Source organism: Cinclus cinclus, chromosome Z, assembly GCF_963662255.1.
Source record: "Cinclus cinclus chromosome Z, bCinCin1.1, whole genome shotgun sequence".
Classification (NCBI taxonomy): Eukaryota; Metazoa; Chordata; class Aves; order Passeriformes; family Cinclidae; genus Cinclus; species Cinclus cinclus.
In genome coordinates this window covers 1,664,814-1,808,992 of record NC_085084.1, presented here as the reverse complement: position 1 = coordinate 1,808,992, position 144,179 = coordinate 1,664,814, and the positions used below count along the sequence as shown (strand labels likewise).

Here is a 144,179-nt window from a genome sequence, read left to right as displayed (position 1 = left end):
TCTGTAGCTGAAACATAAATTTGGTGAGACACAGGATCTGACACAGTCAGATTCTGACTGAACATAGAGCCATGATTTAGTCCTGTGACCTTCCTGAAGAACAGCAGAGTCACAATTGCTGCTCTGATTTCTCCTACCAGACCTGCCCAACGTTTTTCCCTCACAGAGAGAGGGAAAAGCACATGCACTGAGGCTAATGAGCAAAAGAATGAATGAAAACTGAGTCAGGATGTGCCATTTAATTCCCACACTTCATTTATTGGCTTAATTTATTTTTGAACTTACACAGCTAAAACTCTATGCCAGTTCATGCTTATAATGAGTTTAGGTCAGTATTTAAGAACTCACTTTGGACATACTTGAAACTCCTGTTAAGTTTATATTGAATTAGTGATGGACTTGAAACATAAAAAGTAATTATAATGAAAACCTGGCAGCACGACACCACAGTTTCAAGGCAAGACTTCACAAAGGAGGCCATTCATTCTACCCCAACTTATCCACAAAAACAAATATTAGGCCAAAAGAATTCTGAAGTATTGTTTCAATCAGTTTGAAACTGATGAGTTTGATGGAGTTTGTCATTTGTGGAAGTCCTCCATCAGTTTCAATTAATTTCCTAGCCTTTAAATAAAAACCAGATGACTTCTTAGCAAACAGCACTTAACAAATAATTGGGATAGAACTGGAAGCCACTGGGTGAAATTTACAGTTTTGTGGAGTCCAGATTCTGCATGAAAGGTAATGGAAATTGTCCATTCTGAATTCCAAAGTGCTCTGCAGCCCTAATTAAATTTATGAAGGCCCCAGACATTTCTCAGCTGGCATTTTTCTGACCAGCTCTGGGGTTCTCCAGCCCTAACAGGTATTCACAAGGACTAAGTGAAAAATACACTGGAAATCTGTCAGGATTGGGACAAAAGAAAGGGCCCCAATGACAAGTAAAACCTGCAGGGAGCATTTGCCTCATTAGAACAGACAATGTAGCTGCTTTCCTGCCCTAAAGGTCCAGAATAAAAGCTTAATTCATTCAATCTGGATCCATGTTGCCATACCTAGTACAGGCAATTGGAGAATAGGTATTTCTTTGCAATGACTTTTTTTTTTCCAACCTGCTTCACGCACCCTGCAGCACAGAGAAAACCTGAGCTGGCACAGTCCAAAAGGAAAAAAAAAAAAAAAAAAAAAAAAAAAAAAAAGAGACCACGTAAGGATGAAGGATAAAGCTTTTTATATTTAAAAAAAAAAAAAAAGGGAAAAAAACCCCCACAAAGCCATTCTTGTTCCCAGGAACAATTGAACACTCCAGACTCCAGATTTCTCCCTCCCTTCTTTCCCATTTAGGGAATTCATCCTGAGGGGGTGAAAGGCTGCCCATAACTTTTTTCCAGACCATTTAGAAGGGGATATGTTTACTACAGGCTCATCATTTCCATGGTGTCTCCAGATTTTTTGGGCTGGTTCTCACCCGGTCCCAGGACTTGTGCACGTCTCTGTCTCTCCTGGGCTGCAGATGATTTTCCCTCACTTCGTGCTCCTGCAGGGGTTTGTGCTCCAGACAGCTCCAGGGGTTGAGCAATCTCCAGCCTCGTGCCAAGGAAAAGAGGGAGGAGGGAAGGGGCAGCATTTCACATTTTCACATTTTACAGGGGCCACTGCGGGAAGTAGAAAAGGTAGAAAACTCTCAGAAAACCATGTGAAAGCAAATTTCAGGATGGAGAAATGCAAGAATGCTGAAGATGCAAGGACAAGAAACAACAGGGCTGTGAGCAGTGTAGAGATAGATCTCAGGAAAATGTCAAACAAGAGAGTAGAAATATGTAAGTTTAATAATGTTTATCCATTGTTTTAAGCTGTTACAACCAAGTATTGTTCAAAACAAGAAGTACCTGCAGCTTTGTTAATTGGGCTGAGCAAATGCTTGTCAGCTTTTAATATGATGCTATAGGCTAGAAAGTTGTTAAAAGATTTTATTTTACCAAAGAGAACTTGGTCTGCTGTGGCAGCAGCTGAAGCTGCTCCATCTCCCCTGCCTGGTTCTGTAAAGTGAGACTGAGGGTTGTGATGGAATAAAAGCTCTGAGACAGCTGCTCCAGCATTCCCATCCCGTTGTTTGTGTACAGAAATGCATGTAAATATAAGGTAAGAGAAAAATATCCCAAGGAACCCAACAGGCCACCTCTCACAGGCTGGTTCTTGCACCTCAATTCACCTGGAATCAGAAGAAAAAGCAGATAAATAAATCCACATGGCCATTGAGGGGTGAATCTCCCTGCACATTTTTTGTGAAGAAATAGCCCTGTTAAGCAGCAAATTCTCCTGCTAAGTGTGCTGGTGCTGGAGAGAGAAAGGGAGAGCTTGCTGTCTGTAATGAGGCATGCTGCTAACTAAGCAGATCCCAAAATGAGCTGTGTCCCTGGCTCTAAGGTCTCACCACACCACTCACACTCTGATGCCTTGCACAAACAACAAACAAAACAAAACAAAACAATGCTGCAGGGTACAGCCAGGCTTTGGCATCTCTGCTGACATGCATCAGCCTGTCTGGCCTCTCCTTTTTCCAGGCACGGTGAAAGAAACAAACACAAAATCCTAAACTAAACAGTCCAGGATAACTTGTCAGCAGCTTGAAGAATGACAAAATCCTTAAAGGCAAATTCAGCGGAGGAAAGCAGAGTTTTCCAATACATCTACCCCACAAGTTTTGTGTTCCTTTTGAATGGATAGAAGTTCTTCCCAGTTTCTGTTCTTGATTGGTTGGGATCTCTTCTGTGGTTTGGGGATTCACCTTTTGCATCCCACATCACCCCTGAGTGCCTGGACCCTCAAGCTTTAAACACTCCAGGTCCAGTGCTGTGCTGCTGGCTGCTTCATCCCTGTTCTGGTCCCCAAAATCCTCACAAGGCAGCACATGCTTGTATTTTAACCTGTCTTTGAGACTGAGATTTCCAGGGTGGAGTTGTGAAGACTCCAACCACACACAGCAGACTCAGGCTACAAAACCAGCACCAAAACCTGGGTTAGTTTGGGTTTACCTCCTACAGAGCGGTGAGAATCCTCTAAATATTTCTATTTATCTGGAATCCCTGTGTGTATCCCTGTCAGATATCTGGCACAGAGTGTTAGTACCCCTGAGCACAACCAACAGCAAAAATCATGTCACTGTGTGGGACACCCACACGTGTGCCAAGGTCTCAGCTGAGCCCCAAATGATTCATTGCTCTGTGTGTGTGACTCAGTTTTTGTTGGCACCTCTGCCTGGCTCAATAATGTTTTGGCTCGGGAGATCATTGAATGAAAAAGAACAGCGGCAAGTCACCTCACACACTGGTTGGGATGAGGAAAATGAGGAGGGAAGCCAAGGAGGGCAGCACTTTTTTGTTAAAAGCCACAGAGATCTTGATTCTGAAGGAACAGCTGCTGAGATGCCACCCACACGAATGTGGCAGCGTTCAGGGGTGGGGCATTTCTCCAAGGAAGATAGCAAGGGCCACCCATAGGTGGAAGAAAGCTTGGAAAAACAGCAAATTCCTATTACTCACACCATCAAATCTGGAGCCTGCAGGTATCTTATCTTGTATGTGAGTGCAGAACAAAATAAAGAAATAGAAAGAAAATAAAGATATCAGTGTTCCCCTTGTGATCAACACAGCACCAAGGGTTTGGGAGATAAAGCAACCACCATCACAGCAAGGGCGGAATCTTTTTTTACATTTTTAAACGTTACTGCTTTACGATGTGTTAGCACTGGATGAATTTACTTCAGCAAAGGAAATTCAAGACCTCTGGAGTAGAATGTGGCATTTGTTTTGAACAAATCTCCAGCCAGTCACCCCTTGAGGTGTCACCTGCTGTTTTTCCATAGTAACAGGACCAAAATGAGTACAGCTGGTCCAGTCAGTGATGTGCAGCACAGAGGGCAAGGGACACCAGGTTCCTGCCACATCCCCTAAATTTGTCCTGGTGGACAAAAACAAGATATTTTTTGCCTAAGCCGTTCAAACCATTCAGTAGTCCCAACTCAGAGTTTCCAGCAAGGTTGGTGTGTTAATGACAAATATCCCCAAGATTCAATATGGTATTTGGCCAAGGGCTTTCTGAAAGCCACACAGTCCTGAGTCTGTTTGGTATTTTATGGCCACAGATTTCACAGGACTTTGGGCCCTGTCCTAGTCAGACACCTCACCTGACCCATGGGGGAGACACAGAGACCCAGAAAGGTTCATCACAAAGTCCTCCAGCACCACGTAGAATTTACTGAAAGAACATTTCCCCTGCCTTGACCTGAAACACTTCATTTAAGACCCAGGTAAAATACATTTTTAGGAAGCTGAGGGGTGTCTCAAACACAGCACATACTCTAGCACTGCTATGGAATCCATTCCCCCCCTGCCAAAAACATCAGGCTCCATTGCTCAGCTGCCAAATATTTACACGTTAGCTCACATCATCCTGCTCCAATCTGCACGAAGATAGTAGAAGTAATAATAAGGGCCAATGTCTAACAAAAACACTGCAAATCTCCCCTTGCTGCCAAATTTCAAACACCACCAATTTCACTCAAGCTTTGAGCATTCTGAAGAAACCTGTCAGGAGGATGACGAGGAACAACTTTCACTGGAAACCACTGAATGAGTACTTCACTTTGGAGTGATTTTTTTTGTTTGTTTGTTTGTTAGGGTTTTGTTGGTTTTTTTTTTTTTTTTGGTTTTTTTGTGGGGTTTTTTTAGGTTTTTTTTGGGGTTTTTTTTGTGACTGCCTCTCATTCAACCAGCAAATCTTCCTCCCTCTTGCAATGAGGTCTCTCTTAGGGTGCAGGAAAGGGATTAGTGCAGGCTGGATTCAGGCATTCTGCAGATCACAAAACGCTGCTGTGTCATCTTACACATCTCATTTCTCATTTTTTTGTGTACCATGTTAAGTGGAGATCATTTGCCTTGCTCCTTGTGGGCTGTTATCAGACATGTAATAATCCATAACCACTATTCTCTGCTAACATGTAAATATTATTCACATGGATGTGTCTAAAGTAGATGGGGGTAAGATGGAAGGGTGGTAGTCACAAAATATCCCCAAGGAATCTTGAAGACTGATTTCTTTTTCTTTTTCTTTTTTTTTTTCTTTTTTTTTTTTTTTCTCTTTTCACTTGAGTGTGAAGGAGAAATTTCTGGAGGGTCCTTTGGATCTCAGATTTCAGAGGGAGGATCAGGGGCCATTTGGAAACCAGCAGGAACTCATAAATCAGGCAGGAGAGGACTCTGGGCCCGCAGAGGGGAGAAAAGAAAGATCACTAACCCCTTCATCTTAAATGTTGACTTAGCCTCATTGACTGGACACCTCAAGATAAACTGCCAGGCATCTTTTGAAGAGACAGTCCTGCTGCTTACTGCTTCTAGCCAAGAAATCTGCAAGTTTTGTCTGCATCTCAGCTGGAGTTCACAGCTGTGGTCACAGGAGTCATAGAAATGTCTTACCCAAATTCTTGTCTCATAATTTAGCACTTTGTGCTCAATGGTCCCCTTTGCTGCCAAACCTCTGCAGCCATGACTCCTCTGCCTCACACCATTGCCATGGAGTGTCCAGGGTTGTCCTCCAGCAAAATCTCTGCTTGTTCCACCCTTGGACCCACCAGTGCATTTCAAATTGTGCTTTACTGCCTGATGGGACTGGGGGCAGCCGTGGCCCACAGCATTTTTGCAAGATGCTGAGATCTGCTAAGGGCTCTGGGGAAACTCAACTGACCTTCAGGGGCAGCTGGATTTTTCCAGGGTAAGCCCTAAGAGGTCTTGGAAATGTCCTGACAGCCTGTGTTGTGACCAGAGCTCTCCTAATTGATGGTGAGAGCTGATGTTTCCAGCAGAGAACAAATGCCAGGGAGAGAAAAACACCCCTCATCACTGCCCTCCCCCACTTTTCAAATATCCTTTACTGTGGTTCCCTTTTACATGGACCTGCACAATAATGTTCATTTTGAACAATCATAAATGCACCTCTTTGCCATTTTTTACCCTGCTGAAGTTTGCTTGCTTCAACCACCAGTTCCGTGACTGAATAAGACATTGAGCTGATATTAATCAAATTATAAAGGAAAACAAAAACAGCTTGCAATGGACACATACACACACAAAAAAAAAATAACAAGAATCTAATGAAAATAGCTTCCAGGCATTTCACAGTAAACAAAGTTTAGATAAACAAATTTCACTCTGGAGGAAATTTTACCAAGCAAAAGTAACCTTTGTCTCTATGAGAGACTGAGGCTTTTGGCACACCCAGATGTTTGGTTTGATCCTCAGCTCTATTCCAGCCCTTCAGTCAATGAAAAATAGATGCAAAGCTAACTTGGGTTGATCTAAAGATATTCTTCCTGCAGGCAATGTGCAAATAATTGTGCATTTACCATTCTAGGTCTATTTGACAAGTTTTAAGTGGAGATTACCAGGGTGCTGCACTGTGGAAATGCAGCACAGATTCACAATTTTATTTCTCTTGCAAGTTAAAACTCCAAAAAGCGAGTTGTAACAGCAGCCCTGTTATCAAGGGAAGAACACTGAATCACCTTCCACAGAAATCCTTTCTTCTACACAAGTGCTGCCTTTGAAGACTTGTTTTGGAGATGTGTTTTTAGAAGAAATAAGAACCCATGTGAAAGTTGCAGTGGTGTGTGTCACTGACAGAAGAAACTATGCAGATGCCATTGTTGATAACTTTTGCTCCAAGCTGCCTGCATGCCACTTTACTTGGGTAAAATATTGCACTATTTCTAAAATTAGGGTTTGCGTCCAACTTGGCTGGTTTGGTGCCAAGCTAACAAAAAAAAAAGTTAATATCTAGGTTTTAACAAAGTCTGGGGTAAAGGGGAGGGAGGTGAGTGTGCAAAGAGGAAGACATAAGGAGGAGAGGAAAGGGAAAATACATCTTTTAAACAAAAAGATATTGTATAAATCAAAGCTAAAGAAAACAATTGAAACGTAACAGTGGAGAAGAAGAAGAAGAAGAAGAAGAAGAAGAAGAAGAAGAAGAAGAAGAAGAAGAAGAAGAAGAAGAAGAAGAAGAAGAAGAGAAAATAATTGGTTGTTTTCCTAATGTTAGGCAATATTTTGTTACTCATTAATAGTGGATTGTATTCTAGCTGCAATGGGGTTCCAATCATGAGACCAGACAATTCACCAATCCTACAAGGGCATTCAGCATTTTTTTTTTTTTTGGTAAATTCTCGACACAAGGGAAGAGATTTTACCAAAAAAAACCAAATAAATAAGAAGATTTGTTTTATTTCTTCAGCTTAAAATAAAAAAAAATAACAAACACCAACAAACAATAAGCACAACCAAGCTGCTATCACCACTGAGAGTTAGATTTGCTGAGCAATGGATTCCCAGACGCGATCCCTCACAAACACACAAACAGAAACACCCAAAATTAATCACAGCTCTGGCCAGCTGTCAGCAGCCCATGAAAAGGCTGTTTCTCTCCTCTCTCAGCCATGGCCCCTCATCCCCTGACCATGCTCGGATTCTTGTTGGGACCAGAAGAAAAAGCAACCCTGCCTTGGCTGGCGTTTGCCCTTGGTCACCACCAAGGACCCTGCGGGATGTTTTGTTCCAGGAGGGAAGATGTTCATCCCCAGCTGCCTCAGGAGGAGCAGCTCAGGGCACCAACTAGACCTAAACCCAGTATTTGGGTGAGGAACAACTGACAAATCCCACAGAAAGTCGTGAGTAGCCAAATGGACCATTCGCCCCAAGGGTGTTTTCCAACAATTGTTGAGCACTGGTTGTAGCTGAGTTGTTTCATTTCTGTGCATCTACCCCAATCAAACCCATTCAAAATATCACTGAATTTACTAATAATAGTGAATTTGTCATTTAGCTAAAATAAAGATAATGTTCAGGTTACTCGAGACACCTCAAATCTTGGCTGATAATGGAAGAAGACAATCTCCGGAGTACAGCTCTGAAAAACGAGACCTTCCAAAAAAAGATCACTTATTTATCCACCAAATAGAAATGTTCTTCTGCTTCCATTGATCCATCCTGGGCTCTAACACTGCCCTTTCATGCTGACAGCTTTATTTCACTCCATACAGTGCACAATTCCCAGGCACTGGTATCATCACACGCCGGGCATGAATTATTTATTTGATTTAGAAGGCTGACATTACTTGGCAGATAAATACATCTGCAGGGCGCTCAGGAAAAAGACATTACTGCCTGGCCCTTCCACAAGACATCACAACTTGGGAATGGTGGAACTTTGAAATGAAAGGACAATTTAGGAGTGAAAGGAACTTTGTAATGCCTGGTCACTGGAGTAAAGGAAGCAAAGCCCAGCTCCTCTCAGTGATGCTCAGAGCAGGAGAGGAAGCAACGGGCACAGATTCAGTGCAAGGAAAAGTTATTTAGTTGGGAAGGTGGCAAAGCACTGGGAAAAGATGTTGAGAGAGGTTTTAAAATCTCCATAAATGGAAATAATCATAATTCCCAGTCAGCTTGATCTGGCTGAGCCATTTTCAAGCAAGGAGGTTTGCACAGGCTGTGTCTATCCGAATCAAATCCATTCAAAATTCAAAATTCCAGAGGCGTCTTCCATCCCCAGCAGTCCTGTGGTTCCAACTAAATAAAGGTATAACCGTGTAAAATAAATAAATAATAAATAAAGGTGTAACAGTGCCATGTTTTCACTGAGACACTGCAATGATGACACATAAATCTTGAATGCAAACTGCTCTGTTTTGCCTTTTTTATTCTTGCCTGTTTTCCTTTGAGTAATTAAACCCACACTATCTGTAAATCAACACCTCCTTCTTCCCACAGCAAACAACTAATTGTAAAATGTTGCAATAGTTTAAGGTTTCAACTATTCCACTCACTGTTTTCTACATAATTCTTGGCCATAAGAAGTTTTCTGGGAGATGAGTGGGAAGCCAGCCCTGCTGAAAAATAACTTCCTGCTACCCTGAGACACCCAAGTTTCACCAGGTACCACAGATTCCTGCCCAGTATTTCTCTTCCAGAGGGATGCCCAGTTTAATCCTGATAATAACAAGCCACAGAAATACCAAAAGTTCTCAGTGGTAATTGTAGGGACAATGGGAAGCAGGTTTTCTTTATTCTTTGTCTTACTCCAGCACTGGTGGCTGCCCATTCCTTCCCACAGTAACCAAACCAGAATACCTGGGGACTTTTCTACCCCCTTCCTGGCTTATTTCACCATCTCCAAAAAATACTGTAAACCCGAATTTTTCACATGCTGATCCACAGAGCTGGGATGGGGACAGTGGCAGGGAAAGAAGCTCATGGGCTACTGCAGAGGTCTGATAAACAAAATAAAGAGCTTTTAACTCCCTGGAGGAAACTCCAAAGATTTTAAAAAGCCTGAAAATGGAGAGGACTTGCTGGTTTTACACCTTAGGATATTTCCCCTTACACTTTCGAGTTACCACACTTTTACCAGCAAATAAACTTTTTTTTTTTAACCTATCGGATTCATCCACACCACAAATACATCTCTCTGTTGATGACTCAAGCAACAAAGTATACAAAATTGAAGTTGGAGGTTCTGTGTTCCAGGCATCAATTAATCATTTAAAGTGATTGCTCAGTAGTAAAAGCTGCAAATGAAACTGTAGTGGGCACTGGGAAACAGTGGTGATTTTAACAGAAATAACAGAACCTGTTTACAGAAAAATAGAGACATAAATGTCCCCCTGCCCCAGAATCTCCAAGATGAAGCAATGAAAGGATTGCAAATATGATTTGTGGAAATCTGCATAATTTGGGGAAAATTTGAGGCTCATACTCTACAGCTCAGAGCTTAACTAATAAAACTACTGAATTTTACAACCAGGAAAAAAAAAAAAAACCAAAGCCACTTATCAAAAGTGCAGTAGGCATCCAGCATTTCAAGTCACTACATAAGATTAAAAACAGAGGATGCTGATGACGAGATGAACCATCCAAAGTTAGTCAGGGAAGCACTCTGTGTGCAGAGGGCATTTGTGATTTATCTGTAGCACCTTGAGCAGGTTCGGCTTCGTTTGAATTTTGTCTTTGCAATTGCAGCAAGAGCTGGGATTTTTACAGCAACTTCCAGCAACAACCGCCGGTATCTGGAAACTCAATTTTTAAGCAATATTCACCTTCAAATGGCAGTCTTCAGGAGAAATTGGGCAAGCCTTAATTAGAACAGAGTCATGCTGAAATCTAAGGGTCTTGGGACAAAGAGCCCAGACCTCAGCTGTTGGTCCTGTGACAGGAGTAAGGGATTATTTTCTCCTTTGGATAACTCATGGAATGCATCACTTTTATTTTTTTTGCAGCAACCAACGCTCATGGATCTGTTGGTCTGTCACGAGTTAACCCACAGGTGCAGCTGAAAGGAGTGAAAAAAAAGTAAAGCAGAAAAAAATCAAAGCAAATTAAATAAATAAATAAATACAAATAAAATTAATATAATATAATATAATATAATATAATATAATATAACTGAAAGAAAATAAATATAATAAATAAATAAATAAATAATAAAGTAAAATAAAAATAAATAAAAATAAAAATAAATAAAATTAAAATAAAAAATAAAATAAAAATTAAAATAAAAACAAAATAAAATTAAATTAATAAAATAAAAATACATGAAATACAATTAAATAATATAATAAAAATGAAAAAATAAAATAAAATAATATAAAATAAAATAAAATGAAAAATTGAAATACAACCAAAATAAAATTAAATTAATAAAATAAAAATATATGAAATGCAATTAAATAATATAATAAAAATGAAAATGAAAATAAAATAAAATAAAATAAAATTAAATAAAATAAAATTAAATTAAATTAAATTAAATAAAAAATTGAAATAAAACCAAAATTAAATTAAATTAATAAAATAAAAATACATGAAATGCAATTAAATAATATAATAAAAATGAAAATAAAATAAAATAAAATAAAATTTAAAATAAAATAAAATAAAATAAAATATTAAAATAAAACCAAAATTTAATTAAATTAATGAAATAAAAATACATGAAATATAATTAAACAATATAATAAAAATGAAAATAAAATAAAATAAAATAAAAAATAAAATAAAATAAAATATTAAAATAAAACCAAAATTTAATTAAATTAATGAAATAAAAATACATGAAATATAATTAAACAATATAATAAAAATGAAAATAAAATAAAATAAAATAAAATAAAATATTAAAATAAAACCAAAATTTAATTAAATTAATGAAATAAAAATACATGAAATATAATTAAACAATATAATAAAAATGAAAATAAAATAAAATAAAATAAAATTTAAAATAAAATAAAATAAAATGAAATAAAAAATAAAATGAAATAAAAAATAAAATAAAATAAAATAAAATAAAATAAAATAAAATAAAATAAAATAAAATAAATAATAAAATATCTTCCGGCAGGCTGTTTCCCCTTGCAATAACCCTCCTGCTTGTGACATCTAGCGTTGGCTTGGTCTAAGGACAAGGCTCCGAGAGCCCAGTGAATGGTGCTTGGCAGGAAAGGGGAGGCAGGAGGGGACGTGTGGGGTGAGGAGGCGATGGCACTGCTGTCCCCACCTGTGCCACCCCCGGGTGCTGAGGGCATTGATCTCACACAGTCCCTGAAGGGCAGAAGGGGAAAGAACCTGGAGTTTCAGGGTTCATCCAGGTCATCCCGGCCACCCCTGCCCCTGGAAAACTGCATTACTGCGATCCCATTATTTGATAACAGGCATGAAATTTATCCAGCCTAGCGAGGCCAGCACTGGAAATGAACCTGAGAGGAGTTAACCCGATTTATTTCGTTTGGAGAGCGAGTCAAAGGAGGTGTCACAGGTGTTCTCCGGGCAGTGCACGAGGTGGGCTCATTGCCAGGAATCGGTTCAGGGAAGGAGCTTCACCGAGCGAGCTTTAGTGCTCTAATTTCCATACAAATCACCGGGAATGCCTGAGCTGTGTGTCAGATCCTTCGCTGGACATGAATGTAATGACCGCTGCCACGACATTTGTAATTGCAGTCCCTGTCAGTGGACAGGTCCAGTAAACAAAGTGCAGAGGAGAGATTTTTCAGAGGATCCTAAAAGTGAAAAAAAAAAAAAAAACACCAAACCAAAAATAAAATAAAAAATTTTATGTATGTATATATATATATATATATATATATATATATACACACACACACACACACACATATATAATTTATATATATTATTTATTTTATATATATTTATATATTTGTATATTCTATATTTTATATATTAATATATATAATATATATTATATAAGTTATTATATATTATATTTTTATTTTATATATTATATATTTTTATTATATATATATATATATATATATATATATATATATATATATATATATAAGTAAAGTAAAAAAAGGTGAACAGAAATTGAACAATCCTTGTGTCCCTCTATCATCTGGATACTGCTGAAAACCTACCCTCAGCTCTGCACCCTCTTTGGAATCCCACCTTTATCAGTTATTGCCAGGGGAAAAAAAGAATACAAATTTCTCAGGAGCCTTTCTTGTTGACTGGCTGACAGGAAGGAGAAATGTTTTTTCAAGCATGTGGTTTTTAGTTTCCATTTGAAACAGTGTATCTGGTTTAAGATTAAATTTGTTATTTTATCCAAGGCTGGCTAGGGATATTATTAAATTAAAAAAAAAAATAAATAAAAGGAAAGTTTAAAGGAAGATAGAGGGTTTTTCATTCCTTTAACTGATCTAATTTGGAAAAAGACATTTTTACAGGGCAGGGGAGAATGAAGCCCTTTCAATCCTCTTTTTCTAAAGAAAAACTAAGAGCTGCTGTCAGTGCAGTACTTTGTATTTTCTCCCTCAGAAAATACTTAGGTCAAACAGCAGAGCTCTGACTTGAATCTGCATATCACCAAATTTTTGTGGCCCATCCAGAGACAAAGAGAAACTTGTATTCCACTGTGGCTGCACCAAGGGAATTCCTCCTCCGTGCAGGGCGAAACACGCGGCACGTTTTCCTTGTGGAAAAAAAAATAAATAAATAAAAAAATAAAAGCAGAAAACACCATTAATCCACATGAGGCCACGTGAGGTCACTTTTTTTCTCGTGAGCTGGAAACATCAACAGATGGAACAATTGAGATTTTTGGTTTGTCCAGTCCCTGCCAGAAGCCAAATCAGATTCTGAGACACCTCATATTGCAGGGGGGGGCCGTAACTAATCACAGAGCTAATAAAAATAACTCTGCCCAGACTCAGCTACTAGCAGGAAATAAAACTCCAGAGGAGCAGCAGGGATTCAGATGCCTGGGAAACTAATTTAGAAGGTCTTGGCTTATAAAACACTGATATTTAACTCAAATCCACTATCACAGTCCTTAGTTGGTTGCATAAGATTAAAAAAAGAAAAGCTCACATATTAACCTCAAAGTCTGTGGACATTAATCCTTAGGTAGAATCTGTTAAATTGCAAGCCCCTGTAAATCTCTCTCAGCTGACACACCACAGAAATTCAGTTTTTCTTCTTTTCCCTTAATTCACCTGTTCAAATCCTCAACCACACCTTTTTTTGTGTGTGTTCTTTCTGTGTCCTTGAGCTTGACCAGCTGGTCCTTAAATGGTGCCTTGTGTTCCTTCAGCAAAAGGCACAGAGAGGAAGGAGAAATACCCTGATATTTAATGTCTGTTGTGGACAGATTGGGAGCTGAGAGCTTTACATCTGGCTGATGAAGGGGAGGCAAACATTCCACCCCTCTGCTTCAAGGTTAAATAGGAAAACTGGTCCTGATCTGGTCAGAAAGTCCAATTTCCTCTTGAAGTAACCAACGTATGGAGATGGTAAAAACCCAAGCAGCATTTTCTCTGTAAACAGATTTTTTAACACTCTCATCTGTGTTCTCTTCTTTAATGAAGGATACACAGTGCCACACAGTGCAAGCTCAATTAGTGAAGGAAAGTAATAGATTTCTTTTTTTCTTCCTTTCAGTTCAAGAAACTTTAACAGGGGTCACAATGAAAGAACATATTAAAAGGCACCGGGATTTCCCAAGTAATTTCAAAATAAAATTATTAATACAATGCACACCGTAGTTGTTGGTGCAAACTTTTATGTCTCAACTTTTGTTGACTTTTGAATGTCTGTGTCTGTGTCACCAGAGGAGCTCTTTTTTCCCTGTGTACTATGAAAGTACGGATTCAAGTCTTACACCACAGACCCTGTAATATTTTTTTTTTGGGAGGGGGTTGTTATTGATTTTCCAAATCACACTTTCTTAAGCAGAAATGTAGTGGCCAAGTAGTTTCCGAGCAAAGCCTAAAAAAAAAAGAAAATGAAAAAAGAAAAAGAAAAAAAAAATCAGTGGCATTCCAGCATTTCCTTGTGTTAACAGATTAAAGGGGTGATTACTGCCTTGGGAGGAGAACTGGGAGAAACCTGACCTGCAGCCATCAGGGGAGGGAGAATTTCAAAATGCTCCTGGCACTGGTTGGGGCTGAAAGAAAAGGATGGGCACAGGAGCCCCCAGGGCCACTTCTACAGACTTATAAGGAAGCTTCAAAAACTAAAAGTTGGTCTGTGCTCATGGCAGACCATTTCCTCATGATACATTCTCTGTCTGAGTTTTTGATCTTGCTGATAGTTGTGTTTAGAGCTCCAACCCTGCCATTCTCAACTTGCTCCTGCACACGCAGTGAAGAAACCCATTGAAGTCTCTTTTTTTTATTAAAAAAAAAAAAACTTTATATTGGTAAACTGTGCCTCTGGGCCTAATGTTAATCATGCTGCAAAATCACAAACTCCATGACAACAATGAATATTGGAGCAAAGCCTGAAATCTCAGGTGTGCTGAAACATTTTGTGTTGGAGATTTGTTTGCACAAGCCCAGATCTAAATGTAGAGCAAGGGGCGTGGATGTTTAAAACCTTGTAAGACCAAGTTCTTCATGTTAATGCATTTCCTCAGGATCCTTGGCTGTAGGTATTTACCTGCAGGATGATGCTATTAAAAATATGGGGGGGGTTTTGGCATTGCTTGTACAGTGATTAGCAATTAGTACAGTCATTCTTTAATCTATTGTATTTTTCCCTTTCCTGGCCCTGATCCATGTCAGATCAGACTACATAAAACTGGTGATGACATAAAACTGGCACTGTAGCCAGCCAAAGCAATCCTTTCAACAGCTGAACAGCAATATTAATTATCAGTGAACACAAATATATGATACAGATTTGCAAGACATTTCAAAATTCAACCCCATCTTGATAACCTCCCAGGAATTAAAAGTCTCTGAGTCACTTGGGAATATATCATCAACAAGAATAATATTTAGGGTAATGAATTCTCCATAAAGATAGGAAATATTTCTTCTGTTCAGGTATTTTTCTTCCTCTTCAGATTATGGGGGAAAATAAACACCTGATTAGTTTTCCTTTTTTTCCTTGAGTTTTCTGTCTCACTTTTGAAGTTTCAGTAAGTAATTTTATTTTTGAAAGAAATAATACACGGAAGCAAATAACGATTTTTCACATTCCACTCCTTGAGTGAGGGTATCTCAGATGTTGAGAAGCTGCAGGAAAGGTACAAAACAGAGAGATGCAGCCCCTTAATATACAAAAGTTCCCATTTTACTACTGTCACCCCACTGGCTGTTCCACCCAGAGATGTTGTGCCCTTGGGTTTATGGGTTTAATTTTTCAATATGGGTTTAATTTTTCCTCATGTGTGAAGTCAAAGATGTTGTAATTGTGAATAAAATCCATGTGGTTCGATCCTTCCTGGAGTTTATGTCATTCTTGAGTGTGGAGAGGCTGACCTTGGAAGGACACTTCCTGAAATCCACCAACACTAAACCCCAGAGAATGAGCTTTTCAAAATATTTCACTGGCCTCCAGCTCCTCCTACTGAATCAGATGTGTAATATATTAATATTCTATCAGATATGCAATATATTAATATATCAATAGATTTGTATAATCTGTTTCTAAAGTTTGTGCTAGATTTGATGTTTTTTCCCATTTTTAAGGAAAGGCTGAATAAAACCCCTCCTTGTGCTTGAATTCTGTGTTTTCACAGAATCCCAGAATGCCAGAATCTCAGAGGGTGGAAAAGCCCTCCAAGGCCATGGAGTCCCAGCTGTGCCCAGTCCCCACCCTGTCCCCAGCCCAGAGCTCTGGGTGCCACCCCCAGGAATTCCTGGGACACCTCCAGGGATGGGCACTCCAACCCTCCCTGGGCACTTCCAGTCCCTGAGCACCCTTTCCATGGGGAAATTCCTGCTGCTGTCCACCCTGAGCTCCCCCGGCCCAGCCCGAGGCCGTTCCCTCTGCTCCTGTCCCTGTTCCCTGGAGCAGATCCCAAATCCCCCCGGCTGTCCCCTCCTGTCAGGGAGTTGTGCAGAGCCACAGGATCCCCCCTGCTCCCCCTTTTCTCCAGGCTGAGCCCCTTTCCCAGCTCCCTCAGCCCCTCCTGGGGCTCCAGCCCCTTCCCCAGCCCCGTTCCCTTCTCTGGAAGTGCTCCATGGAGTTGGACAATCCCTTCAGTGAAGAAATTGCTCTTAAAACTCCATGTAAACCTTCCCTGAGTGGCATAGGGGAACAGAAAAAAAAAATAATTCCCCCCACCACAGAAGGTCAGTGGGTTTGAGGGAAAGGGGATGAAGGGTTTTGCATTGGACCTCGGTGCTGCTGAGCCCCAAGGCTGATGAACAGGTGAACAGCTCCCAAGGTGACCCCAAAACCCTCAACAACCTGAGCAGGCAGGTCAGACTCAAAGCTGAGCTTGTCATGAAACAGCTCAGAGGTGTGAAACAGGGCAGTTCACATGCAAAATCAAGTGGGTATCTGCCTCTTGTTTTGGAGCCAACCAACAGGCCAGTATCCAGTATATTGCCAGTCTCAGAAGACTTCTGAAGTCTAAAAACCCCAACATTTTCCTTGACTTTCACACCTGAGATCTCTTTTTTCAGGAAGAATCTCCCACTCCACTCCCAAGAGCAGCATAAAGTGATGCTGGATGTCCAAAGCTCTTAACTTTAGAAGACATTGCACTCCAGCAATTTGTTAATGTCACTTCAACTTGAAAAATCCCTGTGTCCACACAGCCTGTCATTTTATACTCAAATGTTTGGATTTACGAGTGCAAACAGCTGCTCCTAACACTTTTCAAGAACTAACAAGTGACAGGGAGAGTAGCCCACCTGTGCAAACACAGGCTAAAAGATCTTGTCTTAAAAAAAAAAGTCCTGAAGGATTAAGCAGCTTCAAAAAAAAAAAAAAACAAAACAAAACAAAACAAACAACAACAACAAAAACCAACCAAACAAAAAAACACCAAAAAAAAAACAAACAAAAAAAACCACTTGTCACTATAGAGTAGAAACACTAAAGTGCAGACATATTTATTTAGGCCAGTTTATCAAAAACTACAATAGCATATCTTTTTTTATCATATATAGCTGCCCTACTAATGTGCATTTCTTGGGGATATCACTGTCTGGTTGGTCTAAATTCATGGGTATAAATTCAAATTCCTGCCTAATATGAAGTCAGCCCAGATTTATTTTCCATTTTCTAATCAATACCCACAAACTTTTCCTCCCACCACCCTTCCTGCACTTTCATCTCTGCTATCATAATTCCCTTTCACAACAATATTATTTTCTGATGATCTTCACCTTTCTCACTCTGCCTCTGAAAATGTCAGCCTGGAAAGCTTTTCCACAGGGAGTGAGCCAGGCTGAGGGCAGGGGAAGGATGTGGGGGAGAAACATGAGTATTCCAAACCATATCTTTTCCCTTAAAACTTCATCCACTGATCTATGGGTGATGGCAGAGTGCAAGGGGAGAGAACTTTGCTCCAGATCCTCTAGCAGGGATAAGGGAGATGTGTTCTTCCAGGTTTAAGGGAGTGTAATGTCTTTGGGACCATCCATGCCTCTGTCCCAAGTTCAGGATTCTCTTTATAAGGAAAGGATGAGGAAAGCAGCATGACCTGTTCAGGCTGCTGAGAGGAAAATATCTTTATTTCCCCCAAAAGCAGAGGGGAAGATCTGGCATTGAAGTCTTTTGCCATCACCTGCTTTCAAGCTGCAGACACCAGCCTGGCTGCAGGATGGTTTGAAATTCAACAAAATCCACACATTTTGCTAACAGAGCACGTGTTCCTGTGGAAACACACTTTTGGGAGACACAGGGGATGTTACCCTGCCACGTACGAAAAAAATCCATGTATTTTGGAATTTTTTATCCTTGGTAAGAATTTTTTGATCTTTGGTAATTCAAAATCCTGTAATTTGGATCCTTGCTAAGGATTTTAGCACAGCTGGAAGCTGCCCTGGTTTAAGCAGAGGTGGAAGAAGATCCCTTCAGGGGTAACCAAAGGGATCCCTCATTCAGCAAGCAAACAGCACCATCAGCAATATCTAGTGCTTCTTCCTCCTTTCCCAAGCTTATTAATATTTATTTTGACAAAGTCACAGTACTTGGGTGAGCCCAATGTTTGTTCTAACTCTGAAAAGACCAAACCGAGATCCTGCCGCCTTTTGCAATTAATTTTTCCATCACCTGCTTAGAAAAGCCGATTTATTTTTCCGCTTTTTATTTTTTTCAAACCTGTGAAAGAACAGAGCCTTTAGTGGTCACTCAGGTCTGCCGCAGATCTTTTTGTGTGACCTGTGCCAAACCTCTGCTTTGCTCTTTTTTTCCTTGCCAAGTAGGAACGTTTACCTGCAATTTTCACCTCAAAGACTTTAAGGAACAAATTCCTGAAATTCTCCTGCTACAGGAGACAACCACACCATTTATCCCCTTCCCTAAATTGATTTCTCTTCTGCTTCAAAAAGGACTTTTTCTCCCATGAAGCTGCTGACCACTGCATGATATGACTTCTAGAACCTAATTCCAACAGCCTCACTCCTTGCACTGCTCCATCCATGCAAGAGCAGTAGAAGTGCTTGTCTTCCTTTTACTTTCTCCTCCAACCACCACAGAAGGCAGCTGCTGGGCTATTTTCAGCTTCATTTAACTTCTCCCACCTTTTGGCAACTGGAAATCCAGAGGCATTTTGGTGCTGTCATGGATCTGTGCCTACCCTGGCAATAAATTCCTCAACTCAAGGCTCTGCTTCTCTGTTTTATCAGCATTAACAGTGACTGAGCCTCTACAGCACTAACAGCTGCTGGCTTCCCCACGCAGAAATATTTATTTGCTATGGAAAACAAAATTTGCCATAAAGTTGCTCTGTTCAAGGTCTTAAGCTTCCTTCCAGGTCTGCTGCTGGCAGGCTGAAATGATGCACCTTTTTCTGGGTGATGTTTCTGTCCTAACTTATTGTCTCTGCTGTGCTAACAGCTTTGTGTGGCCTTCAAGATCTTGTCCATGTTTCCTCCAGGCATTGTTTGTATCTTTTTCATCATTCATCAGGGACAGCAATGTGCTCATGGAGTCCTGCACGCGTCACTGCTTAAAATCAATAACACAAGTTGTGTGTTTTCCCTGGAAGAGAATGGATTTGCCTTTTTGCAGCAGCTGTTTCAACTCCCACGACCCATGGATGGTCTCTGCTTGTGCTCAGGGCAGAGGTGTCACCTACAGAAATGAAGAATTTTCTCTTGGAAAAGGTTTGACAGAAACCTTAACCATAGGTGAACCTCAGTGCTCCTCCAGCCACTGCCCTGGCAAAGAAATTTGTGATGCCAAAGCCCTCTGGGCAGCAAAGCCCCCTGCCATCCTGTCTGCATGCTGCTGGCCCCACTGCTGCAATTCCAGTCCTGTGTTTTTTCCTACAGGGCTCCTCCATCCCCAGCCTCTGACGAATTGTGATATCTCAGGCAGGAGATCCCATTAAACCAAGAGTTCTGTCTCTACCTAATTTCATTAAGTTGGAGGGTAGCTGGGAAACAGGGATGTGTGCCCCAGCCTGCTCCTTCTCTTGCTGTTTGAGGGGCTCTCCCAGAAGAGTTGTCCTGGCTGTTCTCTGCCCTGTGATGTCAGCCTCTGGGGTGCACTCCAGGAATTCAAACACTGTCAGGATCTGAGGGGACAGGGGATGTTCAGAGCAGCATTGGGCACTCTGCAGAGACTGCCATGGGCACAAAAAAAATTGCAAAATCTGTATTCAGATCATAGAACCAGAGAATAGTTCAGGTTGAAAAGGGCTTAAAGCCCATCCATTCCCACCCCATCCATGTCAGGGACACCTCCCACTGTCCCAGGTGCTCCAGCCCCAGTGTCCAACCTGGCCTTGGGCACTGCCAGGGATCCAGGGGCAGCCACAGCTGCTCTGGGAATTCCACCCTGTGCCAGCCCTGCCCACCCTGCCAGGGAACAATTCCTAATTCCCAAGATCCCATCCAGCCCTGCTGTATCTCAGTTTGAAGCCATCCCCTGTGTCCTGGTGCTCTAGACCCTTGTGACATCTCTGGTTTTGTCTCCTGTCCCTCCACTCCAACCCCAGCATTGTTCCACAGACGGGAGTTCAGGGATGCTCCAGGTGAAGGGATGATGGCATTTGTCATGGCAGCACCCCGGCTTCACAGCAGAGCCAACCCTGTGACACTAGTGTGTGCATTTGGCAGGGTGTTGGTACAGAAACATTTTGGGGTTTACATCAGTATTAGAAAAATTCTCCAGAGCTGAATAACTTGCCATTCCCTGTCTAAATAAACAAGCATGGGTGACAGGTTTTTTTTAGGGTTTTTTTTTTTGTTTTTTCTTTTTTTTTTTCTTTTTAATAAGGAATGTCGTCAGTCCTATTTTATTATGCGTAATAGAAGGAGGTGAAAAAAATCAATATATGCACTGCATCTAACCTAATTAAAACTACAATCACAATGTTATCTGAATGTCTTACAACATTGTTTAAATCCAACAAGTAGACAAGAAAACAACAAATCTATGCAGGGTTTTTTATACATATGGTGAGAAAGTTTGCAAAGTGTTAAAATATATTTTCTGTTCTGTGTGTTTCTGGTACAAGGAAGTGATGTGTAAATTAGTGTATATTTATGAACAGAGCCTTGACTTTTACAAGCAATAATCGACTTCAAAACATACAATGTATATCTTAAAATATCCCCTAAAGCTGCTCATATAAAGTCAAATCCAGCACCTACTAAAGTTCAGCCAGCTGACTCCTTTGACTCCAGTGGGCATTTGACAAAGCCCATGGTAATTATGAAGTACCTGACAGTCTAGTTGTATTCATATGAAAAAAATCACATTGCATAGATTTAAACAGGAAGACATGCAATAACAAGACAAGTCACAGTATAGCAAAACCTTGTTTCTTTGGTGAAACAGAAGCAGATATAAAAGTTACAAAGATTTTAGACTTTCATTCACAAAAAAAAGAAAAAAAAAAAAAAACAAACCCCAGACATTCACATTATACACTATACAAGATAATAATATAAATAGAGAAAAGTATTATGTGCATTGTTTGGGGGTGAGGGGTGGGGAATGGACTGGTCTCTGCCATCCCTCAGGGTCAGGGGATGATGTCTGAACTCTGGGTTCAGCTCCCAACGAGCTGCAGCAAGGTCACTCCATGGTCAGCTCTGCCATGTTGGCTGGGTTTCAACTCCTCCTTTCCCTCTCAGGTTTCTTTTCCCCCATCACAACCCCACATGGACACGAAGGCGTGAACCTCGCACCTCGTGCGTGTGTTTTTCATGTAGCTTTAAAAGGTACATCCTAAGGAACTTACTTTATTTTCACTTTTTTTTTTTTTAATCTTTATTATTTTTTCCTTTTTTTTTTAAATTTTTTTTTTTTCACTTTTAAAATGTCCTGTGCCCAAAGATGTGCAAGGCACTTTGCAGGAATTACAGTCCTTTCCGTGGAGAGGCCGTTTCAAACGTCACCTCCCTCCCTCACTGTACACTTCGAGGTCAGTGGTGGCACTGACCAGGGCAAGAAATCATAACAGAAAACTCCTACGTACACACTGCACCAAACTACAACCTAGAACCAATCTGTGCACACACTTCTTTAGAGAAAGCCAAGATCCTGATTCTTCTGTAGGTGACGCAGAGTTCTCACCCATCTACCCGCAAACAAATGATCCTGTTTAGCAGGAATTTTTGTTCTCCAGGGAAGAAGAGCAAGCTGAACTGAAAGATGGTACCAAAAGTGGAGCTCAGGGGCTAATACTGCACTGGTGAGCTCTTTGAATCTTCTTTGTATGGGTAAAATAACATCCAATAAATTAAATCAGTATGGCTTACTTCATTTATTTATGTACGCTTCACAGCTGCAGCATTCATACACAAACATTCATTACTTTATAAAAAGATTAAAAAATGGTTATATATACAAAATTATTTACTTTTTTGATTTTTGTTTGTTTTCTACAAAAAAAAAAAAATCCCCCAAACACCAGGTCTTCCTCCATTTTAGAATGCAGAGACCTGTAATATAAACCTTGTGGTTAATATCGTGAAAGTAATTTTTTTTCCTTTTCTCCTTTTTTTTTATTCTCAAAAAAAAAAAAAAAAAATAAAAGAAAGTGGCCCTGGTTGATAAAGTTAATGTATTAGCACTTGGAATTTTACAGGCTCTCCTTGTCATACACAACTCCTCCACGCAGTCATTCCTCACGTGTGCTAAAGGTGGAATGGAGAGCAGAAAAAATGTTCCATATTGCAGTCCCTAGTTCATGCTCCGTGCCACTTTTATGTGCTCTGTCTAAGCTATTTTATCTCATGGGACACAGACTGTACCTTGGGAAGGAATTGGCACAGTTCCCACATAAAAATAAAACAAAACAAAACAAAAAAGTCATGTTGTTTGTGTGTTTATCTTCACCTGATAATTGCAAATTTCAGTCAGTGAAGTTTTTATTTCAACCATTTCCAGCCTAGGTAAACAACACAGAAACAACGTCATAAATGACTGAAGACCTCTGAGGCCGTTCTAACCATAAATATGCCTGAAATTAGTGTGACTTTTCATTTTATATACAGGATTTTAAAAACAACACACAGTCAAACAACATTAAAATCATCTTATTTACATTTTCATTGGTGCTAAAATCGAGCTGTTTAAATATTGCAGAAGGCTGGTACATATCATAAAATGGTCCACACCGATGGCATATAGAAAACTAATAATCTTTATAGGCTGGAAATGGTTTCCTTTTATCCCCATAAGCACTGCTCCTTTTTTATTTATTTCTTAAATTTTCTAATAAACACCGCAATTTTTAATTTTTTTCCTTTTTTTCTTTTTTTTTTTGCAAAACACGTCGTGAATACTGCAGTCCATAGTTTCAAAACGATTTGATAATACTCCTATAAGTGATAGAAAAAGGCACAGAAAGTTATGACTTTGGCTGAAATGGTGGAAATCCCCAATTCACCATTTAGCTCTCAGCGCCTCGAGTCCTGCCACGTCCTGATCCAGCGGTGGTAGTGCTTGGATGAGTTTAATGATGTCCCCTTGCCTGATGAGGAGTGTTTGTAGTAGTATTTCTTAGAGTAAGTCCTTTGGTATGTGGAGGCTGCAGAGAGAAAGGAGGAGAAAGGAGAAAAAAGGGAAATTCATTTAAAATTGAGATGTGGATGGGCTGGCTACACTTCACAACACAGTTGCATTTACTCTTCACTAATTAGAGGGTTAACAAATTATTAACTGGAGCTGTAGCAGTGTCACAGGCATACACACAGTTCCAGAAAGAAGAACCTGTTGATTCCAGGATTTTCTAACTTTAAAAGAATCTTAATGCCTTCTGCAGTGTTGCCTTAGGATTTTAGCTTTTTATGTTTTTCAAATCCTGTACTGCTCTACTGTATAAGTCTAAACTCCGTATACAGTGTTAGTTACTGTCTGCACATTTTGGTCAGACAATTCCTCTAGGCCTGAAATCTAGGGGCACCTTACAGCCTCAGGCCCCAAAAAGTGCAAACAAAAGTGTATTGGGGAGGAGCAAACTGGGGGTAAAAGACTTCATTATCTGAAGTTGTAATTGGAGGATTAACCCCCAGTGTGTAAATGGAGCAAACTTAAAATTATATGAAAAAGTCGTGACCATGGTCCATCTTGGGTGTAGCCCCTTGGAGGTTTTGGACAGCCCAAAGTGTACCTGTTGAAGGCCTTCAACAAATACCTGCTCTTATTCTCTCAATCTTGTCCAGCCTCTGCTCTAGGTATCCACTCCAAGGCATCAGCAGAAATAGAGAAAAATTTCCATTGGTTTTGGAGGCTTGCTGTTTTTCCCCCATAATCTGTCCTACCAGACTTCCTCCTCTCTTAAAACACACATTCATTACTTATTAATCTTAAATTAGCCCAGTGTTTCTCATTTGCCACTGGTTTGGTTTCAGAGAACTCACGATTCATGCAAGTAATTTTGGGCATGTCCCATCGTCCGTTGCCCTGGCACCGGATGGTCGGGATGTGGCGCTGGATGAAACCATCCTTGCAGTGGTATCTGATGAGGGAGTTGATCTCATAACGAGGCTTCATCTTCCCAAAGGTCTTTGCATTTTCCACCACGGGAGGCTGGCCACAAGCCACTGGAAGGAAGAGAGAGCACCACCCACAACTTCAGTTTGTGAGCCCAGCTTGAACTAGGACTGGCCTCTGAGCCCCAGCTAAGGGAAGGTGGCAAGGGACCTCAGCTGGACTCCCAAGAGGAGCATCCAGACAAGGACAGGGGGATCAGTCCGCCCTATAGATCTCTAGTTTTGTAAACCAAGACCAAGAGTGATGGAAATGGGAAATTGGCAGATATTGTGGTTGGTATTGCCTTTTTGGTTTAAATTCTAAATGTAAATTCAATCCAAAAAGTTGGTATACTTACACAAAGAAGCTGTTTTTCAGAAACCTGAAAACCAGTGAAGTTAAGACAAGCATTCAAGGAAAAAGTCCTTTTTTCAGGACTTTTCATGTCATCCTCAATGACAGACTGTTCAAAAAGTAGAAACTTTTTGAAAACAAGATCCAAAGACCATTGTAAAAAGCATTGAATGGCAGTTTAGAAAATTATGCTTATGTAACTGCAAAGTTTGTACCTGTTCCTTTTTTGCAGGTATACGTAAGGTGATAATTGCACGGGACATCATTCCACTGCCCATTCTCATGCCAGATTATAACAACACAATCTTCTCCAGCAGAAAAGAAGCTGTCTGGCTGGTTTGGTCTCCAGTTCTCATATTGCTGCAGAAAAGAGAAGCAAAACCATCATTACCAGTGCTGGAGAATATTCACATTAACAAAAGAGCACATGATATCACCTGTGCTGAAAAGCAGTCTGAACTCCTTGATTCAGACTCCTAAGCATGGGCTAAACAAAAGTAGATCTATAATATCCTCTCACTATATTAAAGATTATCTCAAGGGGAAAAATATTCTGGTCTAACTTCTCATTTACTGTAAACTGATGTCAGGTCAACAAGACAAAGAGACACAAGCAAATCTGGACCCTAAGTGTGGCAAAAACATTCTTTCCTACATGTCATGAAGTAGAATGAGCGAAAATAGAGTAAATAGTCCATGACATTCATTATTGCACATCTAAATGAGAAATTACAGACTAACTTCCAAGACGTGGATTATTTATGACAATCCAAATCTGACTTCAATAATCCAAACTGACTTCATTCAGTTAATGAAGTCATTCAGCAGGATGACGTGCACAACATAAGTGACAGATTGTGGCCCCCAAAACCACTCGAGATTGGTGTTTCCACTGAAAATGCTAGGTGGCAGACTGAGACCAGAGAGCAGCCTCTCAGCCTTAGAAATGGTGAGTCATATTCTGCCCTCTGTTGAAAAACCAGCCTCAAACATCTATGGAAATATATGGATAAAAGCAAAAAGTTCTTCTGCAAAAAACGTACTACTTTTAGAAGTAGAAATATGGTTTTTGGGTATGTGCCAAACAAACAAACAAAAGAAAAACCTCACAAAAGAACCTTCAAATGGCTGTGAAATACCAGCACAATGTCATTTTTTGATGAAAACATGGGAGGATTCAGTCTGTTTTTACAATCAATCAGCAGGAGAAGTTGCAACACTTTTGTCAGACTGATTGAAATTTGTGGAGAGGCTCTCTACACCCTCCGGTCCTGGCAGCCAGCAGAGGTGGGATAATCCCTCACCTTGCTCCCAGACAAAGCATAGGAATCTGTGATTGGCATAATGTTATGTCAAGAAAAGTGAGAGAATACTTAGAAACCACTCCTAATGATTTTTGCTGGGATTTCTGTTGTGTCACTGCAGGAAGAATTTAAGGAAGGATAAAAATAGATATCTGTAATAACTGGAATTCACATAAATGCCAGACATTAACCAGGCAGCTAGCCCCTTGTATGGGCAAAATGACACAGTTTCCTACAGTGCTTATATTTTCTCCGTGTTTACATCTTTCTGACTAGAGCTGGCCTGTATAAATGTCATAAAAGTTTAGCTTTCCATTTTCTTAACTCTGTGAAAGAACCCCTCTTCACTGCCTGGGTGAACACATTTTAGAAATAAAGTTAACATACCCCACACAAGTAGTATTTACCTTACAATAAATCAAACTATGAAAGGAAAATGAGTTAAATACTTAACCTTTTCCTACCACGTGTCATCTTACCCATCATAGGTTTTAATTATCCAGGCATTTTAACCAGCACAGTATGAATAAAATTTTTCTGCACTGAATTTATTACCTCTAATAAAATATCCCCCTTTTCATCCAGAACTAAATTAACTCCATCTCAACTTTGCAGCGTTTAACAGTCCTAAATGACAATTTACTCAAGTTTAGGATCCACTAGCTTTCAAGAATGTGTACAGAGGTACACACAAAAATTAAACTGCAAGGTTAGTGGCAGAAAGTTTCATCAATAATGCCCTGAGAGCCAAGGAAAGATTTCAACAAGCCTCGCAGCTGTTTCCAGTGGAAATGATACTGCAGAGCTGCTTGCTTCCATAGGGATGAGAGTGTGGGAATGAAGGATCTTTAGTGGCTATTGGGGGCGTGTGAGCTGGAGGTACTTAGCAGCCTGCCAGCTCCCACCCTCAGCACACAGACTCCATATGCTCTTATTTGCCTTGCCAAAATGACCCCAAAATTTGTGTTTGCTTAGCTGGCAGTGGCTGCAGTGTAGTGGCAAAGTATTACAACTAGGCCTTGTGGTTTGTTCAAGAATGTCTGATATCCTCCAGCATGACTTGCTGTTACCTCACATCTGATATCGTCATTGCACAGATTTATTTTGGCTGAGGAGCTCTGATTTTGCCTGGGTCTGGTGCCAGAATTGCTTAGCAGAGGAAGTTCCAGACTGCTGAATTGCTTTCTTAGGTCTCCACCCAGCCCCTCTGTAGTTTTTCAATTCCTTATTTAGACACTGATAATGGGACAGTGATACAAAGAGATTCTCAGTTTGAGCGGAATAGACAAATAAACCAATATTTTGCTTTTCTCTTATGGATTAGATCTTTGCACAAGCATAGGCATGAATCTGGTTTTCACTTGTGTAGAACTGGGTCACTGGACCATATCCAGTAAACCCATACCAGCAAAATATTAATGGGAATAAACCTTTGGCAATGCTCTTAGCTGTATCATTCAAAGCCTAAATAGAATCAAATACTCAGTGAATATATGGAAGAAAAGTTGCTGTAAGGTTTTCAGTCCTTATGAGAAGTATTGACACTAGGTGACAGAGTGATCTAAAAACTGTAACTTACTTTAGTTTTCAAGCAACATTATCACAACAGACCTGATTTTTTTCTCTCTCTCTATTAAAATGCAAGGCACTTCCAGAATGTGCATTTCTGGACATATAAACTTAGTTATGTACAAGACAAAAAATTGTAGGAGGAGGTTTGGCTGACCACGATTCTCCTCCAGCTGAAGTGGCTGTGGAGAAGGAGGTCCAGAGCAATCTCAGGATGGTTTGGGTTGAAAGGAACCTTTACAACCATCCAGTCCCACCCTTGCCATGGGCAGGGACACCTTCCACCAGACTGGGCTGCCCCAAGCCCCAGTGTCCATCTGACAAAAACCAGAGTTTATACTCTTTATGCTTTCAATTATACTGTAATAATTACTAAATCTTGCTTGTACTTTTTTGGTTTTATTGTTGAAATCAAAGCTTTCTCTGTCACATTGAATTTATTTGTTCTGGCTTTCTCTGCTAAAAGGCCCTGAAAGTTTTCCTGCAGAGTGTGGATAAGTCCATGACTTAGAGCTAGAGCTGATTTCTGATTCAGCTCTTCAGGCTTCCTACGTGGCACTAGATAATGCATCTGGCTGGCCATTCACAGCCCATAAAACAGGGAAAATGTATTCTCTTGCCTCACAGGAGGAGTTTGGATATGATGGCTTCAAAAGCCCATGAGGACATTGTATTAAGTTCCACATTTTGTGGGAGGATTTCCTTATATGGCACTGCATAAACTCACAGTCCTGTTGGGTGACACGCTGGCTTGTCACATGAAATGAGCTAAAAATGTCACGACTGCAGCAGGAGCTGTAAAGCACAGAACTTTATTAGCCAGTCACTACTCATTCTAAATCTGATGGCTGCTAATTAAACAGAAGGAGCATAATCTTCCCATCATGGAGAGGAGCCCACCTCGTGGGAGATTTGTTATTTAAATTCTCAGATAAGCAGCCTTTCTTGATGGGCTAATTTCTTTACTAATGGATAATCCACTCAGCTCTTTCAGGTACTTGCACTGCCCAGATGAATCCAGGAGCATCTCACCTTTGAGACACTCCTTTGGAAATTTCAGCCCTTCCTTCACCTCCAGAAGGCTCATCAAGTCCCTGAGATCAATGGCTTGGATTTTGCATTTCAAAATAGCCAACAAGCATTGTGTTTAACAAAGCACAATAAAAAAAACACTGAGGCCAACAACATTTTACTGCTTGACCTCGGTATTGTGTAAAGGCCAGTAATCTTCTGCACACGACTGAACCTAGGAAATAATTTACTTGAAATAAAACTATTTATATTTATAGGTTAAGGCTTTTCTTTCTGGGGAAAGGAAACGTTTTCAGCATGTTTAAGTAAGATGTCATTACAAATCTGTCTTGGCACTTTTTGGAGCTTGCAGTTGTGATTTTTATTTTCTGGCTACTTCCCTATCTGATTCCTCCTTAATGCAAGACTAATGAGGCAAATTAAAGAAAAAACAACAATGGAAGTGGTATGGACTGGCTGATTGGATACTTTTTGTGCTATTTCATCTGAAAGTGGAGCAACATTTCCTGCCTGGTATTTATCACTAAGCTGAAACCACCACTGCAAACCTTACTATCACCCTTTTCTTCTCCTGCCATAGCTCTGATAAGAACAGGAATACACTTTTCTTCATTTTTTTCAACACAATAGCAAAGTCTCAGAAATCTTTATCAGGAAAGGCCCTGAATGAGTCCCTCACTGTAGGGTTTGTTATAATTGGACATCTTAAGTAAAAATTACATCTCAATTTCAGTGAGTCTCGAGAATTATTCGGTGGCTGAACTTCAACAAGATCAGCTCGAGGTTACAATGAGCACATGGATCAGTCCAGGAAGCCCTCATTTGTGACTCATGCTGCTGTACAGCACTGATGTTGTTACAGGAGACACTTGGAAAGTTAAAAATGCATTTCTTTACCATAGGGAAAAAAAAAATCCGATTTCTGTGAAGAATTGGCAAAGTATGAAATACTTCCATTAAGGTCAGCTACTATTTAAATGCATTTTTTACATGGGAAAGACAGTAAGTTATCTTACAGTGCAGGCTCTGTTCCCTCCAGCCCTGCAAAGGGGTTTTCTATTTAATTTTATGAATGGAAGCAGTCTAACAGAACTCACCAAAAGTGCTCTTGAGATTAAAAACTGCATTCAGTGAGAGTTTAAGCACAAACCTTGATTTAAAGGCATGGGTCATGCTTTAAGGGGGACTGTCACAGGGAAGATCACATGCAGGATTCAGACAGATGCTAAAATAATTGCCTGAAGGAAGGACCAAGTGTGTGCATAAATCTTTGCTGGGAGAAACTCAAATAAATTTGAATATTTAAACCTATCTATAAGTACACACAAAAAAATCACATGTTGTGATCCTGATTTTTTTTTTTTTTTAGGTTCTGGTTGAATACCTTCCCTTTAGCTCCTAATCTGAGTTTTATTTGCTTAGGATTTGGGAAACTGGAAGGGTTTGGACCAGGCAAGAGCCCAACACTCCCCATGACTGAGTCACACTGTGAGCAAGACAAACTCCCAGGAGGAGCTTTGCTAAGTAATTCTGCAAAAGATTTCACTTGCAGGGGTTGGGTTTTTTGGTAACAGAGAGTTGTAATATATTGAGAAACTTTCTGAGTACTGTGCAGCAAAAAGAAAGGGGCTTTGGAAAACATAAATTTGTGGGTGCACAGTCTCTTCTCATCCACAAGAAGAGACTGCAGACTGAATAAGCAGGAAGAGCCCTGCAAAAGGAAATCATTTGGGTAAAAAAATCTAATTAATTGAAAAACAACCGGTGGGAAAAAGACTGCCTGAAGAAATTGAAACATAAAAGCGCCATCAGTCCCATAGTTTTGGGAATAAATGATTGTCTGATGGAGTAGATGACTAGCTCTGGGATGTTTTTTAAAAAGTACCATTCAATGACGATTTTTCCATGAAAAGAAGAAAACGGTGAGTGTGGCAGTGAAGCCCCACTAGGTGACGCTGTCTACTTGCTCCAAAGCCCAGAGCTGCTCCAAAATTTATAATTATTAGAAAAGAACCCTTTTTCATTAACTCTTTCAGAGCTGAATGAAGCCGTGGAGTTTTAGTTGTTCTTTACATGAGTTTTTTGGGGTTTTTTTTGGTTTTTTTTTCCAGAATTTTAGTTTTCATCACACACTGTACAGTTCAATTTTGAGGGTATGCTGTGTGTGATGGGCTCTCAGAAGTCACTTTAGCAGCTGAGAAATCATGTTAAAATGAGTGGCAACGAAAGTAGGGTGGTAAGTGCTGGTTTGGTGTAATTCATGTTTGTTTTGGAGTCACATTGACATGAATATATGTTAGCAGCGTGATGCAAATTGTGTGGGGTGTGATTTATTCTTTTTTTTGTGCACAGTTACCAGGAGAACCACTTAAAAAAAAAAAAAAAAAAAAAGAAGAAGGAAAATCCTGCACTTTGTCAACAATTACTGCAGGTTTGAAGCTGTCCAAGAATTTTAGCCCAGAGTAACAAGTAATTTCAGCTCAGCAGTAACAAGTCTCTGAAGTAATTGCTGATCCCCCTGGTAAAAACAAGACAAAACCCCACTTTGTCCAAGAGGCCCTCGTTACAACATCCTGAACCAAAAATATACCTGTCATTAATAACATTATAAAGTTCTCCTCCATTTAAATGTGGGTCAAATGAGCATCTTAAAAAGAGGCCATAATGACTGACTGCAGTACAGAACCAAAACATTTGGTAGGTTTAAAATCTCCTTCTCCAAGGATCCTGTGGGACATGGGCACAATGAGCTTTTTGTTTGCAGCTGACTACAGCACTTTTTTAGTTTGTTTGCTTTACTTAACCCTCAGAGGCAGGCTCCTTCACTACAATGCTCCATGCCTTTTGAAGGATTTGGGTTTTTTTGTGTGTGTGTCTGTGTTCAATGAAGTTACTCTTTCTTAGAGGGGTGCAGTTACAGATTTGCTGAAGTTAAAGCCTTCTGATTCACTGACCAATAAAGGATGGAAAAGAGAGAGCTTTGTTTTTGCCAGAATTAAGTTTCTGGGATGTTTTCCTTTTTTATTATTATTTTTTTATTATTTTTTTTTTAATGTAGCTACCTAACACTTACAACCTGAGGAACCAGAACACAAAGCATAAACACCCCTGTGCTGAAGGGCAGGAAAAACCAAGCAGGGTCTCTGGACAGCTTTAAAAGTGGCAATATGCCCTGTCCCTTTCCTGGCTGGCAGCATTCTCTCAGTGACAGACAATCTGGCCACAGATGCTGGCCAGCTCCTTATTACAGCACTAATCTTATGTAATGGCAGTGAGCTCACTGCCCTACAAAGCACTAATTATCAGGAGCGTTTTCCAGGGGTTGTGAATAACCCCCCTTGTGGGGTGGGGGGCCCTGGGCACAGCCCCAAGTTGCTGTATGTGCTTAATCCATAACATGAATAGCTCTAAAGGGGTCCTTGTCTGCTGTGCCTGCTCACAAGGGTCCTTAACAAACACAAAAGGGGAGCTGCCAAAAGCAACACCAGATTTTTTTTAATTTTTTTTTTTTTCTGTTTGGATGGGTGTGCTTTACAGCTGTAAAAGTTACCATTCACAGAGCTAAGTGAATTATTTAAATTCAATTTTGCTGGCGTATTTTCATGCAACCCGTTGTGTCCTCTCTCCCTTTGATCAATTATTAAATGCCTCCGCTGATAAGTTTTGTTGTTCTGTAGTTTTTATTGCATCACATTTAAAGTATAAAAAGATCCAAATAGGCAAATTCCTCTGCTCACACAGCTGTGAGAGTGTTTGGGCCTTGCTTCCTCCTCCTGCATCACTGTGTCTTTTCCCAAATGTGTTTGTTTTTACTGCTTAGAGCCTTGTAGATAATTGTGGGACGAAGATGGTCCTTGATTCATATTTAAAAGAGTTGTTCACTGTTAGAGAAATGCTGGGAGAAAAATCTACAGTAAAGTGCAAGAACAATTAAGATTTTGTATTTTTCTAAATGTAAATAAAGACTACATATCTCATTGCACTGCAGAATGTAAATCAGAGGGAAAATAATGTTGTCCCACACCAAAGCCTACAGAACAACCCTACAACTGCCCTGAATAGAAGAAAAGCAGAACTAGGAAAACATGCTCTAAAAAACACTGTATTATTCTCCCCTGGCTCTTGAATCTATCAATGTAATCATACCTGAAATGTCTTGAGCAGAAATTGGCTTTATTTTCAGGAAGTAATGAATAACAAAGCTCTAAAAGAGCTGGAGTGCTGAGAGTTCTCTGAACATACCTCAGGGCCTGCTCTCACCACTGACATTTTTGGAGAAAATTATCTGAAATCAGGGACTGGAAAGATTTGCCAAAGTTTGCAGCTTCCTGCTGGTTCACACAACCTCAGGTGATGCTCCCAGGCTTGTGGCAGTGTCCCCTCATCTCCAGCTCTCACTGAACTTGCCCCACATGTAATGATCTGCAAGGACACCCACTTTTTGTGCTGCATTAACACAGCTGCCAACAGCTCCTTCCCCTTCATATAAAAGAAGGTGTTGTTGTTTTTTGCCCAAAAATTGTTTGGTTGTATGGCTCATCAACTACAGAAAATGAATTCCACCTCTCCCAACCAACAGGACCACTGAAAACAGCGGTTTTTTTTGTTTTGTTTTTGTTTCTTTTTTTTGTTTGTTTTTCTTTAAAAAATAGGAAAATAAATAAATAAGAGGAATTAAAAAAAAAAAAGAGAGAGCGAGAGAACAAGGACATGCATGATGTAGATGAGAAAAGATTGATCCTGCCACCCAGATACAGCATAGCAAATCAGAAAAAAACAAATATATGTGAGCAGCCATTGGATCTCACAGCTTACTGTAATTATAGCCTATTTTATTCTGCTCATTGGACAATGTGCCCTAAGCTTAGCCAAGGAGCACTTTGAAGATAAGTTCTGGACTTAGCCAAGAGTATCTCAATTTGTTTTTTAAAGAAAATTCAAAAAAGAAACACAAAATATAAGCAAATACTTCTGGCCAAAAAAAAAAAAAACCAACAAAAAACACCAACAAAAATCCTGTAATGACAGATTAGTTACCTGAAAACCATTTTCTTTATGGAAAGTGCCACCTGAGCTGACAGGTAAACTTTCAGGCATGAGAGACGGGACACAATGACTTTACTCTAGCATTTTTGCTCTTCTCAAGCCCAGCCTATGTTTGGGTTGCTGTGGGCACAACAAACTGAAAATGTGTGTTTTACCAGCAGATGGTGAGGCTTCATCTGCACAAGACTGTGCCATTTTGCCTGAAAGACAGGAAACTGCTAACTGGTTTTGAATTAAAAACACTTTACTGTTAAGAAATAAACTTGCCAGACCCTGCTGAAATCTCACACATGACAATGCATCAGATATTTCAGTGACACCTCAAAAAGCCTCCTCAAATTCTCTACTCAGGATTATTGTGATTTAGGAGTGGTCCTCCTAACTGGTGTTTTTATTTTATTACGGTAATTTTTCTCATCCTAAAAGGTTGTGGGTTTTTTTTTGTGGAGAACAGACAGACTCAATGCAAATAGGGACAAAAGTCATGTGGGGTGAGAAGATTTAAATACGATTTCTTGCTTTCACACTGAATTTGAGTGTCCTGGCTTCATTATTCAAGACACCAATTCCTCCAGGAATTCTGACAGCCAGAGCATGAATTTACCATATCACTCTTCATCTTTTCCCAAATTTGCTTACTGGCATTATTTTTCCAAGTTCAGCATAAATTCCAGTTAAAAAAAATGTGCACAGGAATACAAGGGTGTTTGTTTGTTTGTTTGTTTGTTTGTTTGTTTGTTTGTTTGTTTGTTTGTTTGTTTTGACTGCTGCTGCTGGCTTGGCTGAATTGTTAGCAGAGACCATTTTCTATAGGGGTGAAAAAGGAACACTTTTAAGGTATCAAAAGTGGCTGGCTATACATAGTCCATTATTAGGCACCTAAAAAGTCTTTTTTCAGAAGGACTGAGAGCCTGTCAAGGATACTTTTGGTTCAGTGTAGGTTTTCCAGTAAGCACCTTGATTCTGTATTCTCATTTCCATTACTTGCCCAAATATCACATTTAATGGTGGCTGGCTCTGGGCCCCAGTTTAAAAAAAAAAATGGGAAGAAACACAACCTGTCAGGGGCTGAAAATGTCAAAAAAAAAATTATTTCCTTCCATTGAACCCATTGGCTGGAAAACATTTTGGGTGCAAGGAAAGAAAAAAAAATAGGTATTTTATCCCTGTTCCCAAAATTGCCAATAAAATATCTGGTGAAAGAGTTGCTGTCAGTGTGCTGCATATTTCTGTTGGTTTTCTTATGCTGATGGGAAATGAGTACCAAAGTAATATAAACCTTTTTCTGTGTCTCCAGCAGTAGAGCTTGTGTTTCAAGCATTCCTAATTCCCAGTTCTAGAGGCTTGTTTTGGTTCAGAAAGAAAATTAATGTGAAAGAGAAAGTTGTCACCCACAACATGTCTTGATGTTATTGTTGTTATTTTACTTTTTCTTTTAAGTCTACAAAACATCAGAACTGTTAGGGGTTTATTTTTAATACATAAAACCTAATAAAGTCATGTAAGCATGATTTTTTGGATTGAACCAAGCTGTTATTTGAAAAAATTCAAAGAAGTATCAAGATAAAGATGAATGTGCACCACTTGTAGCTGCACAATCACTTTCCTGATAGCATCTCCAAGAAAACTGATATCAAGGGGATCCCCAGCAGGCCTGACAAATTTTCCCCCATGCCAGAAGTGTTGAATAGAATTGTGGATAATATTTTTTTGGAGAGTGCATAGAGTTGGGAAACAAATTTAGAAACAGCTGAATACAGATACCTCCTGATACATAAAATACATCAAGGCTATTTAAATTTTGGCTATAGGCAAGAGCCACCTCTAAACTCAGAAATTCAATTTAGAACCTGAGTATTGGTGTCATCATGCTGATTGTTATTATCACCAATTATGCTAATGCACTTAAAGCCATTATGAATTGTGCTTACCTGCACACATAAAAGAGGCAAATTTTCTACCTGCATAGTATTTAAATTCACTACAATTTAGGATATCATCAGGAAAATAGATAGGATGCATAAATTTAATTATGTTATCATTCCTCTCAATTATTAGAGAAGCAATAAATCACTGTAACAACAAGAGTGGTTAGAAAGTATGAGAAATAAGTTAAAAGCCAGGGAAAAAGGAACAAATGAGGCAGCTGCTCAGAACCATGGGATCCAGAAACCATATGGAGTAAGTTATGAGGAAAATCTATTGAAGCAATGAACATAAATTATTTCAAGAGACACCTAAATTGTTTCCGAAGGAAGAGACAGAGGGAAGTTGTTAAAAACGAGAAAAAAATAAGGTGGAAAAAAAAGATCAATCAAAACAGAAATCTGTTGGACAGATGGTATCACTTTGCTCCTAGAATACCTTACTTTCTTAAAATCAAAAATTACAGTAAAAATACAATACCCTAGTTCAGTAGCCTGAATTTTAAAAAAAAAAAAAACAGGATCTCATCTCTAATTTTAATTTCCTCAAAATCACAGAATCATAAAATGGTTTGGATTGGGAGGGACCATGGGCAGGGACACAACAACTCTGGCACAACAACTCTGTCTTTGGAATATATAAGCATTTATCCTATTTTGCACTTGGTGTCTGGAACCACCAATGGGTGCCTTACAGCAGAAAGCCTCACCACCCCTCTTTGCTGTCAGCTGCCACACACAGCCACGTCCCCAAGAAATGTCTAATGTATAAGACATTTCAGAGCACTTTAAGGCTCTGGTTATCTACCAGAAATGAAATGGCAATAAATGAAGCCTGCCTTGCCCCAGGTGTCTTTCTACACCAGCAGCAGCCACATGGTCTGCAGCAACAACAGGTGTGTCCAGATGCTTTTTGATTTAAAAGTTCACAACTGGAAGGAAAAGAAATAACCAGTTTGGGCTTTTTCTTAATGTAATGTTCTCCACTGGGTGCTCAACACCAAATAAATCACCTGTTCCTCCTACAGAAGAGACTATTTTGAATGGGGAAGGGTTTGATCATTTCCTATGTCCATCAGCTCTTTGATTTGTGTTCATTGATGGTGGCTGCAGCTGTTTTCCCTCTCCTGCTGATTTTCCTTTTTGTTTTAAGTCAGCAAGAGGTATTACCAGCATCTTAACATTTTATGGGTGAATTATGGGTCACAGGCTCCTGAGCCAGCAAAGGACAGCTGCTGCAGAGCTGGCTCCAGAAATACTTGAGAGGCTCCTCTGTGTACCCCAGAGACCCAGAAAAGACAAGAGCTTGAATGCCAGATCATTCCCCAAAAATGCATCCTGGTGAGTGAGGAGGATTGCCACACATGGCCTTGTGAAAGGCAAGATCACAAACCAGCTCCAGCAGAGACCCTTAAATTACCACAGCCTCAGATTTTTGAGCATTTCTATTTGAAACCTTCAACAGTTCCCAGACATACAATAACAGGAACTAAGAACAAGACCTTAGAGCTAAACCACAAAATATTAGGTGTCCCAAAATGAATTTACTGGCTGTTTGCTTGGGTCCATATTTAGTGACGGGGGGGATTTGGCTGTTTTTCTTTTGGGATTTGGGTTTTGTTTTTTTTCGGTTTTTGTTGGTTTTTTGTTTTTGTTTTTTTTTTTTTGTAATGCAGCTTCCCTTGTTGCTAGTGGGAATTTGATAAGCCACCACAAAAAGAAATGAGTGATTTCAGCTCAGAGGCATCTTACCAGTGGGCTACCATCAGTCCAGCGGAAATCACGCTCAAACATCTTGTCATTGAGGCCAATCCACTGGTAGTCATGGCCAATACCTAGAGAACCAGAAGGGCATTTTTATTAACCTTCCCATAAATGGAAGAGATTTCACCAAAGAAAATAATTTTATGCAGAATGAATCAGACATCCTGTTCTTATTCTGCTCTTTGTGCTAACAACTGGTTTAGAGGCTCTTTTTCAGCATTTTTTGGTTTAATTTGGGATGTGTATAAAAATGCAGATTCTCATCTAGCAGTTTTAAATGTCTCTGTCTCTTCACTCCCAGTGATGTCTACCAAGGCAAAGAGAATTAATTTCCTACCTGAGAACATATGAGGGGTAGAAAAGGAAAAAAAACCAAAATTACATATTCGAACCCACATTTTTCAAGTTTTGGTTAGGCTGTGACCAGTGTTGTCTAAATTTTACAATACAACACAGTAGCTATTTCTTTATGCCTAATTAACATGATATCTGATAGCATTGGCTTGATAAGGCACAAAATACTTTAAGTCTCCAGAAAAAGAAAAGTCAAAACAAAACAAAACAAAATGCCAAAACCAAAGTTCCTGTTTTCATCCTTCCCCCCAAAAAGTATTTTCTATTTAACAAACAAAAACTTAGAGAAAGATAGAGAAATTGTATTAACTGCAGAAGTAAGCAATTATAACAAAAAGTGTGCCTTTAAAGCATTCTAAAAGTATGTTTTAAGTTGGAGCTGCAAAAGCTGAGTGATGAGGAGGAGGTCTCTGAACCATCAGTGATCTCTATTGTTTAGAGCCACAGAATATCCTGAGCTGGATGGGACCCACAGGATCATCCAGTCCAGCTCCTGCACAGACACCCCAGAATCCCCCCCTGTCCATCCCTGGCAGCGCTGTCCAAACCCTCCTGGAGCTCTGGCAGCCTCGGGGCCGGGACCATTCCCTGGGGAGCCTGGGCAGTGCCCAGCACCCTCTGGGGAGGAACCTTTTCCTAAAACCCAACCTAACCCTGCCCTGACACAACTGCAGGCCATTCCCTGGTCCTGTCCCTGTCTCAGGGAGCAGAGATCAGAGATGCCCCTCCAAGGATGTTGGAGATCACAATGAGGTCTGACCTTAGTCTCCTTTTCTCTAACTGAACTACCCAAGAGACCTCAGCTCCTGTCTAGACCCTTCCCCACCTCCACGCCCCTCCTTTGGGCACTCCCTGACACCTTCAGATCTCCCTGGTGTGGTGGCACCCGAGATGTGAGGCAGAGGGACCCTGTGAGTACGCACGGTTGACGAAGATCTGCTCCTCGTGGGAGAGGATGCTGGTCAGGTGAGCTCCCTGCAGGCGGCATTCCCGCTCCGCCGTGTCCCACGTGCGCCGGTGTGCGAAGTACTTGTAGCACTGTCCCTGGAACTTGTGCCAGCCGTAGTCACAGGTCTCCGTGTCTGCAGCAAACAGACAGAGCACGTTTGGTCAATGCACCAAAACCAGGAACGTTTGGTCAGTGCAACAAAACCAGGAATGTTTGGTCAGTGCACCAAAATCATGCATGTCTCATCTACAACAAAGGATTTTCTGTGGGACAAAGATACAAGAAAAACCCATCTGTTAAGGCATGCAAAATCAAACACTCATCCTTGGGACCTCACTTTCAGGCAGTTCTGTTTACCCACTTTTTAGCACAAACTTCAAGAATATTACTTATCTAAGGCATATAAATGCAATTGGGAACTTTGTGTGTTTCCAAGGATTGAATTAATCTGGATCTGGGCAACTTCAGAAGCACATCCTTAATCCTTATGCCTGGATGGATGAAATGCCTGGAAGTTGGACTGCAGTGAACCTACATTTCATCAGTTTTCTGAGCCTGTCCATGGGGATGGGAACTTTTACAAGAACAAATGGTTCTTCAAGTGACTGTACTAACTTAAGTTTGGAAGAAACAGATAACTGAAGATTATATGAAGGGAAATTATTGTAATTGTTCAGTCTGAATAAGCAAAGCTATAATATTATCTTTTTGAATTCATGCCCCCAAATCCTCTCCCAAAACCCATCTTCCTTGATGAAGTCAACTTTAAGGCATCATTTTGTTAGGAAGTTTTCAAAACTGAAATACAAAGTAATGAAATTGCACGTTGTCTGTGCTTGCATGAGGCATGGTGCTGATAAGAATGCATCACAGAGAATTCACACCAACCACTATATCCTTTCAGCTCAAAGAGAAATAAGCAACAATCCTTGGAACAGGAGCAACCTGTGGATTTGATGTTAATTATTTTGTCAAGGTAAGGCAGCTGTAAACAGAATAGATGGCAAAAAAAAAAAAAAAAAAGTGTCAGTTCCAAGTTTGCTTCTGTGGGGATGAATCACAGGAAAAAATCAACATTATTAAGATGGGCAAAACAAGTGTGATATTTGAATGTGTCTGAGCAGTGCTTGAGGATGGGAAGGACTTGCCAGCGATAAGATGGAGTTTTAGGGAGGAGTGGGAGAAACAACAGGGGAAGGGCAGAGAGTTTGGAGCCATGACAGATGCAATGGCATCGTGAAGGACATTTCAGCACAAAGATTACAGTGTGTTTCAGCCACAGCTATCTCAGCACGGGATGGCTCACCCTGAGGGGCCTCAGGACGTTGAGGAACAGAAACACAAGGCCTGGCCTCCCCCACCCCACCCTCCCACCAGGAATCAGCCACTTCCCACCAAATTTTATCAGTCCCCCGAGCAAAATGGTGTCTGAAGCCAACTGTTCCAGCCTTTCCAGAGTTATGGAAATGTTCTGGGCTGGAAGCTGGATTTCTCATTTTCAGTAAGTCAATGCAGTCAGTGGTCAACAACATGCTTTGGCCAAAAGGGCTCTTTTTGTCCTTTTGTATAGAAACAGCCAAATGTATGCCAAGGGCTGATGGCTGCACATACCTTAACTAAGAGATTACTTAGGTCTGAGCTGCTACCACCTGATAAACAGTTTTTCACAGCACAGGTTTTTAATTCACAGCAGGAAGAGGCCACTTCCATCCTGACACAACGAATTGTCCATTTTTTCAGAAAAAGAGTTTAAATCCCCCAGGACACAGACTGACATGTACATGTCAGTCATGTACACAAGTGGATTTCAAACTGCAAACATATCACGTCAGAGGCTTATCACAATTTCTCTGACACTAAAAATGTAGTCATTATCTTAGGAGTCTGATACCAAAATAATTTCCCAAAAGTCATCAGTATTGACATAAATGTACCAAATGCAAAGGCATAATAAAGCTTACACTGATTACCTCCCTTCTATTTCCAGGAAGTTTAACTGTAGAAAACTGCTTGTGCCTTGAGTCATCCCAGCTATAAATAAGGAATGTAATCTACATAACCAAATCGTTAAGTTTTTTATCTTTTCTCTCTGTATTCTGTGTGAAGAGCAGGCTGCAGACACAGCTTTAATCTCTGGCATCTAGGTAATTTTTAAAGTTTAGTCTGCCTGAGCTTTCTAGAACATTTGTTTAACCACATGAGGCTGACTAACAGACCTATGTCCATTGTGAAGGCACTTAAGATTTTATTATTTATCTTGTTCAGGGACTCATTGTCTCACAGGAAACAAGTCAGATAATAACAAGGAGCTGAGAAAAACATGGCCTGAGAGGATTTCCAGGCTATTCTAATCAAGCCTTCCCCAGCCTCTGCTAGAAAAGAAGTGAAGGATATGAGAGAAGATTTGCTGAAAGGCACATTGAGGAAGCAAAGAGGCTTGAAAATACAAAACTGAGAGGACTGTGTTTGTAAAATTAGATACAATGGCCTAAGCATGAATTTTAAACTTCTTTTCTTAAGGCTAAAGGTGCCAAACAGCAACAAAGGGAAAAGTTAAGTAACTTCTGCACCTCTGTGTATTCCAAATGTTAAAAAAAAGCCTAAAACTCAGAACTGATGGCTACAAAATATTATGTTCTTAGATGGTAGAAAAGAGGATTTTTTTGTTTGGGGTTGGGGGATTGGTAGGGGATTGTGGGGTTTGTTTTTTGGGGGATTTTGCTTTTGGTGTTTTTTGTTATTGGCATTTTTGGGGGGTTGGTTTTGTTTTTTTATAAAGGAGACACAGATGAGAAGAGGGGGAAAAAATGAAAAGGGAATTGAAGACTCGAGATGATAGAGGATAAAAAATGCAAACCAGGCAAGCAAAACTGTGGGGACAGTTTCATCTCCGCAGTTTTGTCCTCAGTGTGCAACCCAAAAGCTGAAAGGGTGACAAAAAGTAAAAGGGTTCCATACGGGTATAAATTTTTAGTGCTTTTACTGAACCAGTAGACACTAATTGCTGGTGGCTGTAAATTTTCTGACCCAACCACAGTGAGCAGAGTAGGTGCAAGCACTTATTGAATGCAATACTTCACATTCACTTCACAGTCACAGACTTCTGTAACCTTATTCCAGCATGTGATGGAAATACTGAAACACCGCTCTCCATATTTGTGGTGGTTTAAAACTCGTCTAGGTTTTATGGCAATTCACAGGGGTTTTCAGTGGTGTGCACAAGGAGTTACTCTCACAGCTTCTGTTCTCTGTAACTGCAATTGAACATGTGTAACAACATCCCTAAACACTGCATTAAAAAAAGAGATCTCTGTAGTTTTGATACATAAATAGGGATTGCTTTTTCAATACCTGCTGACAATAGGTCCATTGTCTTTAAAGAAATTCCAGAAGAGGCTTAAAGGAAATAAAGACTGACACAGGTACCAGAACATAATGAGAGTCTTACTCAGCTCTGAATTTTATCAGTGACTCTCTGCTTTCAGCTAATGAGGAAATGCTGGAGGCCACTTAGCCCACACATCTTGAAGAGAAACCCATTTCTCTAGTAAATATCCAAAATAATCCCTTTTCAGCTGATAGACATCAGTAAGAAACCATCTGTTTTTAGAAAGTATCTTTTCCCTGAGCCCTTCTCAACTACTTCAATCCCAACCAACCAAGCCCCATGAACTAGTGAATTAAATGAGACTGCAGTAATCACAGACATTGAAAAAGTGAACTTGGGTTATAAGAACAAATGATAGGGTGGTTAAAACCCACAGTTGTTTTGTTTTCAGAACCTGGAAAAGAGCAGCTGGTTGAATTATCCCAAGGAGACGCATCCTGTTACAAGCACATGTGCCATTTCTGCACACATGTCCAGCTGCAAGTAAGCCAAATCTTAAGGTTAAAACATTCCTTGAGAGCAGGTAGAAAACAGCTAGAGCAGAAAAGGGAGAAAAAGGAAAGGAAACTCTAGCCAGCCAAGGAAGGAAGAGGAAAATCCACAGATGTGCTCATCCAGTTCTCATAAATAGAATACACCCTTAAATTGAGGTTCAAATTGCAAGTCTCTACCATTTCCTGAGACTTGTCATAGGGGCTTTTCACAGAGGGGTGACAATGGAAAGAAAGACTGATGGCTGTCCCAGAATAAAACTCACACCAAGATGTACTGTAGTGTCCTGTCACTCTTTGGAAAAGTGTTTTGGGGATATTTATGGATTTTAAGGGGCTATGTTCAAATGTCTACGAGGGACAAGCAGAATTTGCATCTTCCCTCTGAAAAGATACAGGTGGTGGGCAATAGAGGATGTTGTCCCAGAAGTGATGCTGTCTTAACTGAGATAACAATCTAGTTTAAAGACAAACTTTTCAAGGAACTTTCAGCTGCACTATTTCTAACATCTGACAAATTCAGCTCTCTTCAGGAAGATGTTCCCGGGCTCAGATTGCTGAACTCTTTCCACCTGGCAAGAGGAAGGGCTGTCAGGGAGCCAGTTTCAGCTCCCTGAGTCTCAGGACTGATTCTCCTCAGCCTGGATTAGATCACCCAGAAGGTTCCTTTAACTTCACCACCTGCCAGAGATACCTGGCATGCAGTTCTGCTGTCCCCTGGTCATGTCCCCTCCAAATGCTGACACGAGCATACCTCTGTTGAAGATCCCTGCATCCAGAGCAGTCCCACAGGGGCATTTTGGTGAAATTCTGAGTTTTGCATTTTTTTATGCACCAGTGTAAGTGGGTGTAAATGTGGTGATCTCCTACACTGACCTTTATTTCCAAAGGCAGTGCATGCTCCCTGCTCCCATTCCCTCCCACGGAATTTTGAATGCTCAGCAGTGTGCCTAACAAATCCCTTCAGACTGATCTTTTTTAAGCTTTCTAAAATGAATAGTATATTTCAAATTAAAAAAAAAGAAATATAATCTCGGTGTGCTGAGCTCCATCTTTCCTGTGCACCTTTCAAGGTGCACATTCTGTCGTCCTGGCTGGTCTTTAAATCTAGTGAGGTCAGGACTGATGCCTTGAAATAAAGCCTGCTTGCCAGACAACCATGTCTGAATCGCCAGCACAGTTTTATTTTGTCTGGTGGAGTGGAAATTTGGCACTAAAACCTTTTCCCAAGTCCCAATCCACTGCAGGACTTTAAGTGGAGGAAATTTAAATTCCAAAGCTGAGAGAGCACATCTCTGGCTCTGATTGACAAACTAGGAAATGTTCCCACTAACCACCTAACATGCACTCTCAGGTTGGTCATAAAAAGCAGCTTTAAGCTACCATGGCACTCAGAGCCACTCACTGCTATAGATTTGCTGAAATGAAGAGGAGGAGGAAGGGAGTGAGAACATTTATTTCTTTTGGTGTGAAAACACTCTCAATTCTTAATTTGGGAGACAAGATTCAGAAAGTCTTCTCAAGTTACAAGGTTAGCCAGACTGCTGAAAAGGTTAAACAGTAAAAATGCTGGAGCTGATCAGCTCTGAGGTTTTTCATCTCTAACAAACAGATCTCCACAGGTTGAGCTGGAAGAGTTTGCAAACCTCTCTTCAATGAAGCTGAGAAACAAACATGAAAATGCACAATATTAATTAAACAAATCCAAAGGTTTAGTTAATTCAGCTGTGACCAAAAGCATTTAGCAGAAGGAAAAGGAAAAAATATCATTTCAGAAGTTTAGCAAGCATATTGTAATACATAATTTCTTTTTCCCACAGAAATGCCTGCATTAATTTTATGGACAGAACAAATGTTGCTAACCCATTCCTCCTCCCACATATTGAGTAAGCATCTTGCACTTGTAAATGTTTCCTGTAAAGTGGGGTTTCTTGCAGACAATTTTCTAACAACTACAGGCACTTGGATATTCAATCTTACTTCACTTGTCCATCTTAGAAAGCCCTTTACAATCTCCTTGTAATGATAATCCTGCACCTACTTTTCCTAAATTAATCCCAGAACAAATAATTTTGATAACTGTGGGATGAAGTTGTCAAATCTGTGGTCCCCAGTGGATCAATGTATATAATCTGTCTCATTCACTAAATTGCTCCTACATCTCACTGATGCTTTCTGGAGGTGATGGGTTCTGATACTTCTTTCACGTCACATTTAATCTTTTAAGAGAGAAACTCAGCCACAAAGTAACTCTGCTCCCACTCATTAAGCATCACCATAGTAATAAGAGAGCTTCACTATGCATCTTCCCAGCAGTTTGCAAGCCAGCATAAGCAATCAGGCTTGAAGCCACCTGAAAACTCTGAAAAGCAACACCTGAGAGCTGTTGTTTTGACACAGAAATTTGCCCCATATATCAGTTTCTATTTTGTACATGGCAGCACAGCTTCCACTCAGGTTAGCATGTGGATAGGGCTTGTGCAAAGTGAGAGATGGGGAAAAAGCCCTGAACCACAAGTCAGGGAAGTTTAACAAAAATTAGGAGCTCTCCTCACCACTGGTGACTTCCCACAGATTTTTGTCGGTTTCTTCCATCTTCTCATTTTTAGGAGGCTTTGCCCTGTTACTCCAGAAGGATTTTGGGCTGGAAATGGGTGTCCAGCAGCACAGGTGAGGGAACACCCCTTACCTTGTTCACAGAGAGCTCCAATGTAGCTGGGCAGGCACAGGCAGGTGAAGGTGTTGAGGCCATCAATGCACGTGGCTCCGTTCCGGCACGGGTTGGACTGGCACTCGTCGATATCTGCACCAGAAAATAAAAGCGGTTTCATCACACACCCAACTCCCTGGAGGGAAATGTTCTGCAGCCTTAGTCAGGCTGGTGACTGGGACCAGTTCAGAGCGGAAGAATGAAGATCAAAAGATCCCAGTGGTCACTGTGTGGATGAGAAGAGGAATGCCATGGAGCATTCTCCTGGTGGAAATCTGACTTGTGTGTGTGACCCTGGCACAACAAAAATTCCTATTAACCACCAGGGACCTCGAATATCTTCACGAAACTCAAATATTGGAAATCTTATCATGTAGCATTAAACAGACTGTTAATTTCAGCCTGCAGAGCAGCAGGCTCTAGAATCTCATTGGTTGGCATTTCTCATTTCTCGCTTGTCTAATCTTATTGAGATAAGGACAAAACATCATAGCACTCATGGTCTTGGGTGGTAAACAAATAATATGTCTGTCTCTGCCACCTCTGGCTACTAAAATGCCTTATCTTCACCTTTTAAATTGGAGCACGAGTTCATTTTATATGATTATTTTCCGCACGGGTTGCTTTTGCACAGGTTATAATCTAGTGTGTCTCTTCATAAAGTTCATATGATGTTTTCTAATGAGTGATGTTCCTCTGAAATAATGACAGTGTAAACTTCAACATAGATTTTGCAAACATCTCCATCCAAAAATGAACTGCTGGTTGTGGTTCACTCATTAAAATATAAGAGAGAAGTTGGACATAACTACAAACCAACAAACAACTACCAATAACTGCTGAATTATGTAGATTTAAAAGATATATGTTTCTATTTTAAAATATGATCTGATCAAATTTTATGCTAGGTCTTATTTGTTGCAGTCATTTTATCATACTTTCGCTGGCATACTTTATCATACTTTTATCATACTTTTCTTTTCTGGAAGGAAAATTAGTTATTCTGAAGTATATAGGTGAATCTCTTGGAATCCACAGTCACAGGAGGTGCAAAAATGTCACAGGCAACTGGAAGAGGTTCCTCAGGTAAAATGGTTACCAAAATACAAATTTGTATCAAAGATGCATATGATTATCATATTTAAAATTTCCTGCAAAAATTTTCAAGTCTGTGTTCAGTGTTCAGCTTCCCATTCACATTTGGGATTAGTTTATCTTACCAGCCTTTCAAATAACTATGGGAATCTCTTAGAGAACTATCCCAAATATTGATGTCTATCTTGTTTTTGTGTTTTTTAATTAAGTGCTGTGAATTCCAACTCCTGCAGTTCATTTACAGTTCCCTTAACCCCTGCGTGTGTGCACAAATCTGTGCATATTATGGGGAGAGGGAAAAGGGGAGAGACAATGACAATCTCCATTTAGTTGTCATGAAGTAAGGCCTTGGTGTAGAACTTTTCAAACGTCCATGCAGCCTTCAACTTTAAAGCACTCCAGGTCTCATGTACAAGAGGTTTAAACTCAAGTTAATCAGCACCCAGATGGCAATTAGTTTACCTAATTCACATTGCTCCCCGTTGAAACCTGGCAGACAGGTACAGATGTAGAAGGAACCACGTGGGTAGCAGGTACCGCCGTTGAGGCAGGGGCTGCTCTTGCAGGGATCTTGGCCTGTTAAACAAGTACAAAAAAGCATTTGACCCCCTAGTTTCAAGGAAATGGTGTATTTTTGATTTTCGGGAGTCAAAAAAAAATCTTTCTTCATTACTGCATTGGTGGTGCAGGCTTTACTGCAGAAACTCTATTAACATACTCAGCTACTCAAAATAAGATTTATAAAACAGTAAAGCTGGTCTTCAGGCATCACTGCTTTCAACTTTAACAACAATACCACATTTACTATGAACCAATGCAAATTACTGTTGGAATTACTTTTTTTCTTTTTCACAGCAATTTGTACTATATTTGGCAGTCATGATACTCTGTTGAGGATTTAGTTTGCATGACATGACAATTAATTATAGCTGAAAACAGTTAAACATATGCAAAATGAATGGAAAATGCTTTTTTCTTGAACAGGGTTAGTTTATGCAGAATGACAGGGTACACAGAACATACTGACTGGCTGCTTATATTTAATCAATCAATGCTCACAAAGTCTTATTTCTCTTCCCACATGTGTTTCCCACCTGCCTTTCTTAAAAATGCATTTAAAGAATACAAACAAAGGCACTGAATACATTTGTAACTGGACTGAACATTAAGATAAAAACTTACCTGCTGTGAAATCCTCAGTTGTTACGGGAGTTAGCGTTTAAATACCATTTCCTTGGAGAGCTTTATGCCTTCCAGTGATGTTTATTTCCAATGAGTTTAGATACCTGGGTATTTGCATTTGATTTCATACGTAGAAGCACTCACTCACACAAACACATCCACACTGAACCATTTTTAAGAGTTAGTTTCTCACAGTGAGAGGGAAATCCTGAAGACACTCCTTCTGATATGCAAAAATAAAGCCCTGGCTTTTAAAACTTACAAAATGGATAAGAGAGTTCTGTAAATCAGAGGCATGAGAAAAAATAAGATTTTTTGATCATGTTTTCCCAAAACAATCTGACTACAATTTATGGGTGGAAAAAAAAAAAAGTAATATCTATTTTACTCTTGCAAATTAAAGATTCAAAGTCTTTTTATAGTACCAAGTTGCCCGTCTAGGCATGGGAATGCAGAAGGTCCAGCTGAAAGCCTCCAGAAGAAAATCTTGCGTGAAGAAGTTTAGGACTGTAATTAAATAATTAAGAATTTCACCTTGGAGGTTTTGGAAAGGATCTGATCCCATCCATTCAAAAAGGGTGCTTGTTTTAGGACTGCTTCATTGAAAGTCACAAATGTAGGGCTATGTTAGGCATCTCAATGGTGGTTTTTATGTGTTTGTTGTCTGTTTGTCCTTCCACAGACTGGATACTTCCACAGTAAACATTTTCAAATTGTCAGCTGCCTGGATTATTTGAGAAAAAAATAATAGTAAACCCATAAAATCAGACCAGGCCAGTTTTTTCCTCAGCTGTCTTGACAAAATATTAATTGAAGTGACACTACTGGCATCATCCATGTATTTGATGAAATGGTGACCAATACCATCATGGAAAACAAAATACTGTGGCAAATGATGTCCAACAAAGAGTTCCATAATTTTTAAGAGACTGACACTGTATCACCCACTTAAAGTTACAGACAGGCTGAAAAGAAGGTCTTGGTTTTCTCTTGCATGGAAAGCTATCTTGTAGGTCAAGAGAAGTTAATTTTTATAAAATCCTGATCCTAAAATGTGCACTGCTGCTTTCTAAGACAACTGCAAGATGTTGAAAACAGCCCTTCATAGATACCAATTGTGTAAGAGCTATCACCATGCTCACAAGAAAAGCCACCAGATAAAATTATCTGTTGGGAATTGGCAAATGAAATCACTCCCGCTGATTTCCCTAACACAACCAATGTCACCTTCCTGTCTTTTGGAACTGGCTGGTTACCTCCAGTCTGATCCAGAGCTCCACGATACAAACACCAAGGGAAAGCCACTGGGCTTGGGTTTTTTGGCACCCCCTATCCTCCTCCACTTCGTAGGGGTCACAGGCAGGCTGATTTCTCAGCTGGAGGGTGACGAGATCCATCGTCATTTCACACGGAGCTTTGATTGTCACACCTCTTACCAGAGCCCAGGCAACACCTTCACAAGCACCACAACACACATAACATGACAGGGATCACATTTGGGAAGTTACCTGGAATTTGCACTGCTGTGCCTTCAACTGAACCCACACTGGTGCCAATCATGAAATCTGATCCATTCGTGACTTCAGGAAGGGAAAATGACGAAGTTACGGCTTCCACAGTGTTTGGCTCCTCAGAGCTCAGTGTTGATGGCTTGTTTTGGTAGGGTCTGTTTTCAGGGGCAATGCTGTTTGTTGCAATATTAGAAGAAATGGTTGTGATCTCCCCCTGACCAAACGAAGCTGACTGTGTTTCTGTGCCTCCATCCAAAAGCTGGGAAGGCGAGGTTAGCATTGTAACTGCTTCCTGGCCAGGTTTAAATCCCTCACTTTCAATGCTGTTGGGTGAGTCTGAAACAGTTGTGGACACGAGCCAGGGGTTCTGTTTCTCAGTACTCCTGTCTTCCTCTTGGCGGGGAGTATTGACTCTCCCTAAGGAAGCTTCAAATTTTGCTGTGCTGACTTTTGGAACATCTGTGCTCGCTCTGTCTCCAAAATTCAGAAAGGCAGTAGGCAAGACATGTATTGACAGAGAATCTCCAGAAACAGCAGCTTCCTCCTCACCAGGTACATCAGTTACAGGAGTTTCTGCCTCCTCTGTCCCCTCTGTTAGAAACCTACCAAAGTGAGGAGTGCTTTGCATGCTTGTGCTGTCTGAAACAGGCTCAGGAGAAAGCTCTAGCAGAGAGGACTCTGTTGTGTCAAGAAAGTCAGTAGTGGGTAGTTTATATGTTGCTGTAATATCAGAACTAACCTCTTTGAAGATTCCTCCTGATGAATGATTGGACTGATGTGAATCCCTTGATGATGATGATGATGTGCTCGTAACGATTACCTCAGGGTACTCAGATACTCCATTTACTAAATGAACAGTTACTGAGGATTTAGGAGTTTGAGGAACAGAATAAAAACTCACTGGATCTGTTTCCTCATACTCTGCTGATGCTGATTTTGTGTTTGTGTACACTGTGGGATGATTCCCTGCACTCTTGGAAGGTGACACAGTTGTCAGTTGGGATGTAGGCTGTGTGGTGACAGCACTTAACTCAAGCTTGCCAGTTGTCAAAGCCTTTTCTGGCTCACCAGTTACAACTGGTGTAAGAGTAGGAACCATAGGCTGATTATCAGCCAGTTCTTCTTGTCCCATCCCAGAAAAGCCAGAGACTGTTTCACTTTGATCTGCTATTACTTGGTTGTTTGCTGAAGTACTTGGTTCATAGGTGTCTTCTGTGGGGCTGGTTACAACAGGTTTAGACTCATGAGGCACCTGAGGGCTTGCCAGAGATGGTACTGTAGGAAGGAAAATGCCCAGTTCAGAGAGTTCCGTGGTGGAGGGAGTTTCTGCTGCAAAATTCATGTCATCTCCTGAACCCAAATCCATGTCATCTGACGTTGGTCTGTGCTCAGAAGTTACCAACTCTGTACTTGGTGGACTGGAAGTAGCCAGAGGAAGATTATCACCAGATCCAAGTGTCTTTTCTTTGGCTATGGGAAACTTGGGGGTGGAATAATATTTCTCCTCTTCAGCTGTCGTGCTGTCATCATAGCCATATGTTGACTGTGTAACAGGATTTGGCATTGTCTGCACACTAATTATATCCTCAGGCACTGATTTTGAGTGATCCATGTCTATAATAGTTGATTCTTCTGGTGGGGTTTGCAGTCGTTCCTCAATCAGAGTAATATCACCATAAACAGAAACGTTCAATATAACACTTCTTCTGTCATCAATCATGGGAATAATTTTTTCATATAATCCAGTGTCACTTGTTAGTTCTTCTGATGAAACTGTCTTTGGGTGAACAGCAGATAGATTTGCCACAACCTCTGTTTCTTCTGTGAAAAGGGAGGCTAGTCCTGTTATTACAGTCTGTGATCCATCTCTTGGTGCCTCTGTGGTCACAACTTTGGAATAAACATGTCCAGGAACACTAGATGAGACATTTAGTTCTACTTTGGATACAGTGGGTATTGAGAAATGAGTAAACATATCAGGGGAAGATAAATCTGAAACACCAACCCAGCCAGATCCTTCCCCAGAGCTCTCAGGTAATACTCTGCCCAGCGTTTTTGTTGTTGATGTTACAAGAGATTGCTCTGTGTCAGGATTGGGAGTTCCACTCAGCATAAGAGATACAGGAGTTGTGCCAGCTTTAATCAGAAAATGTGAATCCTCCTCTTGAGAAATAGCTTTAGAGGTGGGTGTTGTCTTATCTGTTTCATTTTCTCCTCTCCTATAGTCAGTTTCCTTATCCTGAGGTTCTTCATTTGCAACAAAATAAAGCGTGGTGTCTTCAATTTCTTTAGAGATGAAGCTCTTGGAGTTGTCTTCTGCTAAAGCTGAGGAAATGGGGAATGTGGAGGTGGGGAATGGCTCTCCAGTTTCTGGCAGCAGCTCAGTTACAGCACTTGTGACTTCTTCATTAACTTCAACATTTGCTGGAGTGCTTCCTCTTTCAAAGTCTTGTGTCATGTCAGTGGAAAGTTCAGCTCCCACATTTTCAGGGTAAGAAGTTTGAGGGCTCGAGGTACTCTTGATTTCCTTGACAATAAATGGCAATACAGAAGGAAGAATAGCAAGGTCATCTCCTGACCCGTGTCCTGAAAACAGTGGATCACCAATGAACTCGTTGTTTGACAGTTTTTCTTCCTCAGGTGTCAGGAATGTTCTGGGAATATCTTTCGTAGGGAAAATGTTTTGCACCAGCTCTTCCTCTTGCTCTAAAACTGTGACTGGAGAGCTTATGTATTTCCTTTCAATTGATTCAGTTACTCTGTCATCATTAAATGGCAAAAGTATTTTTTTAACAGGTTCAGTTTCTAATTCCTTTTCTTCCAGATATGGACTGAGAGTTGGAACATTTAAAAGTCCCAGATGTTCATGGTTAGTCTGTGTACTTTTAAAGAATAGCTCTGTTGTTGTTTCTTCAGAAGATTCCGTAGCTTTTGGTGAAATTTCACTTGGCCTCTCTTCCCCAGAATGTATCTCTTCCATCAAAGGAATCTTCGTAGAAAAAGTTCTCACTGCCAGTCCATCAACAGTTTTCTCTTCAGTTCTCATGTCCCCTGCAGTTCCCATGGAGGTTACCTCATGTCCAGAACTTGTGACCTGCTCAGAAGGATCTATAGTGAAGGGATGTGATGTGTTGACAGCTTGTCTGTCATCCTTTTCCCATGTTTCTGGTCTCCCAGTAGGGGCAGTAGCTGTTTTTGCAAATGATCCAGTGGATGTGTCTGGTTCTCCAGATCCCTGGTCAGTAACTGAGAAGTGACTCCCAAATATTTCTTCTGTAGGTCCATTTGACATAAGCTTTGTGGTGCTGCTGTCATCTTTGAATTCTTCTCCAGAGCCATGCTCAATCAGGAAAATCTTGCCCAATGAGACAGTTGAAGATCCAGATTTTGCATCTTTGTTTTCTGTAGATTCAGCCACTGCTTTTACACCGCCAGTACTGTGCGTCACCAAGCCTTCATGAGGGCTGTTACTGACCACTGATCCTGGAGATGATGTGGCCTCACCCATTTCTGAATCTCCAGTTTCAATTCCTGGTGCAATGTGAGATATTATCTCTTTTACAGAACCAGATTTTATGTCAGAAGGAGCTGTGTGAGTTGGTTTTGTTTTCATGTTTAGCTCTCCTGGGTTTTTGGTACTAAACATATCCAGGGACATCTGACTTTCTACTCCAGACCCCTCTGTGAAGCTTTCTGACACAGTACTCAAAACTGTTACTGCAGATTCATCCGTTGTTGCATGTTTTTCACATTCTGTTGTTGCATCCTTCAGTGAAGGATAATCTGTGCTGTAAACTTTTCCTTCATACCTTTCTGTCTGTGTTTCAGTGACAGGCCTTAATGGAACTGAAGTCAAAGTAGCAGACTCAACGATAAAATCTATGTCTCCAGAACCTGGATCAATAAATGGGGAGCCAATACTTACCACTTTGTTTATGGGACTCCCTGAAAATATGTCTGCTGGCTCTTCTGCTGATCCTTCATTTACAAAAAGCTTCTTCTCCCTCAAGAGAGGAATGGTGGTGACCTTTTTGATTTCAGAACTTATGGTACCTGGTACTGTTTTTCTGAGTGGCTCGTGACTTACAGTTCTGACTTCACTTGTAGTGCTCCCAAGTTCATTCAAATCCAAATTTTCCTCTGCAGCAGTAGCTGAATTTTGGTGACCTGAATAAGCAGTGACGTGTATTTCTTTTTCATTATCAATACTCTTTTCAGTTACAAGAGAACTGGCAAACACTTTTTCTGTAATAAGTTCAGACACAGAGTTGGTGGCAACAGTTACTTCAGGACTTTGATCAAAAGCAGAATAAGGAGTACTTATAGCTCTGGGCAAAGCAGAGGTGATTCCTGAATCAGTTACAGAAAATTCTGTCAGCAGTGCTGTGCTGGAACCCAAAGAAATGTCTTGCACTGAAAGTGTTTCTGTTACTGCTATTTCCTCTGTCACAGCTGAAGTTCCAGTGATGCTATCTTTCACATCTCCAGAACCTTCCAGAATCATAAAAGAAGCAGCACTCATCTCAGGCTTTTCTGTATGACTTGTTTCCAGAATATTCTCAACAGGGGAATTTGCATTAAGTTTAATAGTTGTTTTGTAATGGTCTCCTGGAGCGGGGGTTGCCTCTTCTGAAATGAGGTCAGTTACACCTTCATCTACTGTAGCAGGACTAAAAACTGCCTCCAGAGAAGCAGTTACAGCAGAACTTTCCACAGTAAATGCATCAGGAGAAGAAGTTATGCCAGAATTTTTTTCATCATCTTCGTTTCTTGACCCCGTCACGACTTCTAAGACTGAAGTGGACAGATCAGATTCAGTGGAGCCATCTCCAGAGGATTCACTAGAGCTCAAAAGCAGGTTTTTGCTATCTTTAGTAGAGCTCTCCTCAGTTCCCTGCCATGTCATGGCCTCTCTACTGTTTTGCAGAGACTGCTCTTGTGAAGAAGTGGTGGCTATTGATTTATCTGTTGTAACAACTTCAGACTCCCCACTATAGACAGGTTCTAACATTGCAGCCCCTGAAGTTGGTTGTGTAACCTCAAACGCCCCTACCACTTCTCCAGCTTTGCTTGGTTGCATAGTACCAGAAGCTTCTGATTCATTTATTATAAATGTGTTTGTCTCATTGATTTGAGAAAAGGTTACGTTTTTGGAATGTGCAACGCTTTCAATTTGGTCACTCCTCGCTTCCTCAGCTTTTGTGCTCTTAGGTGCACTGGTAACTTGTTGCTTCCCATTGATGAACTGCAAAGCTGGAGGAGTTGTAACATCAGTAGTATTTTCACAGTCTTCATCTTCTTCAAACTCTACATAGTTTGGAAAGAAAGGATCCAATATTATATATTCAGATGAATCCTGCACAGAGTCTGAAGTACAGGGTTCAGTCTGAGCTGACTCTGCATCAATGTGGGTTTCATCTATTGCATGAGGAAGCATGTGGCGATTGAACAGATCCAAGAATTCATTCACCGGGTGATCTGCAAGAAAAAGAGAGCTTTTCATAATCCCTAAGTAACAGCAGGCACACGAAGTACAAGCAATCCATGGGAGGAAAAAAAAAGAAAAAAAAAAGAACCAAAACCAAAAAAAATCTGAAATTCAACAATTCCTTGTAAATTCAGTGTGTTCTTCTGTTTACACAAAGTTAAACTCTGCCATGGTGTGACTTTGTAGTTAGAGCCTCTCTGCATACTGGATACAGATATTATTCAGAACAGATTGCCACATGCCCTTGGTCCCAAACCCATATCTGAGTTACCTTCTCCTACATTTTCAGCAAAGATGAGGAATGGACAAGATGAAAACTGCTTTTCAGACCAACCTGTTGCAACTGCTTCTAGGGATTTAGACACTAACTAACCTCTACCAGTAACTGAACCCAGACAAAGCTAAGCAAGGCAAAGTCTAAAATAAAATGAGACATAGAAAAACCTCCCTCAGCATGTCCATCTTCCTTTTAGTATAGATTAATTGAAATTACTAGGAACACCATAACATCTACATCAATCACTCTTCACTAGACTTGGACCCTAGGTCAGTGAATAAGTTTTGCTTTACAAAGTAGTTGCTATTTGGAATTTTAAAGCATTATGCATCAAAGAAGAAAAAAATATCACAGATTCAAAGGTCAACTCCCACTCAGAGGGTTACATGACTGAAGTACAGTAATTTTCTTCTGTTTACAACTCACTCTGAGTTATTTACACGCTCCCAAAGGTTGCAAACATCTCATAGTTTTTTTTCTAGGTGGTCAGTCAGATAAAGAGGAGGAAAGATCTAAGAAGGCAAGATTTTAGCTGCAGAAAGCCTCATTAATTCCTCCAAGATTTATGATCCCAAATTCCATAGAGACTTTTTAAACTTGCCCTTTCAGCACAAACATTACTTCAACTCTTCTGTTCCAGACAATGGAAGCTAACAAAAATGAAATACCAAAAAAAAACCCACAAAAAAAAAAAAACAAACAAACAAACAAAAAAAAAAAAAAAACAAAAAAAAAAAAAAACCAAAAAAAAAACAGAAAAAAACCCAGGATACAACAGACTGAGAAAAAAGTCCCATATTTCAAGCTTTAAAATTGACTTGAAATTGGAAACCTTGCACTGAAATCCTATTCCATGAGTGTTTATTTCTTCTGGATCTATGTTTATAACCATTTTGGCCAGAGAGGATTACTTTCCTGCTGGTACAAACTGGAATAGCCAATGGAGTTTTGCCCACATCTACCAGGAGAGGATCTGAATCAATTAACAGGACTCCTGCCTTAGAGCACTGTCAGCAACCATTGCTTCCTGAAAAATATCTGCAGTACGTGATACAGCTCAATTTTTAAATCAAATCTTCCTCACTAAAACTGTCTACAAGTCGTAAAACAATGAGAACATGAGGTAAAACACTTCATCAATTTGAAGTAATTCCCCTACCTATGAAGATCATTTAACCTCTGTGACTACTGTGTCCTCAGAGACAGAGTCATCAGGTGATCATTATGGAAAAAAATGTATTCAATCAAATTAAACTGACACAGAGCACTGTGAAAGGTTTGTGATTCTTTGGCCTGGGCTGGCTTGCGTGTGCAAATTGACTTCAATTTGGTTTTGAAAAGGTCACTGCAACTCCATTGAGAATTAATGTTCTAATATCTCACTCTGTGTTTACAGCTAAACTCATGAAGTATTACTGGATCTCAGCTTAGCTAAAGCTCCAGCTGAAGAACACAGAGAATAAATCACCTCCATAGCATTGTTTATCTCAACGACAATGTCAAGTTTGTACAGCACTAAGCTCAGTGCTCCCAGTGCAAGGAAAATAAAGGTTGTTTTCAACCTCATGCCTGGTTGGCTGTTGTACACTGTCCAGAGAAGCCTGGTGTTTACCCAGGGCTATGACAGCTCTATTAGATGGCTACAGAACTGACATTTCTTCTTTCTGCTTCACGTGTGCTTGTTGGGAGTTATTTTATGCAGTTCTTGTAAATAATGAATGCTTTTCTCAATAAACTAGAAGTATTTACAAAGGCTGCCCAGTGCCACAGAAGAATAAATTTTCTGCTCTCGCAGATGCCCCTTTCAAATTTTGTGAAAAGCAGGAATTTGGTAATCTCTCCAAGACTGGCAGTATGACTTTGAGGAGCATGTCTAAGAACTATCCTTTCAGAGTCCATGAGTTTCAGCAAAAGGCCACCCTGAACATACCGAGAAACCATGCCCTCATAAAAGCAGAAATTTCAACTGAGACAGAATTTCACACCTTCCTTTCAAAACTGTGCATGCAAAAACCCATGGAATTCAGTCAGTGAGAGAGGAATGGCAAGATAGAGCTGAAAGGGAGCTCTGAGAGTTTCTGATTTTTTGTAAATTCACTATAAAATTACTTCACCCTCACAAAGAACCAGAGAATCACACACAGAAATTCGAATGGTCAGGAAAGATGCCTTGTGCTGTGTGAACAGCTGAAGGAGGGATGTGCATGAACAACCTGGTGTATGGACTGGTATGCCATAAAGATTAATTATGATTTCAACACACAGCAATTTAGACCATGAAACAAAGCATACAGCTTTGCACAGAAATTGTACATGAAAAAAAATAAAATTAGAAAGCCTGGATGGGCTGTAGTTTGTAGGAGGGCACCATGACTAACAGGTTCTGGCCAACAGTGCAGTGTTTTTGCCACAGTGCACACCTGGGAGTCCCTCAAATTAGTAGCTCACGCTAAGTCATTTATGGTAGGCAATAAATTTAGTGAACAACATCTGTTCCAAATTCACCTATAAGACAAATACAAATAAATTCTTACACATGCAGAGATCTCTATCAGACCCCACTTTTACTTTGTTAGCTTTTTCAAGATCTCACATGCCACAACAATCCACATAAAAGAACTTTAGCAAAAGGTATGATATTCTGATAATGAACTTTCAGGAGGCTCTTTCATTAAATAATAAGTATCATTGTGGGGCTTTTTTGAATGTTTTGTTTTTTCCAAAGAAAAAATAATGAGCTTTTCAGGAGACAGTAAAGAATGTAATTGATTGATTTTTTTTTTTTTAATTAGACATTCTTTTCCTTCTTACAGGTTTGATTATTAAGTGTTAGCATTCAGGTTGCTCAGGGTTAAGAACTATGAGAAAAGCTCTTAAACTCCTGAGATGGCAAATAATCTACATAACGATGTGGCTCATACATCCTTGTCAGCTGGATATAAGACACTGGGATGAAAAGCTACCATAAAATATTAGTGTAGAAGAAAAAGTCTTTGTCTGTTGAACCGGCTTGTTAGACAGTGAGTGCAGGAACACAGACACTTGAATTATTTTTAAACTGTCCAGATGCCACTGACTTATGCTGCCCCTGTTTATTCCACACCCATTCCTGTTGCAGGTGAACACATACAGACCGAAGACTACTAAAAAAGAGATGAAACCAAGACTTTAAAGGGAAGGAGTTTGGCAGTCAAATATGCTTATCAATAGCTGATGGAAAACAAGCCAAAAAAGAGGCCTTTTTCAAAGAGGTGCTTTGTTATTCTAGCTCCAGCAGAAGGAAAGTGAAAACAAGTAGCTGAGAAGGAGCAAAGCCAAGAGTTGTCAGCTCAGAGTGCCAACCCAAACAAGTCCTGGGAGAGATTTATCAGCAAAGTCTCTCTTGGAGGCAAGTGATGAGTTATGCTCTGAAATGGAGATGGAAAGGACAGGTATATTCAACCTAGACTGTTTCTTAACCCATTTAATACATCTAGATGCTCTAAATGAACTGAAAGGAGCCGGCATCTATCCCAGTATCAGTTCTCATATGTCAGAAATGGAAATCCCTCTGGCTACAGGGTGATTTTATCCTGCTACTGTGCAGAACCACAGACCAAGGTGCCATTAATTCTTGTTACAGCCCTTCCAATCCATCACAACTGGTTCCAAACCCATGTCAGTTTTTCAGTGGATAAAACAGAAAAGTTGCCTCCCTTTTACTGGTGCACAAGATAATGTCTGCACACATCCAAAAATGTGTAACATGCAGCAATATTTATTTTCTTGGGAACACTTTAAATAGTCTACAGAGAGCTTTTCCCAGACCATCTTTGATGGGGCAGGCAGTAAAGTTTTGGATTTCTCTCAAAATCCATCAGATAAGCATCTGAAGAAGAATTAATAGGGAATTAAATAGAAAACATGATGTTGTCCAAATTTTTGAAACAGATTATTTCATTCAGAAGACTTATGCCCTTTCAAAATGTGGCTCTTAACATCTAATCTGGCATCCTGCAGATAATGGAATTTCACACTCCTGCAATTTGTCCACTTATTTCTTCAGAGCCACATGCTGAGTTATTTGTGAGGAATAGTACAGTCCAGACTTTTGTAGAAGGACTAGAGGTCTGATAAAGCTATGAAATTCACATGGAATGTTCTGTGGACTTTAAATCACACCCTGCATTTTGACAAGAATACGGCTGAATAGGCACCAGCAAAAATGTTTAAGATAGAATGCTAAAACCGTTTTGGACTCTGTTTTGCAAGTACTTCCTTGCATAATGTGACACTTATATAAAATCCTTAACATTCACCACCAAGAACCCATAACCACGAGAAAACCACACATGAAAAATCAGAAGACTTTATATTAGTCAAATTATTTCCTGCACTTGATAATCAGATTTTTTGGGGGGTTGGCTTCAGTAAAGTTATATCAAGATTAAAATATTATCAGTTATTGTTGGAGAGAGCACAGAGGAAGCCAGAGCTGATCAGAGGGATGGAGCAGCTCTGCTGGGAGGAAAGGCTGGCACAGCTGCCATTGCTCACCTGGACAGGAGAAGCTTTGGGCTGAGCTCAGGGTGGCCTTGCAGGGCCTGGGGGAGCTGCAGGAAACGTAGAGAGAGACAATTGCCAAGGGATGGAGGGACAGGACCCAGGGAATGGCTCCCAGGGCCAGAGGGCAGGGCTGGATGGGATCTTGGGAATTAGGAATTGTTCCCTGGCAGGGTGGGCAGGGCTGGCACAGGGTGGAATTCCCAGAGCAGCTGTGGCTGCCCCTGGATCCCTGGCAGTGCCCAAGGCCAGGTTGGACACTGGGGCTGGAGCACTGGGACAGTGGGAGGTGTCCCTGACATGGAATGGGGTGGGAATGGATGGGATTTGGGGTCCATCATTCCCAACCCAAACCATTCCATTTTCTGTGGTTCTATATAAAACATATGTATAGATGTAAATGGTTTTAATAAGCTGTTTCAAAACCCCTGCACGTTTTTGGGATGCTCATAGTGGGATTGTAAAAGTTACCCACCAGAGAGAGTCCATGGACAACAAAAATCCAGACCCTGCTTCACCTGGAAAACAACGAGTTCCCAAAACAGAAGAGAGTGGAGATAGTTCAAACCCTCTGAAAGACCTGAAGCCCACATCCAGGCTTGGGACAGGGTCTAGGATGAGGAAAAACTTAACCACCTTTATGTCATGTACTGACTGCCCTGAACCTCAGCTCTGCCAGGATCCTGATCTGCAGGCTGGGTGGATTCAAGAAGCTTTATGACCATGGCTTGTTGAAATTCCTACAGCAGGAAAAAAAAATCCAAAACCTCAACCAATTCCACAGGAATGTGGCTATTTCACTGAATATATTCTCTTTTAAAAGCATAGTGGGGAAATAAAAAAGGGATTTGAAAAGCTGTCCTCAATACAAAAAAATAAAAAATAATCAAAACCTTTCCATTAAGTAGGGTGTTCATTCCCCTTAAGATATTGCATTCAAATTGAAACAAAACCATTCAATTTTACAGAAATAAATCAATCTGATAACATCTTTGGGCTGTTTTGTTTCACAGAAGCGGTTTGGGGTTTTTTTAATGTATATTGTTCTTTTCATTAAATTAAAAAAAAAAAAAAGATTTTGAAATCTTGAAGATATTTCCTGCTGAACCAAAATTCCAAGTGTCAGCCTTTGAAACAAGCAATTCCTCTAACTTGTGCCATCTTGTAGCATCATTATCCCACCTAAGCATGGTCAAAGTGCAACACTGCTCCAGGCATATCTCTTATCCTCATCAGGAAAAAGTAGGAATACTGCCAAGGAGCTGGTCTAAGGCATTAAAGAAACATGGCTAGTATTACACACACCTAAGTAAAAAAAAATAAATTAAAAAAAATGTCCCAGAATAATTAAATTTTTGATGCTTTTAATCCTTCTACCTCACATTAACATGACTAGTATACATGACGAGGTCTACTAAAACCCAGCTCTTGATTAATGTTCACTCTAAATAAACAAAAGGTTTTATTTAGTTCACTTTAAAATGTTTCCCAGATGGACATATATATTTCTAAAATTTTGTTAACTTTGGCTCCCTTTACAAATCCTTAAGGATGTAGGGCAGGTTTCAATAATTTGGGGTTTGGATTGTTTTGGTTTTGTTTTTTTTTTTTTTACCTTCTAAATGTTATCAAAATTTATGTTTTGTTGTCGCTCTGAGAGTCAAAAGAGATTATTACATTCTCACATATATATAAATTTACCTTGTATAAAAGTCTCAACAACTCAAATCAACTTCTGGAAGAAAGCAATTGTAAGGAGTGACTTTTGCACAGCTGGCTGGGTAGGAGTTGAAAGTAATTCAAGGTGGGTGGTCAGTCTTGCCTACTGAAATTCACTTACCCACTCTGTCTGCTTCACCATATTTGGGTGTTTTCATGCAAAATCCATGAGTATCAATTTCTGGCACATTCCTGCCCTGCAGCCTTTTTACAGACAAGCCAGGACCCCAGGCTGGAGCTGCTGGCCACAGCCAGAGGCACCTGTGGAAAAGTGGATGTCACTTTGGTGGACACCTGTTCTACATGGGCCTCTGGGCTCACTCACCCCTGCCAAACTTCAAAGCAACAGAGAGGATGATGCAGCAACCATGTCAGAAAGAAAGGAACTGTTTTATTATAAAAGCATATCATGGAGCCTTCTGGCAATCTCTGGAGTTCCCTTTGTTCATCTCCCCCACCCAACAATAAATTTGTTAAAGAGAAGCAGACTGAGTGAAATGTCAAGTTGTTAAAAATGGCAGCTTTGCCGTGTCAAGGCTGAGCCCCATCACAGGCAGGATACAGCTCCCTGGATAATGCCTGGGTATTTGTCATGCAACATTCTGGGGGCAGTCATTCCCACTTCCTTTCTGCTGCAATACGTCACTAACAAAACACGACTCCAGCCCGTGGTGCCTCCTCCTGAGCAGTCCTGGCCATGAGCACCCTTCCAATGACAACATTTCATTCACTGCCTACAGAGAAGACAATTCTAAAGCTCTGCAGGGCTAAACAACCCAAATCCAAACAACTGCTGTGCAGTAAATAATTTTTCTCCAGATGCAGCCCAAAAGAAAGCAAGGAGTCAGGCTGTATTCTGACTTAGCTGGTGTGTCTGGGTGTGTGTGGAGGAAGTCCAACTCTGCAGGAAAAGCTGGTTGGGAAAGTGCAGCTGCTCACCAGAATGACTTCATCCATTATTCATGTGTGATATTCCACGACTGAGGTGGAAATACTGGGATATCAATGAATTTTGGGCTTTCCTGTCCCACTTCACCACCACCCCTTCATTACATTTACATCCTGCTAACAGGGACAACCTCAAATGCATCTGCCATGACACAGCTGGCACAAGAAGGAACCAGCTCTGCCTCTACCAACAGGGGGAGAGAGTGTCCCTCCAAGAGGAATGGAAAACTGATTTACCACAACATAAATCTGGGCAAAAGTCAGAATACTACACTTAGAATCTCAAAGCATATGTCCACCCTCTGACTGTTCTTGTGGTTTCTCAGGGCTGTAAGAAATATTCTTTCCCCTCTTCCTTTTTCCAGTAATACCAAACACCTTGGCTTTAGGGAAAAAAAAAACAAACTGCAGTATACACCTAATGTGGCACTCTGGGGAAAAAAAAAAAATGTTGACATCAAATTATTTTAAGAGTAATAAAGGTTGGTTTACACACTAGGCATGTACTAAATTTTACTTTCTTGATTTGTCTCATGAGAGGAATTTTATGTGGCAAAAATAAAGCCAGAAAATATTTAAATATTTTACAGTTCAATCTCTAAAAGACAGCAGTGTCTGAATATGGGAATGTATGTTTATGAGAGGAGAAAGGAAGACAGAAAAAGAGGAAAACAGCAAGAAAAGGAGAGAGAAATAGTGGGAGGGAGGGAGGGAGGAAGGAAGGATTCCAGGAAGGATTCCAGGAAGGATTCTAGGAAGGATTCCAGGAAGGAAGGAAGGAAGGAAGGAAGGAAGGAAGGAAGGAAGGAAGGAAATGTATTTTTTTAAGAACTGCAGCTATGCTGAGAGTTATCCCACCTGCTCTACCCCAAAATGCTCTTTTTACAGCCATCTGGAGAAGTTTATTCCATTTATCATGATGATTTTCTGGCATTTTATCTCCTACTATTTCTCAAACATTTTTTACAAGTACCTTATAAGCACAGTTTTAATTTAATGTCTGCACAATCCCACTTTGGATGCAGCAAGCATCCAAAAATCACATTCTTTAGCTGCAGTCCTTTCTCTTCAGTGGCATTATTTTGAGCTATTAGTCATGTGGCAACACACAATCTTTTTCTCCTGGCAATTCTTTTTTTTTTTTTTTTAAGTTTAGTTTTACTTAATTGAAATATGATGAAAGTTTTGTTTGGGACAAACCCGTCTTGTCCTGGACCCTCCTGCATGTGCAATATTAATTGAGTTGCTACAGAAGTGGCAGTGATAACTGAAGTTCTGCAGTATCTCCATAACTTCTGAAATGCAAACGAGCTTTAGAATACTTAATTAGAGTGATTTACATACATAAATATTGACATAAGTGGCAAAAGGATTTTTTTTTGCAAATGGTTCTGAGTCTTGTGCTTTGAAAATATTATTCAGGGGATGCAGAGTGGATTCTGAAATTGCAACTTTAATGAATTATTGTGATGATCGTGCCTTACTTCTAATAAAAAAAAAAGCTGAAATTTTTTAAAATTTACCTGCAGGGGTTAATAAATAAAATTGTTTTGGTTATAAAACACCTAAAGCAGCCCAGGGATAAACTAGAGGCTCTCAGTTAAATCAACAGAAGTCTATAAGTTCCCCTTTGCTGCAGCTGGAGTGACACAAATGTGTCTCTCTACCAGACAAAATTTCAAACAGTGCACACAGATCATGAGTGTTTGTTTAACCATAGCACCACATAATTTTTCTTTCAATAACTTTTTTCATCTCAGTCTTCTTTTTTTTTGTTTTGGTTTTTTTTTTTTTTCTTGCAAAACTGAAACATTTGTTCTGGAAAAATATTAATTTGTTTTTAGAAACACTTGGGAGGTTTTTTGGAAAAGACACTTCTTTTGGACAGTACTTGAGAACAAAGGGTTTTAACCAAATACAGCTAAAAATAGATGCCTTGCTGGGGTAATCTTACTGCCCCACTAAAAAATCAGCAGAGGGAGACATATTTTTGACTACAAACTACTGCCACAAACTCCATCCTGTGCTAATGTGGTAATGTTACTGCAGAATTAGCTCACACCTGACAGGCTCTGCATCTGGTCAGAATAAACGGGGGAAAAAAATTGTATATAGGTCAAGTAGTCAAATAATTCAATTAGAGTGTGAAAAAATACTTGTCTGAAGAACATTTTGGGTTAATCCTTGGTCCTGTCAGTTGGACCAAGTGTCCACAGCATTTCCCAAGGACTCATAAATTTTGTTTCTAATGTTCAATATTTAGCTAGACATGTGACTGGAAACTCACTACAAGCTAGAGTAGTGAATATATAAGTAAGCCCAGAATCATTTTACTCACTGCTTTCAAGAAAAGCAAAGCAATGGTTTAGAAAAAAAAGTCCCACAATGAAATACAACCAAAAAATTTCAATGCTACTCTATGTACATATAGGCACATCCTTTGCTGCTATTTTAGCAAAAACAACAAAAAAATTACGTCAAATATGTGGAAATTCTTTTTCTAATGCCAAAAAACCTCCCACTGAAACTATGAGACTCCTGCCTGATGAAGTGCTATATGTAAAATCCAAGAGCATGGTTTAAAGTTAAAATTAATGTTTCTTGTGCACTCCTTGAGCTAATGATGGGTGTCAAAGAGGTAATGAAGTGTAGCAGAGGTAATACCTAGGCAGGCAGGGACTACTGGAAGACACTCCTGGCCAGGAATAAAATTCCAACTGCTTTTCTCCTCCTCAGGAAGTAGAAAGTTTTCATACTGAATTCTCCTCATTTAAGAAAAGCATTAATACAAGATTTGTCAGAAAAGTCCTGATGTAATAAGCAGCTTGGGGGGAAAAATACTCTATAAAGAAAGATTGATAATTTCAGCAACATGTTTCCAAAGACAACATAAAATTTACAGCAACCATTCTGCACACATCCTCACCTGTGGCTGGAAAATATTCTGAAAGACACCAGTAGGTATTTTGTATGTTATTGATCAAATTTATCACCTAATCTCTTCAAAAAGAAACAGGGTGATTTTAAAAGACTGTCTGGATTAGCAAGGATCAATACACTCATTAAACTGAAAACGTGCAAAAACAACTGCAAAAAAAGACCACTGAAAATTCCATACTCAGAAAGTTACAATCTGGACACATTCAGAAAAGTTTGGTACAGAAAACCATTTTCTTCAAAAAAATTAAGTAGTATTGCATCACCATGCAAAAGACAGCTCATCTTTTCTGCATTAGGACTTCTTAAGGCTTTCTCCACATGTAAACAAAACCTCTAAAAGGATTCCTGTTCTTCACAACAGAACTATGAAAAAACTACATTGTACCTATGAATAAAATTCCTTCATTTCTCTCATGAATAAACAAAGAGCTATGAGAAAGCTGGAAATGTGTAATCCCTATGTCTAGATCTGAGACGTCTCCTTGGATACAATGCAAAAACAGCAGGGAATGTGTAGGCATCCTCTGAACAGTATTTAATGTGAGGGCACTGCTCCTTGTATCTGTGGAAGTCTAGAAAGGAATGTGGAAAAAGAAATTATTGCTCTATAATAAGTCTTTCTTCAGGAAGAGCCAGCAATAGTGGCCTAAAGACCATTTGTTAATTCAGTTTTAGCTTCTTGTGAAACTTTTTAAGTATCAAGTTTCAGCTCTGTTGGATATGGGGCTGGTGGGGTTGGTTTGGTTTTGGTTTGTTTTTTTTTTCCTTTGTTTTGAGAAAAGGAGAAGTGGGCAAAAAAAGCTTGAATTCATTAAAATTAGTTGGTTATTAGTTTTGCTCTCATATTGGGCATCACTGCTGTTCCATTTTAAGTACAATTTATATGGGATGGTGTATAACCTATTTTAAAAAGCCCTCTACACCATCAGGAAACAAAAATAAAAATAAAAAAATGATTAAAAACAAACAAACAAAAAACCAAATAAACAAAAAAACACACACACACACAAAACAACCTAAATAATTCTAATATAGAAAAACCCCAAGTGGCTTAGCTACACAACAAATCCACCAGTGTGGATTGAATGTGCTCTGAAGAAAAATAATCACCTAATTATAAAATGACCCCCCAGAAGCTGCAAACTGTTGTGAAGACATTGTGATACCTACTATCCCCAGATCCCCACAATTCTGCTCTCAATCACCTCATTGGAATTACTGTGCTGTAATTACACTGGGGAAGATGATATCAGGATCTGGCCACTCAACATTAACACTCAGTTACTCAGCATTTAACACTTCAGTTACTCCAGGCACGGGAATAACTGTGGCTATCTCTACAGCAGGTTTCATGAATAAAACAGAGATTTTGGTTATTCAGGACATGACAATTACTTCAGTCAGACCTGCTTCCCTGGGAAATGAACTTTGGAACATTACAATTAATAGGGATACAAGCCCAGACCTCCATTAAGGAAAAAAAAAAAAGAAAAAAAAAAAAAAAAAGGAGACTTGTATTAAATAAGGTGGGAAATTGGTCCTGTCCATGTGATGCCATTTTTGCTACTGCTTCAAGATCCCACCAGAATTGAATTCAGGTCAGCCTAGCTGCAAGGCAGCATCATGCATTTTGGTTTGAAATAGATCCTATAAGGAAATTATAGCTTTCAGTAGTGTATGTCCTTCATTTGGGGAAAAACAAATGGTGATTTCAGCACACAAAAGACAAAGTCTCTTCCCCTTGACCAGAAGTCTCTGTAACACAAAAATTAGCAAAAAGACACACCAAAAAAATTTCACCTAGCACACGTGTGTATACCACAAATAATGGTATACAGAGACATTATTTGCTAGTGGGCAGAAATAAAACATCTTAAAGGGGAAATAAAGCAGGTACAGATGAAGAGAGATGCAAACCTGGGTGCTGCAAACTTTTAGGTTGTCTCTTGCAGTGCCTGGAAGAGGCAGTGTGAGGCTTGCTGCTTCTATCCCTTCCTCTGCTCTGGTCATCCCATACCCCTGGGGCAGAACCAGCATCTTCCCTCCCTGCACAGCACCAGCACATTCCCACTCTCCCACGCACACACTCCCCCCCAGCAGCTACCAAAAACAGGCACTGAAAAAGGGGACGTGGTCATTCTCTGTGGCTCAGCAGAGAAATAAAAGTATCAAGGGATAAGTGTCAGGAAGAAAAAAGACCTATTCAAGCTAAAGACAATGCTGGCAAGAATAAACATGGGTATAAACTGGCCAAGGAGCAATTCAGGCTAGATATTAGAATCAGGCTTAAAGAGAGCCATGACCATCTTTGACAGCCCTCCAGAAGGAGCTCTGAAGACAACAAGATTAAACGAATTTTAAGGCAAGGCCTAAGATGGACCTGAAAAGACTCTATTCTGCCTCCTTTGTTAAGGTTTATGACTATGACTCATTACCATTCTGCATTTCATTCAAATTTCACATGCCCTCTCACACTGCTAAGGCAGAAATATGCATGTCAGAGAATTACATGTTGAAACACAAAGGTTTGTAACCTCTTTCCATAAAATCCCACATCTACAAAGCACAAGTTCCTGCAATTTTGTTCTCTTCAAAGCTGGAGGGGACACGAAACCAGACAGAGCTGGTGTGAGTCCCAGGGTCCAACAAGCACTTTGAAACATTCACTAAATAAAGACTTTTAAATGTCTCCAAAAAACGCAGGTGTGCAAATTACTCCTGATTCAGACAGGAGTTATGTTTCCAGCATCCCCTCAACCACTGTTAAACAACACCCCCACAAGCATTTTTCAGCTCATAAAAGCTTTATGAGCTGAAAAGTTCCTTCGGGTTTGTTTGGATTTTTTTTTTTTTCCCTCCTTCCCCAGCTGCTAATCCATGACCTTCCAGCACCACCAGCAGCCCTCACCATTATGAAACATCAGAGCTGTGAGGACACAACAGGGCACCAGGTGGCAAATTCTGCATCCTCACAGTGATCCACAGAATCCTGCATCCCATCTCATGCCATCTCACACCTCACATTGCAGGGGTATTTGGCTTCCTCACTCTCCTGATTCCAAGGGAAAAGCTCCTGGTTCCACTCCAGTGGATGAAGGTCCCAGGCCCCTTCCATTCTGAAAAATGTGCATCCTTTTTATAGCATAAAAAGTGACGTCTCCTCATGTGCAAGGATATTTTCCTCATTAATTGAAACACCTCCCTTCGATCTGCCCATGGGCTTTCAGAAAAAAAAAAAGTCTTATTACCCAGATTAATTTGTGCACCTGCCTCATATTTGTCCTCATGGGAGTGTGTGGATTTTTTGTACATTTTCTCAATGAAAACTGTTGCATTCTTACACAAATAGACAGCTTTATCTGTTCAGCTCTGTGTTCTTTTTTTATCAGCCCTAGAACACATCCTCCAGAATTTAAATTGAGCTTGACCTTCCACCAGGCGCCCAAATTATTTCTGTTTCCATGCCTTGTTTTTGTTGTTTTTTTTTTGTAATCTAAAAGTAAACTTCCTTTGTGAAAGTTTTCATTGAGTACAAGCATGCATTTTAAAAGCTAGGAGTAAAGCTATTTACCTCTAGGATAAGAAAAGAAGGCCTCTAAGGGAACCTTCTCCTAATAAACGTAAAGTCTTGGAAAGGATACTTTCAAGTTATATATGTATTATACTATTTCATGTTAAGGGGATGTGTCTATGAGACAGAATAATCTCCTTGGCCACTTTAACTGAATTTAACTCAACACCTTTCGTATGCAGCTTCAGCCTGAGAGATTAATGAAGACTAATATCCCCCCAAATTCCATATATCCATAACACATTCCATGTGTCAACAGCACATTCCAGCCCAAAAACTTCAGAGCTCTTCAGAGAAGTTGGTGCCAGTTTGGTGAGGGTTTGAGAAGGAGGAGAAAGGCACAAGGAATCCTTCCTGCCTCTCCTCCCACCTGTGCTTGGCCACAGGTGAGCTCTCCTGAGCCAGTGCTGCTCCCACCATCACAGGCTCCCTGTCCTGCTGGATGGAAACTGCTATAAATATCCCAGAATCTCAAGAACTTACACATTTAACACAGCTTTTCTCTTCCACGTGGAATGTAAAACACTGCTCCTGCCTAACAAAGCCTAATGGCACCTCCACTGAGCACTTAAATATTATTGTGCCCATGCTGTGGATGGCAAATGGAGCTGCAGGGAGCAATATTCAGCTGTGTAATTGCAGGGTTTTTATTGTAATTGAGTGATAGGAAACAAAACATGGTGCTGAATTTCTGCTGAGCCCTGCCTCACTGTTGAATTGTTGCTTCTGGCAAAAGCTGAATAACAAGGAGGTGAAGAATGAGGGGGAAAGAATAATCTCATAAATAGTTCCAGCAAACACAAAAAGGAAAATATATCCGTTTATAGGCAATGTCATCTATATATAACCTCTCAGTATTTTTCCTATTTGAAACAGTTATTTCTTGAAGGGCTTTTGTAAGCAAGCTGTCCTTTCTTAGGGGGCACTCTTGGATTCTTGACTTCAAAATCAGTGAAGGCCTTTGTTTATAACCCTCACAGATTAACTTTATCTAAAAATGCAAAGATGTATTACCTTGAAAACATGTCAAAGGATGAAAAACCTTTGTTTTATCAGAGATGTAACATGTAAACTGTATTTATAGTTTCCGATCAGCTGAGAATAAAAAGCCAGAGGTACAGTTTATGTAGTTCTTTATGATAGTGGATCAATTCTCAAATAAGGAGTGATAGAATAAGAAGTTATGCTATATCCTAGTGAAAGGCATATGTTGGTAATATTTGCCAAATCCATTCCTGTTCATTACTCCCTATATGCATTTTCTTCAGCACACAGAAAATTTATGGACTAAGGAACAATGAAGGGAAACTGGGCCTGACAGGATTTTTCAGATATTGTCTTTCATTTCTGTAGCAGTAAAAGAAATCAATCCAAAGCCTCAGAGAGAATAAATCACTGGCAGTTCTAACTGAATTTGGGGTAAGTAAGCAGAGGGTGCCTTTAGTCTGTGGATAACTAAGTGGAGGAATTCCCACTGCCAGGGCCTGAAAACAGAAAAATGAAGAAAACTCTTTTTTAACCTTGCACTAGACACATGACGAGGCTCTCTGTGTTTAAAGAAAACAAAGATAGTGTTCTAGAATTTAAGAATATTTCAAGAAAATAAACTTTTCTCCTCTCCTCACAGACTAAATAGCCCTTAAAGGCAGATTTTTAAGGATTTATACCTTTAAGTCTTCTTATAAACACCCTGACATATATATATATATATATACACACATCTATAGCTGGGAAACACATGCACAGCTTTGAAAGTTTGTGAAGATGAAGACAACAATCCCTGAAGAAAGTTTGTCCTAAAGACCTGATCACCCCCAAGACAGAGTAAGAGCAGCTATGAAGAGCATCTGCACACTGATCCACTGTCCTTTAGATAATCCACTTTGAACCAAATCCTAATTTAATGAACCACACTACCCATACTATTCTGAAAACGAACCAAACAAACAAACAAAAAAATAGAGGTGTAAAATAAGGCTCTTCCTGATGTATATGCAGAGAAATACTCCATCCATACCCTTCCAAACCATCCTACTTCTTTCCATCACCTGGAACACGCAGCTGCCCAGCACAGCCCACTCTCCTGTATGAAATAAACTGCAGCAAAACTCAAAAATCTAATAGGAAAAGCTAGTCCAGCTACTCATTATTAAGTCAAGATAACTGAATTTCCACAGGTACAAAAGGACTTAGTATGTGGGTTAAGCCTTGTCTTCAGAAATTATCCTTCTGCTCTGACTTACTGGACTTGCACCATTTAATGGAGACTCTCAAGGCACTGGTAACATATAAAGACAAAATAATGACAATATACCACAGAAACAAAAGTTTCAGAAGTATCATTTTCTGAAATAGAGGGCTAAGCCACTATTGATATAACTTGTGCAGAATTGCATCCTGTAAATATAAAATAGGGTAACAAGCATAACATGAAAAAAGATACCAAGCCAAGGTACAAAATGTCCAACCAGGATATGGCACATCTCAATGAAAAAACCACTACTGGTTTTTGATTTATGAATGGAACCCTACCAAGAACAAACCTGACAAAACCATCCAAAAGACTCCCATAAATTATGAATTCTGCTGGATGAGTTCTTCAGAGGCACGGAGGTTACAGCCAAGAACCAAAGAGAAAACAGTTTATAACACAACCATTCAAAAGGCATGCATCCAGTTAAGGCATATAAGACCAAAAAAAATCCATTTTTTCTGTGTTCCTTCAAAAAAATAAAATAATTATTATGTAACCATAAGATAATCAAACACAATGAAGCATTGAACCTAACAGAAATTCTGTGCTTTGTACTTCTTGTCAGTTCCTTTACTTTTCATTTTAAAATGTAATGTTTTACCCTGACATCTTAAGTTATAGTCAGTTGACAGACTTCTTTAATGTAAAACTGCACACCCTTCAACATTTGCATTATGGAGACCTATTCATCATCAACCCCAACAGTTCATTGCTACTTTAGAAGTTTCTGTTCTGGATACCCATGGAATTGAAGCTACATACACATGTACAGAACCATCAGCTAAAAAATGTGGCAGAATTAAATATGGCATCAATTTGCACAACATACTCTCTAAGATGGATTTTTAAAATGCTATGATATGCTGCAAAAGAAAAAAAAAAAGCAAACATGAAAAAAACTTCATTCCTCCAAAACACAGGAGGCAGTAGAATGCTTTAACCATTTTTTAGCTGACTACACTGTACATGGCATTGTTAATTGCTACAGACCAATGGAATGTTAAAATAATCTAGTGCTTAATTTAGGACTAGTAATGCATGGAATGGAAGCTGTGAAATTAAAATGCTTGTTTCACAGACAGCTGGAGTTAAATTGGTGACTTGACAACATTAAAAAGAAAACTGGACTGTAGCCATCATGACCTTTAAAAAGAAATAAAACAGTTTTATGTTCATTCTTATGTAGAAATCATTCTTACCAACACAGCATATATAAAATACATTTCTGAGGGGCTTTCAACGGACAGAAAAATAGACCTACCAATATTCAGTAAGTTGCTGTCTAGACAAAAGTGGTACTTTGCATCCTTCAGCAGTCCAAGAAACATCTCCAGCATATTCTAAAGCACACCTGTTTGTCATGACAAACTGTCCACTCTGATGGACTGCGGGTCTAAAAGGCAAAATCTTACCTGTGTCATTGCCTGTGATTTGAATAACATACAATCTTATGTCATTATCAGGGTGTGAAGCAGAAGGAGACACCTCCTGAGGTTGCAAGGCCTCTGTGGCCTCCTTCACTCGGGGTGGAGCAGTAGGTCGTGCCACTGCTGTGGCAGTTGATGCTGTGAAATATTCCTTATCGATTTCTGGCTCCAGCATCTTTCCTGGCAGATCATCCTCAGCAGTGGCTTTGCTGGGAGAAACAGATTCATCGATTATGATGATGTCATGGCTTGTTACCTCCTCTTCTTCTTCAGGAATGATGCGTGGAGACTTGTGAGTGACAAAAGGCTTGGTTGCAGATGTAGGCTGAATTCTGTCTACAGCACCAGTGGAAGGTGTTGTCATGCTGCTGAGAATCGTTGCCTTTTCTGTTGCAGTAGCTGCAAATACAGCTGGCCTGGTTTCCTCAGCTTCTGTAGTCATTCCTGAACCTTCTGTAGCCTGGCTTGGAGAAGCTCCCAGAGTCAGGACAGTAACGCTTTCCACAGTGGGACGTCCTGCTGGCATTGTATGGGAGGGTGATACAGAATGCCAGCTCCCTGTATCATCTTCCTCCCTGGTGGGGGCTCTTGGGCTGTGCTGTGTCTTTGCTTCAGTTCCAGCAGTTATGGGCACCACCTCAGTGACCTCGTCATCCTGCTCAGGAGCAGTTTCAGCTGTCAGAGTCACTGTGAGGTGCAACCAGGTGCTGGTTTGCTCAGGTCCCAGAACTCCTCCATGGTCTGTGAAGGTCACTGCAGGCACAGGCACCTCTGTGGCTGGGTACATCTCATCAAAAGCTGAGCCTGTCTCATCCTGCGTCTCCTGAACCACTGTCCGAGGCCATTCAGGTCCTGCTGATGTCTCTGGTTCATGTGTGTGGGCAGATGTCACAGAAAGCGTGGGCTTAGTGGCAGTTCTTGGTTCCAAGCCTTGGTCCAGTGTGGAGAGTTCTGGGAACGCCTTGCTATGTTTTTCAGTTGTTTCTGTTGCTTCTGTATGAAAGATATCATCAAAAGGAGTCTGATCAGTAATTAGCATATCTCTAGTGACCTCACTCTCTACAGTAACTGGAACTAGGGAAGCATCATACTCCTTCTGTGGAACTGCAGTATCTACCTTTGTTACATCTGTAAATTTATTAGTTTCCTTTGTCCCTAATGTCTCATCTCCTTCATGCTCAGTTACCCCCACAGCTGTGGGCACAGCACTTGGCAATAGAGTTACACTGGAGGAGCTAAAAGACCCTATGGTTGCACTACTTTCTTCCACTGGTATCTTTGATACTGTGGTCATTTCCAAATCCAAGGAGCTGCTTGTGTGGGAGAAACTTGCAGTATCTCTACTCTGACCAAAATCAGCTGATACCACTTCTTCATCCCTTGTGGTCTCTGCTGGCTCCCTGCTGGTCTCAGTTGCATCAGTAGCTGCTGAAATTGGAGCTCCTGGATGCATTGTGGATTCCACAATGTGCCCTGGAGATGATGTAGGCTCCATCCCAGAGAAGCCATCCTCTGTAGCAAACTCAATCACTCTTCCAGTATGAGATGACTCTTCTGTCATATACCCCTCCTTTTTATCTGTTGGCAGCCACGTGCCAGGACCTGGAGGAGCCTGTGTGATCTTCTCCCTTGCAGAACATCCCTCAGATTCTGCTGTAGCACAAGGAGGAATGGCAGCTGTGGAATGAGGGTCCCTCACATCTGTCGTCCTCATTTCTGGCTGTTTTGTTTTCTCCTGTTCCTCTAAGACAGCTGATGCTTCTGTCTGCTGAGATGAGGGGATAAGAGACAGGGTGCCTTCTCCAAAGCTTGGCAGGGAATCAGTGCTTCCTGAGATGGCCTCAGATTCTGTTTGATCAGCAGCTGACACAGAAAAGGATACAGGTGTTCCAGATGCCACGGTGGGCTGCACGTCCCCCAGGTCCTCTCTGCTTCCTTGACCTGAGGCTTCGCTGTCAAACGCTGTTGCAGAGCTAAATTTAACCCATGGTGTTGAGTCTTCCACTGCAGAAAACTGCCCAGTGGTTACTGCATGTTCATCTAGGAGTGTCTCTGATGCAGCTGGCACTTCTGATCCTGAAGCATGACCAGTAGCCACCCATGAATCTGTGCCAGGCACAGTGGTGTGCATGCTCTCATTGCCTTCCCTCTCTGCAGACTCATCGGTGAGCAAAGCTTTGGGGATTACAACAGTGGTAAGCTTCTCGTCAGATTTTGCCTCCACTGATTTTTCTGTGGGTGCATTTGTGAGGTGGGCACTGTGAGACATGTTCTCTTTTGTTAATGAATCTGAAGTCCCTGTTCTGGCAGCCTCTCTCCGAGAAGTCTGTAGGAAGCTGTCTGTAGCTGTCCTCAGAGGACCCACTTCTATTTGTTCAGTCTGATTATCAGCATCATGCTTTTGTGCACCTCCTGTTTCAGCATCTTCCCAAAAACCAGTGGAACTCTTAACTACAGCTGTGCTATCCTGAAAAATTACAGAGGTCAAGAAAGCGTCCTCAATGCTTTCAGACCTACCTTGTTCCTCGGGCAGCTCTGCTTCAGAGTAAGTGTGATCCAGTTCCAAGTCTGGGGACGTGGTGTCTGTTAGCCTGGGTGAGACATCGTACTCAGTCCTTCCCAGTGTGTCATAAGTGAATATTTCGCCGTCGGTGACAGTCTGAGGTAGAAGGGTGGTTAAGGGAATGTTCTCCATGAGCACTTCCATCTCCCTTTTCTCCTCAGCCACATCAGTAGTAATTTCTGTGTCTTCTTCAGGCTCTGGGGTTGTTTCCTCCAAAGAAACCATTTGGGTGGCAGGCACTTCAGTAAGTGGAGTCTCGGGGATGGGAGGTTCAAGAGGAACTCCAGCAGGCGATGATTTCACGCTGTCAGTTCTCAGGGATGTCACAGGCTCAACAGTCGTAGGCTCTGTCGTGACTTTTTTAGCTTAAAAAAAAACCCAAGAAAACAAAGAAAAGGTACAGTCACTACACAAGTTACTTTAATTCATTAGTTTGAATGTTTTCAATGAAAACGAAATGCCACACTGAAAAATAAGTGCAAAGTTCAGAGGCTTTAGGTAGTTCTTTAAAGCATTAAATAACACGCAGTCAAACACTGTAAAGCTTCAGAATGCCTAGCCTAAAGTCAGATAAAGTGAAAAAGGTAGCAATAATCTTCATATTTGTGGTTTATATAATTACCCCTGGAAGTCCTTGTGTTACATGAGTGACCATCAGCCAGTCAGGTACTGATCTGGGGACATAAAAGTTTATTTCAAGATGTCATAAATGAGTAGAGCTGTGGGTTTTCTTCAAAGCTTGATGCAGCATCCAACTCAGATGTATAAAGGGAGTGAAATAATGCTTTAGTTTATTTTCAGCACATAATTACAAACTGCAAAAAGGAATCCTTACTGCAGAGAGTGTGCTCAAGCAGCAGGATCAAGCATGCCACCAGAAAATATTGCTGCTGCCCTGCCTTTAAATTATGCTGGGAGAAACTTATTGTGGGGAAAGGTGAGAATGTTGAAACGTAAGATCATAAACTTAATATTACTAAAATGATGTTGATCTTTGGAAAACACTTCAAAGATGCACGTCTGAAACTCCTCCACACACAGAAATGCTTCCATGGGAGTGCTGAACATGCAAAGGCAAAGTGTTGAACCCTCTAGATGATGGGAAAGGTAAGGAAGTTGCTATCCAGGATGAACAGGAGGCACAAAGAAAGGTCCTTCCAGTAAACCAAATTGTGATGTTTTAAACAACCTGGTGTCCTTGCTGCTTCTCTACTCCTTTTAGCCCACATTTCCATGCCATCTGAGGAGGAAATGTGTGCCAACAGCGCAAGGCATGTCAGCAGATTTTAAAATCCTGGAAAAAGTGAGTGCTCAGAAAAGAGGTTTTCCTTGGGAAAATCCCAGATTGGAATCATCTTCCCTTCTGGCAGTTTTTCCAGGTCAGTATTCTTCAGAAGGGCAATGGGAGCAGATGGGTGGAAGCTGTGAATGTCTTAAACCAATGCTCTTAACTGCTAAGTGACTGAGACTCAAAAGCCTTATAAGGATGCAAATAAAGAGCAAAATACAGCTTTTAAATCACACTAAGCATATAAAGAATGCATTAAACAATCTGTGCTTATGAGGACTCACTGTTTACCAGACAGACATGACTACATCTAGAATTTCTTGCAAAATAAAAGCTTGCTCAGCTTGTAATAGATCAAATAAGTCACTTCCCCTTGCACACAGAAATCAAAACAGTTGAATTATTTTACAGTTTATACTCAAGCATAAGCAGCATGCATGCACAAATCATATTTTTTCACTAACCCATGGCTAATTAGGTGCCCCTTTGACAGCTGCAGGTATGAATTTCACATGTGCAAGTCACGGTCACACAAATATTTGTTCAGTTTCACACACTCAGCTTTGAAAATGCCACCTTTGCAAGAGCCCCGCCTGATTCACCATGAAGAAGGAGGGGTTAGTCAGAGGATGACTGCTCAAGATTTCTAGACAAATGTGTAGAATTACAGAGCAGGAAAATGAGGTAGAAGGGTTGACATTTCAGTTTTCCTGTAGGGGAAGTGAAAGTGAAAAGGAAATTGTGATGGCAAGAAAGTATGACGTTGCCATCTTTAAAAGTGGAGGTGCTCTTTGCCAGCAGAAAAAAAAAAAAAAAAAAAGCAGATTCTTCTCCCTACCATACATTAAAACTTTTTGTGGCTTTACAAAGAAGATTTAACTACATATTTATTTATTTATTTATTTGTTTATTTTAAGTTAAAACATTTGGTTGAGCAAAAAAGAGTAGAGTTCTTGAAACCCCACTAAGCAAAGCATACACTGAATACAGGAGATTTTTGTGTTTGGGGTTCCACAGCCTAGAGTGAATGTTTGTTCCTTTTTTCGATCTGTGAGACACTGCTCACACAATCAAGAATCAATGAATTCCTGCCATTTTCTCCTCCTATCTCTGCTTGCATGGGGCTGGTTTAAGCCACACAAGTTTTGCTTCACAGTTTGGGAAATGAAAGATGCACACAAGTGGTGTGTGCTGCTGGGTGGCAGCTGTTAAATCTCTACCAAGGAATTCACCAATTTTCCTCAACAGCTGGGTTTTTTTGAGTTTTTTAACGGAGAAAGTGGAAAGGAGGCAGCAAACTCTCAATCTCTCCCTTCTAATCCAGGATCGGTTTCCTTAATGTGGATGGAATTGGCTTTGCAGCCAACACAAACACTCACTCAGCTCATACCCAGCTGCCATACTTTGAGTGACCATCAGGATCACCCTCTGAACGAATATGAAAACTTTAATACCCTCTAACAGAGCTGGACAAAAATGAGGGCAATGTGATTTTTTTTTTTTTTAATCTGTGGAAAATAAGGAAAAAAAAAAGGTAACTTTATTTCATAGCTGCTGGGAAATTGTGTACACTTACTCACAACCACTTACACAGCTTCCAAATTTCCAAGAAATGCTTAGAAGTCCCAAGAGTTCACATATTTATGCCTGGGATGCAGATATTTATTATTCGTGACTTATTATCTGCTAATGACTTCACAGAATAGGTACACATTTATTATGCCAACCTGAAAAAACACCAAACATATTTGGTTTGCTTATATCAATAACTGAATCAATAAATATTACCTTTTAGAGTGTTATAAGTAGAGCCCATACTTTTTAAGAGTTTATCAATAAACATCCAGATTTTCTCCCATGGAAACTGTGTGCAATTCAGCTCTGGTTACAATCAACCAGAGGGCCTTTAAAGTCACTTTGTAAAAACAATTATATGTAAGTTTTTTCACTCACATCATTCAGGATTGCAAACTTATTGGAGTATATTTAAAAAAAAAAACTCATAGCACTTCTTCAATGAAAATTCTATCCATCATAATTTTTTTTTTCTGTGTGATAACAAAAATAAAATAAACAAAGGGAAGATTACTTTTCCAATAGACAACACCAGTTAGAGCTGTCCTCCACTCCACCCAGATGTTTTGCATTACTGTACTCCTTGCATCATGCATGCAATATGCTATCTCCTTTGTCCTCCTTCTGGTTCAAGACATGAGGCAGATTTTCCTAATAAAACTCATGAACATATTAGCAGCAAAAAAGCAAATTATCTCACCAACAGCTGCTCATATCAAAGACTATATTTTTTCTTCTTTTTAATCAATTCCTTCTACATTGAACAACATGCATGAAGTTGATTTTGGAAGGGCTGTATGACTTTGCAGAGATGCTATACTTTTCCACTCTCTATTTATTTATATTATGGTTGTACTGTACTGAATTTTCTCCCTCTTCTTTTCAACCATGATTTAAACAAGGATTTAAAATTATGGAACAATATTGAAACATACTATCTTTTCAAGGAAATCAAACTGCACAACTTCAGACACGGTCTACCTCTGCAATTACCAGATAAGGATTTTAGCATGATCTTTGCTGTTTAATTTGGGATTGGTATTAGTGTACTTTATGGAGGAGAAATGCTTATTTTAAAAATTAAATATATTACAATTTATGGCTTTTCAACTTTACCAGATCTACCCATGTACCTAATTTGAATCCCTTGAGCAATTTTTCTGCACTCAGAAACACTGTTTATCTGTTTACTTTTAGGTATGCACCTAAGAACCTGGAAGGACATAGACCCTATAGACAGAGATTGTTTTGAGTCATTGCTAACAACCAAAACAACATAAAATTGCTTTAAGTTGGAACAAAAGCTGGAAATAGTGAATTCTTTCTGTGAATTGCAGCCAAAATAAATTATTACAAAATATAAGTAATGTTGAGACACTCAAAATTAATGTTTGAAATGTTTTGAGACCAATTTCAGCACAATGCCAATGCAGAGTGCTGCTTCGCTTAATTTTTACATATTTTTATATGTTAATTTGTTAAGTTTCTTCTTGGTGGCTTTTCCATCCCTGCTACCAACCCTGGCAGAGAGAACAGCCCTGAATGTTCCCCTGAGTCCAAAAGTTTTGCCAGCTGGAGTTTAAATTACTGGCAAAACCTTCCAAACTGAACAAGTCTAAGATTAAGAACAGATTAAAATAAAAAAAAAGGGTGCTCTAAGTTATAAACTGAGCAAGAAACCCAAGAAACCTCATGGCATTGATTCAGTACCTGCTCATCCACACCTTTCCAGAAGCAGTGGTGCACAGGGGATGTGGGATTTTGTTAATAAATAATGAGAGTTTTGGTAGCAGAATTCAAAATCTGACATCTGTCACTATTTCTCTGTAACTCCAGGTGTATACTCCCAGTCACCTACACCCTGTTTTCAGATGTTGAAATCAAAGGACAAATGTAATGAGAAAAATATGAAAAACTAAATGCAGGTTCCTGCTTACAAAGCATGTGCCATATCAGAGAAAACCAAAGGGATTCTTAAAAAAAACCCAGAAATTTGAAAGCTATCAGTCTGTCTTATTTGCAAGGAAAACTTAAAATGAAAAGTTTTGCATCCTCTTCACACCACTGCCCAAGGTCCTTTTTTCTAGCTAACAGAACAGCAGAGGCAGCAGCTCTTTCAGCTCCGTGAACACAAACATTCTTAAGTAAAACCACTTGCTATTTCATAATTTCTGAAGTCAGATGGTTGAAGGGTGAAAGATATGCTATCTCCTGGTTTCCCCACATGTAAGTGTAGTTCTGTGAACTAATGATTACCTGCCAATCTATCCACAAAAGAACAATAGCATTTCTCTTTCCACATTATTTATTATGAACCTGCCAAAGAGGATTAAAAAAAAAAAAAGCAAGCCTGTTTAGTCAGCTCTTCCTAATTAAATCTGTAACCCAGCACCAAATAAAAGCAATAATTTTTGCTTTGCGACCGCAAAAAAACAATTGAAGGACAAAAAGGGTCAAGACTGTCACTTGGGTAAGAACTGAAAGCAGAATTCTTGGTGCTCTGCTCCCCCCACCTGGTGTGAAAGGAGGGAAATCACCCCTGTGTGCCATGGGTGATGCCCAGACCCCACAACAGCAATTGAGCAAAGGTAACAAAGAGAAAAATCAATTCACATTTTCTGCACTTGAACACTTAAAGAGGTGGACCTTCTACTTCTTCATATTGTTGATTCTGATCATATCCTTGTTACCTGATCCACCTAGCAACCTGAGGCAATGAAATGAAAATCCCTCCAACTGTGTCTTCTCTTTCTCCACCTGGCCACAACATTGCTCTTAAATGCTGCTCTTAAAGCACCCAGTGATTCAAAACTGGTAAATGCAAGTTCCTTTGCTCAAGCAAAATAAGCATCTCCTCCCCAGCACTCCATGGTGCTCGGAACAGCTCCTCCTCATACATCAGTCAGGTTGATAAATCTCTGTTCCTGCTTTATGAGCATTTAAAAGGTTGAGCTGCACCCAGTGGCCACATCCTCCCCCTGCTTCTCAGAGTGAGATACTGCTGAGATGTACAGCACGGGCTGGTTCGGAGTGGATTGAGATCTTCTTGCAGTTTTCAGAGTGCTGTGACTGAGCTCTCAAAGCCCTGAGGCAGAGTGAGCTGTCTGTGTGCTGGTCACCACGAGCCCAGCAGAGAGGGGCAGGGATTTACTACAGCCATAGCTGAGCCAAGACATTACTGGGGATCTCTGCAGCTGTGCAGGTCTTGATAAATGACATATCTGAGATAAGAACAGAAATCTACTTTCCTAGGAGAATAATAAAAGGCTGGGAAATGGTTGTCTGGGGGTAATCTTTTTGTACAGCTTCACCTTCACAGAATGGCAGCCTGAGCAGAGCCTGCACACCCTGTGGTCAGTGCCCTGACCTCGGGACCCTCATCTGCCCAAAGGCATTTGCCCATTCTGATACTGAACTCTGAAAGCACACTGTGTTTATTATGTCCAGCACTGTACTGTGTTTCTGCTGAGATAAATTTCCCTTTAGGTTTTGTTTTTTTCTCCCTTCAGTTTGCAATTCTGCTCCTCGTGCGTCGCCACGCCCTATGTCCTCATTATTCTGCGTCCATTCCCAAACTGGTCTGACATCCACAGATCTCCTGTAACACAGCCCCTGACATCAGGCTGGAAATAATTCCCTCATCCAGGAAATAGCTGGGACACGCAGCTACCGACGGTTGCTGTGGAGAAGGACAGAGCTGCCCAGCTATTCAAGGTTTTCCAAGCTAAGTCACATGCAGCAGAAGGGGAAGACAACGTTTCTCCTGCCAGCTTTTTAAGCCATGTCTAAGAGTCTTTATCCTTCCTGCTGCTGGACGAAAGGAGCACTGTGGATGCTTCCTGAGGCTGAGCCAGCCCTCGTGGTGGCTCATGCTGTAGGACTCCTCAAAATTCTGTGGAGCTCATAATTTCTTATGTTTCTTCTACAAAATCATGCTCTGATTTTGAGCTTTAGGCAGATGAAACATCAAAGCAAGAGGCCCTGAGCCCCAAGCAGTAACAGAGTTGGAACCTCTTTCAATGGGGCTGCATTGAAAAAATCAAAGCAGCATGGACTCCATTCCTGAAGAACACACATGGCAGCACCATCCCAGAACTGGAATTTTCCAATCTCCAGGTAAAATTAAATCGTGATGCCAAACCAAAGTGGTACAACAGAAGAGAAGCAATAAATGTGCACAAAACAAAGTCAAAATGAGAGAGGAAAATGGGAAAGAGAATGGACAAATCCAGACAGAAACAGTCAACACGTGTTTTGAGTCAAGTAAAAAATGTTTTGCTGCAAGATTTGCCAAAACCAATACAGGTCTATGAAAGAATTCAGCTTTAATAAATGAGTATTTCTCAGCAAAAAAAGTGGATTTATGTTCCAAAAAATTCAACCACCTCTGTTTACAAAACTCATCAAGTTCAGCTTTGCTGCAGGTATGTAAGTTAAAAACCTGAATGCATTTTGATTAGTGCATTTCTGGAATGCAATTTGTTCTACAGGTGCTGTGGGATAAAAAGGCCCATCCACAGTCAGCTGAAGTCTGAGACAAGATTTCTACAAAGTCCAGTGAATTAGGCCTGGAGAGACTGGAAGGCTGAAGTACAACATTAAATAAATCCCCTATAGCTCTCTGAAAGAACAAATAACTAAATATGTATCTCTTGAAAATTATTTTCTTAATGATAAAATTACCATAAGTGCTCAGCAACAGCTGTTCCATTTTTTTTTTTTTAATTTAAACATGTTGATATAAGTCCTATATGTTATCATTTGAAAAACTTTCCCTCTGATGATGGCCCCCAAGGAGCTTCAAGTATTTAATCACGGTGTCTAACCTGAAACCTTTTCAGGCCCCATCAGATATATGATTAGGTATCTCTCAGAGAAAAAAAAAAAAAAAAAGAAGATAAAAAGAAAGAAAAGGTCCTGCAAAAGCCTTGGAGGCATGAAACGAAACACACAGATAATGTTTCAGACACTTAGACCCATGTGGTTTTTGAACAGTGAAAAGCACTTGTGATCAAAGGGGAGAAAGTTTCAGGGATTTTTAACAAGGCTTTTTGATTTTAAATCATGCATTATTAGTCTGGGCCACTCTTATTTTCATAAAGTCATGACACTTCATACAATATAATTTTCTACCCGTAACACTGCTGAAGTTAAAATCCTGAACTTAACTGTACTTTAAAACTTGTCCAGGTTGGCTGCTCTACTGAAACTAGTGAATATCATTTTTAAATTGAATTTGCTCTCTGTGTTTTATATGTACTTCAATAAATATGATTCCTCTGTAAAAGCAAGCAAAATGCTCAAAATATGGATTGAGGGTTCTTAAAACCACAAATTAAAACTAGTATCTTGAGATTTTCCGCCAGAGAGATGCATAATCATGAAACAGGAGTGAAGAGCCTGAGCAGAGAAGAAGGAGATATACCCTTTCTCAAATGCATAATTTGTCTTTGTGAGGACTGGAACAGCTGCCTGGCTTGGCACAGACGTGCTGAGGTGTAACTGTGTGTCCAGGTGAGGAGGGAGACACTCCCAAGGGGTGTTAGAGACACAGTGAGGGCTGTGAGCAAGGGCTGGGCTTACACTGAGAGCTCAGGTCCTGGGCAGGACAGTTTTGGGGTCAAACACTGTGGGAATCACTCTGTGGAAGCTTTGATGTCAGCCCCAAAGCAGGCAGAGCTGGGGGACTGCAGATTTTGTGATGGACTGAAACTTTGAAACTGAGATAATGGGAAATTTCAGAAGAAACTTCCAGACAAAAGCTGATTTGAAACAAAGGGCTTAAATTCAAGCCTTCTGCTCTCATGCAGAGCCGTTTCTTTTTTTTAATCCTCTCCCTTTTTCTGCCCCAAAGAAGGAACTGGCTCCAAGGCCCCAGTGGGAGAGAGTGACTCACTACAGAGCCACTGCACCAGGCAGCTGCTTGAGATGTGGAGGACCAAGATGCTGGGCAGGGAGTCCCATTACTCACCACTTACATAAATCTTTTAGCAAAAGCAGTGAGGGGTCACAGCTGGTTCCTGTAAGATCCCAAGCACCTTCTGAGAGGGAGAGAGAGCTTTCAGTAACTTCTGAAATTTGTGGCACCCTGAAGGAGGGTACAGCATGACACCCCTCCATTTCCCTACAAAAAGCCAGATGTATCTGGCAAAACCTGAGTCCTCTGGTCAGCAGGGTTTAATTAATTCTGATATTCTGTTGTTTGTAATTAAAAGTGCTAGAGAGCCGCTCAGCCTCTACCAAATTATTTTGGTTAAGTCTTATTTTCTCTTGTAAAAAGTTTGATAGTCCTGAGCTGTCTATTCATGGGTTGCAAAGTGATGAAAAATTTATTCTTTATATACCAAGGACAAGACTTTGCAGGAAAAGCCTTTATACAAAAGGCAACATCCCAATACCTATCAAGGTCACTTTTGGAACAAACGGTATGTTACCACAAACAGTGCTAACTATAACTTCTGGAAAGAACATTTTAAAGGCACATCTTGTTTGAAAGCAGCGAAATTCACAAAAACAAACAGCAGGTTGGAATTTGTCCTAACTAAAGACTAGATCACAGGCAAAATGTTCAGTTCTTACCCCAGTCTTTTAGAGGGACTTATGAAATACACCCTCATTAAAGTCTTTTGTATCCACAACACTTTAAACAGGTCATAAACAATTTGGAGTAGGAAGAGAAGGAGTGATATGACAAAATGCTGCTCTGCAGCTTACAGCACAGACTCCTGAACTTAAGTCCTTTTTCCTGTAAGCAGCTCCATTAGGACTATTTCCACATGCAAAGTTTTGGAACACCATACCCACAAACTATAAAGGAAAATTAGAACAACAAACCAGCACTGTCTGAGAACAGCCAGACCATAATGTTGCAGCAGATGTTGGGATTTGTTCTCAAAGAGTCAGATTTGCTCATAAATGGAACTTCAGTGCCTGAGCTAGAAAGATCTGCAGCTGCAGTAAGTTCATCATCCACAAAAATGGGGACAGTACAAACTGCATATTTCAAGTAGTTCTGAGTTACAGTCACTGGACTGAGTCCAAAAAACCTAAATATTCATAGTTAATGACCAAGTTCTGAACTTTTAACTCAGTGTTAATGTCAGTCATGATATTTGCAAGAAGGAACTTTCTTGGACAGAGAGGCCTGCAGGGAAATAGCTGAGCTGTCCAACCCCACCTGTGCTGAGACTGCAAGTCTCAGGGAAGCAGGATATTCAGCCGGGAACTGGTGAACCTTTAGGGACAACAGGAACCTATGCAAGGAGAGGCTGCACCATAATAGCAGTGCCAGGAGGCTGGCACTGAAGATAGATGAGATTAGAGAGCAATATTTGACCCCAAAAGAAAGCTGACAGGTGTGTAGGACATCTGGTTTAGATTGGTGAAATCTACAGCGTGAATGTGGCAAGTGCTTGTAGTGCCTGTGAAAATACCAGGAGGGAAACAAGCAGTAAGAAAGGCAATTTAGACCACCCACTGGCCCATGAAACACTGAGTAAGAAAGAGAAAGAATATGATAGGACAACATCCCTGGGATCCAGAAGTAGCCCACAAATTACTGGCATCTGAGACCTGAAAGTGGTCAGCCGTATACACAACCCATGAACAGTTTCTCTTGCTGCCATCACTGGAGACAGGATATCTATTGTTCATCTTTCAGACATTTATCACAGAACCACAGAATAGATGTGGTTGGAAAGGACCTCCAGAGACCATCTCTTCCAAGGCAGAGTCACCTGGAGAAGGTGACATGCCCAGGTATGCTTTGAATGCCTGCCTTGTGTCCAACTGAGAAAATGCAAAAACACCATGGTGCACTCAGGCACAAAAATATGGAGCACCCACAGACTCACAGTCAAAACACTCCCCAGGCTGAAAACTTACCTTAAAACTCTGCCTGTCTTCACCTGCCAATGTTACTTTAAGACATTCCTTTTAGTTTCTAAAAAACCGCGGGCGCGCCGCAAGAACCGAAAGGGAGCGCGCGATAGAGAAACCGCTACTCGCGGCGGCAAGCATGCTGGAAATCACAACAGGGAAAGAAAAATAATAATGAATGCTTACGTTCATAGCAGTAGGCATCAAACTTGCTATCGGGGTAAGGGAAGCCTGTTTGGTTCTCATAGCGATACAGGGTTCTCACCCCAAGCAAACCCCCGCCGCACTGCGGCCGTGCCACGGAGGCCGGGTACCGGACGCTGCCGTCCGCCAGCCACCCGTAGTCACACTGGTCAAAGCCGTTCCTCCAGGCCACGTAGAGGTTCCCCACGGATGCCAGGACACCGCCTCGCTCCTCGCACAGCTCCCTAGCTTCCTCGAAGGTGAACTTCTGGGGGGCCGAGACGTGGACCACGTCGTCTAGAGGAGGAAAGAAAAAAAAAACCAAACCAAACCAAACCAAAAAAAAAAAAAAAAAAAGGAAAAAAAAAAAGTTAGAAGCACATCCTGCCATCAATCAATTCCTGCCTCCCTACCCACCCAGAGTCCTGAAAGGTTGGGGCTTTTTCCCAAAACACAAGTAATTTTTTTTTCCTTAAAAAGAAAAATAACCAGATAGCTGTAAAGAAAATGTTCCAGGCTTGAATTTGAGATTTAAACTACCACAAAGTGTGAGCATTTATAAGCAAATTTTATGCCATGAAGTACACTGTGGCTGGACACAGAGTCCCCCCCTTGGTCTCTAGCAGAGCTATCAGCAGCCCTGAGGCTCCACCGTGACCCCTGTTAGAGTAGATTTTGCAGATCACATGAGTTAATTAAATCCAGTCCACTAGAATGTACTTTTTCCATAAAGCAAATCTACTTCTGCAAGCCTCCTACCTGGCCCTTTTAGTCATTGTTAGAATCTCACTTCAAACACCCAAAATAATAGGAAATATTCTTCCCTGGCTGCTCTAGAGCAGCTTTTATGGTCAGATTTCCATCAGTCTTCATCTTCCCCCTTGTGGAAACAAAGGTGAGGAAATGCACAAGACATGTTGCACGCACAAAGCCCTCTTTGTATGGGGAAGCTGAGTTAGTCTAGAAGGTTGATGGTATAGTTCAGCTTCCAAGGAATAACAGTTTGTAAGTAACAGCCATCCAGCTGGAAACGAAAACAAAGCAAACAGCACATCTAATATTTTGCTTCCAAGGTAAATCACCATTGTGCAGTTGTCTTGGTTTGCCTCATTCACCCAAACACTCTAAAGAAAAGTCAAGCCTCTCATGTTCATGTCCTGGGAATGAAGCAGTAAACTGATGCTTTTCCATTTTTTCTAGACTTCAGATGAAACCAGGCAGACCTAAAATGAGCGTGTTCAAACCAGCAAACTCAAAATACTTGTTGCAAGACAGCAGTGCCCTCCCTCAGCCACAGCAGGCCAGGACACAACAGCCACTGTTGCAGGAAAACACTGCTTTTCCACACTGGCCATGCAATCTGTCTTGCCCCTGGCAGAGGTCTGAAGGGAACACAAAAAAATGCAGACAGAAACTACATCACCCCGAGCAGTTTCATTCACATCAATATTATGCTTGTTTGGGGACTGAAAGGAATGCAAGTGTGAAAGGAGGTAAGGTGCCAACTTTCTTCTTCCCGCTAGGTAGAGGCTCTGATTTGTTATTACAGCTGTAGTACCAATCCCATAGTGTAACTTGCTTTACACACATTGTGTGCAGCTTCCAGCCTGGAGGTAGAGGGACAGAGACTGTCTATTGGAGAGGGACAGATAAGGAAAACAAAGAGCCATTTGTCCTCAGAATGGTTCATTCAGCTCTTCAAACCATAGAGATAATGAGCATTTTTTGTTACATCCTTCTGCATCCGCCTGCCAGCTCTGGTGCCATGTCCAGCACAGAGTGATGGATGCAGTTATCCAACAGTCCTGGCCCAAAAGCAGCACCATAAAACAGGGGAGAAAAGAAGGGCCTCTCCAGAGCAGCCCTCTCTGCTCTGAGGACTCTTCACTGATCCTCTCACAGCAGCCAGGATGTATATGAAAATCAACAGTTAAAATGCAATTTAATTATATAATAATTATAATTATATATTATATAATAATTGTATAGCAGATATCAGTCCAGTTAGATGAGGACGTGAGAAAAGTGAAGAAGAACAACGAACTGCCATGACTTCTGCAAACAAAAAACTAATTGCAGACAATCCCACAACATTCCTTCTGAGAGAAGTTTACAGAATATACAGGAAAATGGGTAAGCAGTGCAAAATTACTGGACAAGCAACTTTTCCACCAAGTTATTTGGATCACTGGCTCCAAACGGAGCTTGCATATAACATCATTAAAGTTAGTGCTATTTATTCCTCTGAGCTGTCATCTGCACTCAGTTAAGGCAGAGAAACTTAAAGAGGGTTTATGTCTTGATGTAAGATTTCAAAATGCAGGGCTCTTCTTTAAGAGAGGTCACTTTGCAGAGAACTGACTTACCCAAGCTGCACTTTCTAGGCAGAAGTCTGCCTCAAATTTGCCTCGGAGTATGCCTGTATCTGCAATAGTGATAATCCTGCACACTTAAAAATTGGGTGTAACACCTGCATTGAATATATTCCACTGACCCCACAAGGGCTTATTTTGGTCATCTCTTAAAATCAGCTGGTGTCAAACAGATACCATCTTTGTCAAGGACTGTTTTAGAGAAAACAAAACAAAACCAAACCATACCAAACCAGCACAATTAAAAAAAAATAGAAAGAAAGAAAAATAAAAAAATCCCCCCATATTTAATAAAAAACCCCACATCTTTAAGTGAAATACAAAGTACTTGACACCTAATTGGTACACTCAAGAATTTGTGACAAAAAACTCATGAAAAAGGCAAAAAGGCAGCAAAATCCCATCATACACCAAGTAAATACGCATTTATTTCAGGAAAGCTAGTGATAAGATAAAGGGCAAAGATGCTAAAACATGTAATCTTGTAATTGCTCTAGTTAAAGAGCATTTTTCTATGTTTCCACAAATCTTACTTTTAAAAAATTGAGCAATGGGTAAATGTCATATTGCAAATAGCAGTAATTTACTCTAGGAACCTAAATTTTTCTCTCCAGCTTAAAATTGATTAAAATTCTCTATGATTAAATCTGCACTTTATGTGCTTAATAACAGTTAGGATGAAAAGTGAAAAACAAACAAAGAGTTTAATAAAGGCCTTGCTTGACATATTAATCCAGAAACTCTTTAAAGTTTGTTCTGCATCTGCAAGCTTCTCAAACCACCTTACAAAAAAAAAAAAAAAAAAAAAAAAACAAAAAAAACTGAAATATGGGGGGTTTCCTGGGGTTTCTTGATCTCTTTCACTTCTAGCATATGGCTGAAATACCCTGACTCCTTCCAAGCATCAAAGAGAAAAAGGCTCAAGCCTTCCACAGGAATTTCTTCTAAAAAGCAAGAAAAGTAATTCTGAAGTTAATGAAATGTATTTAATCCATGCAGGCTCTACAATTTACTCATGTTTTAGAAAGCACAACAGCTTCCATATTTAACAGGAGGACTGATCCTGCCACACTCTTAAAGTGTGTTTTTATTAAGATAATGCTGGAAGCCCCTTGATTTCCCAGTCAAAATACTGAAAACAAAGAATTAAGAGGGAAAACTCATCTGCTTGACAAACAAATGACATAGCCACCAACACCAGGCAGGGCAAGTTCAGTTCTGTGTGTCTTAAACAGCCACGTGCATTGTTTTTATAGCTGGAGCACACCCTGAGTAACTCAGCAATTCTGTGCAGGCACAGCCCAGGGTTTAGGCCAGCAGATGAAGAAAAACTGGTTCTGCAGTACCAGGGGCTGGGTGTAGAACGTGACAGTGTTTAGGCTGCAGACAGTAATGTAATGTGTGTTATTGCTAGCTCCTGTTCCAAACAAAGATCCAGGCTGATGCAGCAGCCTCAGCAGTCACAGCACTCCAAGAGTCCCCAGGATTTTCCTCTTGCATGTCTTTGTTTTGCTTGGTTAAAAGAGTTATCTGATGAAAGTCAGGCTTTTTCCATCTCTCTCCAAAATATTGGGGCAGATGAAGAAGTTTGATTTTTCTCTTGAAGACAAGAGCTGATTCACCTACAATCCCTGAGGAAAAAGGTTTACGTTCTACAAGAATCAGTTCTACAAATCTTATCAGCTGATTTTGCAGCAAGTTTAATTGCTTTGATTCACTTTCTCTCCTCAGGAGCTGGGCATATTGGTAGATGTGAATGTCACGAATCACACAACTTTAAAGCAAGGTGGGAAGAAGGGCAGGCTAGAACCAAAGCCAGGGGTCAACACACACAACCTGTGTTGACTGGAATAGTGGTGTTGGGTTGATGGTTGGACTTAATGATCTAAAAGTGTTCTTACCCAGCCTTAATGATTCTATGATTCTGTGATTATTACTGTCACATCAGGAATTTGGTGCTCATGAGCTTTACCTTGTGGCTGGGTGCTCAGATTCTACAACCCTCACTGTCATCCAAAGCCAGACATTAGAAAATGCAAAGGGATATTAATTGTATGATTATATGAAAAGCTAATCATTCCCACAGGAGGAAATGCTTAACTCTCACAATTTAAAATTTAAAGCAAAAAAACCCCACAAAGACAAGACAGAACCTTTCCTGTGTCTATTCATTTTAGCTCCCCAGTGATAGTTTTGTTTGAAAAGAAGAAACACTATCTTCCACTAAGAATTTGGGAGCTTTTTTTTTTTTTCTTTTTTAACACAATGAACCTGTGGTGAACTTCAGAACTATTCATTTCTGAGAGTTGGAACCCACCAAGTTCATCAAGCAGAGGTATCCTTTGGGAGTGTTAAGAGCTCCTGGATTCTGTGAGCACAGCTGCAGATCAGGGCACCCTGGGTCAGAGACAAAAGCTGGCTAAGACTGACAAAATGCCATCTTTTCTGATGTTATATGGAGCATTCTAAGGGCATTTTCTCACCTGTAACCTGTGGTTACTGCTCCTCACCTGGACACAGCCCAGACAGTCATGAGACACTGCCATCAGAACTTTTTTTTCCCTCAAAAACGTGGAATCTGTTCAAGACTTCATTCCTAGGATATAGTGAACTGTGCAAAGAAGCAGGAATACCATGACTCTGAGGACTAAAACATTTACCCTTGTGCTTCAGGACAAGCATTGTCCTTCTACATCCCCCTCCTCTCTTTCCCTGCTGTTCAGGGCTTGTTCTCTGACGCACCAGGGTAAAAAGGAGGTGTCCTTAACAAAATCACTAATTACCAAAACCACTCTGCATGTCTGGAAAACCACAAACATCTAAGCAGCTTGGTTCAACCTTAAAGCAGGAGGCTGGGCGAGATGAAGAAATCTTTTTCTCTTGCACGTCAGAACAAGTCAGTTGATTCCTTTTGATGCACAGCAGCAATGATTAAACTAAACTTTCCTGAATGTCTTGAGTCTATTCTGTGCAGACCCATAGGCTGAACAGGAATCCTCTTGAAAACTTAACCCTGCAGGATGTCGCACAGTCCAAGGCTGGATAAGTGTCCAGTATAATGGAAAGACTCATAATTCTACCACAGGCCCTGAGCTAGGAAAAAAAACATTATTTTCTCCATGTCCCAGTTTTGAAACCTAATCTAATTGTTGCTCCAGAATCAGAATAGACTCCAGAGAGGATCTTTAGCTGCCCAAAACACAGAAGAAACTTCTCACCTGAGGCCACATTTTAGACTATGACTGCTTTAATTATGACTATCATTCTCACAGAAATTTCCATGGCAACAGCAAAACCACATGAGAGTAGGACAAAGAACATCTGGTTTTGGTTTTATCCGTCTTCCCTGAGTTCATTGGGGGGCGGGGGGGGGGGCAGATGGTGCATGGAAGGAAGGCTCTACAGTCTTTCCCACAGGCACCCCAAAAATAACTCTGTTAGCGTGAGTGCCCCATCTCCCTATGACAGAGGCTTGTCAGGCATAGATGGGTTCTGCATGCCCGGCCAGAAGACAATCCTGATGGGGTGGTTTGTTCTTTGGCTCAGCACAGCCCAAACTCCACCAGTGGACTCTGGTGGTGGTTCTATCTCCATCTCTGACACCACAGCGCTGCCAAATTGAGCACACACTGCTTGTCTGAATAATTCAAACTCTTCCTCACCCATCTCTATCCAAGGGATTATGCCACAGGAGACACCCCTTCAGCTGGTGGTGTCAAGAGACCCTCACCCAAAACTTTCCGGCTCACTCACTTTAAAATCTTTAGTCATAAATCACTTCCTGCTGTTAAAAGAACCCTAAATGTGTCTGTTAGTGCCTGGTACACTGAAATAAGTGATGAAATGTGAGGAAAAATGATGAAACTTACAAAACAGTTTGTAAGAAAACACCATGCCTTGTACCTTCTTAATGATACTTGGACTCCAGGTTCTCATTTTTATCTCCAGGAGCTCAGAAATTTTCAATCCTTCCCACAGTTATTCTTCCAACTGTCACAGCAAAACCCATACTATTTAAATTAGAATTGTGCAGTCTTTAATCTCTCTGGCTTTCCTCAGAACAAGGAAATTGTAAGAGTTACCCAAGATAACTGGTTTCAATTTAAGCTAATAGTTTGTGATTTAAGGAGAAATCCGCATCTCTGGCTAACTTCCTGACTCCATACAGCCAAAAAGGAATAAAATAGAGATGGAGCGGCTCCTACAAATCCTCAGTGCAAATACCCAAATTAGTACTGCAAATTCGATGCACATTTGTTTTAAAAATGTACTGCACAAATTCCCACCACCATTTATGGCCTTCAGGGGTAACACACCAACAGAAGCCAAGAGACCAATAAGTGTTCAATGACTTCCATGGTGACATCCTCATTATAGCCCAAATTTTGATATCGTTAGTCAGGCTTGTGCCATGAATAGTCATTCCCCTGACACAGACCCTCCAAATAAGGTCCTCTTTAGTGCAAGCAAGTCTAATAGACTTGGCATTGAATCAGGGCAGGGTACACAGATATGAGCTTTAAAATTCATATGAAAAAGTTGTATTTAAGCACACCCTAAGTGTCTTGGATTCATTTTGCTATGAATTAGGTCATGAGGTAAAGGTTACACCTCATAGCATCAACCTTTGGTGAACAGGGCCATCAGAAATCTGGCATAATTTTAGCTTCCACTGTAAGTTTCCTACCAACACAGCAATCTAGGTTAGTTCAACTTTCCATTGACATTCTGCCTAAATTCCCATCTTCTGGGTGAGTTGTCCTGAAGTATAAATTCACAGATGTTGTGTATCTTCTAACAAGCTCCTACCCACTTGAAACTAACCTCTGTCCTAACAGAAACCACTCCTGTTACACAGACAAAGCCACTCTGGCTCCTCAGCCCCACCTGAAAAAGGGAGTCTGGTTCACAGGCTCAGGTTCCTGTGAAGGCACTGAGGAATGGTTTATCCTGCACTACACCACTGTGTGTTCCTAGCATGTGCCTGTTTCTCCTCATCCTAACACACTAATGTAACTCCTCTGCATGCCAGCAGAACCTACCTACACTGTTTCTATGCCATAAACCCCTCCTGGAGGTCACGGAAGTTGTTGCCACACTGCTGATAATTTTAAAACTTCCAAGACAACTAGAAAATAATGAAATCTCTCTCAAATATGCACACGTAAAACCCGACAAACCAACCAACCAACCAAAAATACCCAAAATAAAGCAAACAAAACAAACAAAAGGAACCCAAACCAAGAAAATAAACAATCAAAAAAAAAAACCCAAAACAAAACAAAAAAAAAAAAAACAACAACCAAAAAAAACCAGAAGAACCAATAACAACAAAAAGGGAAAAGCTGGGGAGCATCTTTGGCTAACTATTATAATAATCTTATGTTAAATCTGTTCAGTATAATGAATGCAATATAATGAACCAAATCTCTGCAATATTGTGCTCTAGCTTATATATTTGATAAAATCTGTGTGTTTCATATGCAAGCAGGTCAGGTCACCACAGTCCAGCTGATAGGCCACAACAGTGGGACAGAAGTGTAGATGCATCCAGAGAGGGAAACTAGGTCATAAATGTTGGCACATTAAATTTTATAACAAAGAAGAAGCAACTAAGGCACATGAAAAAATTGAGGAACTGTGCATTTTCATCCACGAGGACTGCACAGCCACTGCAGCATCTTGGAACCACACAACAGTCTGGTTCCAGGTTGCTCCAAGCAGAGCAGAGACCATTAATCTCAGTGAAAAATGCTTCAGTTTTGGCTTAAGTTTTATTTTTGAAAGTTTGGTGATAACTTTTAACCCTGAGAAACTGCTGGCTCACATGCACCTAGGACAATCTTCTCTCTATTAGTTACACTCCTCCATTCTTGAAGAGGGAAAGGAAAAAGGGATTGTTCTCCACCTAGGAATTATACAGATTATGTTTTTGACTAAAACTTCTTTTTTGTAAGCTGGGAAAGACACAAACTGAATTTAAAAATGTTGATTTACAGGATATTCAGAATCCAATCTCATCAAGGACTGATGGAGGATCGAATGTCATGAATTGTAGATGTTCTCAGGTTCTGCTCACTGACAGATGTAAACAGGACATAACTAAAATCAAGACAAGGAAAAGCACTAACAAAATTCTATCACCTGATTTTCAAGCTCAAGTTACAAATTCTCAAGTATATATGTTTTCTGGAGGCTTTGCAATACCTCTGTTGCTTGTATTGCATAACTCTACAAGGTGCCTAGGACAGATCTTCAGCTACTAAAAAAAAAATACACTTACTGATTTCAGTAACTCAAATCTCTATAATTTACCAGCAGGAGAAAAACAATTGCATGATCTAATCTATATTTTATGTAAAACAGATTACAAACACACACTGAGCACCTGCATTTTGCAATTGCTTTTTTAAAATGTATGTACACCTATAAAGGCAGGCTTGCTCAGAGCCAAGGCTGATTTACTGCTCTGCTGACTTTAAGAGCACTAAATTAAATGTGTAACAGCCAAAGATCATCCCCGAAGATGTTTAGTTAGGAATTATCGGGGGGGTTTTTTGGAAATGAATTGTGGAACTGGCATGTAATAAAAACCTGGCAAACAGAAGAAGTGTGGCACACTCAGGGCACTGCAGTTAGTACTTGGTTGCAAAATATCTCTGTAATAATTTTACTAAACAAGACCCAGAAACTACAGAGGTTTATTTTCCTGTTTGTTTCTTTCTGAATCTGAGATGACCCATTATTAAAAAGGGACTATTAAACATAGATGGCTATTCAATATCTGTCTAATTTTATGCCATGGACATATAAAAAGACTTAACTGCATACTTTAATAACTATAATACAGTTAGCACATATACTACATCTTTGTATATACTTATATATAGCATATACAGTTTCTCAAACATAAAATGCACTTCTTTGAAAATACTTTTATGCAACATTCAAAAAATAGGATGCTTCAACAGCAGCTTTTGTGAGACCTACTGCACTAACTATAGGCAGTTTGAACCCTGACTGCCTCTTTGTAGACTCCACACTGGCCTTTAATTAGGACCTGCAAGACCACAAACCGTAGGCTCCCTCCGTTCAGCAGTTCCCTTCTGTTCCAGAGCAGCCAAAACTTATTTTAAGTGGTATCTTCTCCTTCTCTGCTCTCCCAGATATTAGGCTCCCCAGTCACTTTGTAAGTCCTGCAGTGCACTCCCAGGCTTTGCAGAACCATCTCACCTTCCATGCGCTCCACGTAGCAATAAACATCGTAAGTCTCGTTAGGGAAGCGGCGCCCGTACGTCCTGACTCCTTTCTTTCCCATCTTATCTCCAAAGCAGCCAACTCTTGGATGTCTAATTGGATACCTGGATGTGCAGAAAATTTCTTATTATGATGCCTTGGGGTTGTAGTACTTTATATTTTTCAAATCCTGTACTGCTTTAGTGTATAAGTCTAAACTCCATGCAGAGTGTTAGTTACTGTCTGCACATTTTGGTCAGACAAAACAATTCCTCTGGGCTTGTGGTCCAAAGACACACTACAGCCTCATGCCCCAAAAAGTACAAACAAAAGAGAGTTGGGGAGGAGGAAACTGGGGGAATATGACTTCATTACCTGAAGCTGTAATTGGAGGATTAACCCCTGATATGCAAATAGATAATTTGTGAAAAATTATTCACACAAATTTATAATTGTGTGAAAAACTCATCACCACCATCCATCTTGGGTGTAGCCTCTGGGAGACCTTGAAAGCCCAAGGTGTATCTATTGAAGGCCTCTAATAAATACCCACTTTATTCTTTTAAGTGTGTCTGTTCTAGGTAGCCACTCCAAGGTGTCAGTTATGGCAAGACAGGAGCTCAAGTCTGCACAGGCGAGGCACACAAACGTTGGGGAAAAGTGTGGAGAGGTATTTTGAAAGCCTCACCTGACAGTCTGGTCAGACACCCAGCCAGCATCACACTGCTCAAACCCATCCTCATAGGCTGCTTTCAGCTGCTCTGGGCTGGCCATGACAGCACCATTGTCCCGGCAGGTCTGGTGGGCCTGTGTGAAATTCAGGGTGTACCTGCTCGTGGCAGCCCTATAGTGAAACACCACACCTGAGAAAGCAAGAAAAAAAAACAAAAAAAAAACTGTTAGTGACACATTTTGTGTTGTTCCTCCAGCCATCACCACTCTGTAACCTTACCTAGGCGTTGTCACAATGTTGAAAACAGACGGCTAGAATGAAAAATAGTGCAGAAAATGTGAGATATTATGGTATAAATGATGTCCCCCCTCTAGTGGCTGTTAACAGTAATGACAAAAGACCCCCCAAAATCTGGGGCGTTTTTAAGCTGATTTGTTAATCAGTGATGGTCCTGGTGTCAGTTTCTACAGATCAAAGATCACTACAAATATATAATTTATCACTTATATGGATTTTTGGTCTGTTTTCCATAGTCATATTTTCCCACATACACCATGAATTGCACAAACAAAACAAAGTGTGATTTTATTTGGGGTTTTCTGGTTCTGAAAAGCACCTTGACAATTTCAGCAGTTTCTGGAGCACATCAGACCTTTGGAGAGGGAGGTCTGGTGTGAAGATGTTTTGCTTTTTTTCAAAGCAGGATCTGTCTAGAAGCCACATTCTGTTTTCAACACGCACACACAATTCCCACTGAATCTGACAACAGCTAGAACAAACCATAAAGGGCACTGAAGTGGCAGAAAACAGCCAACCCACTTTACAAAATCATTTACCCCTATTACCAATGTATTTTACAGTTTAGCATCAAAGGCATGTCCCTTGCAATACCTAACTAATTGCACTCTGAAATCCTCAGAAGGTTTCAACACCATAAAAGATCCAGAGAATGGGAACAAAACAAAACAAGCCCCTAAATCATTAAATGTTCTCTTTCCCTTATGGTTTTACTGGAGTACTTCATGATGAGGAAACAACATACTGTAATGCAGTTAGGGAAAATGGTGATATTGTAGCAATAATTAATTTTACAGCAGGTCTTTGCTATTAGAGCATTGCTGAAAGATAAAGAAAGCCTGCTAGTTTACAAACAAATAGAAATACAGATCATTTGTCAAACTGTTGATGCAAGAATTTCCAACTTATTTAGAAATCTTTTTCCCATGCAGACAAATTCAGTAAATTTTTGCCAGTCATCAAAAAATCTGCATATGGCAAATAAGCAGAGAATACACATTTTTCTTCTTGTCATGAGTCACTAAGAAATTAGTACAGAAAATATTATCTGAAAACTACTCAACCATCAGACATCTTTTTTTTAATCAAAGCCACTTGCAGAGAAACAGGAAATAAAAGAAGAAAGGCTGGGAATTCCCATATTTCATCATTTAATAGGGAGTCACACACCAGCTGCAGCCACTAACTGGAAGCTTGCAGACCACCAGCATCCCCATAAAATGCCTTTCAGAACTGACAAAACCCATCACAAACAGCTTCTTCCAAGTAACAGTGTAATTTCAGCTTCAAATGGATCCAAGTGTTGTTTGGCAACAGTGGCAAGTGAAGAATACACCCAGGAAAATTAGGGCTGGTGTTTGTATCATCACATTAAACTTTCCAGGTGCCTGAAATTCAGTCATTAAAGTTGTTAAATTGTTATGTTATTTCACTGCATTATTTGGCTCAGGCCACACAACACTGTTCCAAACAATTTCTGGGCAGATTTCAAGAACAAGCAGAGAACAGGGACAGCTTCCAAAGGGCATCTTCATCCTGTGCTGGGAGCCAAAGGAGCATTTCAGTGTGGATGGGGGACACCCTGCTCCCCACAGCCTCACTGCTAAACCACCCCAGAACACAGACTTGGGCAACATCAGCATTTAAACCTTAAAATCACAAAAATATATTATTTGGACATTTATATATATTTTTTTAACATGTGTTATGCATAAAAATATTTATTTTAATATATTCAGAATTTAGTAGCGGTGGTTGAAACTATAAGCAGAACACCTGTTGGTATAAATGAGGATTGCTATATTAGTAGCACAGAGGTAAATAAAAACAGGAGTTCAGGTGGTCTGCTTGGTGTTCTAGATGTAGAATTTAAAAATGGGCAACTTTTACCAAGGCCCCAACAAAGGCAGATAAAATATTTATCCTGTTTCATAACTATCAACCCATAATAATATTCACAAGCTGTGCATCTGGCTTTTCTATAATTTTTTAACATATACAAACACTAAAACATTTTTTAATAACATTGGCATTTCTGTAATAAAGCATATTTGATGCTGAGTCAGAAATGCCCAAGCAATTTGTTAATTCAGTTCGTTGTTTTAATCTTAATTACAATGTATTTTGCATGAATTTGGATTGTCTCCTTTTTTATAATTTTTTTTCCAAGATTGCTGAAGTGATAGTATATGACTTCAACCTGGGCACAGAAATTTCTGCTTCTCAGTACAGCCACCCAAAGGTTTGTTCCCTTAGAGAGGATGGCAACATATTTCTCTAAAGCTGTATTTCTTTTTTTTTTTTTTTTTTTAAGCTTCCTGCTGCTTAAACATATTAGTGGATTTTCCACAACCAGCTATTTCGCTTCTCCTTCCTTCCTTTTATTTATTTCCACGTTGGAAGCATCACTGCCCTCCTACCCTGGCAGAGCTGTGTGACACCTGAACAAGGCAGAACTAAAGAGTTAATATCCCAGCCAATTTAAAGTGGATTTCGCCGAGGCAAAGAAGAGCTTTTGGTCATTTGTAAATCCTGGAAAGGAACTCGGGGAATGCTTTGTTCTCTTCGCCCTGATCCACAAGGTAAACTTCACCTATTCTCTGAGCGGGAGGTTCCTCCATTTCCAGTGAGGAGCTAATGGACATGAAAGAGCCTCCGAGATGAATGGGAAGGAGGACTCACTATGCATAAGCCTCTGCAACAGCTGCAATAATTAGAAGACCCCTGGGGCTAAGAAGATTAAAGTGCAGGACTTTCATTGTTTCAGTTAGACAGAGAGAAGGGCAAAACCCATTGTCCCGCTCTTTGCACTTTAAAACATTTGAAAAGGAATTTTTTTTTCCCCTTTGTCTATTTCCTCCCCGAAAAAAAAGGCAAGAAAGGAGTTGTCCTAGGAACAAATAAAGCAACTGGAAAACAGACTACAGCAGTATAATGTTGTCACTGAACATCTGGCAAACAAAGTTAGTGTAATTACAGGAAGGAGTAGCAGCAAGAAAGAGTGCTCATAGGAAAGCAATTTGTAGCATCTAAAATTCACTTCTGTCAGAGCAAGGGTGAATGTTTTTTCATCGTTTACCTCATGTCTTAGACCAGAAGATAAAAATGTGAAGTGTTCAACTTTTAACAAACAAGGGTTTCCATGGGTAAGATCCTGGTTTCGTGGTCACACCCCTTCGGGTTGCAGCTTTCTTGTGTATCGTGCATCAAAACCCTGTGGAACTACAGGGGAAGCTAGTTTATTAGCTCCTGGTATGGCTAATAAATTATAGTTCACTTTCACTAGTGAGCTCACGCTGCTGCCACATGCAGCGTTGGATGGGGCAACATAAAGCCTGGATCTCAGAAGTTGCCTAACACAGCAAATACCTAAAGGGAAAAGATTGTGATGGCAGTGCTTGTTATCCTGTTAATTTCTGTCTTCAGACCTTGGACACTGTGGTGCAGATCCCTGAAATAACCCCCGGCCCAGTGCCAGAGCCACCACACCGTTCAGATGTCAGTTCAGATCCTCCCCGGCCCTAATGCAGAAGAGAATTTACATTACAAATACACCCCAAAAACACGGGTTACAGGACCGAACACTGTATGAAAGGAAGGAACGGGGGCAGCATTTTCAGTTCTCCGCATGAATAATTCGTTTGTGTGTCTCTCTCTCCAGGCTTTGCACCCATCGTCTGACCCCTCTCTTGGGCTTTGGCAACCTGAGAAGAAGAGGCTCGCCTTGCCAAGTGCATCAGGGAAATTCATGGTGGGGAGGAAAAGTGCGTTCCCCCTGCCCTGTCCTGCCCTGCCAGGGCTCTCCAGGGACAGACACGCCTGCACCAGCTCACACTTTGCAGGATGTCTGTGTCCCAGCACACAGGTGGAGGGGCACAGGGACTCCTCTGAACAGCTCCAGGTAATAAGAGAAGGGATCAATGCTGAGCTTCACCTGTGTTTTCATCCTTTATTACTCTCCCAGCACAGCTCCTGCATCCAGCCTGATGCAGAACCACCACACCTGTCCACCCAGAGGTTGCCACGCTCCCAAACTCTACAAGAGGGACACAGCAGTTTGGCCAGACCATTTCCCTCCCTCTTCCTGGCACGCTTTGCATGCAGACCCTGGGTCTTTATCACTTTTTCCCTCTGCCACCCTTTGATGGCCTCTACCAATTGCACTCTCTTGACAGGAATATTCCTCGGGATCCATTAGGAGAGTATAATTTACACTGAAGTTCAACATCAAGAGGTGGCAAAGTTTCAAGACAGGTAAGTCCAAAAGATTAGGTAAAAGCACCTTTCAAATGCCTACTTAAAGAGATAAAGAAGGGGATTTCTGCTGCAGAGAGAATAGATCAATTAGGTTGGCAGCACACAATCTCCCAGGGCTAACTAACAGCATCACTGAGTGGCATCGTTCCCACTTCGGGGAAACAACTTTCATTTATTATCATTATAATGCTTGCAGGAAAGACAAGTTTGCATAAAAATGAAAATTGTGAATTACAGTCTACTCTGCCTCCCTAGTTCTTGTTTCTTTCCATTAACAAGATCAGTATCTTAAGCCTGGGATTGTTTTTACAGGCTTTAAAAAGAACACACAAAAAAAATTGGGGGGAAAAATTAAGTCTTTCAGACTTGCAGAAGACTTAAACACACTGAGAAAATGAGACCTAAAGAGTGAATTCCCAAAATATCAGTTAGAACATAATAAAGTGCTCTCACTTCTGGCAAAAAAAAAAAAATCACTGAGAAGCCATGACAAAAGAGTAAGTAAACTAGAAGGATCCCATTTGCCACTTTGATCCCTTTAAATCCAATTATCTCTAAGGAGGAGAACAAAAAAAATCGGGTCAAATGAGTGGTTTGTTCAGATTTCTTAATTTTGAATACATTGGCTCATAAATGTTCTTCTTAATTGCCCAGTATCTTAGCACCACACAAAACAAGTATTTCTTTAAATATTCAGAAATTTTCCAGAATGAAAAGTACTGTGTCATTTCATTTGCAGGTCAGATTTTTTTACAAGGTAGCTCAAATTTATTTTATAAAAGTGGACTTCATTATGACTAGAGAGAAGGAATAAATGTGGAGACAGAAAGGTACAGCAGTACTTTTCATAAAATCCTTTCTGGAATTCAGCTCACCCAAGGTAGCTTTGCCTGAAGGTTACAAGTTGAGTCTAAAAGAGCCGTCTATAAATCTCCCTAATTGGTGACCAGGGATATTTAATGAAGAGAGCTTACCCCACCCAGGAACATCCAAAAGCTGAGAGGTCAAGGACTCCCAGTGTGAGACAGTTTGAACTGAGGGCTTAGGAACACCAAAAAAGGTTAAAATAAAAGCACAAAACACCGTAGAGAGATGAAATTACAGAATCTGACGAAGGAAGAGTTGCTCCCGAGACAAAGGGAAAATTTTGGAGGAATATGCACAGAAAGCAGAGAAAAAAGCCATGTGGAAGTGAAAATTAGTATGACTTGCTCTACATATCCAGGATTGGGCTTGGATGATCCTGGTGGGTCCCGTCCGACTCAAAATATTCTAAGATTCTTCATTCTTGCTGTGAGAAGCTGAAGCATCTAACACTGCCATGCTGTCAGATCCATTTCGAACAGAAAATATCCCTGGTTTGGAAGGTCAGTGTAATTATAGCAGCAACCAGGGTGTCAGGAAAGCATTCTTCATGATTAATAACAGGAAAGGGGGCAACCAGTCTGAAGAAAGTGCCCCTCCAGTGAACCTGCAGAGCTGCATGCCCCAAGGACAGCCCTGTAGGTGTGAATGATGAGTAAGGCAGGCACCTGGCTACCCCAAATTTCCTGCGTGGGCTAAAATTAAGTGCTTCCCTCCTCCCTCTTACACCCTCAGCAAGTGCAGAACACAAAAAATAGTAACCCTGATCTCAGGGGTGAAGTGTGGAGACCACCTGGCCCTCATGGATGGGTGTTCTCTGCTAGGTGTGGGCACATGGCTCAGCATGGAATGAGGAGACTTGCAATGCCAAAGGAAAACTGGATCAAGTAACCCAATGTGTCATCCTCCTCCTACACTGGGCTGTGACTTTCCCAGATCCCCAGGGCTGTGCTCACAGAGCCAGAGCACAACTCCTCACACCCCCAGAATTAAACAAGCCAATTCAGGATTTTTTGCTTTAAGATGAGACATTTAAACAGATATTCAGATCAAAGTATTTGATCTCTGTTTGATGCATTCACAGCCAAGCACTGCTCCGCACATAAAGGATCCCCTGTGAACTCACAGTGTCTTGATGATGTCTCTGAGACAGAACCATGAAATGGTTTGGGATGGAAGGAACCTTAAAGACCATCTCTTTCCAAATATAAGCAGCTATTGATACCCAAGTATCTGTCACCATTAATTCCTATAGCTAAGGCAAAGGTAGACCACAGGATTACATCAGTATCCAAGATCCTGTCATTGTTTGGAAAACTTTTACCTGTAAAAAAATGATGCATTAGAAATATGCACTGCAGAGACAAAGGCAACATGTGTGATGAAACGTGCCTTCCTTGTGAATGATAACTAAGATAACCAGCTGTGGTTTAGTGGTGGCTTAACCAGGAGTCCACCCATGGATACTGAAAAGCTACAGACATTCAAAAAACAAATGAGAAAAGCCAAACTCATATCTGTTCAGGATGGAATAACAAAAGTTTCTGTGTGGGTAATTCCATGGGTGACAAGTCTCTGAAAACAAAATGGGTCATAAAAAAAATAGGGTAAATGTTTAAGTTTGCCCTTTGATACCATCCGCTTTAATTGCAATAGGACTCTGGGACAGTCAGATCTTTTGTCTGAACAATTTGTTAGTAATAACATATGAATCTGACTTCAGAAGTTCATTTGGCATCTAAAACAGCAAATCAACTAGATATTTGGACACAAGTTATCAAATCTGTCTGTTGTGATAGCTAAACAGAAAAAAAAAAAAAGCTCACATTTACAACTTTTGTACAGTGTTAGCCTTGAGACCCAGCCAAAAGAAATAATTAGACATTAGAAGTTCTACTTTCAGTGTCTAACACCCACTATTCAGTTTAACGTGGGAAAACCTGTATGCTACTGAGAAAATTATTCTTCCTCAGAAATCACACTTTTCATTCACAATACATTCCATCACTGGTAGTAAAATATATTTATTTGATGCACAGTGTGTTCAAGAGCAGTTTTGTATTCCCAGCATAACTAAAGGAGAGAAATGTCAATTACGGTAATTTTATTCAAATTAGCTCTCCTAGCTATCTATAATGCTACGAAGGTTAATTTGAAAAACAAGCAGGCCAGCTGTCTAATCTTATCTTCCTGGATTCATTGATGCTGCATTATGCTCTTTTGTTTGAAAGTTTAAAATTAGGGAGTGTCCATAAAACAAATGAAGACCCTGAAATTAGCTAAAACAAAAGTCCTGAATTGGTTTAAAAATACCCAAAGAAGCATAAAAACAAGAATTACACCTGCTTCAGCAGAACTCTGCCAAAAAGTTTTGGCCTACTTAATTTGAGCATAAAATGAGCAGAATTTAAAAAAAAAAAAAACAAACCTGGTGATAATTTTACCAGAGCCCCAGCTCCACCCAGGAGAGCTGACCAAAGCACAGTGCTGAACCAGGCTATCCCTCAGCTCTGGAATTACCTCAGTTAACATGGAAATACCTTCCTGCACCCCAGCCAGGGCAGCAGTGCAGAATGCACCAAGGTGGAGTGCAGAGGATCACGTCTCTTCAAATAGTGTCATTTTGGGGTGCAGGTTCAAAAAAGAAACAACGGAGATAATTTGTATTCAGGACTTTTTTTTTTTTTTTGGTCTATAAATAGAACATGAAATCAAAGAATAGAGCAGAAGATTTGAGCAGCAATATTCACTTGAAGTTCTTAGGAGCTTATAAATGCCATTTCTTTACATAATGGAGAAAAAACTGAGGCACAAATTACGATCTAGCAAAACAATTTTCCATTTCCATAAGCAAAACTTAGCTTTTATCCTCTCCTGAAATCCTGACATTTAAAGCAGTCATGGAAATGAACAGTTGCAGAAAGAAAATGTGTGCAAAGTTTTCATTGAAGTAAAATCATAAATCTAACCAGTTCATCACTCTGCAGTGTTTTTGCAAGAGCAACAACTGCAAAAGATAGAGTATCACCATAAATCATCTGATATTTTATTGTCATAAACATCTGCTGTTCCTGGATATAGATATGTAGTCAAGGGAACACTTGAAAAGGGATAAGGAATGCCAGGTACACCCGTTATGAAAAGTAACATTCTAACCAGGATTTCTTTTGCTTTTGTCATTAGGACCTAACAGTTTCTGAAGTCATGCAGACATAAATGGCTACACTGATTTACTGGATTTCCAAATTAAGGCCACACCTTTGAATCCTTTAGTCGAATCAATGCCAACAGATTGTTCACATTAGGCTAGGCAGATTGGAAGAACAATACAGTATTAAGCTCACTAAAAAAGCCTTAGCCAAAACCATGATTTCCAGCAGCAGATATTACTATTATGTTTGTTTTGAGATTCATTCAACTGAGCAAATACTGAACTTCCAAATACCACCAAGCTGCAAAGGGGTGTGCAAGGCAGGGCTAAAAGCAAGGCTCCTATGAGGAGACCCATGCACAGAGCTCAGTACTGCCCTAAGCACAGGCAGAAACCTGGGTCCAGAACTTGCCTGTGCATGGCACTGAGCCTGGGCTAATGCCCTGCCTTTCAGCACAGCCTGTGAGCTCAGGCTCAGTGCCAGCCCAACAGGGCTCTGCAGCAGCCTCTGTGCCATGCTCCACGAGCAGGCTCTGGAGGAGAAACACCCACACACCACATGCTCCTTTGGCAACTCACTCTTTTGTTTTGCTTAAACCCATGGAGCAGCCCAGGGTGGGATACAGGGGCTGGAAAGCTGGGACAGGCCCTGGGGTGCTGGTGACAGCAGCTGGACATGAGCCCAGGGTGCCCAGGTGGCCGAGGGGCCGATGGCCTCTTGAGCATCTCCCACTTTTGGTGGCATAATTTTAGACATCAAGACAGGCAAACCACAGCTTCAGTGGCTTCTTTCCGCCCTAAGTTTTCATCCTATCCTTCACAAGTTGCTTCTTTTCACCCTACTCCAAGGGCATATCGCTGAAGATGTGCCTTTAATTCCTCACCAGTTTTGCACCAATTACTAAGCTCTGCTGCTTTAGCTGTAACCACTGCTGACTACAAAATGAAACAGACAAACCCTTACCCTCAACAGCCAGAGAGAGGATGGCCTGTGTGTCCTCCACTCCGTACATGACGTCGCAGCGGTAGACCCCGGCGTCGCTGGCACGCAGCTTGGAGAAGGTCAGCGAGGCGTCACCGGTCTCCTCGGAATGGCTCGGGACAGACACCCTGTCCTTGTAGCTCTGGCCTATTTTGATGTTGCCATTTTGGGCCACCAGGACTGTGGTTTCCTTGGCGTCCTTCCCGCTTTTGTCCAGTTCCACCTTGGACCATTTGATCCGGAGGTACTCGGCAGCGTAGCTGGAGGATATGGTGGGTGTGGTTGAAAAGAAGCATGGCAGGACTGAAGTTCCAGAGAGAGATCCCTTGACTAGGGTTTTTTTTTCTGCTTTCACTAGAAAAAGGGGAGAGAGCGAGGAGAGAGGAGAAATCACATCAGTGTAACAACAAAATCAGGAACAGATATATTTCACTGTTAATTAATGATTCACTAATGCTAACCCTGAAATCCATTAACTTTACCTGATTTGTAACAGCACTGGGGAGTTTAAGCTTAAGTTTGTATCCATCTTGGTACACCTTAGGCTAATGATGAAGCACGTTTCTCTTTGGGAAAATTTCATTCTGACTTATTTTCTCCATTTGTTATGGCCACAAGTAATTAACCTTTGGAAACTGGTCTGAAATTTTAGGTGACAGATGAACTGCAAGAGTTGTTTCCTCAATCAACAGGAGGAAGACCACTCAGAGTGAAAAACCATGAGTTACCTCACTGGCCAAAGCCCTAAAAGCAGGGGAGCTGCTGGAGTTCACACCTTGCCTCGCCTCACAGCAGCTGTTCCTGTCCTCAGAAGGAAACACACAGCCCATGGCTTTGCACCCCTGTCACCCCTGACCCCACTGTTTTCTCAGGGGTTAATTCTCTTCGTTGCACACGTGCTAAAACAAAAGCTTTTCCAGTGAGAGCCTCCCAAACAGTCACTCTTTCAAAGTTTTTTCCTTGTAGCCTCGGGGCCTTTAACACATCGCAGAAATGAAATATTTCAGGATGCAAAAGCAAAGGAGGAAGTAAAGCACACAGAAAGTCCCTACTTGGCTCAGACTTGACATGATCAGGTCTTTTATCATGTTTTATGTCATCTCCAGCTGCAAACATTTCACAGTGAAATGCTTCCATCTGACAATATCCTGAGGGGGAAGTTGACTACTGTTCATCCAAGCTGCACGCTGCAGCTGAAGAGAGGATTTCAGATGGATTTACCTTTTTCATGCGATGTTATTTCATCACACATAATGGCTTAATGAATGAAATAATCTTAATGAAGATTAAAAGCTGATGCACAACAGTTACTATTTTACCTCTTTCACAGTCCTTCACTCTAACATTTTTGAAAGGTAGAACATGGCCATCATTATTTTGAAGGGAGCTAGTATTCCTAAAGTTTAGAAACAGAACTTAACAATAGCCACCAACAGAGTGATACATTAAACAGAAGTAACCAGCACATTAAAATTATCTGTTTATCTATGATGAAAAATATAATCTCTCCATAAGTAGTAGAAGATTGGAGGGTGGAATGGAAGGGTGGGCAGAGGGAGAGAGCTAAAGAAGAGCAAAAAGGAAAGAGAAAAAAAGAGAGGAAGAGGGGGTGGGGAAAAAAAGGGAAAAAAAGAAAGAAAACAGAAAAAAAATGGGGGGGAAAGGAAAATAGAAGAAAAAAAGGAAAGTTGTTCAATAACTTGAGTATTTTTAACAGAGATTGATGATTTTCCACAGGACAAAATCTTAACGGCATTGTCTAAACAGATTCAATACAAGAGTCATCAGCTCACTGCCCAAGCATTTCAATAATAAAGCACCAGCCAGAAAAAGAGAAAAACGGACTGACGGGGAAGACACAGAACTCTGAATGGAAGCTCTTGGGTCTTTTCCATCCATGCCTACCAAACTAGAATTCCTTGGGCACACAGTCCAGATAGAGTCAAGATGACAGTATCAAAACTGATGAAACCAAAGATCCTTTATATCACCTTTATTTTGCTGAAACTTCACAGAGTTACAGTGGTTAGAGATAAAGAAACAGGATTAATTCTCAGTGCTATCAGTTGTGATAGAATTACTGCCAAATTGCACAGGTGGGAGATTAAAATCAGTCTCAAAATATTTAGAATTTATTATGATCTTTTGTCATCTATACACCTTACAGGAACTTTCTTCTTAAATGAAGAATGACTAAATTATAATTATACTGACTGACAGAACTTTAATGAACTTTTTAAGAACATTGTTTCTGATTATGAGTGATCTGGAATATCAGCCCTGAACCCTGAGGAAATTTCCTCCCTTTAAAATTCACATCAGCCAGCTGGAAGCCTTGGCAAACAACACATATCATCCTGATATGCAAACTAGATCCAGGCTAAACTGTGTTACTTCCCAGAACAGGAGATTCTGTGTAGCTGCAGCTCTGTCCAACTTTAGAAAACACTTTATCACACTTTATAAAAAGCTATTTGTTGTGGTGAGGGGAGGGAAGAAGAAGTCAAGAAGAAAAAGGAAAAGGAAGAAGAAGAGAAGGAAGTTTTTCCCTACAAAAAAAAGAAAATATTTGGCTGACATAATATCTGAAACACAAGATTAAGTGATGTTCCTGCACAGTTCCAAAAATCTTAATTTTTTACAGCACTCCAAATTAGTTAACCTAACAGAGTTTATTGACCAATGCAGAAGCTATCAGAGTCTTATACTAATCCAATGTGTACATTTGCTCTGTGGCAAATGTCACAAAATTCTTAAAGTAGGAGTCCAGATAATTTTAAAAAGGACAGAATTTTGCCCTTCTGTATCACATTAACCAAAATGACGAGGCCAATACATCAGCAGTGGACAAGGGATCTGAAGAAAAGAGTGCTCTGCATGGTTTGATACTGCTTAGAGGAGTGAATTTGCCACATAATTGAGTTTAACTGAACAGAATGTTGCTACTGACTATGCAGACAAATTCCACATGCTTAAAGAATAAAATATTCTATTTATTTTTACATAAATTTATGAGGGTGGGGGGGGAAAGAAAAAAATGTTGCATCTCATTTTTCAGTTCATCAACAACCTGCTGGGACATATGGTACATTGCCCTGTCTAGCAGCAGAAATAGAAAGGATCAGTGAAACTGTGTGTTTTGTCAATCCAGATACTAGCACTGAGCCTAAGAGAAGCCTTTTCATTAACCACAAGCCTTTTAGTGAAGATAATAATGAATTGAGTGCAACTTGTAGGAAACACTGAGACAGGTAATGGACTGAGACCCAACAAAACCTTCCCTGAGTCCTTTATCAGGTGGTTTGTGGCCTGAACAATCAGAATAAGAGAAGGATGTGCAGAGTGATGAAGAATTACTTTACAGTCTGCAAGACACTCACAAGGAGCCAGGCAAATGCAAATCTCAGCTGCAGAACTCAACAAAGTGCTACAAATGGCCACCCAGAACAGGAAGGAAAAACTCCAGGGTCGATTATAACCAAAAGGTCTTGCTTGTAAACCACAATAGTGATAAGCTGGGAATTAGTGTTTCACAAAAGATTTAAAGGCTTCAATTTTATATCCAAAATATAAGGATTTAAAAAGAAAAGGTGGACACTTAGGGTGTCTTTCAGAATGATGACATATTTTATTTTTAGAGTATTTTTAAACAAAATATGTATTTCTAAAGATTGTGTGTAGTCTTCTAACACTCATCTCAAAAATATTATTGCAACAACTGACTTTTCTAGAAAAGATAAGGGCATGAGTTGATCCCACAGATTCTTTGGGATCGTGAATTATATCAATTCATGAAAAAGGAAAGCTTTTTCATCCCTGTCCTCCTCATCATGGCCATAGTTTGAAAATGGTTAACACTCTGTAGGGCAGAAGAATGGCCCCTGACCTACAAAGTAAACCCTACAAAGTTCACAGCATGTTCTGGGAACATCATGGTTTTTCTGAATTTCTTCAAAAAAAATTTAGGCAAATAAGGATGGGTCACAACCTGATCTACATTCCAGAGAATGGGACATTCATTAAAAAAACTCCTAAGTACCAAAAATTCCACTCTGGAGATAAGACTAGCCATTCAAGATGTAATAAAAGGTGGAGTAAGTGAGAGGACATGTAAAGATGCCATCCCACATTCTACAACTCCAAGGATCCATGTGGCTCCTCCCCATGTACAGCACTGCTTCTCAATCCCTGTATCCCTGAATTTTGCATTTGTGCAAGACAGTGAGTCAGGCCTGTGGTCTGACCGAGACCTTTCTTCCTTATATCCAGTCTAAATCTATTATTGTTTGTTTTTTGGTTTTTGGGGTGGGTTTTTTTTGTTATGTATTTTTTTTAATTGGTTCCACTAATGAACCAGTCCTTTTCTTTATCATTCAGGACTACATAAAGATGTTACTAGCAGCAGTATTCTAGCTTGGTGGGGGAAAAAAAAAAAAGTAATAAATTTGGTTTTTCCCAAAGGCTAAAGTCAGTTTGAGGAGTTCCTGGAAAGCAAGGGGAAAGAAAATAAAGAAAAAAGTCTTGCTTTGAGACCTGGGAAAGCTGCTTTACCAATTTTGTGAGTCTGCAGCAGCTGTTGGGATATTTTCTTTGTTGAAGGCCTGACCCAAACTTTCAAATAACTATGGCAACCACACATGGATACATACTTCAGTTTTAGCATGTAATCACAAAGAGGGGTAGTAAGGGCTCCTTCCTTTCCACCCAAACCTGCAGCTGCCCTAACACCTCCTTGCTCCAGACTCCAGCTTAGCCCGTGGCAGCCCAAGCAGAACAGATAAATCATTAGCACCTCGAGGAGGACACAAAAACACAGTTAGTGAGGTGACGCAGCATGGCAGAGGCAAAGAAAGTCAGTTTCCTGAGTTTGGGCTGTTCCCTCAGTCCTGTGAAATGCCCTACCAATTAGATCACTAAATTAATTTTAATTAAATGTTCTATGTGCAGAAGACTTACCTTTAGGTAGCATACATGTTATAACTAATGTAGAGTACATCCATAAGATACTTTTTATACTTAACAACATCTTGACCTAGAAATGAAGAACAAAGGAGTAAGTGGTTAGTACTGCACTGTTATCCTTAGCAAATGCTATAACTCAGCACATCAGTATTTGTCACTGGTATCAGAAGCAGTCCTTCCTGCTTTCAGGGCGTTTTCATTAAACAATTTATGGTGGGAATTTGTTACAGTGACCATGTGCCTCCATGGAATACAGATTTATAATGGGTTTCAGGCTGTTGATTCTCTGACATGTCAGTTCCCTTTGGGTATGCCTCTCACTTTCCATTACAGGCTCCACCTTCCAACAGCTGGAGAGCTCTTCACATGTATCATATATACACAATAATAAATTGCATGTTCACAACATTATTTCTCAGTTTTCATTTCAGTTCATAGTGACATATGTTGAACCTGTAAATATCCCCAAAGCTACAAAAGAATTGCAAAACACACAAACACCAATGACTACAAAGGGCTTATAAATAGTCCCTCATCCATATAGTTACACATACGTGCTATGAACATCCCAACACAAGAAATTACTTTCAGCAGCAGTTTGTCAAAACGCTGACCAATTTTTATCACCACCTTGATTTTCCTGATATTGCTGCAAAATCTACTACATGACGTCTTCACTTGGACAGCTAACCAGGCTGACAGATTTTTTATGTTCAAGAGAACTTGCAGTTGAAGTTCTTTAAGGATCAGTGAAAGCAGATTTAATAGATATGTACCTGTGTTATAACTGTGGAACCTGCACTGCACAGATGTTTAAAACTTCTACTTTTGAAAACTCCACAAGCTGCACTGAATGTGGCAGCAAAGACACAAGGAGAGGCAACTTCAGAAAACTCCTGGTGACGTGTTCAAGTTCAGGACAGTTCTCTCCACGGCTCACAGCTGCAGCCCAAGCTCCACATGAGTCTGTGTGAACTGGCACACATCCTGTAACGTCTGAGCAGCACGGGAAAGACGCAAAACATCTCCAACCAAACCTTTCCAGTGAGCCAAGCTAAAAATTCCCACCCAACAGGGCTGAAAACCCCAGGGCCTTTCATTCCTTGTACATGGATGGCCAGAGCCAGCTGGTTGCACTGGGAGACAAGTGCTACAGGCTGTTCCCTGGGCGTGGAGGGAGAAATGCAGCTGCTTTCCACAGAGCAGGCTGCACGCTGCCAGGACACCCCATCTCTGCTGCAGCCATTCAGGACAGCTGAGTGTAGAGTGTGATATCACTTATTTTGCAACGTGGATTTCATGGAATTTGCACTTTTCACGACTTGAGTCCCAGACGGGAGCCAGGACTTCATTCAGTTTAAGCTCTCTACGTGTCATAAATCTTCTTCTGAAGACCCTAATACCTCCCCCCAACACCACCCAGACTTATCTCTTCCTACACTTACACAAACCAAGCTGCATATGAAGAAAACAAAAGTGACTATTTATTAGCTCAACTTTAAAAATCTATACTGTGCCTGGGTGCAAACTCCCTGTGGAAGGTTGTTAAGAGTGAGGAGGTTGCACAAGATCAGAGCTGCAGACATCAAAGTCCTTTGAATGCAACAGCCCAGCTCTGAAATAGTCACATGCTTGCTTAGATGAACACTTAAATGATCCTCATTATTACACAACAATTAAAAGAAAAAGTGAGGTCAGCCTGAGCCTACAGATGTGCAGAAAGACCTTCAAGCAACACTTGTATCCCAAAAATACTGGAAGCCTCAAGCACCAAAACCACTGCAGCGAAGTTCCTACAGTAACACAGGAGCTCTGATGACAGCATGAAAAGAAGACTGACAGAATTCTCCACCTCCCAAGGTACTGAGTAAAGGACCTGCCTGCGAGACAAAGACAAAGGCCCCTGTGAGAGCTGAGTGGCTCCAGACCTTTTGAGATGTTCTACCCACATGTGCTCCCATGAGTCACACACTGGCCGAATCCACAGCGAAGCCAAGGTCCAGAACACAATGTTTACAAGTTTAGCTCTCCATGTTTACCCATAAGTTTTGTCTCCCTCCTTCCCCTGAAGGCAACCTTGCCTTTTGGGATCAGAATCAAGGGAATCAAAGAAACCAGACAAGAAAAATAAGAAAGTATTTTCCTTTTCCCAGCAATGGGAGTGTTGCACCTAAATGGAGCTGGCTGCATTTTGCAGTCATCACCTCTGACCTGGCATACCTGGGTACCTGGCATATGTCAGTGGAAACCTGTTGCCCTTGGAAGTTCATTGCAATTGCTGTCATAACACAACTGCTTCCACGTTTGGTAAGAACACAAACCCTGCTGCTGCGCTTCCAGTCACCAAACACAACACACACACCCACAGGGACTGATGAAAACAGAAAGGCAACTGTGGAAGGGCAATTTTCAAAGTATCCATGGGAACAGAAAAGAACATTCCTGGCTGTGATGGCTCCTAGCCTTTTACTGAGTAGGGCAGGAATTACACCTGCTGTTCTAACGGTGGACAGCTCAAAAAAATTGCACTGTTTGAGCACGAAGATTAATATGAGACACTTGCCAAAAATCCCTACTTGACTCTTGGAAAACCACCTCTTGACTTCTTATAAATCTTCTTTATCCTGAAATGCTCACTCAGGCAATGAAAATCCCCAGGAGAACAGTCTGATTTTCAGCCCTCAGTGTCAGGAGTGTGACTCCCACACAACCCTTCACACTTGAGGATTGTTTTTCATGCCCCAGGCTTTGGTGGGCTCCCATAAACACTCCTGGGTTGCTGAGTGCTGGTCCACTCCAGCTGCCAGAATTAAACATGCAATTAGCCCTGCCATGCAGACCGTAACAGCAGCACCTTGCTCAGCCCCACAGGGCAGCCTGGCTTAGGAGGAGACAAAGCTCTGCAGACCTGGTGCCAAAAATCCTCGTCAGGATCCACAGGTGAGGCAGAGGTTGCTGCTTACACCTCACTCCAATTCCTGCCCACATTTCCAGGCACTTGGATGCAACTGCTCCTGCCTCCTGCCCTTCTGCTGGCAGAGGCTGCAGTAGACTGTGCTCTCTTGTAGTCTCCAGAGGTTCATCCCTGCTCTAGAACAGGTTTGTGTTTCCCATTCCTGCACTCTCCAGCTCACAGAATTCTGCTGTCTGGCTGCTGTATTGCCCCTAAGTCCACTGCAATTAGCCAAAATCCATTTAACTATGCCTTTTTCCACAAGACTTTTTCCCCCATGGTGTCACTACACCCATAGTAAAAGAAATCTGTAACACTGTGGACACAGTGAGCAAATCTTGCCAACTAAAGCTGCAAGACTTGAGTAAGTGTTTAATTTCCACATTCTGCTAAAAAAGTACCTCACTTGACGTGACAAAACTTGGGTTGCCTGCTGGCTAGCTTCCAACTGGGCTGACCCATTTTATTAGGAGATACTACAGGCAGATGGATCTACAGTAGGAATTTGTGTTACATTTCTAAACAAGATGCAACCCTGAGTGCAGCATCTTTTCACCAATAGATGCCAAACTCCTGGGCAAACTTCACATCATTAAAAGCTAGCAGTAGGGGTTCTCTCTGTGGGGAAAGGGCACGGCTTCTATTTTTGCAGGCACTGCTACCTTCCCTTACTACAGCAAAAACTCATAGGAGCAGTAAGTTCTGACCAGATTCCAGCTTGTGTTTAGTTTGCAGTCTAAGCTTGATCTCACACCAATGCTATTTTAATTTAACCAGATGAGAGAACATCATGTCTCTCTTTCTGTTTAAAACTCCAGGTTCAGAAAGTGAATTGTGCTGGTGTGGAAGAGACTAAAGCTTACCATCCAAAAAATCTCCCAGTTTCTCTGAAGCTGAGACAATGAGGAATTAGCCATTTTCAGAGAGGTAACAATGCCTCTAAAACCTGCAACCTCTCAGGTCTGAGTTTGGTTCCGCACATGCACTGCAGCTGCATTGTGAAATCTGGATATGTTCCTTAAACACGTAAAAAGCAGCCTCTGCCCATCTGACCCTCATAGTGAAAGTCAGAATGACATAAAAGATTAAAAGAAAAAAAATAAGAGGGTGGAACTCAACAGAGCCCAGCACTAGAGAGGGAAGGCTGCTCACTCTAATGAGTAAAACAGTAAATTACAGCTTCCAGTGGAACTCCAACAAGCTGGAAATGCCCAACCCCAGTCACAGCACATCGCCTTCTACCTTCCAAGTCCTGAAAGCTTCAGAAGTGCCATCTTTCCTCAAATGCACACATTCTGCACTTTCTTTTACTTCTGCAGTCCTTTGGTCCTGATACTGTTAATTGCCCACATGTATCCACCTCACCATCAGTGCTGCCTAATTAACTTTGCCAGTTTCACCACCTCTCTGCCACATGATTAATTACCCCACTGTGCCAACACATGGAACATCAGCTTGCATGCGATTCATCACTGCCCCTTGCTTGGCCTATTATCCCTTGGAAAGGCTCTCCCAAGGCCTCAGAGAAGGTCTTTGCGGTATCTGCATCACCCATTCCTCATCCCCTCCAGCAGCTGTGGGGTAAACTCCTGCAGGCTGAGCCCTTGAGGTGCTGCCTGCAGGCTGCAGCACAGAGAGCAGCAGTGACCAGAGCAGAGCGTGTTCTGGCCCTCCTGGCTGCAGCAGCTGCTGCCTCAGGACATCCCTCACAGCCCCATGCTTTCATGGCAGGAGCAGCTCCAGGCTCTGGGACAGTCACGCCGAGACACAGGGGAAAAGTGACAGAGGCAGCGCATGAGGAGCAGAGAGCACACCCTGCTCCTTCTGCATCACCTCAGCTCTACTTTCTCACCAGAAACATTGAATATCCTGAGCTGGACACACAGGGATCACGTTTATCTCCTAGCCCTGCACAGGGCACTGTGGCAATCCTACCCTGTGCCTGAGAGTATTGCCTGAGCGCACCTTGACCTCTGTCAAGCTTAGTGCCACAATGAGCTTGTTCCAGGAGAGCTGAGGGCCCCTCCTGCCCATCCCTGTCCAGCACTGGTGAAGGGAGCAAGAGGTGGGAATGATGTGAAGGTGTCACTCACGGAGCCCACAGGTGTAACCCTGCACTGCCATCACCGGGTGAGGCACCAGGATCCACCTGTGGCTCCATCAGGGCTATCTTCAGCACTCCTGGGGCTCACCCAGTACCTCTGCTGGGCACAAGGCCATGGCAGGTACACCTCCCACTGTCCCAGTGCTCCAGCCCCAGTGTCCAACCTGGCCTTGGGCACTGCCAGGGATCCAGGGGCAGCCACAGCTGCTCTGGGAATTCCACCCTGTGCCAGCCCTGCCCACCCTGCCAGGGAACAATTCCTAATTCCCAAGATCCCATCCAGCCCTGCCCTCTGGCCCTGGGAGCCATTCCCTGGATCCTGTCCCTCCATCCCTTGGCAATTGTCTCTCTCTACGTTTCCTGCAGCTCCCCCAGGCCCTGCAAGGCCACCCTGAGCTCAGCCCAAAGCTTCTCCTGTCCAGGTGAGCAATGGCAGCTGTGCCAGCCTTTCCTCCCAGCAGAGCTGCTCCATCCTCCACTCATCCTGCAGCCTCCTCTGGACACACTTCTTGTTCAGAGAACTCCCGGAACTGGATGAGGAGCGCGGTGACGGGAGCATTTGTGGAGAGGATGTTGGCTATATTAAATTATTTCATTACGGCGGTGATTTGGTGGGGGGGGGGGTGTTAGCCTTTTTTTCCCCTCACGGTGACGGGCCCGGAGCCCTCTGGCGGGAAACCGGCGGCCGCGGGAGCCGCCATGCCGCCGCTCGCCGCCCGGGGGCGCCGCGGGGCCGCCGCGCCCGCCCCGTTCCTCGACAGCGGCCGCGCCCCCGAGCCGGGACCGGGCCCGGGACCCCACGGCGAGACCGAACCCGAACCCGCGGCCCACGAACGGTACCGAGCCCGCCTCCACAGAACCGGGATTAAACCCTCGATACGGAGACCTGCCCCAAAGCCCAGCCCTGCCACAGCCTCCCCCCGCCCCGGCAGAGCGGGACCGCGCCCGCCCCGTCCCGGGCTCCTTGTGGGGGAGGAAACTTCCCCTTTCCCTCAGACCGAAAGGCGAAAAGAAACCAAATCAAATAATTAAATATAAAAGGCACGGGAATAAAGGCAATCCCTGAACGCACCCAACATTCACTCTCTCCTACCGTGGGATAGGGTTTGGGGTGTTTCTGTTGGGGTTTTTTTTGTTTCGGGTTTTTTATTTTCAGTGCGCTTCAACGCTCACGCTTCAATTAACAAAAAAAAAAAAAAAAAAAAAAAAGAAAAGGGAAGAGGTGGAGGGAGGAGGAAGAAAAGGAGGGAAAGGGGAAGGAAAAGGGGGAAAAAAAGAGGGATAGGGCAAAAAAGAGGGAAAGGGGGGGCAAAAACGGGTGGGGAAAACGGAGAAAGCGGGGAGGGGAGGAAACAAAAAGGGGGAAAAGGAAAAGGAAGTATAGAGGGAAGGAGATGGGGAAAGGGGAGAAGGAGGGAATGGAAAGGGAAAGAAGGAGAAAAAGAGGAAGAAAAAGGAGGAAGGAAGAGAATGGGGGAAAGGGAGAAAATCCGAGGGAAGCGAGCGATAAGGAGAGGAGGAAGGAATTAAAAAAAAAAAAAAAAAAGCCACGGGGGCTTAATCCCGAGAGCCGGTGCAAGGGAAGGAGAGAGAGGGGGTGGCCGGGGAGGACGTGACCAGGGGGACAATGAGGGCCGGCCCCCGCCCGCTGCCCGCCGCCCCTTTGTGTGGGGCCGGGGCCCGGCAGAGGCCGCCCGGGTCCCGCTGCCGTCCCCTCACACACACACCCACACCCACACACACACACCCGCTCCTTCCCGCCGTCGGAACAACTCCCTGCTCGCCCTCCACCGTGCTCCCACTTCTCCTTTGTAACACAAAGGCGAAATCCCGGGCAGCGGAGGGAGGAAGGCAGAGCCCGTGCCCCAGAAACTGGACCTGGGTGTAAGAGGGGGCGTTTTGCTCCACTGACCTTGCGATCCTCCTCCTCTTCACCCACTGCCCCCCTTTTCGCAGAGAAAATGTGGTTCGGGGCACGCTGCTCCTCTGGAGAGATGCTGTGAGCACCTCAGAGCCTGCGAGCAGCTTTCCAGGAACACCAGGGGAAAGGATTGGAGGGGGGAAAAAAAGGGAAAAAAAAGGGACGTGGGAAGCACACGGCAGTGAAGGACACAGAGCGCACACTTTTCCCCAGCGCTAGAAGACTGGTGGCCGGGGGGGGAAAGGTCCGTTCTCATCGCTCCTGCCACACGGGCGCTTTGTGTATTTAACACCCGTGAGGAGCAGCTTCCTCCCGTCTCCCTCCGGAGCCCCGTCGCACGCCAAGGTGCGGCTCTACCTTCCCAGCCATCCAAACCACCAGCACCAAACACTTCTGTCAGGGCTCCCACCCCAAACTCTTCTATTCCGTAGTTTTCTTTGTTCTCCTCTTTGCACCTTTTTTTTTTTTTTTTTTTTTGGTGGGTTCCCGAGCATCCTTCCTTCTTCTCTTCCCCCGCGTGTCGTTGAACTTACCCCAGGTTATTTAAATTCACCAATCATCGCTACTCCCTCCCGCTTAAGATTTGCAGTTCAAACTCTTTGTTGGCACAAGCAGTAAAACAATTGTTTTACATCTTAGACTAGGTGTTTGCTGGCAGTCATATACATAGAAAAAGGGGGCAGGAAGAAAAGAAAAAGAAAAAAAATCACTAAAAACCAACCCGCAATAAAAGACTTATAGTTACCTTAAAAGGTAGCGTATTGCAGAGATCGCAAAAAATCACAACGTGGTGGTTGGGCTAGTCCAGAGATCCCAGTGGCCGCATGAAAGAGTAAATCCCCTCGTTAGTGCTGGAAGGAGCCGGTGGTTCCGGGGTCTTGTGCCGGAGCTCGGTCTCCCCTCCTTCGCTCGCTTCCCGCCGGCGAGCACCTGACTCCGAGCCGCGGAGCCGGGACCGAGCAGTGGGCAAAGGGAGCGAGCCTGCAAGTTCAAATGCGAGCCTCAGCCACCCATCATTATTATATCGTTGTACCGTCAGCGCTGCAGAGGAGGGGCGCTGGCTCGGGGAGAGGAGGGTTCACAAGCTCTGCGAGAGCCTCCTTGCAATTTCCAAAGCTCCCGCAGCTGCTGGGCGCAGGAGAGCCCCCAGCGCCTGCCTCCGCCGAGCGGGGCCCCCCCGCCCCCGGCTCGTCTCGACTCGACCCGGCCCGGCCGCCCCCTCGGGGCTCCCCCCGGCCCCCAGACCCGGAGCGGAGACCCGCAGCCCGGTGCGGAGGGAATGGTCCCTCCGAGCTCGCCCGGAGCCCTCCGGAGAAGGGCAGGCGGGTGCGAGAGGCGCATTGTTCCCCAATTAGACAATTAACCGGGAAGAGAATGGAGAGACCTCCTCCACCCTGGCTCCCGAAGCCGGTTGAAATGGGGAAAGTGACTGGGACCGAAATGCCTTTTTCCCCTTTGCCTCCCCAATCTCAGCGGAGGTTGCAATGAAAGAATAAATCGGTGCTGGTTCCAAACTTCCCCTGCCGATGCCAATTCACAGGCAGCCTCACATCGGCAGCCGCCCGAGCCAAGCTTCTCCACCCATGCATCTCCAGCCACTTTTTTTTTCTTTTTTTTTTCCTTTTTTTTAAAAAAAAAAAAAGATTAGACTCTGCATTTGCTGTCCGAGCCTCTCAGAGATGAAGTCATAAGCAGAACTTTAAACCACCCTTTTACAAGGGATGTTCACCAGTTAATAAAGGGTCTGGTGTGCTCTGCAGGCAGCGCCCATCCCAAAATGCACCTATTTCAGTATGTGGGAGACATTTAAGGCACCCTCACCAAGGCACAAAATGCTGGCAAGAGCAGTTCCTCTGGCGTGCTCCCTCTCAGAGAAGCAGATTCCAGAAGTCCCCCTCCTCCAGGAAGGTGCACAGCTGGAGCCAGAAAAGAAAAGCCTGGAGAAATAGGTGTGTCTGACTGCACTGCTCTGGGCACGTTTTTGGCAGCCCCAGGTAGGACTACTACGAAGAGGCAGGAGGAGTTCTCCTTCAGCTCCTCTTGCTGTTACTGTTCCAGCTGCTGTGTCCCCGAAGTCACATTGGCAGAGGATTTCAGACAAGCCCAAAGCCCTTGTTTCCATAGACAGACCTCCGTGCCAAGTTGGAGGGGCGGGAGGTGGAAGAGATGACAGCCAAGCAGAGAGAAATGGAGACCTGGAGGCTTTCACCAGATCAGCTTTGTGTGAGCTGGGGCCTAGGTGAAATCCTTCTCTCAGCTCGCAGAGCTCGTTTGTTTTTACTCCTTATGCAGAATAAATACACAATTGCTTACTTGGGATGCTGAAGAGAGGCTTCTCTCCCACCACTGCCACCTCCCAGCAGCACCAGTGCCCCCAGTTTCTTGTGCCTGGATCCTCCTGGGCACTGCCACACCTAAACACAGACCTGCCCCACACTGGGACGAGGCTTCTCAGTCCTTGAACCTTGTGCGTCAGAAGAGCTGACAGAAATACAACGCTCTGTTTTCAGACAGGCACTATAAACAGTTGTGGGCACGTTTTTGAGGGTGTTTGATGCAAATTCACGCGGAGGCTTTGCAGTTCCTGTTTTTGGTAGCCTTGCTTGCCTTGCCATGTGCGGTGTCACTGCTGAGGCAGTGCACACTTCCTCTGCACAGTGCTGCGATCAAAGGAGAGTATTGACGCAGAATCTCTCCAACACTGGTTCAAACAAGCCTCTTCTGCCCCTCCAGACAGAAGGGGGATGGGTGAGACACACGGTGAGGGTGCTGTCCCCTCTCCCCATACAGTCTCAGCCTTCCCAGGCAGCAGACAAACCCTCCGGAGACATGTAAATTAGGAATCTCTCTGGCCCTTTTCTAGGGTGAAGAGGTGGGAGACCATCTTGCTGGAAAGGAGAGCAGTGCATTCCCCATGGCATTGGGTATCTCCCTTTGCCCAGGCCACCCTCCAGGACAAACAAGGAACTTCTAAATGAGCAGGCACCACAGCTCACCACAGGGTCAAGCTGCCCCTCTAGCCTTCAGTGGACCCTGCTTCACCTGTTCCCACTCTGCTCCCTGCCTTGGCTTCAGAGCAGGAACCACTTCTGCATCCCTGACCTTGCTTCTTCATCACCCCTTGACTCCTGTCCACTGGAGACTGAGCAACTGCTCCTGGCGAAGGTTGGGAAGAGAAGAAGGTGGCTCTGCTACCCCAGCCCTGTGGCGATCCTTGCTCTGCTGTGGAGCATCCTCTCGCAGCTGCGGCTGCAGCAGCACAGCTCCACCAGGGGAAGCTGCAGGTTTCTGCTCCCGCTGGGGCACCCGCTGTGCTGAGGGTCCAGCTGAAGCACTGGCCACCCCTCCAGGGGATGGGGATATCCTGAGCCTGACCAGAAATCCGAGTAGGGAGCAGGGCTGGGGGGTAGCGCGGCTCTCTGCCCTACAAGCACCAACAAGAAGAAACCAGTAGCTATAGCCCGGGGCTAACCAGGCTCGGGTCGGCTCGCTGCTGGCACCTCTTTTTTTTTTCTTTTTCACGATGGGAACGAAAACAGATTTTTTTGGGTTTTTTTAAGAGAAAAGACCCTTCCCTCCTCCCCTTCCCTCTCCCACCCCACAATTGCTGGAGCTCTGATGGGAACCGGCCGGCCAAAGCCGCTCAGTCTCGGAGCTGGGAAGAAAGCGGAGGATGCAGAACCCACCCCCTTCCCCCTCCTCCCCAGACCTCTCCCCGCCTTCCTCCTGCTCCTCCTCCTCCTCCTCGTCCTCCTGTCCGCCCGGCGCGGAGCTCCCGGGGCCCCCGCGGAGCCTCGGGGCCCCGGGTCTGGATGCGCGGAGCTTCCCCATGCTCACCCTCCCGGCGGTGGGGCGGGGGGCTCCGCTCTGCCCCCAGCCCTTCCCGCGGTGGGATAGAGGTTTCTGGGCACGGGGGAGGCTTTGGAACCGGCCAGACAAAGGCACGGGCGGTGGTGCTCCTGTGGAGCTGGGAAGGGAGGGATGAGGAACTCCTCCCGGGCATCCCCAGCCCGCCAGGGAGAGAAAACCCCGGAGGAAAGAGGGTGTGTTACACCGGAGACCCTCGGGGCTTTTCGGGATGACTGGGGAAAGTGAGGAGCGGTTCAAGCTGGGAAAACAGATCGCTGCGACCCCTCGGTGTTTTCATCGCACTTTATTTAACCCTCCCCACCTTCCCCGGGAGCCAAGCTTTCTGCCCTGAACCAAAAAACGGTCCAGAAAGGGGATCTCCCTTTCCTCCTCTTGAAGACCATGCAAACTGCCTCCACGGGCTATGTCAGGGGCCTGAAACATTGTCTGATTTACTGTGAATGTCAGATATTCTTCTTCTTAAATATTTTAGGCAAAGTAGAAACAGTAAACCTTTGCTCAGGCTGCCAAAGTCTCCCATGACAAATCATTGTTTTCAGATGTTCGGATTTGTGTGAGAAAGCCCAACAAAAGGGAAAATGTTTAGGCTTTGTCTCCATCCTAAAGCAATATCACTCGAGAAAAAAAAATAATCCTCCCAGCTACATCGTAGTCCAGAGATGAAGAAAAATACTATTTTCATTACACACTTCTTAAGCACAGGTTTTATGTTACTGACTCAACAATGATTATCATTTTAAATGTGAAACACAGGCCCTAAATGGTTCTTTATGAGAAACCATTGTTTTCAAATATCTGAAATTAATTAGACCATGGCTACAGCCAATGTGCAAATATCAAACTGAACATCTGTGGGAAAAAAAAAATATTCCCTTCACTTGAAAGAATATTGTGGATCTGAAACACAGTCTCTCAAGGAAAAACTAATTTGTCTGTCATAGTTTCTCTTAAGCCATCTTTTGTGGCTTCACAATCACCCTTTCTTTGTCTCTTCTACACTTTTTTTTCCCCTCTTGAGCTGCTGTGCATGAAAAAAACCTTATGTAAATGTAAAGGAAATAATTGATGTAATTTACACGTCAGCAGTACTAAGGTCAGTTCGAGCAAAATCAAAGATCTTTTCAAAGTTATTTCACCTGGTCAATGGTTCTGAAAGTCCAAATTCCCACTCCCTTGCAAAAGGCTGTTCCATGGCAGCTGTGCTGAAAATGAGTCCATTGGCCCAATTTTCCTCTCAAAGGTACAGATATGCAGGCTGCTTCCTTACTCTGCAGTGATTCAGTTATCTCAACCCCAACGTGTTTTCAGAAACCACAAAACCTCCCGAAACAATAGACTTTTTGCAAGTTCTCAGATTCCATGCTTAAGAAAAGCTTTTCTCTTCCTCAGTAGTTCTCTTTCCTATGCTTAAAGTGAAATATGTTTTCAGAGGCAAATTAAAACTCTCCAAACGACTCAGGTTTAGCAGCAGTGGTAACCATAGTGTACACAACCACTTTCTCAAACAAAACACTCGATGGCTTATGTCAATGTTTCTTTTGTGGCAAAACCCTTCTCCACCTATTTTTACTCCATATTTCTTCATCGAAGGGGAGAGCACTCAGCTACAAAAAACCATGAATAGAGTGTTTCATTTGGTAGCAGAACAAGCCACAATTGATGGTTAGGTATTATTTCTGCATTAAATGTAATGATGCAGACACAGCGCTATCTGCACTGAGATAGTCAGTTTCCAGGACAGGATTTATCAGGAGAAGGTCCAGGCTTTCAGCAGCACTGGATGATGATGGCAAAGGCAATGATGTTTTCCTCCTGTGTTCTGATGCTGCCTTCTGCTCTGACTCAGTGTTTCTGCCTTGACTCCAAGGACAAGGGGCCAGACTGGGATGTTTTATGTTTCCATGGCTAATCCCCCCAAAAGCTGTGTCAGGAAGCTGGTGGTTTTTTGGTTCTGGCTGGGGTGAGTGTCAGGTTGTGTCTCCAGGTCAGGCTGAAAGAGCAGCATGCTTCCCACTGCCAGGTCTGGCTCCTCTAAGAATGGCTGCTTTGTGATTTTGGGGACGAGTGGGCAGTGTGGGCAGGTCACCACCAAGGTCCTTCTCAGGGCTGATCCTTGTGAGGACCAAAGGCAGCACAAGGCAAGGAAGTGGGAAATAAACTCAGAAACTTATCAGTACAGGGTGGCCTGAGCCATAGTCAAGTGCTGTGCTAATCCGTGCTGTCCTGGGCTTCCTCTGATAAACTCCATCCTGGGCATGCATTATTTTTGTTTTGATAACTCTGTGGCTGCATCATAAGATTGAGTGCAGAAGTAATCCTGAATAATAAAATGTGGGTTTGTTCTCTTACTGTTACTAAAATAAATGAGTCTTTCATGCTTTTGTTGTTCTTGTTGTTGTTGTTGTTGTTTTCTTTATGATACGAAGGTACTACCATTTTGCAAAGAATAAACTTGCTGGGTCTGGTTCCACACTGATAGGGCAAACTCTTGAAATGGATTAAGAGAGATTTTCTTAACTAATCTCTTCTTCCTGGGCCTTCTCATCCTTGGCTAAAGCAATAACAAACATTCACAATGTGATTAATCCAAAACCTCCTGAAGTCACTGGAAAGGTACTACCGACTCCACAAGTGTCAGTCAACAGTTTCTTCTCCTTGGCTGTGTGTGGAGGGGAAGCAAAGAAATTAAATAGATCAGGAACACCCTAAAAAGTGCAGAAAATAGGAAGTTTAGGCTTTTTCCTTTCCCTCCCACCTTGCAGGAAAATCTGCTGTATTTCTCTCTGGGGACTCCTTTTTGTTGATCAAAATAGAAAGGCAGAAATCATGGTAGCTGTTAGCAGGCAAGGAAAGATGAAAACACCCATGTGTACAGCAAGAGTCATAGCCAACCTTGAGTAAAAGAGTGCAAATTTGGGTTGAAAGATCTGATCCTGTCCTGGCATCTCACAGCTTTTTATTGGTTCTATGACATGTCCAAGATAACACTTGTCATAATGCCTTTTAAAATTAAGAAACAAAATAATATATAAACAACAACAACAAAAGGGCTGGGGATGTCTGCAAATATGTCTTGGCACAATTTGTAAGACTCTTGGGGTAGCTAAACATTTGGCCCTCCAAAAAATTTATCACTTCCTACAAAAGAAGTGATAGCTTTTTATTCAGATGGGAAAGAATGGGTATGAAAACTCTTGGGGTAGCTATAAAAATTTGGCCCTCCCAAAAAACTTAACACTTCCTATGCAAGATGTGGCAATTTTTTATTCAGATGAGAAAGAATGGGTATGAAACCAGAGAGAAAAATTCTGTCCCTCTCTGTTGAAAACTACCCTACTTTGTTGAATATTCTCTATTTTTTTTTCCTTTTTACTTTATTGAAGGCCTCAACTAAGGAAATGTAGCATTCTTGAAGCTTGTTTGAATTTTACACAGAAAATGAATCATGGTGGGAGCAGAGAAAAGTTTGGAAAAAGGAAGCAACTTTTCCCTGAAAATCTAAACACCAAACAAAAAATAATCAGAAATAAAAGGAAAGAAAAAAAAAAAGAAAAAAGAAAAAAAAGTGATTTGCCAAATACTTGTATCATTTGTGAGGAAGATGGGCTCAGTGTTTTGGGAAGCCCAGGACTGTCAGTGAGTGAGAACTGATTTGTGATGTACACCAAGAGTTTCAAGCTCCATGTTCTCCCCACACCATTCCCAGGTCTCTGCTATAACTTGGTCTTGGCTGCCATCAAGGGTTTCTTGCCAAGTTTTGGTGAGGCACATGCCAATTTTAACCTCCATCTGCTAAAGGAAGGATAAAAAGAGGCATTTCTGGTATCCAGACATTCAGTGAAAGGTTTTCTCTGTTGTGGCAAGTGGGGTCTCCCAGGATGAGGGAGAATGGGAACAATGCTTGCATTCATTGCATTGGCTGTAGGAGCTAAAAATATGCCCATTTTTAGTACAAAATCAGACAGAAATACCATAAACTTTGTGAAATTTTTCCATACTAATGCAAGTGGACCTACTCTTGCTGTGAGTGCAGCGGAGGGGCTCTCCTATTACCTAGCTGAGCACAACCCTTCAGCACTATAGTCCCAGAAGCTTTGGACATTTCCATGCCCAAAAGTGCTCAGAGAGCAGCTGCTGATCTCTCTTTGGGGTGGTGAATCTGAAAATGGGGCTGGTGACAAGCAGATAAGGGGCTCTCATGCTGGGGGCACAAGACTCTCCAAAAGATGCTGCTGTAGGGAAATTTTGTGATGGCTGCTGGTCCTTCCCAATGGTCCTGTGAGCCAAGAGACCATGCATGTAGATAACACCACCTGCCTGGTGTTTGATTTTGAAGGGTGAGAAGTAGCCCAGAGCTGCTCATATGGGGAGGTGATGTATTTCTTTTCCTTGTCTTTGGCCTTGGCTACACCCTTGCATAGCATATTATAGGAAGGAGCTGTGTGGTCACTTTCTTATCTTTTTCTTCCTATGATTCAGATGCACCCAGCATAGGGAAAGCTGTGGGGTTGAAATATTTCTACTGAAACCAGTAGTAATGAAAGAAACCCTGTTTCATAGCTTCACCACCACCACCAGCTCCACAGGATATCTCACTTTTTTGTGTCCAGTCCCATTTGAACTGGACACAAAACTTGAACAACTTTGCCATTTGAAGATGGTTGCTGCTACAGCAAAGCTCTTTGAAGCACATCTGTTCCATTCAGCAAGTTTTAGCACTGCAGACCCAGGGCAGTCCAAGGAGAGGATCTCCCTGCCATGCTCCAGGGAAGCGGCTTGGGATGGGAGGGTTTCCCTTCTTCTGTGCACAAAAGCCAAACAGGGAATTTGAGGAGCCTTTGGCACAGCAGAGACAGGGAATGGACCTGGCAGAGGGAGCGGCCCAGGCAGAGGAAAAGGGGGTTGAGGAACAGCAAGATGCCATGAAATAAGGGAAACCAGGGGACATTACAGCTGAGGGAGGATGAGTGTCAAAACAAACTCCACAGAGCAACAAAAGGCAGGCAGAAAATAAGTATTTGTTTTTCTCCCTGTTTGCTTTTTAATGAAAGTAGGCAGGCGAGTGTTTGAGGGTTGTTAGCATTTCTTGCTGACCTGCAGCTGGTGCATTTTTCACCCACTTCTGTCAGAATTTATTTGAGTTTGGTACTGAACGCTGATCAGACTTTGCCCCTTGCTTTACTTAGGCTCGGAATTGCTTATACAGCAAACACTCTCTGCTAGGGTTCTCATTAATCCAGTTCTTTGTTGAGGTTTCCTAGAGGAATTCCTATTTGGTAAACCAAACAGAATTAAAAGGAATGCATCTGCAGCGCGGATATCCATCTTGGGTCTCTGGGACCTATTGTCCAGGCTAAATTAGACTTGGAGGCCTCTTGTGTTTGTCCAGAGCCATGATTCCCACTGGCACCTGATAAACCATTAATGGGCTGCGTTGGTCGGGAGTTTTTTTGGCAGATTTGGGGCATCCTGGCAGCACAGGATGCAGGATAAGGGATGCAGGGAGGGATGCGGGGTGTGGGATTTGGATTCAGGGAGGGATGCGGGATGCGCTCCCGCGGCGGCGCGCTCCTTGCCACTAGGTGGCACTTCCCATCCTACAAATTACAGTAATTAACGCACGTGCCGCTAATGAACATTGCCCGCTCTGTTTAATCGGCTACAGGGAGCGGAACCTGATGCGCAATATTTTATTTTTTTTAAAGGCGCGACTGAATGGTGAATATTCTCTGTCTCAGCTTCTTATCTCGTCCCCCCCCGCCTTTTTTTTAAAAAGATGCTCTGAGCCTCACAATGATGTCTTTGCCTCTGTTAGAATTTCTTGACCTCCTACAACTGTGTAAAGTTGGGTCCTTTCCTCTAGAGATAGTGCTTGTTATTGAAAACAGACGATTTTTGGTCACATTCCATTCCCTCTTTGTTGCCTTGGTATCAGACTCCACTGATGTGACACGAAAAAAAGACAAGACAGGAAAGCCAATTTAGACCTTCCAGCTACTCCTTTCATAGCAGCCATAGAGAAAGTCTAAAAATGAGTGAAAACTTCACAGTTCAGCCTAAGAAAATGTACGCTTTATTTAAAAAAAAAAAATAGACCCAGGTTTTAGTGTGGATTATGTGACACTTCACCTTGCACTTTAGGTTTCTATAAAGCCCAGTTTAGGTCAAACTGATTTTTTGGCAGAAAACCAGGCATAACTAAGAGCTTCATATAGTTTCCATCTGAAAACATAAATCAAGCAGCAGGCTCAAGGACAGCCCAGCCAAGGTTTGCTGAACCCCACGGCCCCAGACAGTGAGGCTTTCAGTGGATGTAGTCTGATACGCAGTTTTGGCTATGATATGTAGATATGTAGTTTGTTTGTTTTACAAAGCATCTGGGCGCGAGGAGGGGAGGAAAGATAAGTGAAATGTGGCTTTTTCCAGGCCCAGGGGCCGCCCCTGGCTCCCCAGTTGCTGGTGAACAGTGGGCTCTTTTACACAGCCCCGAGTGGCTCAGCGGAAGCATGTGGGATGCAAATGGGAAAAGGGCATGAGAGGGGATTTTTTTTCCTTTTTTTTCCCCTTTTTTTTTTTTAAAGTGTGTACCACTGTGTTTATGCTTCATCATCGGCGATGCAACCAGATATCCACTCATACCTGCACTTGCCCCTTTCACTTTTAATCCATTCATCTTTACTAGCTCAATTTTTTTTTCTATCCCCCCCCCCCCTTTTCTTTTTGGTGAAATTGCAGCTTTCGACTGTGCAACATTTGAATTTGCCAAGTCTTGCATGCCTTTTTGTGCCCAGCCCTTTTCCTCTGTGCTTAGCTGCGTTAGTTATTCCCGTGCTGCCACATGAGGATTGAGACCTTTTGTTTTCAGAGCAGGGTCTGTATGCTTTTATGTTGAGTGCCTTGAGATGCTCGGTTTCACAGAGATGTTTTTGTGGTTTTTTTAAATACAAAAATACTGAACAAGATAATTTTCAACTTGTGGAATCATTTAATAAATTCTCACAAGGCTTTAAGCAATACAAAGAGAGGCTTGAAAAATTTCCTCTCAGGTTTTGCTCATTTTGTTTCAATTTTGTTTTCCGTGCTCTGAAAGTCTGAGTGGTTTCTAGTGAAACCCTCCACGCAGTGTAACCTCTGCTCCTTTGCAATCATTTCACTCCGATTCACAGAGGCTTGAATTGTTCCTGCCCCCGAGTATCCCCCAGGATTAATGCCTGTTAAAACTTCCTAACATATTCCAGCCCATTCTGCTGCTTTCAGCATCTCACTGAGGACTTTCACTGCCTCACTTTGTACTGCAAGTCCAGTGCCTTTTTAGCAAACACTAATTATGTCACGGCAGCCACACTCTGCATTAATGGCCCTATATGTGACCCAGGTGTGCAAGAAATTAAAAAAAAAAAAAGAATAAAAGCTTGGCACGAGATGCTGGGTGGATAAAAGTTGGGGGCATTTTTATACCCTACAATATTTGAAAGCTGAAGAGGAAAAGCAAGATCCAGATTGTGAGCATGGGGTGAAGCTGAGGGCTCTAACACTGGTGAGGTCCCTGGGAAGGGTTCTGGGTGTGAAGACTTGGATTTGTTCATGGTTGTGGTGGTGATTTTTCCCTGGGCAGGCAGTGGGATGCTGGATGCCTGAGAGGGCTGTAGGGATGCAGAACTGCATCAGCAGACCCTGGAAAGGTGCTCTGAGGCCAGTGAAGGTTCCTGGAGCCCTGTCAGTGCCTGGAAAACCTGCTGCCCTTTGTCAGCAGCAGCTGTAGAAATCTTTCCATGGAGTTTTACTTCTCCTTGCAGAGTTTGCCCAGCCCCTTTTGTTCTGTCTCTTGAATGTGCAGCACCCTCCTGCCAAGACCTCTCCTTCTCTTGGGCAAACACAATTTCTATTTTGACTGAAAAGCTGAGGAAACCCTGGATTTTGGGCAGTGCTTGAGGTTCCACACACACCAACCCTGGCAGCACTTCCAGGCACTGATGGAGAGCAGGATCTGAGGTCTTGTCAACATCTGCTCCCACAGGGTGGTTTCCCAGATCCCAATCCAGTGGCTGGCTGTGTCCGAGGGGCACAGCAGAACTGCAGAATCACAATCTCTTCCATCAGCACCAGGGGCACTGACTCGTGGGTGCTAACCCTTGTTCCTCCTAATTGAATTAAGCAACTGTGAAACCGAAGAGAGGGGAGGCCTGAGCAGGGCAAACAGAGGAAGAAGAGATTTGCACTTTCATTGCCTTGTGCTGAAACTTTTTGTTTTGACACAAGAGCGGGGTTAATTCCACCTCAGTAAAGAAAGCTGAGCACAATAAAGCTCTTTTCCTAGGTAGGAACATTGAGGAAGTCTTCAAACTGTTGCAGAGATAATAAAGATAAATTCAGGAGATAGCTTAAAAATCCCCCCTAAGATATAAAGTAATAATAAGTTGTTCACTATAGTTCAGGTCACAATTAAAATGCCTGTGGGATATATAAGTGTCATCCACGGGAGCTCCTGTCCTGCTGATGGAATGCATTAATTACCCAACTGTAGATGATCCTTGGGTGCTGAAAAGCTACAAAGATACTCATTGACTTTTAGGACTGAAAGTCAACCTTCATAACAGGAATAGAAATACCTTTCTTTAACACGTTGACATAATTTTTGCATAAGAGCTAATGGTTCATGCAGAAAAGCAGCAGCAAAGCTTTAAATCAAGAAAAAGAAATTGGTTATTTCTTATATTCTTCAGTATTCATTGGTTCATAGGAGGGTGCTCCCTCAACTACTGTCAAGGAGCCATCAAAGTCTTAACTTCAATTTTTTTCATTTCCCAAGAAGCCAAGTCTTGGATTCCCAAGATTCAATTTTCAATTGTTTGCTTGTGGGGTGTGTGTATGTAACCACATAGTTAGAACTTACACTTTTACCACGTTTTCATTGTTTTCATTGCTGTTGTATTGGTTATTATTAGATTTTCTCATTAGAATTTATAGTACTAGATTTTATTATTAGAACAGCCTAATTCTTTAACAGAACAAAACATTGGAGGTATTTTTATCTCCTGTTTCTTTTTAGAACATATATCTAGGTCTTAATCCGAAGTGTTTCAAATTTTCTCAGGAATCTTCCACTGACTTTGAAGAGCTTTATGCTCTGGTGTGTTCAGTAAAAAGGTCAGACAAAAGGAATATGTTGACTATGCTCAGGCTTCTATAAAAGGAAACCTGAAAGCATTTAAAATAGAAAAATGCTATCTTTCTGAAACGCCTGTTTCCAAGGCCAGACGTTTAAGCCTCCCCAGAAGCCAGCAGTAAGCTCCTCGTTGAATGTCACAATTAATTTAACAGGCTCAGATAGGACAGGGGGGCTTGTGTGAGATCATGCACCCGTGCCCATGTTCACCACACACCGTGACATTACCCTTGAACAAAACAAAAAATAACAAAAAAAACCAAAAAAAAAAAAAACAAAAACAAAACAAAACAAAAAAAAAAACTGCATTAACATCCAGTCCAGGGGCTTAGTTCACAGCTCTGGGTTTGCCAGCTGAAAGCTGAGCCCAGCTCTGACTCGGGCTGGCTTTGAAGGAGGCTGAGATAAGGCAGCATTAATCTAAGTGAGTGGTTCTTTTGGCCTGAAGGGAGGGAGCTGGAGCTCCTTTGGGAGGCCAGAGACCACCTGGGTATTCATCCTATGGGGCCACAGATCAGTGTGTTAATAGCTTGTGTACAATAGCCTGTCACAACGAGCAGGGGTACTTTTGCTGCTTCTACAAAATGCTCAGAATCCGGTTTTTTGTAGTGTTTTTTTTTTCTTTTTGTGTTTAGTCGGTTGGTTTTTTGTGGTTTTTTTTTTGGTTTTCTTTTCCTGTTTTGTTTTGTTTTTTTGGGTTTTTTTTCCTCTTTTTTTTTTTTCTTTTGTCCCTGGGACAGGAAAGATAGGTATTATTTCAAACACAGAGGAATACAGCCATATTTAATAATTCCTTGACAATCCCAATATCCCAGTTTTGTGGTTAGGGTAGATGTAGGTAACCCTACAAACACACTTTTGTGCATAGAGGAGAGGTGTTTTTTGAGTGGAGCATTACAGAAGGAAACTAACAGGAGTGCAGTTTTGTGGGCACTTTGCTGACGACTGACTCAGTTTTGGTCAGTCAGTTTTGGACTGAAATCATGCTGGGAGATGGGGCTGGAGAGATACGAGAAGTTTCCACAGGCTCCAGCAAAGGCCGGGCACAGGGGGGATCAAAGCTGAGGAGCTGTGATGACCACAGCACAAAGGAGCTTTAGTTCCACCACAGACCACGTATCCTTCACGAGGATTTGATTTTAGACACCTTCTGCTCACATATTGCCCACATATTAGCATTTACACCACTGTGCAGCAGGGCAGACAGGAATGTTTGTCACACTCCTGACTTCCAGAAGTGCTCCCACACACAGAGCAGTTCCATTGTTGGGTCCCAGATAGCAAATGAAAGCTCTTACACAGAAGGACTCACACAATGACCTATTCAGATTAAAACTTGTACATCCAGCCCCTTTTTTAGAGCAGCAGACACTCTATCAGCAGCCAGACAAAGGGGGAAAAGAGCAGATATTGTAATATTGCAGCCATTTCCTGGCTTGAGGCATCATCCAGTCAATCTTATCATTCATTCTTAAAAACCTTTACCCCTAAACTACACCCACAGTGGCACTGAAAGGGTAACGAATCTCCAGGGACAAAACTTAAGTGGCAAATATTCTATCTTGTAAAAAACACAGAGGTGGATATGGTATAAAACACACCTCACCACTCCAACACCAAGAAACCAAGACCACAACAGCTGCAATTTAATTTCTCTGAACTCCTCACCCCTGAGGAGTGAGAAAGAAATGCAGAGCCAGCAGGAGCAGGGACATGGGGAGGAGGACAGGGGTATGGCTCGGGGTGTAGGGACGGGGTCAGGAGAGACAAGGCACAGGTAGGACATGATTTGGCAAGAGATGTGAGGAGCACCTGAGATTCTGTAAGTGCAGAGATCATCAAGGAAGGCCTGGGAGAGAGCAGAGCCCCTGCCACTGCTAGTAGAGAGAATTTGGGCATCACTCAATGACACTGAACAGTGACACCATCTCTGTGTCCTGATGAGATTCATCCCAGCACCCTGAGGGGGCTGGCTGGTGTTGCCAAGCCATTTTCCATCATATCTGAAAAGTCAGAGCGCCCACTGACCGAGAAATGGGAAACATCACTCCTGTTTTTGAAAAGAGGGAAAAGGAGGACCCGGGGAGCAGTGAGCCTCACCTCTGTGCCTGGGAATGACACGGAAATATCCCCGTGGAAGTAATGCATGCAAGAGGAGGAGGTGAATTGGGACAGCCAGTGTGGCTTCACCAAAGGTTCTGTGTCCGAGGGAGTCCTCAGGGCTCTGTCTTGGCACTCAACACCTTCACCAAAGGAATGGAGCACATCCCAAGATGGATCAGAGGGACCTGGACATGCCAGGAGTGACCCTGGGGATCTCAGGAGGTTTAACCAGGCCAGGGGCTGCTGCTGCCCCCGGCTCAGGGCTGGATCCAGGCTGGGGCTGAGCAGATGGAGCAGCCCTGGAGGAGCCCTGGGGGGCTGTGGGGCAGAGCTGGGACCCCAAACCCTGTGCTGGGCTGAGCCCCAGCGTGGGCAGCAGGGCAGGGGGGATTCTGCCCCTCTGCCCCAGGTGAGACCCCACCTGCAGAGCTGCCCCAGCCCTGGGGCCAGCACAGCAAGGAGCTGGAGCTGCTGGAGCCAGGCCAGAGGGGGCTCCAGGATGAGCAGAGGATGGAGCAGGAAACATGGAGAGAGACAATTGCCAAGGGATGGAGGGACAGGACCCAGGGAATGGCTCCCAGGGCCAGAGGGCAGGGCTGGATGGGATCTTGGGAATTAGGAATTGTTCCCTGGCAGGGTGGGCAGGGCTGGCACAGGGTGGAATTCCCAGAGCAGCTGTGGCTGCCCCTGGATCCCTGGCAGTGCCCAAGGCCAGGTTGGACACTGGGGCTGGAGCACTGGGACAGTGGGAGGTGTCCCTGATATGGGTGGGGTGGGAATGGATGGGATTTATGATCCTGTCTAGCCCAAACCATTGCACAATTCCATGATTATCACTTTTCAACCAGAAGCATCTGGAGCTTGGTGTAGGTCCACATTTGGTGAGAGCTCCATTAAATAATAAACCTTGTGGAGATGCCATTCCCATGGCATGGGCTGGCAAAGAACTCAAAAAGGCTGCCCTGAGAGACATGAGGGAGACAGTTCAGATCCTGATGACCAAATCCATCCTTGAGTGACCCCATTTCTGCAGGCTGTGGGTGCTGAAACACCAGCACACAATACCTGCCATTTCTGCTCCCTTCCCTTTCATGCTCTGTTATTATTATCAGCCTCACATACCCCACTTTATGCTCAGGAGTTACATTCAGGACCCTGAAGTAGAATGCCAGTGCAATGAGAAAAAGAGTTTAATGTACAATGCTCACAGAAATGTTAGTGCTGCCTCTTTAACGTGCATCATTTTCCACTGAGTTACCACGAAAATGAAAAGCAAATGGTTTTATTACATAAAGTGCTGTAGCACTTTCAGTTGCTGAAGAGTCATTTTAAATTTGAAAATGTCAGAGTTGGTGGTGGGGGGGACATTAGAAATGAACATTTCAGTGTTCTCTCCTCAAACCTGCAGAGGAAAATAAGTTCAGCCATCATAAATTTCCACTTTCTTTTTATCGTCGTTAGAAATTTCTCTGCCTACAGCCCAGTCAACAGCAATTCAGTTGTGATTCATGGCTTTAAAGCCTGAATTATGACAAAAGGAGTCATAAATTGCAGGAATTATTTTACTTTAAAGATGATGGAGTATCTACTCTGACCAGAAGACTTTTAATCCATTATATTTCTTAAATAAATATGCCTGGGCAACTAATCACTTGCTATTAGCACTCTCCTATGATCACTTCAACTAACATAACAGTGTATCACTTAAATAAACTGGCAATGTGAACAGGGTAGATTTATGGGCTTTAATTTCTCAGCTCACACTTGTCTCTCTTGCATGTAAAACAAATACCAGAATGTAGCTGTTGGCTGATGTTTGTAGAATCCATTTGTTCCATGTTTTGAAAGCAACTGTAGTATTCATCAGCCAGTTTGGGAATGAATTATTAAAGAAAAAATAACTAACAAACAACCCCCCCCCCCACCCAAGAAACTCCAAGCAAACCCAACTAGCAAGGTAACTAAAATGCCTCTGGATTATATGGCAGCATTGGAATTTTTTTTTTTTTTTAATTGTCATGATGTCATATTTTTTCTTCAGCGGTAAAAGTATGGGCAGTGCCAAAAAAAAGTTCTATAGCTCTGCTCAGTTAAAGAAAGGTATGAAAATGGGTGTCCCAAAGGGGGACACCAGACAGAGACCAAGCACCACAAATCTGATGTTTTGCCACCAAGAAGTACAAAGCAGGTCAAAATTTTACCTGGGGCAACAAGCATGGCATATCCACCACCTGGGGTTAGTCAATGCAAGTTATATTTCAGGATATTTGGGGGAAAAGAGAAAAAAAACAAAACACAAAATCCATCAAAAAACCCCCAAACCTGTTTCAAGTATAAAAACAGTAAATTAAAATTTTACTACGAAAAAAAAAACTATTAAAGCTGGTGGTAAAAGATGTAACTTTTAAGGCAACTCTTCCTCAAAGATGACCTCACCTCTGCAGCAGGTTTTTGTGCTTCACTTTTCCTAAATACATTCAGAAGTCCCCAGGGCAGGAGAGTCAGGGTGGCTGGGAACAATGGGGAAAAATCAACTTTTAATCAACTTTTCCTCACTGGGTAAATCCCAGCAGGTCCAGTGGCACTTCCCACCTGCCACTAGAGCTGAAGAGAGAACAGATCCTTGGGTTTGAACTGATGGCTTGAAACAAATAAAAACAAAACAGAACACACACAAAACCAAAACCAAAACAAAACAAGAAAACCCAACAACAAAAAACCCAAACCAAACAAAACCCCAAACCAAACAAACAAATTAAAAAAACCAAAAACAAGAAAACCCAACAACAAAAAACCCAAACCAAACAAAACCCCAAACCAAACAAACAAATTAAAAAAACCAAAAACAAAACAAAAACAAACAAACAAACAAAAAAACAAATTAAAAAAAAAAACACCCAACAACAAAAAAAGCCTTCATTTCAGGCTGATCCAAATTCTGATGTTTGTACTGAACTCCAAAATTACTTTGGGATTAAGCAATATGTCCTCATTCCTAAAAAATGACTTTGCTTTGGATTTAGACTCCTAACTTAAAGGAAATGTGGAACAAAAATGGAAATCCCCAAAACAATCTGAAGTAATAATTGGATTTCCATTTTCTTTCTGCTTCCAGCTTTTCCTGGACTTTCTGGGATTTATTTATTTTTTTTTTTGTAAGACAAATGACTTGGCAAAAATTGAATTTGGGTTTCTAAAATGCTACGATGTCACCACATCTCTGTGTTTCATAGAAAACATTTTTTAGCCAGTTCTAACGAACTAATTAATGTCCTGTGGGCAGCTCTAGAGAGAAGAGGGTTCTTTCCCATTAACAACGAATCCAACAGTTGGAAGAGGAAATAAAAACAATTTCCCTGTTTGATTGTAGGGCAGCATCTTCTCCAATGCACGAGGTATTTGTCATTATCAGCCCATTAACCATTAATAAGAAGTTGGTTTCAAATTCAGGAACCTGATGCTGAGAAGGTGTTTGGGGAGGATCAAGATTTAAAAAAATCTTCACTATTTTTATTAGCTGGAAGTTGCAGATCAGTATTTTAAATTTCCACCTATTAACTGCAGGCATCACTAAATTAATTTCTGGTCTCTGCAAGTGAAAACCAGAATTGACTAAAAAGGGCAACCAGCCACTTACATGCCCTCCCACACAATTGTCTTAAGCATATATCAAAACTGATCTAAATCAGGCAAAAGAACTCCTACCCCACCTTCCCAACCCACCCACCCAAAAAAAAAAAAAAATCAGGATTAGTTCAGTGTTTGGTTTCCTTACCTGCATTTTTCAGTACTCCCAGACTACTGCTATTATGCCACTAAGACTTCAAATTATTGAAGGAACTGAAACAGGAGCTTCCTGCTCTGTGTGGGTCTGGGCTTGTTTTGTGAAGCCAGAGTTAGAATTTGTCTTTAGGAATGCCTTGAACAGTCAGCAGCAGTCAGGGGATCTGCTCTGGGCTCATCTGAGACAGCAAAGTTTTCTGCACAGTCCCCCTTGGAAATCCAGGCCTTTCCCCACTCTACATATCCCCCTTGCATCACCCCCCTCCCCAAAAAGAAATTAAAAATAAATAATATTCTCTGTGTTGCAGGAAGGATTTAAACATCTAAATATTTGCTTCTATTCACCTGGCCAGCCTTTTTACTGAAATCTACTTGTTTTCAGGTCAGTGGCCAATAGAATTCCTCTTAACAGCTGCCTCCTCCTGTTTTTATCTCCTGTTTTTAATCTTTTTTATTTTTAAAATAAACCCCCTGTGGATTGTCTGGGGGTGGGAGTGTTCCTGTGCCCTGTGAGCCAGGGATGGGATGTCCTGAGCCCAGCAGGGAGGTGGCCCTGACCACACCAAGGGGCTGGACCAGGTGACTTTTAAGGTACCCTCCCCACCTATTGTGTTTTATCTTCTTTGCCAGAGTCAGGATTCAAAGCTCAAGAGACAGAATTTCGTGTTTGGACCCAGATGTTTATTAATTCTTATCTCTATTGCAATGAGTTCCACAGCACTTCCAGCTAACCAGATAAAAGTGGCCGGCTGTCTCTCTTGTTAAAAGGTCTTTTAAACCTAAACTGTCCATTTAAGAAGGGATACCTAAATTACTTTTACTTTTAACCCAATAACCAACCACCCGTGACAATGTGGAATTTTCTACCCAATTACAAAAATCCCAACTAGACCCATGAAGAAGAAGGTGAAGAAGAAGAAAACCTCCTTCCTAAAACTTCAATTTTGCTTTATCTATATTACTATATTCTAAAACCTCAAATTCTAAATTTAACACCATGTGATACTACACACTTCTTTCCAAAATACATCCCAGTGATCCCACTTCTATCACTCAGTTTTGGAAGCCTTCTAAAAAGTCCCAAGTCAAAAGCTGTGTTTTCTTGTGGGTCAGTCCCTGTTAGCACAGAAAATGTAAAATTCTCAGTGTCCATGGTTCCAACACCCACCCAGATCATTCTGTGAGTCTGTGGTAATTTAAAATTAATTTTGTGTGGTAATTTAAAATTAATTTCACCCGTTTGTTCAGATCAACACCTACAGATCCACGCCCCAGTAAATTTAACACCTCAATCAATTTAATTCAACCTCTTTGTGTCTGGCTTCTCCTGCCACTCTCCTGAGCTCTGGTCCACCAGCACACAGAGAAGAATCCCCCTGGCACCATCTCCATCACCTCCTGCCCCCAGAGCAGGCACACTCGTTGGATTTCAGCCCTGCCTAAATTGTTCCTCACCCCTTTACAGATCTGGGATTTTTGTGATCTGGGATTTTTGTGTTGCACTGCTTGCACCTCCCTCAGGTATCTCCCTAAAACTTCTCCCCTCTGACTGAAATGCTGCACCCCACCAAAAACCACAATTGAAGCAGAATCCTAATATTCTGGGAGGGAAACAAGCAGCTTAGAGCATTTCCATGCTCCAGTCATCCCTGCCTTTCCCACTCCATGAGAACAGCATCTCTGAAAGGCTGGATTCCTTCTTTTATTTGGCCATATGCTCTCACTGTAACTATGTTCTTTTCATAACAACCCTACACTAACCATACATTATTAACCCCAGGAGACCCAAACTTCATTTTAACATTTTCCTGTAAGCACTGTGCAAACCTAGGGTATAATACTAATGTCTGTGTTTCTACCCCCTCTGCTTACACTTTAAGGAGATGGTAATTCAGTTTAAAAGAAAAAAAAAAAGAAAAATAAAAGAAATAAAAACTCATCTAGTGTGGAGCATCCAAATCTGAATTATTTTCTGGTAGGAAGGAGTGTGCAGGTGGTAAAACATCTGTTCTCTCTCTGGGCTTTAGGTATCCAGCCCTGGCTTGTGCTTTGCAGCTCCTCTGCCATATGTGTCTCTTACAGAAGGTTTAACACTTACTTGTTGGTTCTCTACAGCATTTTAAAAATCAAAACAGCAAAAATGCTTAAGCAGTAAATGATAATATCATTTCCCAGAGTTTCTGCAATGGAAACTCCCCTCAAAGGCAGAACTTTGGGCTGAGGTTCTGTGACTTGTCTGGCAGAGAATCCAGTGCCCTGGTGAGGTGTAACTCAACTCACCCACAGCTGACAGACCTGACACAGTGCTAAAAACCAAAAATCATTCTGCCCTTGCTCCTACGCTGTGGGGAAAAAGGCTTTTTCTGTCAGGACATCCCAGAAAACCCTGTGATGTCTCATGAGTCCCAGGCTGAGGCCTGTCAGGGTAATTAATTAACAGATGCAGACAGACCCCATCTCGGCATGACTAAGCTAGTTTTACACCGGATGAGCCAGAATTATATTTATTTTCATTTCACAACACGTTCATAACTTTAATGAACTCGTGTGAGATATGAACAAGGAGAGCAAGGCACTGTGACCAATTCTTCTCCCTGAGCTCCTGGGTCAGTGAAGGCAGCTGGGACAAGAAATGCACTGGGAACAGCTTGCCAATAGATGGGATAACGTGGAGGAATGGAGGGGCTGGAGTGTCCAGGGAAGGGAACGGGGCTGGGGAAGGGGCTGGAGCCCCAGGAGGGGCTGAGGGAGCTGGGAAAGGGGCTCAGCCTGGAGAAAAGGGGGAGCAGGGGGGATCCTGTGGCTCTGCACAACTCCCTGACAGGAGGGGACAGCCGGGGGGATTTGGGATCTGCTCCAGGGAACAGGGACAGGAGCAGAGGGAACGGCCTTGGGCTGGGCCGGGGGAGCTCAGGGTGGACAGCAGCAGGAATTTCCCCATGGAAAGGGTGCTCAGGGACTGGAAGTGCCCAGGGAGGGTTGGAGTGCCCATCCCTGGAGGTGTCCCAGGAATTCCTGGGGGTGGCACCCAGAGCTCTGGGCTGGGGACAGGGTGGGGACTGGGCACAGCTGAGACCTGAGGATCCTGGGGGGATTTTCCAGCCTCAAGAGTCCTTGGATTCTGTGATTCTGAGAGGGAGCAGGCAGCTACTGGAGCAGATTGTCATTACCCACCTGTGATTAAAGCAACAGCCATAATAACAAAGTCTCAACAACACTGCACGTCAGTCCAGAAGCACTTGGCCGCACAAACCAAATACAATTAGTGAAATGTGTCTCTCAGGCTGAAACAGAAGAAATGTTTTTGGGGGCTTTTTTTGCACCAAACAATGTGATGCAAATGTGTAAAAAGATAAGTGGAGACCAAGTTGTTTTACAAGACACACTGGTAAACAGAAGAAATGTTTTTGGGGGCTTTTTTTGCACCAAACAATGTGATGCAAATGTGTAAAAAGATAAGTGGAGACCAAGTTGTTTTACAAGACACACTGGTACTAGAAAAGAGGCTGTAAAACAAGTTAGACCTTGTCCAGTTGTAAGGTTGAAGCTTTTCAAATAAAAAACACATTTTCCTTCTGCTGACCAACAAGAAGCCTAAGGGTGCTCTCTGAACCTGCACCTGTGCCTAACTTTTTTTGGCTGAAATTTGTCCATGCAGCAGCTGCCCAGGTGTTGACTTGTGCAGCAAAGGTTTTTCTGCTGCACTGGTGGGAAAAACACATACAGGTTATTAAAAATGGGATTATATGCTCTCATGAATATGTCACATTTAAATGTCTGAATATGAAACTTTCTGGCTGTGGCTGGAACACAACTCATTTTGTTGTGTCAAATACCTTGTCAGAGCAATACTTTAACTTCTGGGGGCTGAAAAGGAGATGATTTGGTGCAGGTCCAGACTCGGCTCTGCCCTGGATGGAAGGACACAAGGACCACATTCAGCGCTGCTGTATGGCCCAGAGAGGGCTACACAAGTGAGAGGAAGGCAGGGATGGAATAACCTCCCACCTTCCCCTAAATCCACCCAGCAGCATTCCCATCACAGCCCCAGCACGTGTAGGAATTTCCCAGTTTTCCTCCCCAGGCAGGGCACTCAGTCAGTGATCTGTACCCACAGGGACTGCCAGCTCACATCTGCCCACAACAGAAAAAGGGCAATAAAGAGGAATGTGAACATAAATTCTTCTTCCCCTTGTGCTCTCCCCAGACACAGGGACCTCCAGGCCATCCCTTGGTGGCCCTTTTCCAGAGCACTTGGCCCATTCCCAGTGGGAGGTGGGCTGGCTCTCAGCACCCACCCTGTCTGCTGGCAGCCAGCTCCAGGGCTTGCACCAAGAGCTGCTTCCTGCTGTTTGTTTTGGTTTGCTCTGCTTTTTATCTGATTGCTCCCCTTCAGCTTTGGTTGAAGCTCCTGTTGTCACTCCCTCAAGCATTCCCACTGCCTCCTGCTGCCTTCCAGACCTGTTCTGCCTATGCCACAGCCCTCTCACACACCCTCTGAGGATGGCAGGCATCTGGGGACACCGAAATGGGGCCCAGCATTTCTGCTGGTCGTGGTTTTGGAAGGTCACAGAATGATCCATCAAATGTCTTGGGTGGGAGTTTTTGGGTGTGCAGGTCTTCAGCCAACCCCGTATTAAATTAAACTCTAAGAGGTGAGTTCAGCCCAGGAGTCATCCCAAGGACTGCTGTTGCCACGTGTGGGTAAGGTACAGCATCCCTCAGCAATGGGATCAGGAGGAGAGGGAGCATCACCTGAGCTGTGCCCATCTCAAGGACTGGGGCACCGCCAGAGGCACCACAGGCAGCAGCCTGGGCTCTTCCCTCCTATAAATAAAAACATCATCCTTCTGTTTTTCAAGGATTACCCCAATCCTCCAAAGCAGAGCCAAGGGAGATCTCTTTTCACACATCACCCTAAACATCAGAGCCTTCCTGCCCCTGAAGTTCCTTTAGGAACTTGCCTTCCTCATACAGCAAGAATGCAAAACCTTGAGCACAGTACCTCACATTTTTTATATATTTTAAATATTATATATATTTATATTATATATAATATATTAATATAGTACTAATACAGTATATATTTATATATTCATATTATATATATTATTAATTATGTATTACAATTGTATAAAATATATAAATAATATAATATATAAAACATATAACATATAGATACAATATATAATATGTAATATAATATATGTAATATAATATATAATACATAATAGATAATAGATAATAGATAACAGATAACATATAACATATGTTATATAATATATAATGTATAATGTATAATATATAATATATAATATATAATATATAATATATAATATATAATATATAATATATAATAAATGTATAATATATAATATATAACATATAATTATATAGAATATAAAATTTATGTATAAATGTAATAGTTATATATATTATATATAAATATATAAAAATTATATATATAATTGTAAATAAATAAATAAATAAAACTATATATCATATATAAATATATACAAATAAAACTATATATAGTATATAAATACATAAAATAAGTAAAATAATATATAAATATACATAATTATATTAAATGTATATAAATATATAAAATATTATATGTATTAATATAAATGATAAATATATAGTCCTGTAATATAAACAAATACTATACATATTTATATATAAATATATAATATTGATTCTATATTTACATATTTAATGATATGTATTTAATCTCATATTTTGCGTAAGAACCCCTCTGCTTCTCTGTCTATTTCTTTGCTGCACAAAAGCTCTCCCAGTGTCTTTGTAAATTTGAGGTGAACCACCTCACTGCCCCCCAGCCATGAGAGCAGTGTCTCCCTGGCCATCCCCCAACCACCCTGATCTGCCACCTTGGCCAGTTTCATGCACGGCAGAGGTGCCACTTTCCTTCAGAAAGCACACAGCTCCCATCCTCACTGCCCTCAAGTCTGCACAGGGTTTGGGGCTGCCTGCAGTGTGGTGAGGACCTGACTCATTCCCCAGCCAAACTCTCTCCAGTAATTTGGTGCCACAATGGAAAGTAATTAATTACTAAAGGGGTACAGCAAAATTATAGCCAAATAAAAGAAAAACACTCCTGCCAATAGAATTTATAGAGACACTTTTGGGGGCCTCAAAGGGATTTCATTTCGAGGCAGTTCTCTATTCAAATTGTCATTTCAGGGCTGGGTGTGGAGGAACTGATTTGGTAACCCAGCCCCGGTGAGGGTGGCACAGCCACAAGGAACAGGGGAACAAAGGGACTTGGGCCAGCCCTGCCAGGTGTGAACAGCAATCTGAGAATTTCCCCCTCAGCTGGGAAACTGAAATCACTGCAAAAATAGTAGAAAGATGGCCAGAATGTGCTCACCTCTGTTTCAGCCTGATTTTTTAAAAATTTTCCTCCAAATCACTTAGGTACTGAGGAGAAGGGAAAGGATATGAAGAACCCATTGTGGTGTGGAACCTACATATACTATTTTTGTTTTCTTTTCCTGGCCTGTGCATCTTCTGTGTAAGTTAAATTTCTCATTTTAGGGTCTTGAACCTGGAGTGATAAAATCAGACAGGGTTGCCCTCACACATTTCATTGTATTGAGACCTTGCCAATGATTTTTGTGCATCAAACTTTGGCTTGGGCTCTCTGATTTGTCTAATTTTGTGAGTTTGATGTGAGAGGTTTCCCTCCCGCAGGAGTCCTGAGCAAGTCTGAGGGTTTTATGGTGAGGACTCATGCTGCTCAGGAGGAACACAGGTCCATATACACCTCTGGTTAGGCTTAATTGAGCAAATACACACCCTGAAATTTGAAAAAACCTGACCTGAAGGCAGCTGAGCCATCCATTGAAACTGGTAACAGCAAAAGGGAAGGTCCTTGCAGCAGCTCCACTTGGAGAAAATCACCAGCTTGCTCCTCCACACAAAATCAAGGTTTAAGAAGAGGGGGGGAAAAAAAAAAAAAAAAAAAAAGCCTAACATTGCAAAACATCAGCTCATTCTGGGCTCACAGCAGCTTATTATGGAGCAGCTGCAATAAATCATCATCCAGTTAGGCTCAGCTGAAGCCAAAGTGGAAGACTCAACATTCCTGGGAGCTGTCATGAGGAGCCCTGTCCCATCTTCTCAAGGTTTGTATGAGCAGAAAGAGACAGTCTGCAAGGGGCCAAGTGCTAGGCAGAAATTATTTCACTTCCTCCATGCTTCTGCAGCAAAAAATACTTCTCCTAAATCAGCTCTGATTAATTTATTGCAGAGGTTTGGGTTAAAATGCCTCAATTGCTCTTTTGTTCCTGGGTAGACACTCTTTCTTTTTTATAGATATTTATTAGTGGGGGCCCTAGACAGCTGATTTCTTTTCTCATCTCCCTGGGTTTTGGCTCTGTGGTGGGAAGGATGGAGTCATGAGGATGAAACCAGGCAGCCACAGGGAGCAGGATGCAGGGCTTTGTCTCCTCCACCACCAGGAGCTGCTTAGGACCAGCCCCTGGGCTGTTCTTTCCCCACAGAATTATTTTTATTATTTTCATTATTATTAAATGTGGTCAACCAGGCAAGCCTTGAACATCCCCAGCTGAACTAAACCTGAGACAGGCTGAAAAAAATGGAGTGCAGGGATGCCCTTAACCCACAGGCAGAAAGGATCCACACCAGAGTTTTAGCTTTAGGGTTTGGAATCA

The 144,179-nt window shown here is 41.7% G+C and overlaps 1 protein-coding gene across 1 annotated transcript; it reads right to left on the bottom strand.

Moving 5' to 3' along the window:
• Nucleotides 1-23,383: 23,383 nt before the first annotated feature.
• VCAN (versican) lies at nt 23,384-110,643 on the bottom strand. The gene is made up of 12 exons (XM_062513419.1): nt 110,574-110,643; nt 105,600-105,971; nt 96,082-96,256; nt 95,391-95,518; nt 85,789-86,082; nt 46,902-47,015; nt 45,324-45,437; nt 38,730-38,888; nt 37,441-37,523; nt 25,028-25,172; nt 24,347-24,529; nt 23,384-23,514 (listed from the first exon to the last, which is right to left on the bottom strand). Exons 1-12 carry the CDS (start codon nt 110,641-110,643, stop codon nt 23,384-23,386), a joined length of 1,968 nt encoding a protein of 655 aa, XP_062369403.1.
• Between the last annotated feature and the right edge of the window lie 33,536 nt (nt 110,644-144,179).

Coding starts and splice junctions, on each gene's coding strand:
- VCAN (XM_062513419.1), bottom strand. CDS start 110,643: ATGTTGTTAAGTATAAAAAGTATCTTATGGATGTACTCTACATTAGTT. Junction 96,257..105,599: donor CCTCTCTCTGGCTGTTGAGG/GTAAGGGTTTGT, acceptor TTGCTTTCTCAG/GTGTGGTGTTTCACTATAGG. Junction 38,889..45,323: donor TGGAGCTCTCTGTGAACAAG/GTAAGGGGTGTT, acceptor TGTTTGCTGCAG/ACACGGAGACCTGTGACTAC.